General features: G+C 46.7%; 3 protein-coding genes across 11 annotated transcripts in view; 2 read left to right on the plus strand and 1 right to left on the minus strand.

Moving 5' to 3' along the window:
- The first annotated feature begins 17763 nt into the window (after nucleotides 1-17763).
- Nucleotides 17764-72167, plus strand: SH3GLB2 (SH3 domain containing GRB2 like, endophilin B2). 8 transcript variants are annotated; one of them, XM_073640068.1, is made up of 13 exons: nucleotides 17764-17937; nucleotides 26651-26792; nucleotides 26890-27018; nucleotides 32018-32151; nucleotides 33065-33157; nucleotides 33935-33946; nucleotides 39371-39433; nucleotides 41033-41056; nucleotides 45991-46080; nucleotides 69305-69405; nucleotides 70939-70953; nucleotides 71494-71722; nucleotides 71917-72167. In XM_073640068.1, exons 1-13 carry the CDS (start codon nucleotides 17875-17877, stop codon nucleotides 72022-72024), a joined length of 1203 nt encoding a protein of 400 aa, XP_073496169.1. In that variant the 5' UTR covers nucleotides 17764-17874; the 3' UTR covers nucleotides 72025-72167. The 8 variants fall into 8 exon arrangements, with proteins under 8 accessions (XP_073496169.1, XP_073496171.1, XP_073496170.1 ...); XM_073640070.1 differs by lacking the exon at nucleotides 70939-70953; XM_073640069.1 differs by lacking the exon at nucleotides 33935-33946.
- Nucleotides 72168-74815: 2648 nt separating this feature from the next.
- On the minus strand, nucleotides 74816-115896 carry NUP188 (nucleoporin 188). Of its 2 annotated transcripts, none has more exons than XM_073640077.1 (44): nucleotides 115721-115896; nucleotides 112232-112286; nucleotides 108804-108877; nucleotides 108551-108635; nucleotides 108389-108469; nucleotides 108259-108303; nucleotides 107947-108039; nucleotides 107599-107721; nucleotides 102286-102497; nucleotides 100911-101022; nucleotides 100631-100831; nucleotides 100461-100550; nucleotides 100316-100381; nucleotides 99110-99229; nucleotides 98890-99016; nucleotides 97624-97779; nucleotides 97408-97534; nucleotides 97242-97329; nucleotides 97092-97162; nucleotides 96741-96852; nucleotides 96541-96661; nucleotides 94941-95007; nucleotides 94722-94847; nucleotides 94491-94624; nucleotides 94302-94408; nucleotides 94012-94215; nucleotides 93766-93935; nucleotides 93625-93694; nucleotides 93478-93545; nucleotides 92672-92864; nucleotides 81784-81861; nucleotides 81557-81642; nucleotides 80852-80997; nucleotides 79779-79960; nucleotides 79477-79677; nucleotides 78149-78241; nucleotides 77423-77587; nucleotides 77208-77345; nucleotides 77060-77134; nucleotides 76772-76975; nucleotides 76561-76692; nucleotides 76164-76237; nucleotides 75420-75549; nucleotides 74816-75330 (listed from the first exon to the last, which is right to left on the minus strand). In XM_073640077.1, exons 1-44 carry the CDS (start codon nucleotides 115747-115749, stop codon nucleotides 75154-75156), a joined length of 5208 nt encoding a protein of 1735 aa, XP_073496178.1. In that variant the 5' UTR covers nucleotides 115750-115896; the 3' UTR covers nucleotides 74816-75153. The 2 variants fall into 2 exon arrangements, with proteins under 2 accessions (XP_073496178.1, XP_073496179.1); XM_073640078.1 differs by lacking the exon at nucleotides 115721-115896 and adding an exon at nucleotides 112838-112964.
- A 21589-nt stretch (nucleotides 115897-137485) lies between these two features.
- DOLPP1 (dolichyldiphosphatase 1) overlaps nucleotides 137486-144179 on the plus strand; it is a 12274-nt gene continuing 5580 nt past the window's right edge. Inside the window, exons 1-4 of the mRNA XM_073640083.1 lie at nucleotides 137486-137668; nucleotides 142793-142893; nucleotides 142980-143064; nucleotides 144031-144130. Coding sequence (XP_073496184.1) covers nucleotides 137593-137668; nucleotides 142793-142893; nucleotides 142980-143064; nucleotides 144031-144130 — 362 coding nt within the window. The 5' untranslated portion in view covers nucleotides 137486-137592. The remainder of the gene's footprint in view (nucleotides 137669-142792; nucleotides 142894-142979; nucleotides 143065-144030; nucleotides 144131-144179) is intronic.

A 144179-nucleotide genomic window follows, 5' to 3' on the forward strand; every position in this document is an offset into this window, starting at 1 on the left:
TGAGATAATGACTTTTGTGTTTTCATTGGCTGTAATCCATAATCATCAACATTCACAGAAATAAACACTTGAAATAGATCACTCTGTTTGTAATGACTCTATGTAATATATAAGTTTCACTTTTTGTATTGAAGAACTGAAATAAATTAACTTTTTGATGATATTCTAATTTTGTGAGATGCACCTGTATGTCACCACATGGCGGTAATATCAATGCTGGTCTTTGTATAGAGATTATTTTCAGTAACAGCGTGGTCATTTGCTGAGGTTCTACATCCACTATCTGGGTGTGCCACCATAGGTGTAATCAGGGTTACTTGGTTAGGGGCCCACTCAAAGTTTCGCCCCCTCCCCCATGAACCAAAACCCTAGCTGTGCCTCTGCCTTGGAGGCTGCCATGTCGTTGGCTATACGGATTGATAGACGCCTTCGGGATAGGCGGGTGAGACCACCTTCTCCGGGTCCTTCTGGTCGGGGTTATGTTCCTCTGCCGGGGGAGCGGTCTGGCTGTGAACCAGTACTGGGGGAGGTGGAGGAACCCATGCAGTTAGGGGGTGCTTCTGCATCATAGATTTCCTCGGAGAGTCGCAAGAAAAAGGCGTATGTTTTTTTCTGTGGGAAAAAGGGACATTTTATTGGGGCCTGTCCTTTGGTTCCTAAGCAAAAGGAATCTTGATTAACCCTTGGTAGTCTGGAGTCGGATAAGCAAGGGGTGCATTTATCGCCAAACTGCAGTTCCCGCTTTGTCCTGACTGCGAAGGTGGTTCTAGAGAGCAAAACCGAGAAAATTCCTGTGTTTGTTGACAGTGGAGCCGGAGTCAGCATGGTTGATGCTGAGTTTGTGAAAACTCATGGTCTTGCTTGCTGTACTTTAGCTAAGCCTATTCCTGTCTTCGCCATCGACTCAGCGCCACTTGCACCTAAATCATTTACTCAGATTGTACATAATGTAAAATTGAGGGTGGGGTCGGTTCATTGTGAGATAATCCCTTGCTATATCCTGGACGGTCTTCCCACCCCAATTGTTTTGGGTCTTCCCTGGTTGGTGAAGCATAATCTGTTGGTGGATTGGCAAGCCAGGGAAATCATTGAATGGGGAGATTACTGCCATGAGAATTGTTTAGATATTTCCCTTGCTACAGTCTATACGGAGATATTGCCTGCTTTTCTGTCTGGTTTTGAGGACGTTATTTTCTGAGAAGGGGTGTCAGGATTTGCCTCCTCATCGTGCATATGACTGTCCTATTAACCTGACCCCTGGAGCTAAACTACCAAAGTCCAGACTGTATAATCTTTCTGGCCCTGAGAGACAAGCCATGAAGGATTTCATTGCGTAAAGTCTGGAGAAGGGACATATCAGACCCTCATCTTCGCCCGTGGCGACTGGGTTCTTCTTTAGAAGAAAAAAGATGGCGGCCTACGTCCCTGTTTAGATTTCCGGGAATGTAATCAAATTACCATCCGAGATCCATACCCTCCTCCTCTGATTCCTGATTTGTTCAGCCAGGTTGTAGGAGCTAAGGTATTCTCCAAGTTGGATTTAAGGCGAGCCTACAATCTGCTTAGAATCAGAGAAGGGGACGAATGGAAAACAGCGTTCAATACCCTGGAAGGACATTTCAAGTCTGGTTATGCCTTCTGGTTTGACCAATGCACCCGCGGTGTTCCAGCATTTCATAAATTATATTTTCCATCATTTGGTGGAGAGGTTTGTGGTGGTCTATCTGGACAATATTTTGGTTTACTCACCTGATTTTGAGACACATCGAGGGCATGTTAAACAGGTGCTCCAGATATTAAGGGATAGCAAACTATATGTCAAACTTGAAAAATGTGTTTTTCGCCATTCAAGAGGAGCAGTTTTTGGGGTACTTGTTGTCTTCTTTGGGTTTTCGGATGGATCCGGAGAAGGTCTGTGCTGTCCTTGATTGAGACCGTCCCGAGAACCTGAAGGCTCTACAACGTTTTCTGGGCTTTACTAATTTTTACCGGAAATTCATCCAAAATTGCTCAGTAATTGTGAAACCCCTTACTGATATGACTAGGAAGGGGTCTGATTTTTCCAAATGGTCGGATGCTTCCCTCCAGGCTTTTTCTTCCTTAAAGAATTGTTATGCCACTGCACCTATACTCAGTCAACCCGATGTTTCCCAGCCCTTTATTGTGGAGGTTGATGCGTCGGATGTCGGGGTTGGGGCTGTGTTGTCTCAGGGTCCGTCCCCTAGTAAATGGCGTCCATGCGCCTTCTTTTCTATAAAATTATCTTCGACTGAGAGAAATTATGACATGGGTAGTAGGGAACTTTTGGTGATCAAATTGGTGTTCGAAGAATGGCGACCTTGGTTGGAGGGGGCTATAAAACCAAACAGAGACTTGGAGTATAAATGGCTTACAAAAGAAGATTGTTTATTAATAGATAAATATACAGTACAAAAATTCATTTTAAATATCATAAATGTAGGAGAATCTTTTCTTGAGAAAGTTGTTCTGTGACAGCGAAATGTGCATCGAGGTGCGCCAGCTACCCTGAGGCTCCCCCCTTCCCTGCGTTCCCATTCACTTTGCGGTGAGTACATACTGTTTCCTACTTGGCAAGTGGAGTTTTCCCACATCCATTTGGGCCACTACTGTAGTGGTGAGTGTGTCTTGAAATTCTGATGGCCGCAACTTCCTCAGCATTTGGGATGGGATGCAGTGAACTTTTGGGGACCTTGGTTTAGGCACTTTTCACTTTGTTTTCCCCTTCTCCTACATTTATGATATTTAAAATTAATTTTTGTACTGTATATTTATCTATTAATAAACAATCTTCTTTTGTAAGCCATTTATACTCCTAGTCTCTGTTTGGTTTTATATATGCTGTGAGTAGGCTGTCTGGGTAAGGCCCGGTTATCCGGGATTCTAACCCGGTTTTCTTTGGTTATTTGACATGTTGGCTGCTGTTTATACACTGGTTGGAGGGGGCTGTCCATGCTATTACTGTTATTACTGACCATAAGAACTTGTCATATCTCCAATCAGCTAAACGTCTCAACCCTAGGCAAGCTAGACGGTCCCTGTTTTTTACTAGGTTCAATTTTGTTGTCACTTTTCGTCCAGGGGTCAAAAATGTCAAGGCTGATGCTTTGTCCCGGAGCTTCCCCTGTGGTGGTGACCATGAGAACCCTGCCCCGATATTGCAGAAGGGCGTAGTCATTTCAGCCTTGTTTCCTGAACTGGAGGGTGAGGTGTTTTAGGCTCAGGAGGACGCCCCTGCCTCCTGCCCTTCAGGAAGGTTATTTGTACCATCTAATCTGCGCCGTAAAGTAATTAAGGAACATCACAAGTCTGTGCTTGCTGGTCATCCAGGTGGTAAGGCCAGGGCCGCCACCAGGAATTTCAGGGCCCCATACTGTCAACATTTTCATGCCTCCCTTAACACTCCGCCCAGGCTCCACCCCAGCTCTGCCTCCACCCCTCCACAGTCACACTGCCCACTCTTGGAAAAACTCCACTTCTGCACCACGTTCTCACCGATCACACATTATCAGTTCCCATCGAACACCTGTAAGGTGCCCCAGCGAGGTAGTCGTGGGCGAGCTGTAGCCCCCTCTCGCTATGGCACCCTACAGACAATACGTGTCCTCCCTCTGAAGTGAGGCTGTGTATGTAGTGCTCTTCACTTACTTCAAGCCATCCGATCGCGGCTGTCTCCAGGCATTTCTCTTCTGGGACCAGGGCAGCAATAAATTCAGAGGACACGAGGTTCTTAACCAGAACTTGAACTTTACTTGGGGAAGAGGAATATATACAATATTTACAGGCAGATATAATGGATAAGGCCCGACAGGCTATCATCTCTCTCACAGGCGCTGGCAACATCTTCAGCCCTGGTTCCCTCTTTAAGTGAAGCATCTCTGTGAGTCTATCTCTAGCCCAAGAGACTCTTCTGTAATACTGACAGTGACCTGGATCCGATCTCTCCCCCACGTCTTAGCCTGGAGTCCTATTTATCTTCCTCTGCTTCCTGCAGACTAGAAGTGCCCCGGGTCCTCACTACATTTGATGAGTTTCTCCGGCCGGCTAACAGGACTCGTGCTCTTGTGTAGGGAGACTTGCACACTGGGGATCCCACTGTCTGAGGGTATGGAGCTCCCGTCTACCCTAGCAGCCACTATAGTCAGGCTGCCCGAACGATTCACTGTACTATCTCTTACTGAGTGACTCCTCCTGCTTTCTGGAAACTTAAGCAGGAATTTTCCCAAAGTGCCCACCCTCGGTGAGCTGTCATCACACAGCATTAAGTCATCACTGCCTGTAACCCTGCTAGCAGACTCAACCTGACATCTGCACCCAGGACAGTGGCATCTTGTGGCTGTTTACAGGTACTGCAGCCCACAATGAATTATGCCAGGAACAAGCTCTATATCACTCAAGGCTTGATCCGGGCACTAAGTTCCCCCTTTACTCTACTGACTGGACCACTAAAGCTAACCCCTTAGCTTAGCCTACCAACAGTTCAGAGAGGTCTGACTTCAGGAACACTTCCTTTAACTATCTCAGTACCAAGGGAAGGCTACGCCCTTCCCCACTATTACACACCATATCACATACATAGCCATCAGCTTTTGTTTTGTCCAAAAGATTTTTAAGCCTGCCAACCACGACATGGTAGACTCTTCTGGCATGGCCCTACTCTACTCTATCCTATTGAACATATCTCTTTTTAGCTATATTTTAATTTATTTTTCTTTAAGGGAATGTGTCAGATACATTTTTTAAACTAATTGAAACCAGATTATGATAATTTTTTTATAATCTGTATTTCTGATTGCAGATTATAGTATTCTGTTTCCTGTATATTTATGGAAGCTGCTCTCTTTCCTGTTTTGAGATATGGGCATTGGACATATACATGTATATATTCACAAGATATTAAGTGCCTTTTAATCATCTCACAAACACATTGGGTAACAATAACCAGAGAGTGGTCAATGTCCTTAACATTAAAGCTTCGTAACACATTCCCACTATATATTTTGGTAACTAAATCTATATTTCATAAGAGTCATTTAGTTAAATCCTTTGGTCAATTACGTAAAGTGCAAAATTATCATCTAACTACAGTGTTTTTATGCACCTGGTGTGCGGCGGCCCTAAACTGTTGCCCCTGGGGCCCGGTGAGTAGAAGCAAAGAGGGGATGGGCCCGGGCTGCCAGCGTGTCCGGAGCCTCCCTCTTTGCTTCTGCTCACCGGGCCCCATACACTAGTAAGGGCAGTAATGCCTTGATGGCGGCCATGTTCCTGCCTATAGTAAAATGACACTTGTTGACAGCCCATAAGACATGAAGTATGCAGCTAGTCTGCATAATCATGGGATGTCAGACATTCATTGCTGGCTACCTTATAGTTGCCATTTCATCTAAGCATTCACTCAATCTTTATGAAAGCATACATACAGATCTATTCACTGTTGTCTATCTAATAAGATGATGACAGTTGTCCAGATGTGCGCTAGCTATGTTCCTGCCTATCGTGAAATGACCCCTGTTGACAGCCCATAGTTCATGAAGTATGTAGCTAGTCTGCATAGATCATGAGATGACGACAACTGTCCAGACCTGCATCCCACCACAAGAACCACTCATCCTCAGTTCTCAAACTGTTGGGGTGCAGCTGTGGGACCCTATTTTCAGAGATGATGTCCTCCACCGAAATCTCAAAAGGCTGAAAGGGTCTTCAGGAGAAGTAGATAGTCGAGCTAGTCTAGGCCATCAGACGGTCACCTCTGTAGCTGTAGTGTCATCCTTCCTATGGTTCCAATCAGGGGCGGACAGGGGCAGATGTGTTATTGGTGCAACTTGTGCTACTGCACACGGACCAAGAGGTACGAGGGCCCATTCAACCCCCAAAGCAGATGGAATTGTGCATTGCGATGAGCTATTGGGCTGCAATGGGCTCATATATTGTTCTTGTACAGGTGCCCTCTTCTGTCTGTGTCCGCCAGTGGCTCCAATGTAAAATTAATTTCCTGCAATGAGACACACATCACATTAATAATTTCCAGGCAATCAAGATCAATACAATCAATCCTATCACTACCACTATGGGCTTTAGTGTCACCCTAAATTATAAACGATATGGCGCCCTCGCTCACTGTAGACTGACCCTATTGGTCCCTATATAACCCTATTCTTAAATTGAGCACCAACCAAATATCAAAAACATCTTAAACATTGAAATACCCCAGTGATGCTATAATACCAAATATACACATACAGTTATATGAAAAAGTTTGGGCACCCCTATTAATCTTAAGCTTAATGTTTTATAAAAATTGGTGTTTTTGCAACAGCTATTTCAGATTGATATATGTAATAACTGTTGGACACAGTAATGTTTCTGCTGTGAAATGAGGTTTATTGTACTAACAGAAAATGTGCAATCTGCATTCAAACAAAATTTGACAGGTGCATAAGTATGGGCACCTCACCAGAAAAGTGACATTAATATTTAGTAGATCCTCCTTTTGCAAAAATAACAGCCTCTAGTCTCTTCCTGTAGCTTTTAATGATTTCCTGGATCCTGGATGAAGGTATTTTTGACCATTCCTCTTTACAAAACAATTCCAGTTCAGTTAAGTTTGATGGTTGCTGAGCATGGACAGCCCTCTTCAAATGATCCCACAGATGTTCAATGATATTCAGGTCTGGGGACTGGGATGGCCATTCCAGAACATTGTAATTGTTCCTCTGCATGAATGCCTGAGTAGATTTGGAGCGGTGTTTTGGATCATTGTCTTGCTGAAAGATCCATCCCCTGCGTAACTTCAACTTTGTCACTGATTCTTGAACATTATTGTCAAGAATCTGCTGATACTGAGTGGAATCCATGCGTCCCTCAACTTTAACAAGATTCCCGGTGCCGGCATTGGCCACACAGCCCCAAAGCATGATGGAACCTCCACCAAATTTTTATGTGGGTAGCAAGTGGTTTTCTTGGAATGCTGTGTTTTTTTGCCGCCATGCATAACGCCTTTTTGTATGACCAAACAACTCAATCTTGGTTTCATCAGTCCACAGGACCTTCTTCCAGAAAGAAATTGGCTTCTCCAAATGTGCTTTTGCATACCTCAGCCAACTCTGTTTGTGGCGTGCTTGCAGAAACGGCTTCTTTCGCATCACTCTCCCATACAGCTTCTCCTTGAGCAAAGTGTGTTGTATAGTTGACCGATGCACAGTGACACCATCTGCAGCAAGTTGATGCTGCAGCTCTCTGGAGGTGGTCTGAGGATTGTCCTTGACTGATCTCACCATTCTTCTCCTCTGCCTTTCTGATGTTTTTCTTGGCCTGCCACTTCTGGCCTTAACAAGAACTGTCCCTGTGTTCTTCCATTTCCTTACTATGTTCCTCACAGTGGAAACTGACAGGTTAAATCTCTGAGACAGCTTTTTGTATCCTTCCCCTGAACAACTATGCTGAATAATCTTTGTTTTCAGATCATTTGACAGTTGTTTTGAAGAGCCCATGATGCCACTCTTCAGAGGAGATTCAAACAAGAGAACAACTTGCAAGTGGCCACTTTAAGTTGCTTATCTCATGATTGCATACACCTGGCTATGAAGTTCAAAGCTCAATGAGGTTACAAAACCAAAAAAAGTGCTTTAGTAAGTCAGTAAAAAGTAGGTAGGAGTATTTAAAACAAGAAAATGATAAGGGTGCCCATACTTATGCACCTGTCAAATTTTGTTTGAATGCAGATTGCACATTTTCTGTTAGTACAATAAACCTCATTTCAAGGCAGAAACATTACTGTGTCCAACAGTTATTACATATATCAAACTGAAATAGCTGTTGCAAAAACACCAATTTTTTTAAAACATTATGCTTAAGATTAATAGGGGTGCCCAAACTTTTTCATATAACTGTATGTGTATGCAGACTATAAAACCATGAACAAGATACTCCAGATACAATAATCCTAATCCATGCCCAATTTTTGAGTAAAAAACCTAGGAATTAGACTTAATCCCTCTAATAAACAATGGTCATAACAGCTCTTCATAGGATACAATATCCTCAAAATATCACTTGATGTGCAATGACATTCATAGAAAATACTATCTATTTCTCTGAATACTGCATAAGAATCAAGTCCTGACGCGTTTCCCCCCTTCTCTACTTAAGGGTTTCCTCAGGGGATAGTGGTAAGATGCAATGGTGCCTGCAGTGTGCACCGTGACCTGCAGTAAAGGACCCAATAGAACGCTGGGGATATTGTATCCTATGAAGAGCTGTTATGACCATTGCTTATTAGAGGGATTGAGTCATTCCGTGACCTTACAAGTATTGGCTGTTACTGCCGGCTTCCATTGAAGTGCATTGCCCAATATACTAGAGATCAAACAATATGAATCCTACCAATGTGGAGAATATTTGAATAGTTTCACTATATATGGAGCTAATGAGCTAATATGTATATACATTGGTGTTGTACAATGATTTCCCAATATTGGTTGGATTTATACTTTTGATCTGGACTGTATATTACTATATGTCTCAATAACACCCGACAATTACATAATTATCTTCAGGTTACATATGTTCCCTTTACAGGAAATAACTTTAACCCCTTAATAACATTTGACGTACTAATACGCGTCTGTGCCCTGGGACTTAAGACCCAGACCCGTATTAGTACGTCATGGCGATCGCGCGCGCACACAGGCTGTGCGGGCGCGATCGCCGCCGGGTGTCAGCTGATTGTCACAGCTGACACCCGGTACTATGTGCAGGGAGCGGTCCTGCACCGCTCCCAGCACATTAACCCCCGCTATGCTGCGATCGAAGTCGATCGAAATCGATCGCGGCATTGCGGGGGCAAGGGGAGGTGATCGGCGATACTCACCTCCTCTTCCGGCTTCCAGCGCAGACTGCAGCGGCTTCCCGGGTGTTGCCATGATGACCCGATGTCGTCATGACAACATCCGGGTCACCAGAGAGCAGGAAGATTGCTTGGACATGCGCAGTGCATCTCCAAGCAATCTTAACACTGTGCACTTCTGACAGCCTGCATGGCATAGGGATGGTGCTCCATTCCTATGCCATGCAGGCGATCAGAAAAAAAAAGTGAAAGTCCCAGAGTGGGACAAAGTAATAAGGTGTACAAACTGTCTGAAAGTGGAAAAAAAAAAAAAAATGTGCAAAAATATTATAAAAAAATAAAAAAAATAATACACCAAAAATAAAAATATAATGTACCCATCAATAAATATTATTATAAAAAAAATAAAAAAAAACAATAAAAGTACACATATTTGGTATCGCCGCGTCCGGAACAGCCTGACCTATAAAACTGTCCCACTAGTTAACCCCTTCAGTGAACACGGTAAAAAAAAAAAAAAAAAAACGCAGCAAACAACAATGCTTTATCACCATACCGCCAAACAAAAAGTGGAATAACACGCGATCAAAAAGACGCATATAAATAAAAATGATACCGCTGAAAACGTCATCTCGTCCCACAAAAAACAAGCTGCCATACAGCTCCATCAGCCGAAAAATAAAAAAGTTTCAGCTCTCAGAATAAAGCGATGCTAAAAAATATTTTTTTCTATAAAATAGCTTTTATTGTGTATAAGCGCCAAAACATAGAAAAATTATACAAATGTGGTACCGCTGTAAACGTACTGACCCAAAGAATAAAGCTACCTCATCAATTTTACCACACGCGGAACAGAATAAAAAAAAAAAAAAAAAACAATTCCTGAATTGTTGTTTTTTGTTTATTCTGCCTCCCAAAAATCGGAATAGAAAGCGATCAAAAAATGTCACGTGCCTGAAAATGGCACCAATAACAACGTCAAGTCATCCCGCAAAAAACGAGCCGTCACATGACTGTCTGCCAAAATCTGGAAAAATTATAGCTCTCAAAATATGGCGATGCAAAAACTAGATTTTACAAAAAATGCGTCTTTTAGTGTGTGACAGCTGTCAGTCATAAAAACCCCATATGATTCTGGCATTGCTGTAATCACACCGACCCGAAGAATAAAGTCGTCTAATCACTTATACCGCACAAGGAACGGCGTCAAAAATAAACTCTTGGGTTAGGATTGGGCTAGGGTTAGGGCTGGGTTTGGGGCTAGGGTTGTGCTGGGGCTAGGGTTGTTCTGGGGCTAGGGTTGTGCTGGGGCTAGGGTTGTGCTGGGGCTAGGGTTGTGCTAGGGCTAGGGCTGGGGTTGGGATTTTTTTCAAAAGTAAGAAAAAAAGATGACGATATGGTGACTAGTGTTGAGAGCAAGTGCTCGCTACTTGAGTTTGCATCGGGTGCTCTGGTATGCATTGAGTATCGTGGGTATTTGAGTGACATGCTCGAGTCTCTGCCCCATATGCTTCGCGGTCAAAAAACTTTACGGGGATTGCCTGCCATGCACGAGCGATCCCCGCATGTTTTTTTTTGGGTTCCTAATAACCGTGAAACATGCGGAGCAGGGACTCGAGCATGTCACTCAAGCACACGCTGTACATGGTGCATACCTGAGTACCCGATGCAAACTCAAGTAGCGAGCACTTGCGCTCAAGAATAATGACAACTTATTCAATATGATGACCTAATGTAAACAAATTCTGTGCCGTACCTCTGGGTTCAAAATGTTCACTATACACCTTAATAAAATCCTTGAGGGGTATAGTTTCCAAAATGGGGACACTTGTGGGGGAGCTCCACTGTTTAGGCACATCACGGGCTCTCCAAACGCGACATGGTGTCCGCTAACAAATTGAATGGAAAATCGGCTCAAATTGTTAGCGGACGCCATGTTGCGTTTGGAGAGCCCCTGTGTGCCCAAACATTGGAGCTCCCCCACAAGTGACCCCATTTTGGAAACTAGACCCCCCAAGGCACCTATCTAGATGCATAGTAAGCACTTGGAACCCCCAGGTGCTTCACAAATTGATTCGTAAAAATGAAAAAGTGAAAAAAAAAAAAACTTTTTCATTTTTATGAATCAATTTGTGAAGCACCTGGGGTTCCAAGTGCTCACTATGCATCTAGAAAGGTGCCTTGGGGGGTCTAGTTTCCAAAATGGGGTCACTTGTGGGGGAGCTCCAATGTTTGGGCACACAGGGACTCTCTAAATGCAACATGGTATCCGCTAACAAATTGAATGGAAAATCGGCTCAAATTGTTAGCGGACACCACATTGCGTTTGGAGAGCCCCTCTGTGCCCAAACTTTGGAGCTCCCCCACAAGTGACCCCATTTTGGAAACTAGACCCCCCAAGGCACCTATCTAGATGCATAGTAAGCACTTGGAACCCCCAGGTGCTTCACAAATTGATTCGTAAAAATGAAAAAGTGAAAAAAAAAACACTTTTTCATTTTTATGAATCAATTTGTGAAGCACCTGGGGTTCCAAGTGCTCACTATGCATCTAGAAAGGTGCCTTGGGGGGTCTAGTTTCCAAAATGGGGTAACTTGTGGGGGAGCTCCAATGTTTGGGCACACAGGGACTCTCCAAATGCAACATGATATCCGCTAACAAATTGTCGGCTCAAATTGTTAGCGGATATCATGTTGCATTTGGAGAGTCCCTGTGTGCCCAAACATTGGAGCTCCCCCACAAGTGACCCCATTTTGGAAACTAGACCCCCCAAGGCACCTATCTAGATGCATAGTGAGCACTTGGAACCCCTAGGTGCTTCACAAATTGATTCGGAAAAATGAAAAAGTGTTTTTTTTTTAACTTTTTCATTTTTACGAATCAATTTGTGAAGCACCTGGGGGTTCCAAGTGCTCACTATGCATCTAGAAAGGTGCCTTGGGGGGTCTAGTTTCCAAAATGGGGTCACTTGTGGGGGAGCTCCAAAGTTTGGGCACAGAGGGGCTCTCCAAACGCAATGTGGTGTCCGCTAACAATTTGAGCCGATTTTCCATTCAATTTGTTAGCGGATACCATGTTGCATTTAGAGAGTCCCTGTGTGCCCAAACATTGGAGCTCCCGCACAAGTGACCCCATTTTGGAAACTAGACCCCCCCAAGGCACCTATCTAGATGCATAGTGAGCACTTGGAACCCCTAGGTGCTTCACAAATTGATTCGTAAAAATGAAAAAGTGTTTTTTTTTTCACTTTTTCATTTTTACGAATCAATTTGTGAAGCACCTGGGGGTTCCAAGTGCTCACTATGCATCTAGAAAGGTGCCTTGGGGGGTCTAGTTTCCAAAATGGGGTCACTTGTGGGGGAGCTCCAAAGTTTGGGCACACAGGGGCTCTCCAAACAGAACATGGTGTCCGCTAATTATTCAAGCAAATTTTACAATCAAAAAGTCAAATGGCGCTCCTTCCCTTCCGAGCCCTGCCGTGCGCCCAAACAGTGTTTCTTCCCCAAATATTGGGTATCTGCGTGCCCAGGGGAAATTGCACAACAAATTTTGGGGTCCATTTTTTCTTGTTACCCCTGTGAAAATAAAAAAAATTGGGTCTAAAGTAACATTTTTGTGAAAAAAGTTAAATGTTCATTTTTTTCTTCCACATTCAAAAAATTCCTGTGAAGCACCTGAAGGGTTAATAAAGTTCTTGAATGTGGTTTTGAGCACCTTGAGGGGTGCAGTTTTTAGAATGGTGTCACTTTTGGGTATTTTCTGTCATAAAGACCTCTCAAAGTGACTTCAAATGTGATGTGGTCCCTAAAAAAATGGTTTTATAAATTTTGTTGGAAAAATGAGAAATCGCTGGTCAACTTTTAACCCTTATAGCTCCCTAACAAAAAAAAATTTTGGTTCCAAAATTGTGCTGATGTAAAGTAGACATGTGGGAAATGTTATTTATTAACTCTTTTGTGTGACATATCGCTCTGATTTCAGGGCTTAAAAATTAAAATTTTGAAAATCACAAAATTTTCAAAATTTTCGCCAAATTTCCGTTTTTTTCACAAATAAACGCAAGTGATATCGAAGAAATTTTTCCACAATCATGAAGTACAATATGTCACGAAAAAACAATCTCAGAATCAGGGGGATCCGTTGAAGCGTTCCAGAGTAATTACCTCATAAAGTGACAGTGGTCAGAATTGTAAAAATTGGCCCGGTCATTAACGTGCAAACCACCCGCGGGGCTTAAGGGGTTAATCTCCTCGATTTGGATGATTCTTAATGCGCACCTGTCAGCAGGATTGTGCTCAGTAAACTACATACACTGTCAGGTGGGAGACATTACACTGATGAAAATGATACCTTGGTTGATGAAATCCGTCCTGTGGTTCTTGTGTAATCTTTACTTTCAGTTTGGAGATAATGATATGCTCGTGTTTCGGTGCGGCCTGTGGGGGGCGCTCTGTCTGGTGCTCTGCTTACATATTCATCTGCATGCTCTTATGACAGCTCATTGTGCCTTCACTGACCTACCTCCTATTTCATCTAGCCCCGCACTACTAGATGCATTATGTAAAATAGGAGGCAGGTTAGTGAAGGCACAATGAGCTGTCATAAGAGCATACAGATGAATATGTAAGCAGAGCACCAGATAGAGCGCCCCCACAGGCCGCCCTAGAGCACGAGCATATCATTATCTCCAAACTGAAAGTAAAGATTACACAAGAACCACAGGACGGATTTCATCAACCAAGGTATCATATTAATCAGTGTAATGTCGCCCACCTGACAGTGTATGTAGTTTACTGAGCACAATCCTGCTGACAGGTTCGCATTAAGAATCATCCAAATCTAGGAGATTAAAGTTATATCCTGTAAAGGTAACACATGTAACCTGAAGATAATTATGTAATTGTTGGGTGTTATTGAGACATATAGTAATATACAGTCCAGATCAAAAGTATAAATCCAATAGCCCTCACACCTTCTGCCACCCCCAATAATGGTTGATGGTAATCTGGAGTTTCAGATTTCGAGGATTGTAGATTCTCGTCTCCAACGTCGTTCCTTACAATACTTGGTGCACTGGAAGGGTTATGGTCCAGAGGAGAGGATGTGGGTTTCAGCATCAAAGGTGAACGCTCCCAGGTTGGTTCGTTCATTTCACACCTCTTATCCTGAGAGACCTGGTCCTGAGTATCCGGCGGCCACTCGTAGAGGGGGGGTACAGTCACGGGTGTGTCAGAAGTGACCGATAGTCGCCCTGCAGTTGGTTGCAGAAGATCTCTTCATTTGGCATTACAGACACCTTCTTGAATCTGAAAAACCTACAAGAAGCAAAATGAAGATAAACCCTGCTGTAAATAAATAGAAAGCAAGTGCTTTTAAATAAAATAGGGTTCTTAGTAACACTGTTTTTGATCAAAAATAGTACAAAAGCTTTCCCACTGCGACAAGGTAAACCCATTCGGGAAAGTCCTACACTGTCTAATATTAAAAACCTTACCATGTGTCAAAGTTGACCTCTGTGTGAACAAGAGCAGACAAAGGACTGGGTCCCAAACTGTTTACACCAACCAAGGGAAGCTTTTTATATGTATTATCCAGCTCTAGGAAGGGAGGCCACACCCTGGTTTGCACAGAATGCATAAAATACAAAGAAAAAACACAAAATTCGAGCTTGGTTTAAGTTGGTATACATGCAGCACATAAATGCATGTTTCACAATGGCCATGAATCAGAGAAACCTACAAGAAACAAAATGAACATAAACCCTGCTGTAAATAAATAGAAAGCAAGTGCATTTAAATAAAATAGGGTTCTTAGTAACACTGTTTTTGATCAAAAATAGCATAAAAGCTTTCCCACCACAAGGTGAACTCGGGAAAGTCCTACACTGTCTAATATTAAAAATCTTCTTGAATCTGTCTCACTCTAGGACCCAGCGGCTACCTCCCTCCTGCTAATTGACACCCAGACCAGGGTGTTTAAATACTTTATTTTTGCAGCAGGGTGGTGCGGTGACATTCACATGTTCCCTTGTGTTTGGCTTGGAGCTGTTGCTGTCTACTTACTTCCTCTCTGGTGCTAGGAGGACGTTTGGTGTGATCTCTCTGAAGTCGGCTCAAGCTAAGTTACTTTTCCCTGTGTGTGTCTCCCTTGTTGTCTTTAGTTGCTAGTGGGGACTGACTAGTGCTCCTCCCCCATTTCCTATCCAGGGCCAAGCGCTAGGGATATACAGGGCTTAGTTTCCTGTGCGGCGATTAGTGAGGAACCAATATAGGGACGATAGGGGAGTCAGGGTGATATCAGATCAGCCTAGGAGGTCTCCACTCCCCCTTACTCTAGTGTCTGGGCTCGCTTCCTCTCATCCCTTCGTGTTGCACTTAGTCTTTCCTACACCTTGCGTGACAAAAAATTCCTGAGGTCCTCTGATTCTGCCATTCTGGAGTGCATTATGTGAAATCTCTGCATAGTAGTGCATCTTGGTGTTTCTTCAGTCTTTTCTCGTGGGGGGGGGGGCGTGCACTTACACCCTTCCCAGATACTGCCAATCAACTCAGCAGCGTCTCAGACTGATAGCCTGCTGGATTAGTTGCCTAGCTGTGATTGGCAATGTCTGGATGGCAGGAGTGAAAGAGCACACCCCAGAGAAAACTCTGAAGAAATGCCCAGTTGTACTACAAGCAGAGATTTCACATACTGCGCTCCAGAAGAAACGAATATGAATATCTCTGGAATGGAGCGACTCCTAGCAAAACGGAATGAGCAGAAGAATTAGGGGAGTTCAGAGATTTTTTTTTTTTTTTTTTTTTAAACAAAGATTGTAACTCAGTTTTTTAGCAAGTGACATGTCATTTTAAGCTGTTTAAATAACTTGTATTTTGCTCTTCATAAAATGACTAAAAAGTATTAGAACCAAAAAATAAATATGAAAATATAAATTTGTTTAACTCATACAGTAGAAGTCATAGCTGAATGAAACCGCTAAAAAATGCAACAAAAGTTGGTGCTCCAAAATCGTACCACTAAAAATTACAGCTTGGCACGCAAAAACCCCCCACAAAAATTACACAGCTCTATTAAAAATGGAAAAGTTGTAGGCATTTTTTTCTACGAGGTTCAGAATTTTTGGAAGCCACTAATGTTAAAATATATACTAGTTTGGTATATCTGTAACTGAAATAATCTGGAAAATCATGCTGCCAAGTTATTTTATACTACACAGAACGCCGTAAAAATGAAACCCCCAAAGCAATGGTGGAATGATTACATTCACCAATTCATCTCACTCGAATTTTTTTTTCTTTTTTTTTTTTCCTTGGTACATTAGGTGTTTGACATTGGAGTCATTAAGAGGCGCACGCCTACATTCAGAATGCCTCATCATTAACTAGGCAAGCTGTGGCGTCACGCCCCACATTTGGCGGAGCTTGGCAATACTGGTGTGAAAATGCCAAAAGTAGCAACATTTTCGTGCAACTCTGCCATGTCATGTCCAGAGGAAGGAGGTCTTTGTAGCCTGTCCGCCTTTTGCCTCTCCTATTGATTAAGGGGCACCCCAGGCATTATGGTTATTGATTTCGGGGTCACTATGGATTGATTAAAGAGGCACTCTGAATGTTATTATTGATAAAGGGGGCACTCAGGTTATTATTTTTGATTAAGGGGACACTGTAGGCATTATTATTAATCAGGGGAGATTTTAGGCATTATTATTGGTTTAGGGGACTCTGATGGAGATGACTTGCTGATCGCTAGGGGTCTCCTCCAGATATCCTCAGGCTCAGACTGGGACTCTAGAACCCCAAAAACAGCACTCTGCAGCCCCGTCCTTAGCGGAGGCGCATGCTCACCTCTGCTTTATCTATGATGTGGCCGCAGAGTCCTGTTCTCGGGATTCCCAGGACACGGTTTCATGACTCTTGGGGTTCCCAGGGATTGGATTCTCAGCGATCATCAAATTATCCCTCATCTAGGATAGGGGATCACTTTTCTTTTTTTTTTTGGGGTGAGGGTGGAATAATCCTTTCATAGGTTCGACTTTTAAGGGACCAATGAACTTTTGAGCTTTCACAACTAATATTAAATGTGATCAGTAGGGGGAGCACTAAAACTGGATTTAAGAGTACAATTACAGGAATCAGTACCATCTTCATTTACAGTACTGCTTATTAATTATTATTATATATATTCACAGTACTGCTTATTAATTATTATTATTATATATATTCCATTTTTTCAGATTTCTGATTTTTTTTTAAACTAAAATGTTTCAGAACTTTTCTTTCATTCTTTAAAGGGAACTTGTCATGTTGAAAATGGTATCTTATCTGTAGGACTGCACGGCATTCAATGTGTTGTGAAACGACCCGGTATCATGATACTCCAGCTCAGTACATTTAAGGCAATACTGAACGTATATATTTTTTTACATTATTATTTTAGCAGTAAAAAAAAATAAAAAATACTGAAATTTGGAAAGAAAAAGTCTCGCCATCTCCTGAGTCCTGTAATATTTTTTATTCTTCCATCGAAGCAGCTACATAAGGGCTCATTCAGAAGTCCGTTTTTGTCACGTATGAGAAAAACAGAATGATTATTTTGTATTTGTATTTTTTTTTTACATTTTTATATCCTTTAGGGGACTTGAACCTATGATTATCCGATTGCGAATACTATGTGCGGCTATAGCACAGTAATTGCAGAACGTAATTAATAATATATATTTGTCACAGCCTTAGTAAATATTGAAGTGGCGATCCATCGCCGTGTTGAAATGTAACCCATAATGGTACGTGTCTTTGATTATTATTATAAGAATTACAGAAGTGAATTCTCAAAAATGACAGGTGGATGGAGGCTACTTCCCGTTTAAGAGGCTGGGCAGTGGATCCTGGAGAGGCTGGATGCAGCCAGTTGGATGGTGCGGTAATAGATTGAGCTGGTCTGGTGGGAGGATCTGGGAGGCAGCTGGTCACAGCTAGCACACAGGAGCAGAAGCTGGAGCTGCTGCAGACACCATGGATTTCAATGTGAAGAAGCTGGCTTCTGATGCTGGAGTGTTCTTCAGCAGGGCTGTGCAGGTAGGAGGCAGCAGGGGCTGTGTGTGGGGGGGTCTGGGGAGCCTCACTGCACCCTCTCCTCTGCAGCATCCTCTGCTTCTTATCCCTCCATCTTTGCTGCATCTCCCATTAGACTGGCCTGTATCCACCTGCTGAGCAGAGCTGCTGGGAAGTGGAGCTGCTTCTTTCTGCTGTCAGCCTCCATTGCTGTCCCTGTGCAAGTACAGCTGCTGCAGAACCTCATCATCTAAATTCTCTTAATGTATATTTTACATTTTGCATTTTTTTTCCTCTTTACTCCCCATGCATAGTGGCCCTGGATTTATCATTCAGCCCTGCACAAGGGTGGAGCAATTAGGGTGCAGAGAATGTAGCCATATTTAATTAACCCTACCTATCCAAAAAAAAACTGATAGAGGTCAAAATGTGAGGTTAGTGAGTCTGGTCTCTTGCTCACCTGCAGGGTCGTGGCTGGGCTACTTGGGTATGTGCTAAGGGGGGCAGCAAGCCGCTTTGGCCTATGCAGGGTATTTCTGAACAGTGGTAGGGCAGTCCTCCTACAAATCCATAGGTATCAAAGGACATTGGTATGGATGTGTTTTGGGTCACAGCAGCGAGATCCGACTATCCCCTCACTCTAGAGATAGGGGGTGGATTTTTGCAAATAAAATGCATGCCCATAATTGCTCCCACTCTAGACAGGGACGTCATCATGGTGTCACTTCCTCTGATGTAGCGGCTTTAGTTCTGCTGCAGGGTTTTACATTGACCACTGCTGTGACCTGAAACTATTTTATCCATTGGTTAGTTGTGGCACAGCATAGCTTATGCAAATGAAGGCTCAAGTGTCCACTGGGCGTGGCTTAACCAGTATAAAGTTCAGGTTCAGACGGGTGTAATTCACGGTCAGTATATGGATCACAATGGCCGTATTGACCATGGGTCTCCTGACCTGAACTTACTGCAACGTAGGCACGAATATGAGGCTGTGAATCCGGTCAGGACACCCGAGGTCAGTCCAGGCATTGTGGTCCATATACGGACCGTGATATATGCCTGTCTGAACTTGGCCCAAGCAACCTGGTCATACCTGGGTGGTGTTAGTTTTGCTGCTGGTGCCCCAACTGGTCAGAACTGTCAGTTTTGATCTGTGCATGCCCCAGTCCTGAGCTCTCCTTTGTGCAGTGAGGAGTTTCCCTTTACTGTACAAACTGGGTTGTTAAATGAAAATATCAGATAAGTCAGTCCTGGAATTCTGTGGTCCTCCCTGATATTCCGGTAGGGCAGAAGACATCAGCAGTGTATTTTTATTTTTCTTTGGGCCAATTTCTAGTGGATTGATACACTCAACAGTAAGTTGAATTAAGCAAAAAGATTTGCAGGATCCTGGTCGGAGGTCCATGGCCACCAGACCATGGCCTTGGAAACTTCCTCCTACCTGTTGGCATCTGTTCTGATTAGTAGGCCTAGCGTGATGTCATGCATGCATCACCCGCCGGACGTACTGATCAGCAGAGATTCTGGTAGATGGGAGGAGGTTCACCTGACCCTGGCCCGGAGCCACAGAACTCTGACCAGGATCCTGCAAATCTTTTTGCTCAACTCCAAAAATAATCCAAAAAACCTCAACAGAAAACTACTTTTGTCATTGCACGCTGGGCGAGGTAGGGTTTGGCCTTCATATCTTGCCCCTTTTTAATATCTTTTTAAAAGTTTTGGATTTTATATCTTTTTGTCTGTGTCTCCTACAAGTAGATGTTGGGTGGGCTGTGTGCCACCATAAACCCCTCAAAATAGGGACGTCCAAAACCTGGTGTGTGGAGACTAGAAAAACAAACCTGACTAAGGTTTTGCTCCATGCATCCCAGTAGAAGTGGTTGTAGACCAGAGAACAAATGCTACTTGTCCATCCTGTGATCTGTGCAAGGAACCCCTTTTCCATTGATCCATGCATGAGCCTTCAACCAGCAAGGAGGTGGCATCATGAAGACCCTTGGAGGGGTGCTGCTGTGCAGACCAGTGCATGTTGTATCTCGAACTTCCATGAGAGGGTTAAGTCCGTGCCGTTCTCAGCTGTCTTGTGACTGTCACACTCCCTTGGGTTTCTGTGGAATAACAATACTGTGTTCATTGAGCTGTGGCCGCAGGTAAGCGCCAAACTTATGGACTTGTTGAGCCACCTAATAATATGCATGCCGCTAATTATCGACAAGATCTGTTTTATGGAGATAGGAAGAAGGATCCTTGGGAAGAAGGTTCAGGCTCTGAAATATTAATAACTCTGCTCGTTAATACTGCCTGCTCTGTAATTAGCGAGGTGTTGAAGGCCTCATGGTAGTCATACGCCCCTGGGCAGCTTTGCACCTGGTGAAATTTTTGAAACTGATGCATTGGTCCTTGTGCTCCTACGGTGGGCTGCATAGTAGGGGACTATGGCTGTAACACTTGGACCCTATATAGTTGTACTGAACAGATCTTGTGCAACCCTCGGGGGAGCTAAGTGGGTGAAGGTGTTGCAGCCATGAGAGTGAATTTCTCACGCTGCAAATTCTCCGACTGAAAAATCTGTCTATAGATCTGAATAGAGTTGTTTCTGTGGCGGCACATGGATTTTTGCAAGCCCCGTCTACATGACTAGGAGCAATTCGTATCACACCCCATATGGCCGGTTTTATGTGTCTGACATTCACGGTCCGAGTATGGATAGTAATGTTCAGGCTGTCCATGGGTCTCCTGGCCCGAAAGCTCCAACTTCATAGGCATATATGAGGCTGTGACATCTGGATCAGGACATTGTGATCTGTACTTGAACTAAGAATGTTGGGCAGAGACCGTAGAATTCAGCAGGCCATGTCATGTCTTTGCCCTACAAAGCCCTTATTTATCCCTTTTTAAAATATATATATATTTTTTTTAAATGTCCAGGGTTGGTTTAAATAGACGTTGGGGGGACCAAATCACAATTCCTTCAAATTATGGACTTGCGAAACCTGGTGTGTGGAGACTAGAAAAACCACCCTTTAGGGTATGTCCAACAGGTATGTCCAACAGGTCCAAAGGATTACCTGTTGGACATACAAATATATGTCCACTTAAAGAGGTCTTGCCAATTGCTGGAAAAAAAAAATTGGAATTAAATACCTTGTAAAAAAAAAAAATAATCCCTGAGCTCCCCCATGATTCTGCGGCTCTTTACCATTTTGCGCTACGTCGCTCCATTGCATAGATATTCACTTTTTTTTTTTTTTTTTTTTCCGGAGCGCAGTATGTGAAATTTCTGCTTTCTGGGTGTTTTTTTTTTTTTTTTTTTTTTTACAGAGTCTTCTCTGGGGGTGTGCTCTTTAATCACTCCCTCCCAGATTCTGCCAATCACAGCCCAGCAATGTCTGGAGAGAGGGGTGAAAGAGCACGCCCATATAGAAGAGTGTGAAGAAACGCCCAGTTGGACTACAAAGCAAGAGATTTCACATAGTGCTCTCCAGAAAAAAAGAAATGTGAATATCTTTGCAATGGAGCTACACAGTGCAAAACGGAAAAGAGTGTCAGAATCAGGGGAGCTCAGGGATTTTTTAGAAGGTATTTAATTCCAATTTTTTTAGCAATTGGCAGGACCTCTTTAAGTGGTCATATAGTTTAGATAGTTGGCCAAATGCTTGTTTGTCCGACATTTAATCCCTAATCCCATGCCAAGTAAAAGGTCCGCCTTAAAGACCTTCACTAGTGCTTAGAAAGTCCTCCTTAATTCTTTGCCACAATTAGATGAGGCATTTCTCTTCAGTGTGAGAGATTTTATAGTAAGCCCCTCCTATTTGACACTCAAGTTTCTCCTTTCAAAACCTGCTCAAGCACTGGATGAAGTAAGAACTCTAGTCCACTGGGACATACAGTAGAAGTGTTTTTATCATGGTATAAAGGGCTTCTTTAAGATATAAAACCCCTTGAAACCAGGTATTTATTAGCACTATGTTTACACAATGACTTTATTTTTTTTAATGTCCATGTAATAGCTCACAAATAATTGATGTGCCCCTTTTAGAGCGAGGGATGATCTGTGCTGCAATCAAGGCTTTTAGTGAGTCATACGTCATAGATGCTTCATATTTAGAAGCTTAAACCTTGGAAAATGTGGTGGGTTTTGTGCAATGCTGGTATTTGTGTTATGGGTCATGAAAGGATTTTTACAGAATCGCTCAGTATGGAGTAAATATCTGTGAGGTGCTGACGGTGACTTAAAGGGACAGAACTCTTTCTGTTGGTGCTTCCTCTAGTTCTCGATGTTGGAGATTTAGCAGAAGTAAAAAGAACATATTTCTGTCCATACTTTTATAATCCACATAACAGAAATGCTGTTCTTAGGACGCCCAGATGGTATATCTGCCACTGTTATAATGGCTTAGGGTGTTAGAAAGCAACCCATGTTGATTTATGCATCTCTTAAAGGGGACCTGTCAATTGCTGTAAATATTTTTTTTTTTAGCTGGTGTAAATGCCGCTGTTCTCCTGAATCTGATGCTGTTTTTATTTTAACCCTGTGCCTCTCTGTTCCTGAGATATGGCCCTTTCTTCCCTGTATGTAAATCTAGTCTTGTTAGCTAAGTGGGTGTGGTCCTCAACTCTTCTCTGTGGGCGTTGTCTTGAGGGCCACACCCAATTAGTAACAATACTAGATTTATATGTAGGGAAGAAGAGGCCATATCTCAGGAACGGAGAGGTGCAGGAACAAAAGAAAAACGACGGCGGATTCAGGAGAACAGCGACATTTACACCAGGTTAAAAAAAACAAACAAATACATATCATTGGTGACAGGTCCACTTTAAAAGGGTTGTCCAGGATAAGGGGAAAAAAAACATGGCTTCTCCAAAAAAAAAGTGTCAACAGGTTTGTCAACTTTTTATAGAAAGTCACCTGTCCCCTTTAAAGAGCCTTTCCCCACAATGGGCATTTATCATCTAGCCACAGGGCTGACTGGTTAATGATTGAGCATGCATAGTGCCAATTTGTTCAGAAGCCTAGGGAACGATGGAGACTCTGCCGGTGAGCTCAGTGCTCGGCTGCTTCTGGAATGGCAGAACACATGCTTGATCTCCGCTCCATTCAAGCTCCTCTTGAGGAACGACAAGGGATTAAGGAGCTCACATTGTAGTGATGGGTGGACGTCCAAGCACCGCTATATATGAGCGGCCTAATGCCAAACTAGGAGAAGCTCATGGCCCTGTCATTACACAGCACCGCATGATCGGTCTATGATTACTTTTGCTGGAAATTGATGAGTATCCAGCTATATGCACTCAGCATCGGGTGGAAGTACCTGCCCAACGTCATTGACTAAAAGCATAGCCCTGCCCAGGAGGGATCAGACATGAACCATTATCTGCTTTTGGACCTCTTATAAGAAGACCCAACTGGTTGGAAAATTAAAATTGTAGTTGGAAGTGAAACCAGGACAACCAATCATGGACATCACCAATAAGTTATTGAGAAGACTGAAGACTCAAAGAAGATGATGGAACATTTTGGCGAGAGGACTATTCTTATAGTGTCAGGCATTGAAATTAGCCTGATGAGCCATAGCAATCCAGTAACCCATTAGATTCTGTACTGCTGCCCCAGCGGTCAGCGTAAGTGGTCTCAGTAGATCCAAAAGGAATGGAAAATATAAAGGAAAGACAGGTGTGTTTACACTGAGTTTTTTTATTGCCGAGTTTTCGGAGTGGAAACTTTTCAACTCTCCAATCAAGACTGGTGGTTTTTGCTCCAAAAACTTACTTGGGGTATGTGCACAAGGAGGCATGGGAGCACAATCTGAGTAGAAACTGAGCAGAAACTCTACAAATCCTCATCAAAAACTTGGAGGTACTGCTCCAAAAACTCTGCAAAAAGACTCCATGTGCATATTAGTAATTGCATGGAGTTTTTTGAGACAGTCAAAAACCATGAGTTTAGTAAACTCTCCTGTTATGGGGAGTTTTTGGAGGAGTTTTTTTTTTTGGTGAAGCGTTCTTTGCAGCCTTTTGATTGGACAGTGCTTAGTGTATAGAATATTCACATTTTTTTTTTTTTAATTTCTTGTTACGGTACATAGATTTTGGAGCAGATTCTCCTCCAAAATCCATCAAATACTTTTTGTGTAAGGGTATGTTCACACGGAGCTTTTTGAGGGGGATTTCGAGGCAGATCCTCTTCAAAATCCACATCCAAGTATTTGAAGTGGTTTTTGACATGAATTTTGTAAAACTGCTTTATACTGATCCTCTCCAAAATCCACATCAAACACTATTTGATGTGGATGTTGGAATAAATTTGCTTTAAATTCCAAGTAAAAAAAAAAACAAACTTTTTTTTCTTTTTGGAGCAGAAACTCAGCAGAGACATAGTGGACACATGCTCTTATGCTTCTCCTTCCTGTTGGATTCACTTGTGACTTTGGCAGTAAAAAGAAATCAGTGGCATTTTTTTTCCCCAAAAACCGCAAACAAACCTCTATCTTGACGTCCTGCCTTCACGCTTCACATCGTTACTTTCCAGCCAGCGGCTCTTACGTTTGTTGCTGCAGTGCACAGCGTGAAATTCAGGAACCTTTCCAAATTCTTGTTCAGAAATTCTATCTATGTGACACAAATCTCTGTAATCTCTTTCTTCAGATTCCTGTTGCCAGATTAAAGCAGGGTTAGTAAAGCCACTGAGTAGCTGGTGTGTGTAGGTGGATAAGCCCTGGAGGCAGACAATGGATCCTGTTTGCGCACAAGATGATTATATTTACCCTGCTGAGATTTTGCTGATGGCCAAATTTCCCGTTAGGCCGTGTTCACATGTTCTGGATCATGTAGATTCTGTGAAGTTTTCCACCCAAACCTCACAACTAGTTCATTATTGCTGCGGATTAGCTCCATCGAGGCTAATTTTGTATCAGGATCCACTATCCAATTTCATCTTCTGACTTCTGACATGGATTTTTTTTTTCTTAAAAATCCATGAGCAGATTTGTTCATGGCAAATCTGTGCTGTGTGAACGTGACGCTAAAGAGGAGGAAATGCATGTTCCTGTGTAATAACTAAAACCAACTCGCTTTGCCATTGCTAAGGCATGACCCTTATTCATGGCAGTGGTTCTTCCATGAAAATTGGTTTGGGGCACCAGCCCTTGAACATGGAGTGGAGGAAGTTGAGGAACCTAACTTCTATGCCACTTCATCAACCTCTTCACCACTGATCTTGGCCACACTCGGATTTCTTCTTCTAAGGTGGGGAACTTGGCATCCCTGAAGAATGGGTGCGCTGAGGATGCCCTGAGACAAGGAATGTGGTGACCTTGGAGTCAAAGAACACTTAGAATTTCACAAAATTCTAAATCTGTGTCGCCCTTGAACATGGAGTGCGGGAACCTAACTTCTGTGCCACTTCATTGTCTTCTTCCCCACATTACCACTGAACACGGGCACATTGGGGTCTCTTTTTTTTTTTTTTCCTAAAGGGGGCAGCTTTTTATCCCTGAAGAAGCAATGTGTTGATCTGTGGGGTCAAAGAACATTTTAGAGTTTCACCAAATATCCGCTTGAAAATTGACTGTCACTGTCAATTTATACTGCAGAATTAATATTCTTAACGAAAAATTGGTTGCGGATAAGTCCCATGTGGCTGTATCCTAAAAATCCTTTCATCTTGGTACTGCGCTCGCCCATGTACCAAACATCAGACTCTACGTTATCGGAGATGTGAATCGATTCACGCCAATGGATATTGCTTGTAAACTTGGTCTCTGGAGCTAATGTTTAGCGCTGGTTCTTCCTCTTGGGCTTTTTTGGCCATTATGATGTTTGGGCCGATGTATTTGCAGCAAACCCCTAGCTTTAATGGTGTCCCTCGGGTCTTGGCCTCAGCTGGAGTTTCCATCCCCCACCAGCTCTTCAGAAGTTCTGTGGTTCTCTCTTTGAAGTGACCATTGGAAACCTTAGCACCCATGAATAATAGATGCCAGGTCCCACCGGATACGTGACGTAGGGGCTACAGGTGTGCGTGTTGCATTATTTATCTGTTCGGCAGCAGGAAAACGGGTCGTAAGATCCGGACGGCATGAACGGACGTAGAGACTGTTTCTTTCCCTGTGGGCAGATAACCGTCCATCAATTACCATCCGCCTAGTGTAACGCTGAGTTGATTTCCCTGGTCGACTTATTCTGTCTGGGAGGGGAGCGAGGTCCGATCCGGTGCCGTTATCCTGCACGGTAATTGCTGGTTTTGTGCCTTGCTCGCTTGCAAGATGCCATCAGGTAGGAGATTATTGACTGAGCTCCTGTCTGGTGGTCATGGACTACTGACATGGCCACCTGAAACCCCTATACACATGCATACTCAACTTATCTGAGTGTGCATGTGTTTCAATGGGGAGCGGGGAGTAAGTCGCTGCCAGACAGACCTGGAGATGGGTTTTCTCATGAGTCAATGAGATGTTCCTTATTTTTCCTAAAATCTGCAATCTGGGTGGGGGCTTCACGTCTGGTGAACCCACCCCCCACTGGCCCTTTTAAATGCTCATCCGATCTTGCAGAAAGCTGAGATTCGTTGGATTTTAACATGTCCTATCCCTGGTTCTCATGGCCCATTTTGCTTCTGGAACTATTTTGACAGTGGCTTATTCCCCTCTCCACATTAGACCCATGCACGCTAACCCTAATATCTAAGGTGTATGACCACCATAATGGACGGAAAATCTAATGTTATGATCCCTTTTTTCAGTTCACAGAGGAGAAGTTGGGCGCAGCTGAGAAAACAGAGTTGGACGCTCACTTTGAGAACCTCTTGTCCAGAGCCGACTATACGAAAAACTGGACCGAGAAGATCCTCCGTCAGACGGAGGTCCTCCTGCAGCCCAATCCCAGTGAGTAGATATAGACCAAAAAAAAAACAACAAGGCATAGAAAACCAGGGGAATGATCTTTTTTACTAAGACATGGTGCCCATTGTCCTTCCTACAGGCGCTCGAGTAGAAGAATTTTTATATGAAAAATTAGACCGGAAGATTCCCTCTCGGGTGACTAATGGAGAGTTATTGGGCCAGTACATGACTGAAGCGGCCAATGACTATGGGCCCAGTTCTCCTTATGGTGAGTTGCAGTGGTTGTGTTTGTTGCCAGCACCCGGTGGCAAGGACATATTTTTCACCCCCTAACCCTTGAACTGTTAGCACGCCCCGAGTCCCTTCCACCAGTCTGGTATTGCACCCCATACTCTCCAAGCACGTGTATTGCAATTTGAGGAAAATACTGATGTAATTATAATTTGTGTGTTTTGTTTTTTTTCCCTGCTTTTTGCTGAAATAAAGCCCCAATTTTTTTTTTTTTTTTAAATAGTTATTTATTTTTTATTTTCTAAACTTTAATTACATTTATTTAACAATTCTATTTTTGCAGCTGTATCCCTAGTCCTCACTCTAAATCAATCCCTATCTCTTAAGACTTGCATTTAGTCTAGCTATAACCGTAGCCCTAACTCTAAACCAATCCCTAGCTCTAACCCTAGTTAGGATTAGAAAAATGTGAAGGCAATCCTTAGTAATAAATGAAGACCGTATTGAATGATGTGTCCTACACTTCATTCAATACTGGTTTCATTCATTAGCTGTTCATCTTCTGTCGTATTGTTTGCTACTTATGCAGAGTGCAGCAGTCTAGATGAGCTTGTCATTGACTTCTGCGCTCTGCATAGGCAGTGACTGAGAAGTCGAAGCTCACTTCACTATACTGAGCTTTGTAATTTTTGGTCAGCAACTGATGTACAACTCGCCTCGGCTGCGGTGCTCTATATGAGCAGCAACGGGCGGGAACCCGCATACACGGATATGTGTCGCGGCTTTCCAGGCCGCAGCATGACAATTTCTCTTGCGGAATCACTAGTCTCCGCAAGAGAAATTCTATCAGTACAATGTATAGGATGCGGTGAATCCACATGGTTCAATGAACACAAGCGGATTCACCTGCGTCCAGTGCTTTGGATGCAGCATAAAGTATCCTGCGTTCAAAGTGCTGCCAATACGGATGGTCTGCACATACCCTAACTGTTTTTAATATTGGTCGCAAGCCTGATCGCAGCACTACGAGGAGTTTTTTAACATGTTTCTCACAATGACAAACCTTGTACATATAGAGCATATATTAGTTCTTAATATAAATGTAATCCCCTCTTTCAACAGAACATAAAAACCTATAGAGTACAAATAAGAGATGGGATGCAAATATATCAAAATGTATTGACAAATACTTGATTTAATAAATAAAAGGGTATCTATATAATGTATACATAAGAAACAGAAACCAGAGGCAAGATAAACACTCAGTATCCCAATAAAGCATTACCGCCAACCATCTTAGTAATAGCTAATATATATATATATATACATACACACATTATATATATATATATATATATATATATATATATATATATATATATATATGTGTATATATATATAATGTGTGTATGTGTATATATATATATATATTAGTACAGACCAAAAGTTTGGACACACCTTCTCAATGCCAAGAGTGTGCAAAGCAGTCATCAAAGCAAAAGGTGGCTACTTTGAAGAACCTAGAATATAAGACCTATTTTCAGTTGTTTCACACTTTTTTGTTAAGTATATAATTCCACATGTGTTAATTCATAGTTTTGATGCCTTCAGTGTGAATGTACAATTTTCATAGTCATGAAAATACAGAAAAATCGTTAAATGAGAAGGCGTGTCCAAACTTTTGGTCTGTACTGTATATTCTCAACAATAGGACAATAATAAGTCATGATGTATATGGCTAGAATAGTATCAATGGCCCGTACCTATATCAACAGTAGCCCATCACAATTGCTGCAACTTATATGGTTCAATTTGCATATGTAATACTAATAATGCAATCTCTATAGTGTAGTGTTGCAATGAACTGACGAAGCCACACTTGGGAGGGGTGAAACGCGCGTTGAGGCATTTGCACACTATCCCCCCTCCCCCCCCCCGTAATATTTTATTGGGATACTGAGTGTTTATCTTGTCTCTGGTTTATGTTTCTTATGTATACATTATATAGATATACTTTTATTTGTTAATTAAGTATTTGTCAATAAATTTTGATATATTTGCATCCCATCTCTTATTTGTACTCGATAGATTTATAAACTTTGTACATATGCCTATGGTGTTTTGTATATACAGTCATGGCCGAAAGTGTTGGCACCATTGAAATTGTTCCAGAAAGTGAAGTATTTCTCCCAGAAAATGATTGCAATTCCACATGTTTTGTTATACACATGTTTATTTCCTTTATGTGTATTAGAACACAAAAAAAACAGAAAAGGGCAAATTGGACATAATTTCACACACAACCACAACCACCAAAATGGGCCGGCCAAAATTGTTGGCACCTTCAACTTAATATTTGGTTGCACACCCTTTGGAATAAATGACTGCAATTCTTACACCTCTCAGCTGGAGTGTTGGACCCCTCTCTGTTTGCAAACTGCTCCAGATCTCTCATATGTGAAGACGCCTTCTCCCAACAGCAATTTTAAGATCTCTCCACAGGTGATCAATGGGATTTAGATCCGGACTCATTGCTGCCATTTCAGAACTCTCCAGCACTTTGTTTCCATCCATTTCTGGGTGCTTCTTGAAGTATGTTTGGGGTCATTGTCCTGCTGGAAGACCCATGACCTAGGAAGCAAATCCAGCTTTCTGACACTGGACACTACATTGTGACCCAAAGTCCGTTGATAATCTTCAGATTTCATGATGCCTTGCATACAGACAAGATACCCAGAGGCAGCAAAACAACCCCAGAATAGCTTTAAATCTCCACCATATTTGACTGTAGGTACTGTGTTCTTTTCTTTGTAGGCCTCATTCCGTTTTCGTTAGAGCTTTTTGGTAAAGCACATCATTCTACTGTCTATCTTGGTGTCAATTGTCTACAAAATACTTTCCCAGAATGATTTTGTCTTACTTACGTACATTTTGGCAAACTGCAGTCTAGCTTTTTATGTCTCTGTCAGCAGTGGGGTCCTTCTGGGTCTCCAGCCATAGCGTTTCATATCATTCAAATGTGGACGGATAGTTCGCGCTGACACTGCTGCACCCTGAGTCTGCAGGAAAGCTTGAATTTCTTTGGTGCTTGATTGGGACTTCTTATCCACCATCCGGACTATCCTGTGTTGCAACCTTTCATCAATTTTTCTCTGCCATCCAGGGAGATTAGCTACAGTGCCATGGGTTGTAAACTTTTTCATTATGTTGCGCACCGTGGACAAAGGAACATCAAGGTCTCTAGAGATGGACTTGTAACCTTACGATTGTTAATATTTTTCAATAATTTTGGTTCTCAGGTCCTCAGACAGTTCTCTTCTCCTCTTTTTGTCCTCCATGCTTAGTGCAGCACACACAATGCAAAGATTGAATCAACCCCTCCCCTTTTTATCTGGTTTCAGGTGTGATTTTCATATTGCCCACACCTGTTACTTGCCACAGGTGAGTTTGAACAAGCATCACATGCTTGAAACAAAGTGGTTTACCCACAATTTTGTCTGACACATTTTGGAGGTTTTGTGTGAAATGTCCAATTTGCCTTTTTTGTGTTGTTCTAATACACACACAAAGGAAATAAACATGTGTAATTGCAATACATTTTCTGGGAAACATGCTTCATTTTCTGGAAAAATTTCAAGGGTGCCAACACTTTTGGTCATGACTGTAATTTAGTGATTTAAAAAATTTCAGAACTCAGTAAAACAAACAAAAAAACTAAATGGTGCTGCTGTCTTCTGAGACCTGTAACTTTTTTTTTTTAAATATTTTTTATAGTCTATGGGTTAAGTTTTTTAAATGCCGAGTTGCAATTTTTTATTGTACAGTTTTGAGGTTCACACACTTCGATCACTTCTAATTGCATCTCTTTGGGATAGTGTGGCGGCCGAAAAATGACAATTCTGGCCTTTCAAAAATTTTTATTCTTTTGCTTTGGACTATTAAGCACATGGCTATACCTCATGAGTTAAATTTATTTTTTTACATTTTGCTATGTATTGTCTATACAGTGCACTCCAATACTGCAGTATTGCAGTGTATTCAAATATTTCTCTACACTCAGGGCCTCATAGGAATAATATCTATGGCAGAAAAGGAGCCTTTCAGAAGGCCTCTAATTGCCATGACCATCCTTGCAATTACTTAGCACAGAGGGGGTGATGGTCTCGGAACTGATGGTGGTCATCTTGGAGGATGAGAGATTAAACTGATGCGACCAGAGCTAGCTATGTAATACAGTTCTTAAAGGGGTATTCTCAAGTTTGAAAGTGATCGCCTACCCGATAACTGGGTGGTGGACCGGTTGGTCGATCATTCTCACTGGCACTTCATTCATTTTTATAGGAGCTCTGCAATCTCCGGCATTCCCTTTAAGAATCAATGGAGCAGAAGTGCATATGATTGACCACCGGTTCCATTCTCTCGAGGATCTTCAGGCCCCAGTTCTTAGTTTGATGGAGGTCCACGCAGTTGGAACCCCAATGATCGGGAAGTTATCCCGTATCCCATAGATGGGCAATAACCTTGAGAATACCCCTGTAAGCCCCCCACCCTCTGTGTGGGTTACGACTTTACTTTTGCGTCATAGATCTCTGGTCTGGGGACGCTCCAGAAACCTTTATCCCCAGATGTGACTGGCTGCTCTCTCTTGTGATCTTGTATTTCCGCACCATGGAGCAGCCTCCCGTCCCCTACAGTCTAGTATCGTGGACTGACCACGGTGTGAATCATTCACTTCAGAAGCCGTAAAAGTGCGGCCATCCCTCCATACTATATAAGCAGCGGGCACGTTTCCCAGAGGTCCTCGCCTCGTTACATCCTACGTGTTGCCAGCTCAGTTCCTGGCTGGCGCTGCCCGGCTGATGAGACTGATGGGGCTGTAATTGGAGCCTGTGGGCAGGTTATGTCCTTCCCTTAATTGCATTGTTCCCTCTATCTGCGCACTCGGCTGGATTTTAATCTGATTCCGTGTACAGCTAAACCGCCATGTCTGCCCTATACCACCATCCTCATTGTATGCCGTTCCTTCTTAATTTCAGGACAAACGCTTATTAAGGTCGGAGAGACGCAGAAACGTCTGGGGATTGCCGAACGAGACTTCATTCACTCGTCGTCCATCAACTTCCTGACTCCTCTGCGCAACTTTCTGGAAGGAGATTGGAGAACCATTTCTGTAAGTTAGGCTGGAGTTGAAATTGTGTCCGAACTTTTTTTTTTTCTTAGCCATGGCCTTAAAGAAGTGTCCACTATTTGCCATTATTTTTTTTCCTGCAGCTCCCCTGAGTATTCAGCATAATATTATTAATAATAATAATAATAAAAATATTATTTTTTCTTTTACAAATCTGTCATATGGTTCCACAGATATGGGTCTTTTTAGTGCTAATTTCTATGGTTTTTACAAGAGGGTGTGGCTCACAGGGTAATTAGGCAAAGCAGCCCAAAGACACGCCCCCGAAGAGCCTGTGAGCAACGCCTCCTCGGTAAAGGCCAAAAAATTAGGCCCATATCTCTGCAACTGAATGGCGGATTTAAAGAAAAGATAAAACCTGTAAACCTGGCAGCAGTAGGAATAAAAGGGCAAAAATCGGCCAATGTTGGTCCGGTGACAGCTCCTTTTTTTTTTTTTTTTTTTTTAAGTTTCTAGAACAAGGCAAATGTAGATCATTATTAGGCCCCTCGCTAAGTTTGCACCCTACTATCTTGTTGCAGGGCACCAATCTTCTTATAGAGGTAGCACCTCTCCGTACAACCTCTTAGGTGCTGTGGCCCGAATGATCACAGCAGGTGATCAGTTGATCAGCTGGGATTGTAGCTAACTCCGATCCCGGCCGTCTCATCAGGGTAACAATGGTATGTTACAGCTGATATCATGCTATAGAGGTTTCCTGTCCTGGAAACTGTATTTTGCCACCTGGTGATTTTTCCCTACAGTTGCCCAGTTTTCTGTCTGTAGGTACACGCCCTATTGGCAGAGTGGTGACACCCCGTTGTCATAATGGTCATACATTTCCAGGAGGAATAATGGAGGAAGAGCATGCATATAATTATTTGTTTTGTAATATACACATACATCTGATTTACAGAAAGAAAGGAGAATCCTACAGAACCGCCGCTTGGATCTCGATGCTTGCAAAGCGCGACTGAAAAAAGCCAAAGCAGCGGAGGCAAAAGCCGCGGTAATGTCCCGTCTGATAACCCTGTTGCTACATGTGGGGGGAGGGCGCATGCATTTAAGATATAAGGGGGCCATCTTTCCATATACTTCTCCCTGTTGACGTGTTTTTTCATTTTCATGACCATTTCCTTTCGTAGAGATTTTTGTTATTCCCCCAAAAAATCAAGCTATCTCCTATCCAATGAATAGGGAATAACTTGCTGATCACGAGGGGCCAACCGCTGGGATCCCCAGTGTTCCCTAGATTGCAGTGTTGCACATGCTCTGCCTCCATTCATTGTCTATGGGACTGATGGAAAAAGACGAGCGCTCCATTCCCTGGCAGACCCATCAACAATTAGCGGAGCTGGAGCTTGTGCACCTCTGCTGCATTTAGGACGAGGTTGCAGAATCCCCTTGGAGTTCCATGATTTTGGGATCGCTGGGGTCCCAGCATTCGACTCACCGTGATTAGCATGTTATCCCCTATTCTTTAGATAGGTGGGATAACTTGATTTTTTGGGAGTAACCCTTTAAGGGGCTTTTAGTAGGATATCGGTGGTGAGTGCACATTTAATATCAGTGCAGTATAATCGGCACCGACTCATCACTGCCATCTCATCGGATGATAATTGCAGATCTGGTTGTGCCGCCATCTTTATACTACTTTTTGGGGTGCCGTGTTTGGCTGCTATTAACGTCCTCCCTTCTTCCGTTCTGTTTGACCCTCTCACTAACCTTGTGGTGTTTTTTTTTTGTTTGTTTGTGTTTTTTTTTTTCCTTATTGTGATTTGCTCAGCTCGAGGGCGATGTGAGTATTTGTCGCTGAGGTCATTGCTGTGACTTCCTCTATTTGCTTCTTTCCGTTCATCTGTAATCCTTTTATTTTTCCACTGTCCTTGTGATGGATGTAGTCGAGTGCTTGTAGGATAGGGGGTCGGAGTGGCTAGAGATACCATAGGGGGGTGGCACGGAGGGTTCCTCTTCTATTTGCCACTAATGAGCAGAGGCTCTGAAGGACTCGGCTCATCCAAGCTCTTTACTTGCATTGATTCACAGATGTAGCAGAGCTGAGATTGTGAGCTATCTGGGTGCACAGAATATACCATCTAGCCATTTCAGGATTGGCTCACACTGCTAGAATTATGACCATCCTGCACTAATTGCATGTGTACAGTGTGATGCAGTTTTGTGGGTTTAAATGCAGATGTAGCAGAGCTGAATGAATTGCCAAATAGTTAGTTATTTTAGGTACGGCAGCCAGTGCAGTGTTATTAAAGAGTGGTGCAATAACGCTCTGCTGTACTGCATTGATTGACTTGGCACTGCTACATCTTGTTTGCATACCATTTTTTTTATTTATTTTTTTACTATGCACCATTTCTATCATTTTGATACCATACATATAACCCCATTAACCATTGCTAAGTACTGCATGGTCCAGCCAGACACACTTTTAAAGGGGGTTTCCGTGCGCACAGATTATTTAAAGTATTGTAAAGCTTATCAGAAATTAAGAAACTTCATAATTTACTTGCTCTCTTTAAAATTCTGCTCTGTTCCTCAGCTGTAACATTCAAAGCACAGAGAAGAGATTTCCTGTCTGTGCTTTGTATGGCTCAGCTTAGCAGCTCTGCAGTGTGCTCTGAACAGTGATTTCGGGGGAGGGGTGGCTTGGTGTGCGATGCTCTGCAAGTTTACAGTGACTGGGGATGTGCACAAGGAGTAAGGGAGGAAGAGCAGGAAGAGGACATAGACATAGCAGGCTCCATGCAGAACAAGAAATCTTCACTTGTGACTTTGACCAAAGGGGAAGGTGCTGGTTATTCCAGACTGCTAGATTACATTTATAATAAATGAATACATTATATGACTAATTACTACCCTGCAGTATACGGATCCTGTGTGATGAGTGTCTGAACTTGGAATATTATGTCAGTAAAATTATTGAATGCCAGAAGATTTTGGTGAAGCAGGAAAAACTGTGTGCAGAAATTTATGCATCTTGAGACTGTATAACAGTCTCTGGATGGTGCTCTATAGATGGATTGGGTGTGAATCAGCTGTCGGAGTGATACAGCTCTGCCTTTTGGGAAATGTAGTCTAGAAGGAAAGCTGGCAGGAAGTTCAGGATATAAACAATAACAAAACACAAGGATGTATGAAGAGCAGATATATAAAAATAAAAAGGTTTGGGGACTCGTTTTAGGAACAGACAGACCTTCTTCTTTTTTTTTTTTTTTTTTTTTTTTTTTTTTTTTTTATTTCTTTTTTTTGTGCCCGGAAACCCCTTTTTTAAAATTTTTTTTTTCTTGCCCATTATGGTGGTGGGCAACATAGTGATCGGAATGGTTGGTATCCACAGTAAAATTAAGGGTGGTAGATATTGGGCAGTTTTGTCCCATACCCAGATGCAAAGATGCCAAATTGTAATCGTGACATTGACAATAATACAGATTTGGGTCCCTATGATGACACTGAACGGCCATATCCTAGAGCTGGACGTGTGATTGAGAAGCTTAATCAAGAATGGAGCTATTAATGTTATGGGAATCTGTGTCGATATCGGGGTGTGATTCCTGCAGCCTCTTGACTGTATAGTTGAGGGCAGCAGAATAAAAATCCTAATTGCCTCTTGTTTCTGCAAGATTGGCCTTAGTTTTGTGCTGCTGTATGGCACTTCCGCCTCGTGCACTGTGACCCCGACCTCCTACCGGCTGTGACATTTCCATCCTCCTGTGTTGTGCATCCCTCCTCTGCTCCTTGCATGTTTCTGGCCTCTGCTTTCTGCTTTTGAAGTTTTGCATCGCAGCTAATTAACTGGACAGGAAATATCTATATGGAAGGAGACGCCCGCGGGCATCCCACTGTGCCCGCCTCATCCCCAATGGTTATGTACAGTGGTTGGTGGCAGCAAATGAACCATTCTGAATAGATTTATGTTGTGATGTGCTGGCCATTGTGTGTAACTGTGCTGCCAATCGTATAAACCAAAGGGCTGATGCCCCCGTCAGTTTTCGATATTACATAAAGGCAACTTTCCTCTCATTGTAAAATATCCCACCTAAAATTGAGCAACAAACCCCCTCCAATCTGTGTAATTTTAGGAGTCGTCTACTTACTGTTAAAGTGGATCTGTCTTTAGATTTCACAATAGCAACTGCATACATTATTAAAGAGCTCTCTTAGACCTGATGAGGCTGGTGTACTTATCTTGAAAAATCCAATGTCAGAATCCTGAGCCGGACTCATTAAATTCTCATTTGAAGTCCATCTTGACATAGGATGCAATAGTATGTCCTATACTGGATGAGCGCTCGGGAGCTGAGCCTGCTCCAAACATGGCAGGTGCCATCTGCGTTACACAGCTAGCATCTGCTGCAAACTGAGCTAGCTCCAATCGCTACTGTTTCACACCAATCTCTGACCGCATCATTGAAGGCGTGGGATCCTACCAGGGATTTTGTCTGAATGCCTTTTGGGCTACCCGCAATGTGATTGTGGGGTGCTGATGGGTTATCATAGCAGCTCAGGGCCTGTGGCTGCCTGCCGCTGTGGCTAATAAAGTGAAAGGTTTCATTCAAAACGACAACTTGCCCCTCATTAAACAAGCCCTCATACAGCTAGGTCACCGGGGAAAAAAAAATGATGGCCTTTATTAAGTACACCCATCTTATCAGATATAAGAGATCTATGTAAAAATATATGCAGTTTGTATTGTGAAATCTGGTGACCAATCCTCTTTAGGTTGCTGAAAATCTTCTATGAAAACTGGTGATAACCATAGTACAGTGGTATAACTTATGTACTATATGGCGGTATTATTTTGGTATTGTTGAATTTTAGGCCGTGCTGTTCCCTTTCCCCTCTAATATGAAATATCTGCTTATGCAGACTCCTAATTCTGATCGCTTACTCCTACCGCTATAACAAAAGAACAGTAATGGCGGCCATATTGGTTGTCACCTGGCTTTCATATGAGAAGGGGACGACTCATAGACTTGGATATACAGGCCAATTTTTATATTCATTGTAGGGAGAAATACATCACATATGTGACCATGACCTCAGGCGCTGTCACCCTGGATCCATAGTGGTTTTGTTCCCATAGCAACCAACCTGTTAAAATAAGTCCTCACATGGCCGCTCGTCCATATGTTACACGCAGATTTTGCTGCTGATTTCGCTGCAGATTCACTGTGTGTTGAAAGGAACTAAATTGATGGTAAAAAACCCATAAAACCTGTGGGAAAAGTACCTGTTACTTAATTCTGCAGTGGATTTTGCTTTTGCAATTGCAGACAGTCCTCACATGGAAGGGAAACTTTGTATGGTTCAGCTATTTTAGGGAAAGCACGATTGACAATTTACAGGGATAACCTTGTTTTTTGCTCTTTCACTTTTTCCTCCCGGAGAGCCATAAGCTTTCATTTTTGTCACGCCCTAGATGTATGACGGCTTGCTTACTCTTGAACTACTGGTATTTCATTCATTTTTTCATTTCATCATCTAGTATACTGTACTGAAAGACTAGAAAAAAAAATACACGTGAGGAGAAATAGATCCCACCCCCCCCCCCCAAAAAAAAAAAAAAAAAAAACAACAAAAAAACAACCCTGCTATTCCGCCATTGTTTTTTGTTTTGTTTTTTTACGGCATTCATTGTGCAATAAAAATAACCTGACAACCTGATTCTCCAGGTCAACATGTGAATGGTGATATCAAACTTGTGTTTTTTTCCTTCCTTCTTTTTCTTTCTTGCGCCCTCCCTTCCTTTCTTGCGCCCTCCCTTCCTTTCTTGCGCCCTCCCTTTCCTTTCTTGCGCCCTCCCTTTCCTTTCTTGCGCCCTCCCTTTCCTTTCTTGCGCCCTCCCTTTCCTTCCTTTCTTGCGCCCTCCCTTTCCTTCCTTTCTTGCGCCCTCCCTTTCCTTCCTTTCTTGCGCCCTCCCTTTCCTTCCTTTCTTGCGCCCTCCCTTTCCTTCCTTTCTTGCGCCCGCCCTTTCCTTCCTTTCTTGCGCCCGCCCTTTCCTTCCTTTCTTGCGCCCGCCCTTTCCTTCCTTTCTTGCGCCCGCCCTTTCCTTCCTTTCTTGCGCCCGCCCTTTCCTTCCTTTCTTGCGCCCGCCCTTTCCTTCCTTTCTTGCGCCCGCCCTTTCCTTCCTTTCTTGCGCCCGCCCTTTCCTTCCTTTCTTGCGCCCGCCCTTTCCTTCCTTTCTTGCGCCCGCCCTTTCCTTCCTTTCTTGCGCCCGCCCTTTCTTTCCTTTCTTGCGCCCGCCCTTTCCTTCCTTTCTTGCGCCCGCCCTTTCTTTCCTTCCTTCCTTTTTTTTACAAAAATAAATATGGTTTATGTTGCTGTTTTCCAAGACGTTTTTTCATTTTTTTTGCGTATCAATACATATACGCTCACCCTTCCTAGGATGTACTATGACATTCTGGGGAGTTAAGAGGGTTAATAGCACCACCCTGGCATGGGGAGTTGTATGGTATGGCTGCCGCCAAGATTCTTATATGTTTACTTGCCACCAGTACATTTTCCAGCTTTTTACTAACCTGTCCAGTTATGACTGACTGTCTGGTTGCTAAGAACACACTGCCTATCAACCACAATATTTACAAAATTGGTTGCCTAGCAGAGCTTCCTTAGCAACCAGGTCTCCAGCTCAAGAATGAACCACTCGACTGTGGGTTGCTATGAGCAACAAGGACCTGTGTTTTTTTTTTTTTTTTTTTTTTTCCCTAGTGTCATGTCTGACCGGTTGCTAGGGAATGCTACCTAACAACCACAATCTTACAATCTTTACAATGCTAGTTGCCTCCTTAGCAACCAGTTTCGTAGCTCAAGAATGGACACTGAACAAGCTGTGGGTTGGTTGCTATGGGCAACATGGACCCCCCCCACCCCTCCCTTTTTTTTAGTGGTCGGATAGTTGTGGGGAACTATTGGTAGAAACTAATGGGCGATAAAAATGGAGGAACTGACCCAGCAGCCGCTCAGTCCTCCATACTTATTAAGGACATGCTCCATTTTTAATCTTCCATGGCAGCACACAAAGAACAGTTAGCCAGATATAAATATGGAAAACCCGTGGTTACGGCCCTTATTTCTGGGGTGGACCCTTAGTAACGCCGCTATATGTCCCCTTTACCCATCCATGTTAGTTTTTTATTTTGTATGGTTTGTGTGCTTCTGTTCTCACATTCATGTTCTCCCTGCATGACATGAGCTCTGTTCCCCACAGGCTTTGCCTGATTTTCAGGAGACCCGACCTCGTAATTACGTATTGTCGGCCAGTGCGTCAGCGGTAAGATCAATCGAAACCACCTTCCCCCTAATCCTCGTCAATTCCTATCCGTCCCCCCACCCCACCTCCCTCCAGGCTCGTTAGATTATTAACCCCTTTTAGCAATGTATTATCCTGATCTCCGCTCCCTTCTAACATGGTAGGTCTGTGCTGATATATGGAGAGCCACCTCACTTTTCCACATTGAGATCCTTTCTATATAGTAAATGTCATTTTGGAAGAGTCAGTGTGTTTTCGAAGTCTATAGCACAATATTGGAGACCTCATTTTGTCTTTGACTTGTTAACTGCTGATCTCCATAATGTAACCCTGGCCTAAAGAATTGGTGTATGGTTGTTGGCCAGGAGACCAAGTCTTATGAACATCTAGAAATATGTCTTCGTTGGGTTGGTTATGCAGATTAAAATGACTTAATCCAAGACTTAATTTGTTGTGTGGTCGTTGTACCTTCAGAAGGGTATGATGACCACTATTGGTGTAAAGTTGGATTGTGTCAGGTTGGAGGAAAGTAATATGTTCTTAAAGGTGATAAGCCATTTGCCATAAATTGGTAATTATTTCACCTGGTGGAATTGCAACTGTTTTCACGAATCTGGAGATATTTTTCTTTTGTTCCTGCGTCTCTCCATTCCTGAGATATGGTCTCGTTTTCCTTGTGTTTTTAATTTAGTCTTATTGGCCAACAGGGCGTGATCTTCAAGAGACCACGCCCACTTTTTTTTTAAAAAGACCTGATTGAGGGAAGAGGAGGCCATATCTTGGGAACGAAAAGGCGCAGGAAGAAAAGAAAAACAAACCCAGATTCAGGAAAACAGCGGCAGTCACGCCAGTTTAACAAAAAATAAATTTTTATGGCAAGTAACTTGTCCTCTTTAGGAGTCCAACATTTAATCTTGGTGTCACTTCTCTGATAAATCCCATCTACAGTCACTTATGTCCTTGTGGTGAAGGAAATGTTCTCTTTGAGGATGTAGGTGGTTATTATGAAGGTCTCATAATGAGGTTGGTATGGATGTAGACTCATCTCCTAATGGGGTACCCAATCTCTTGGTGAAGAGGCTTGTTTTTGTTCTTGGGTTAGACATATGGCATCTCTGATTTGCTGTGATTGTCCCTTTCGATCTTGGTTGGTTGCCACATGAAGACATTTTTTTGACTCTCTGGATCTCTTTTATTGGCCATGGTTGCCTCTGGAGGGAATTTTTTGACCATCTGGATCTTTGATTGACCATCGTTGGCCCTTGAGGTAGTTTTATGGCCTTTGCATCCCAAGATGATGTCCGCGTAGGACACTTTGCTGGGCTCCTGCTGTTGTGAACACTCTTTTAGTGAATTAAGGTTGGTATTGAGGTCCAGGGGCTCAAAAATAATGGCTCTCCATTGCAAAATCATGATGGTTTGATGGGTTGGGTATTGCAGATCCCTCAAATCCCTTCTTCCCGAGTAAGGAACTGTGTAAATGATGACCCTCCATTGATCAATTCCCCAACTTAACCCTTCCCTTTCCTTCCCATCTGTGAACCATCACTGGCTGTTGTGTTTTGTTGAGTGCCTATGACGTATCTCAGACTCATCTCTCCTGTTACTCTGTGACTGCAGCTTTGGAGTGACGAGGTGGACAAGGTAAGCGCACCCAAGACCATGCAGACAACTAATATTGTGCCCGATGCTCCACCAAAAAGTATATCGGGAATTAAACAAGGTCCTCAGAAAATCCCATCACTACACAGTTCACAGAACCCAACTCCAGGCCCCATATTGGTATCAATAGTAAATTTATTTACTGTCCCTTTTTAAAAGAATTGGACCGGCTGAGACGAGGCAGATTGAAGTGTTGTTCAAAGAAAAGTTCAGAAAATTGACTGCACCTTTATGATCAATGCTTTCTTTCTTTCTGAAAATGTCCAGAATTTACCTGCTCGTGTGTGAACTAGCAACCCGTCTCATAACCCAAAGTACCGCCCGAGATTAGTGGCCCTTTAAAGGGAACATATGAGCCCCCTAAATTGCAGTCCTGGCATTATACAGAATAATAACTATGAAATATGTTACTCTCAAGTTTTTTAAAACATGTAAATAGGCATTTTTAGCAATGAAGGGGGGGGGGGGGGTTGTCATTTGGGCGGTCCCAGGCTTGCAAGTCAGCACTGTCATTCTCCGGTGCATGTACGCTAATGGCGGTGTACCAGCCTTGTCTTCATCTGTGCACTGCCCACGTGTTGGATGCCTCTGAATCTGGCTTGCAAACAGGGACCACAATAGATCGGGACCACCCACACATGATTATTCAAAAATAGTTTATGCTATTTTACAACTTTAACAACTTTTCACGTCACTTTAGAATAAAAGGAAAAAAAAAAATCTATGGACCTACCCTGCATAAAGCTACGGCAGTGGTTTAGGGTCTTCATATGTAATAGGATCCCTTTTAATGGGGTATTCTGGCTTCTCTCACTTCAGTATCAGGAGGTGCGCGAGGCTGATGACATCTCGTCTACAGATGTGTGCCGGCTTGTGTTTGCATTCGGTAGGTATCGCGCGCCTATCCTATTACAACATCGGGCGGCGCCATACCTGCCCTCAATGGCCTCCTGATATGGACGTGAATGGAGCCAGATTCTCCTTTTTCAGTCCCTTTCAACTACTGTGAAAAAGGGAAAATGGGGTGAAATGCAGGGAGCAGAGAGAAACCAGGGTCCATAAATAAGAATATTGCTCGGTGCTTGTGACGAAGCCTCTCATATCCTCATGCTGAATAGTAGACTTACCGGCCTTTTTAAAGGGTTATTTAGCTAAAAAATCAAGTTATCCACACCAATAGTCAGACCCCTACAGGTATCCCAAGTGTGGGGGCTCTGCAGCCTTGTCCTGAATGGAGCAGGGGTGCACATGCGCAGCCTCCCCCATTCATTATCTGTGGGACTGCCCAGTTGCCTATTTCCATCAGCCCATTAGACAATGAATGAATGACACCTAGCATGCCAACCCCGCTCCATTCAGGATGGGGCTGCGGAGCCCCAAGGTTGCAATCGCTAGGTGATCCCAGCGGTCAGACCCCCAGCAATCAGTAAAATATCCCCTATAACATGGATAAGGGGGTAACTTGATTATATGGGAATAATCCTTTTAAATTATGTTAATTGAAATCCTCCAAGAAGCAAAAATACTCCCAGCTTAGCATCATTATCCACCGATGCCCGTGAACCAAAGGCACAAGCGACAGACATGAGCTTCTGGCCGGTATCAGAAGTAGTTTAGGTTTGGCCAACAATGATGTCCTACAATCCCCCCCCCATACCATGATGTGACCAGGTGAATGCCTAATGTGTATAAAGGGGTCTCCGCCGGCCTCTTGTGCACTGTGTAGTGTGGACTCTCCTGAGGAGCAGGTACGAGATGCAAGACCTACATCTCCATATCTGAGGACATGTGATACAATTTCAATAAGAATTATTCAAACACCCCACCCCCCATTGTAAATTTGGCTTATTAGCAAAATGTATAAACTTTCTGCAATTTTGCATGAAAACAATGAAACAAGTGATGTCTCCATAAATTCAACATAAATTGTGCCTTTTACTGACGGAAGTCTCAGAATTCTCGTAACAAGCGTCTTTAGTGCTTAATAGAGCAGCTCTGGCTGTTATGATCTGCTGCAACTATGATGTGACGGCGGCTCGGTGACGCCTACGGCGGAGCGTGACACCTTCTAGGAATAAGTTTCCAAGTCTCATCAGGACTTGGACCAATAGGAGTCCTACAATATTCTTCGGTGACCGTCAGTCGCGTGATTTGCAACTGCCTCCTTGATATCCCATCAAAGATTTTCTATGGGATTCAACACACAAACCCAAGAATATTTGTGCGTTGAAGTCTATAGCCCATGAGGAATGGGCTAGGATTCCTCAAGAATGCAGCCAAAAGCTGGTGTCTGGCTATGCATCATATTTGCAACAGGTCATAACAGCCAGAGGTGCTGTTATTAAAGGGATTGTCCACTACTAGGACTATCCCTTCTCACTGTGAATATTTGCCCTTGTTAAAATAAAACCACTTATACTCCCCTCCCGTACCGGCGTCGTTCCAGCGGTGTCGGCACTTGCGTTCCGGGGCTCACGTGAGGTTGTTGTATCACGTAAGCCCCGCACCCATTCAGCGCTGGCTTCGTGAGCTCCACCGGCACAGGAGGTGAGTAAGTGTTTTTATTTTAACGGGGGAAACCTTCAGATCGAGAAGCAGTTGTCCTAGTAGTGGACAACCCCTTTAAGCACTAAAGCCGCTTGTCATGAAGGGGGTGAATAATTCTGAGACTTCACTAGTTAGTGTCATTTTCTGCTGAATTTGGAGAACCCTCTTGTTATATTGTTGTATTCAGCTATATACCTTGTTTTTGATGCATTGGTTTATTGCAGAAAGTCTATAAACTTTGCTAATAAACCTAATTTGTAATGCGGAGGTGAATAATTTTGATTGCAACTGTGGGTAGACTATATTTCTCCAGATATAGGACCGGTCCAGGTGCCATGTGTTTGTTTTCTGTATAATCTGTTTCTTTTGTTGATTGCTGCTTCCCTCCCAGCATGATCCTCTCCACCGCCCGTAGGATGCACGTCCCCACCGCCCGTAGGATGCACGTCCCCGTCCATAGCGTTGGGCACTTACACCATGTCCAGTCATACATTCTGTTCCCCCGAATCACCAGGACAAATGTACTTTTACTAATAACATGAACTTGTCCCAAGTGGAGGCAGCCATATTGAAAGGTAACCCAAATTTACCAGCACATTCGCCCTTTAGACCTTATTGATATTCCTGATGTGCCTGGTCACTGGCCCCTACAAAAGAGATATAGAGACTTTCTCAGCTGCCATCCATGTGCATTCATCGGCTCTTCACATACAATATTCACAGCACATCGGCACCAAATCACGCAGATTTTGGCCCAGATTTGCAGCTGATCTTCCATCCATATACATGGCATTACAATATAGAGTAAAGTTTTGTTTAGCTATTAGGGCACTTTTATTGGGTTACCATTTTCAATTCCCAAACTAATCTCATCAGCTAGTGCTGTTCCTGACCTCCGGCATGTCATTAGAGCGAAATTTTTGCCATTTATTTAATATTTCTTATGAGCAGTCCTCTACTTGCATATAGTAGATATCCCTCCCCATTAGCGTGGTGGAATATCTGTCCTACTTATTCCGATGCATTCTTGGTAATTAGAGCTCTGTTTCTGATACACAGCCCCAAATCTCCTGCATAGACCTAGATTTAATTAATAAAGTTGTAGCTGCTTGTAGACTCCACTAGAGGGAGCTAACGGCATTATGATGTGTTGTACTCAGTAATAACATTTTAGCAGCCTACAGTCACCACTAGAGAGAGCTCGCTGCATTTTGATATACATTGCACTCAGTAATAACATTCACTCGCCACCAGAGGGAGCTCACAGCCTTCTGATATACTTTGCACCCAGTATTAAAAGTGTAGCTGCCTGCAGCCACCACTAGAGGGAGCTCATTGTATTAGGATACATTGTACTCGGTAATAACATTCACTCACTCAACACTAGAGGGAGCGCGCCATCTTCTAATATACTAAGTCCTCTGTAATAACATTTTAACTACCTGCAGTCACCATTAGAGGGAGCTCACTTTTTTTTCATATATGTTGCACTCAATAATAAAATTAATTGACCAATAGAGGGAGCTCACCACCTTCTGATATACATTACACTTAGTAATAACATTGTAGCTACCTGAAGTCACCACTAGAGGGAGCTCACTGTATTGATACATTGCACTTAGTAATAACATTCACTCACCACTAGAGGCAGCTCACGAAGAGCAATGTATCAGAATGCAGTGAGCTCCCTCTAGTGGTGACTTCAGGTAGCTACAATGTTATTACTGAGTGTAATGTATATCAGAAGGTGGTGAGCGCCCTTTAGTGGTGAGGGAATGTTATTACTGCCTTCTGATGTACAGTGGGCTCAGTAATAACATTGTAGCTGCCTGCAGTCACCACTAGAGAGAGCTCACCACCTTCTGATATACATTCCACTCGGTGACTGCAGGTAGCTACAATGTTATTACTGAGCCCACTGTACATCAGAAGGCAGTAATAACATTCCCTCACCACTAAAGGGCGCTCACCACCTTCTGATATACATTACACTCAGTAATAACATTGTAGCTACCTGCAGTCACCACTAGAGGGAGCTCACTGCGTGCTACGTTATTACTGAGTGCAATGTATATCAGAATACGACATATATATATATTTTTTAATCACATCATGCAGATCAGGTGGAGATTGACTTACTGATATTACTGGACGGGTTAAATAACAATTCACTAATAGAGTGTCTGCGGGAAGTTGATGGTGCCAATTACATTGGGGAATTGCTATTTGGGCGATTTATCTTGTATAACATTAGCAGCTCCTCTGGGTCTTCCTCGTATCCCTGTGACTGTGGTCAGGAAGGTGCGGTGTCTTTATTCTAGTCCCCGCTTTCTTGGGTTAATGTGGAGGCGATTGGATTTCTCTTGCAGGCAGAACACGAGCTGAGAGTGGCTCAGACGGAGTTTGATCGTCAGGCAGAAGTGACCAGACTGCTCCTGGAGGGGATCAGCAGCACTCACGTGAGTCTATACTGCCCGTATACCGCAGATGGGGGGGGGCCTCCATACATTACACATGGTCTATAGATAATGTATGGAGGGGATCAGCAGCACTCACGTGAGTCTATACTGGCCGTATACAGCAGATGGGGGGCCTCCATACATTACACATGGTCTATAGATAATGTATGGAGGGGATCAGCAGCACTCACGTGAGTCTATACTGCCCGTATACCGCAGATGGGGGGGGGCCTCCATACATTACACATGGTCTATAGATAATGTATGGAGGGGATCAGCAGCACTCACGTGAGTCTATACTGGCCATATACAGCAGATGGGGGGCCTCCATACATTACACATGGTCTATAGATAATGTATGGAGGGGATCAGCAGCACTCACGTGAGTCTATACTGCCCGTATACCGCAGATGGGGGGGGGCCTCCATACATTACACATGGTCTATAGATAATGTATGGAGGGGATCAGCAGCACTCACGTGAGTCTATACTGGCCATATACAGCAGATGGGGGGCCTCCATACATTATACATGGTCTATAGATAATGTATGGAGGGGATCAGCAGCACTCGCGTGAGTCTATACTGGCCGTATACAGCAGATGGGGGGCCTCCATACATTACACATGGTCTATAGATAATGTATGGAGGGGATCAGCAGCACTCACGTGAGTCTATACTGCCCGTATACCGCAGATGGGGGGGGCCTCCATACATTACACATGGTCTATAGATAATGTATGGAGGGGATCAGCAGCACTCACGTGAGTCTATACTGCCTGTATACAGCAGATGGGGGGGCCTCCATACATTACACATGGTCTATAGATAATATATGGAGGGGATCAGCAGCACTCACGTGAGTCTATACTGCCCGTATACAGCAGATGGGGGGGCCTCCATACATTACACATGGTCTATAGATAATGTATGGAGGGGATCAGCAGCACTCACGTGAGTCTATACTGGCCGTATACAGCAGATGGGGGGCCTCCATACATTACACATGGTCTATAGATAATGTATGGAGGGGATCAGCAGCACTCACGTGAGTCTATACTGGCCGTATACAGCAGATGGGGGGCCTCCATACATTACACATGGTCTATAGATAATGTATGGAGGGGATCAGCAGCACTCGCGTGAGTCTATACTGGCCGTATACCGCAGATGGGGGGGGCCTCCATACATTACACATGGTCTATAGATAATGTATGGAGGGGATCAGCAGCACTCACGTGAGTCTATACTGCCTGTATACAGCAGATGGGGGGCCTCCATACATTACACATGGTCTATAGATAATATATGGAGGGGATCAGCAGCACTCACGTGAGTCTATACTGCCCGTATACAGCAGATGGGGGGGCCTCCATACATTACACATGGTCTATAGATAATGTATGGAGGGGATCAGCAGCACTCACGTGAGTCTATACTGGCCGTATACAGCAGATGGGGGGCCTCCATACATTACACATGGTCTATAGATAATGTATGGAGGGGATCAGCAGCACTCACGTGAGTCTATACTGCCTGTATACAGCAGATGGGGGGGCCTCCATACATTACACATGGTCTATAGATAATATATGGAGGGGATCAGCAGCACTCACGTGAGTCTATACTGCCCGTATACAGCAGATGGGGGGGCCTCCATACATTACACATGGTCTATAGATAATGTATGGAGGGGATCAGCAGCACTCACTTGAGTCTATACTGGCCATATACAGCAGATGGGGGGCCTCCATACATTATACATGGTCTATAGATAATGTATGGAGGGGATCAGCAGCACTCACGTGAGTCTATACTGGCCGTATACAGCAGATGGGGGGCCTCCATACATTACACATGGTCTATAGATAATGTATGGAGGGGATCAGCAGCACTCACGTGAGTCTATACTGCCCGTATACAGCAGATGGGGGGGGGGCCTCCATACATTACACATGGTCTATAGATAATGTATGGAGGGGATCAGCAGCAATCACGTGAGTCTATACTGCCCGTATACAGCAGATGGGGGGGCCTCCATACATTACACATGGTCTATAGATAATGTATGGAGGGGATCAGCAGCACTCACGTGAGTCTATACTGCCCGTATACCGCAGATGGGGGGGCCTCCATACATTACACATGGTCTATAGATAATGTATGGAGCGGATCAGCAGCACTCACGTGAGTCTATACTGCCCGTATACCGCAGATGGGGGGGCCTCCATACATTACACATGGTCTATAGATAATATATGGAGGGGATCAGCAGCACTCACGTGAGTCTATACTGCCCGTATACAGCAGATGGGGGGCCTCCATACATTACACATGGTCTATAGATAATGTATGGAGGGGATCAGCAGCACTCACGTGAGTCTATACTGGCCGTGTACAGCAGATGGGGGGCCTCCATACATTACACATGGTCTATAGATAATGTATGGAGGGGATCAGCAGCACTCACGTGAGTCTATACTGCCCGTATACAGCAGATGGGGGGCCTCCATACATTACACATGGTCTATAGATAATGTATGGAGGGGATCAGCCTCACTCATGTGGGTCTATACTGGCCGTATACAGCAGATGGGGGGGCCTCCATACATTACACATGGTGTATAGATAATGTATAGAGGGGATCAGCAGCACTCACGTGAGTCTATACTGCCAGTATACCGCAGATGGGGGGCCTCCATACATTACACATGGTCTATAGATAATGTATGGAGGGGATCAGCAGCACTCACGTGAGTCTATACTGGCCGTATACAGCAGATGGGGGGGCCTCCATACATTACACATGGTCTATAGATAATATATGGAGGGGATCAGCAGCACTCACGTGAGTCTATACTGCCCGTATACAGCAGATGGGGGGCCTCCATACATTACACATGGTCCATAGATAATGTATGGAGGGGATCAGCAGCACTCACGTCAGTCTATACTGCCCGTATACAGCAGATGGGGGGGCCTCCATACATTACACATGGTCTATAGATAATATATGGAGGGGATCAGCAGCACTCACGTGAGTCTATACTGCCCGTATACAGCAGATGGGGGGCCTCCATACATTACACATGGTCTATAGATAATGTATGGAGGGGATCAGCAGCACTCACGTGAGTCTATACTGGCCGTATACAGCAGATGGGGGGGGCCTCCATACATTACACATGGTCTATAGATAATGTATGGAAGGGATCATCCTCACTCATGTGAGTCTATACTGCCCGTATACAGTACATAGGGGGCCTCCATACATTACACATGGTCTATAGATAATGTATGGAGGGGATCAGCAGCACTCACGTGAGTCTATACTGGCCGTATACAGCAGATGGGGGGGGGGCCTCCATACATTACACATGGTCTATAGATAATGTATGGAGGTGATCAGCAGCACTCACGTGAGTCTATACTGGCCGTATACAGCAGATGGGGGGGCCTCCATACATTACACATGGTCTATAGATAATGTATGGAGGGGATCAGCAGCACTCGCGTGAGTCTATACTGCCTGTATACAGCAGATGGGGGGGGCCTCCATACATTACACATGGTCTATAGATAATGTATGGAGGGGATCAGCAGCACTCACGTGAGTCTATACTGCCCGTATACAGCAGATGGGGGGCCTCCATACATTACACATGGTCTATAGATAATGTATGGAGGGGATCAGCAGCACTCACGTGAGTCTATACTGCCCGTATACAGCAAATGGGGGGCCTCCATACATTACACATGGTCTATAGATAATGTATGGAGGGGATCAGCAGAACTCTCGTGAGTCTATACTGCCCGTATACAGCAGATGGGGGGGCCTCCATACATTACACATGGTCTATAGATAATGTATGGAGGGGATCAGCAGCACTCACGTGAGTCTATACTGGCCGTATACAGCAGATGGGGGGGCCTCCATACATTACACATGGTCTATAGATAATGTACGGAGGGGATCAGCAGCACTCACGTGAGTCTATACTGGCCGTATACAGCACACGGGGGGGCCTCCATACATTACACATGGTCTATAGATAATGTATGGAGGGGATCAGGAGCACTCACGTGAGTCTATACTGGCCGTATACAGCAGATGGGGGGGCCTCCATACATTACACATGGTCTGTAGATAATGTATGGAGGGGATCAGGAGCACTCACGTGAGTCTATACTGGCCGTATACAGCACACGGGGGGCCTCCATACATTACACATGGTCTATAGATAATATATGGAGGGGATCAGCAGCACTCACGTGAGTCTATACTGCCCGTATACAGCAGATGGGGGGCCTCCATACATTACACATGGTCTATAGATAATGTATGGAGGGGATCAGCAGCACTCACGTGAGTCTATACTGCCCGTATACAGCAGATGGGGGGCCTCCATACATTACACATGGTCTATAGATAATGTATGGAGGGGATCAGCAGCACTCACGTGAGTCTATACTAACCGTATACAGCAGATGGGGGGCCTCCATACATTACACATGGTCTATAGATAATATATGGAGGGGATCAGCAGCACTCACGTGAGTCTATACTGGCCGTATACAGCAGATGGGGGGGCCTCCGTACATTACACATGGTCTATAGATAATGTATGGAGGGGATCAGCAGCACTCACGTGAGTCTATACTGCCCGTATACAGCAGATGGGGGGGGCCTCCATACATTACACATGGTCTATAGATAATGTACGGAGGGGATCAGCAGCACTCACGTGAGTCTATACTGCCCGTATACAGCAGATGGGGGGCCTCCATACATTACACATGGTCTATAGATAATGTATGGAGGGGATCAGCAGCACTCACGTGAGTCTATACTGACCGTATACAGCAGATGGGGGGCCTCCATACATTACACATGGTCCATAGATAATGTACGGAGGGGATCAGCAGCACTCACGTGAGTCTATACTGGCCGTATACCGCAGATGGGGGGCCTCCATACATTACACATGGTCTATAGATAATGTATGGAGGTGATCAGCAGCACTCACGTGAGTCTATACTGGCCGTATACAGCAGATGGGGGGGCCTCCATACATTACACATCGTCTATAGATAATGTATGGAGGGGATCAGCAGCACTCACGTGAGTCTATACTGCCCGTATACAGCAGATGGGGGGCCTCCATACATTACACATGGTCTATAGATAATGTATGGAGGGGATCAGCAGCACTCACGTGAGTCTATACTGGCCGTATATAGCACACGGGGGGGCCTCCATACATTACACATGGTCTATAGATAATATATGGAGGGGATCAGCAGCACTCACGTGAGTCTATACTGCCCGTATACAGCACATGGGGGGGGCCTCCATACATTACACATGATCTATAGATAATGTATGGAGGGGATCAGGAGCACTCGCGTGAGTCTATACTGCCCGTATACAGCAGATGGGGGGGCCTCCATACATTACACATGGTCTATAGATAATATATGGAGGGGATCAGCAGCACTCACGTGGGTCTATACTGGCCGTATACAGCAGATGGGGGGGGCCTCCATACATTACACATGGTCTATAGATAATGTATGGAGGGGATAAGCAGCACTCGCGTGAGTCTATACTGGCCGTATACAGCAGATGGGGGGCCTCCATACATTACACATGGTCTATAGATAATGTATGGAGGGGATCAGCAGCACTCACGTGAGTCTATACTGCCCGTATACAGCAGATGGGGGGCCTCCATACATTACACATGGTGTATAGATAATGTATGGAGGGGTTTCAGCAGCACTCACGTGGGTCCATACTGGCCGTATACAGCAGATGGGGGGCCTCCATACATTACACATGGTCTATAGATAATGTATGGAGGGGATCAGCAGCACTCACGTGGGTCTATACTGGCCGTATACAGCAGATGGGGGGGCCTCCATACATTACACATGGTCTATAGATAATATATGGAGGGGATCAGCAGCACTCACGTGAGTCTATACTGCCCGTATACAGCAGATGGGGGGGCCTCCATACATTACACATGGTCTATAGATAATAATATATGGAGGGGATCAGCAGCACTCACGTGAGTCTATACTGGCCGTATACAGCAGATGGGGGGGCCTCCATACATTACACATGGTCTATAGATAATATATGGAGGGGATCAGCAGCACTCACGTGAGTCTATACTGCCCGTATACAGCAGATGGGGGGCCTCCATACATTACACATGGTCTATAGATAATGTATGGAGGTGATCAGCAGCACTCACGTGAGTCTATACTGGCCGTATACAGCAGATGGGGGGGGCCTCCATACATTACACATGGTCTATAGATAATGTATGGAGGGGATCAGGAGCACTCACGTGAGTCTATACTGGCCGTATACAGCAGATGGGGGGTCCTCCATACATTACACATGGTCTGTAGATAATGTATGGAGGGGATCAGGAGCACTCACGTGAGTCTATACTGGCCGTATACAGCACACGGGGGGCCTCCATACATTACACATGGTCTATAGATAATATATGGAGGGGATCAGCAGCACTCACGTGAGTCTATACTGCCCGTATACAGCAGATGGGGGGGCCTCCATACATTACACATGGTCTATAGATAATGTATGGAGGGGATCAGCAGCACTCACGTGAGTCTATACTGCCCGTATACAGCAGATGGGGGGGCCTCCATACATTACACATGGTCTATAGATAATGTATGGAGGGGATCAGCAGCACTCACGTGAGTCTATACTGGCCGTATACAGCAGGTGGGGGGCCTCCATACATTACACATGGTCTATAGATAATGTATGGAGGTGATCAGCAGCACTCACGTGAGTCTATACTGGCCGTATACAGCACACGGGGGGCCTCCATACATTACACATGGTCTATAGATAATATATGGAGGGGATCAGCAGCACTCACGTGGGTCTATACTGGCCGTATACAGCAGATGGGGGGGGCCTCCATACATTACACATGGTCTATAGATAATAATATATGGAGGGGATCAGCAGCACTCACGTGAGTCTATACTGGCTGTATACAGCACACGGGGGGGCCTCCATACATTACACATGGTCTGTAGATAATATATGGAGGGGATCAGCAGCACTCACGTGAGTCTATACTGCCCGTATACAGCAGATGGGGGGCCTCCATACATTACACATGGTCTATAGATAATGTATGGAGGGGATCAGCAGCACTCACGTGAGTATATACTGCCCGTATACAGCAGATGGGGGGCCTCCATACATTACACATGGTCTATAGATAATATATGGAGGGGATCAGCAGCACTCACGTGAGTCTATACTGCCCGTATACAGCAGATGGGGGGGCCTCCATACATTACACATGGTCTGTAGATAATGTATGGAGGGGATCAGGAGCACTCACGTGAGTCTATACTGGCCGTATACAGCACACGGGGGGCCTCCATACATTACACATGGTCCATAGATAATGTACAGAGGGGATCAGCAGCACTCGCGTGAGTCTATACTGCCCGTATACAGCAGATGGGGGGGCCTCCATACATTACACATGGTCTATAGATAATATATGGAGGTGATCAGCAGCACTCACGTGAGTCTATACTGCCCGTATACAGCAGATGGGGGGCCTCCATACATTACACATGGTCCATAGATAATGTATGGAGGGGATCAGCAGCACTCACGTGAGTATATTCTGCCCGTATACAGCAGATGGGGGGCCTCCATACATTACACATGGTCTATAGATAATATATGGAGGGGATCAGCAGCACTCACATGGGTCTATATTGGCCGTATACAGCAGATGGGGGGGCCTCCATACATTACACATGGTCTATAGATAATATATGGAGGGGATCAGCAGCACTCACGTGAGTCTATACTGCCCGTATACAGCAGATGGGGGGCCTCCATACATTACACATGGTCTATAGATAATGTATGGAGGTGATCAGCAGCACTCACGTGAGTCTATACTGGCCGTATACAGCAGATGGGGGGGGCCTCCATACATTACACATGGTCTATAGATAATGTATGGAGGGGATCAGGAGCACTCACGTGAGTCTATACTGGCCGTATACAGCAGATGGGGGGGCCTCCATACATTACACATGGTCTATAGATAATGTATGGAGGGGATCAGCAGCATTCACGTGAGTCTATACTGCCCGTTTACAGCAGATGGGGGGGCCTCCATACATTACACATGGTCTATAGATAATATATGGAGGGGATCAGCAGCACTCACGTGAGTCTATACTGGCCGTATACAGCAGATGGGGGGGCCTCCATACATTACACATGGTCTATAGATAATATATGGAGGGGATCATCCTCACTCACGTGAGTCTATACTGCCCGTATACAGTACATAGGGGGCCTCCATACATTACACATGGTCTATAGATAATATATGGAGGGGATCAGCAGCACTCACGTGAGTCTATACTGCCTGTATACAGCAGATGGGGGGGCCTCCATACATTACACATGGTCTATAGATAATGTACGGAGGGGATCAGCAGCACTCACGTGAGTCTATACTGCCCGTATACAGCAGATGGGGGGCCTCCATACATTACACATGGTCTATAGATAATATATGGAGGGGATCAGCAGCACTCACGTGAGTCTATACTGGCCGTATACCGCAGATGGGGGGCCTCCATACATTACACATGGTCTATAGATAATGTATGGAGGGGATCAGCAGCACTCACGTGAGTCTATACTGGCCGTATACTGCAGATGGGGGGGGGGGGGGCCTTCATACATTACACATGGTCTATAGATAATGTATGGAGTGGATCAGCAGCACTCACGTGAGTCTATACTGCCCGTATACTGCAGATGGGGGGCCTCCATACATTACACATGGTCTATAGATAATGTATGGAGTGGATCAGCAGCACTCACGTGAGTCTATACTGCCCGTATACCGCAGATGGGGGGCCTCCATACATTACACATGGTCTATAGATTATGTATGGGGGTGATCAGCAGCACTCACGTGAGTCTATACTGCCCGTATACAGCAGATGGGGGGGCCTCCATACATTACACATGGTCTATAGATAATGTATGGAGGGGATCAGCAGCACTCACGTGAGTCTATACTGCCCGTATACAGCAGATGGGGGGGGCCTCCATACATTACACATGGTCTATAGATAATGTATGGAGGGGATCAGCAGCACTCACGTGGGTCCATACTGGCCGTATACAGCAGATGGGGGGCCTCCATACATTACACATGGTCTATAGATAATGTATGGAGGGGATCAGCAGCACTCACGTGAGTCTATACTGCCCGTATACAGCAGATGGGGGGGGCCTCCATACATTACACATGGTCTATAGATAATGTATGGAGTGGATCAGCAGCACTCACGTGAGTCTATACTGCCCGTATACTGCAGATGGGGGGCCTCCATACATTACACATGGTCTATAGATAATGTATGGAGGGGATCAGCAGCACTCACGTGAGTCTATACTGCCCGTATACAGCAGATGGGGGGCCTCCATACATTACACATGGTCTATAGATAATATATGGAGGGGATCAGCAGCACTCACGTGAGTCTATACTGCCTGTATACAGCAGATGGGGGGGCCTCCATACATTACACATGGTCTATAGATAATGTATGGAGGGGATCAGCAGCACTCACGTGAGTCTATACTGCCCGTATACCGCAGATGGGGGGCCTCCATACATTACACATGGTCTATAGATTATGTATGGGGGTGATCAGCAGCACTCACGTGAGTCTATACTGCCCGTATACAGCAGATGGGGGGGCCTCCATACATTACACATGGTCTATAGATAATGTATGGAGGGGATCAGCAGCACTCGCGTGAGTCTATACTGCCTGTATACAGCAGATGGGGGGGGCCTCCATACATTACACATGGTCTATAGATAATGTATGGAGGGGATCAGCAGCACTCACGTGAGTCTATACTGCCCGTATACAGCAGATGGGGGGGCCTCCATACATTACACATGGTCTATAGATAATGTATGGAGGGGATCAGCAGCACTCACGTGAGTCTATACTGCCTGTATACAGCAGATGGGGGGGGGGGGGCCTTCATACATTACACATGGTCTATAGATAATGTATGGAGTGGATCAGCAGCACTCGCGTGAGTCTATACTGCCCGTATACTGCAGATGGGGGGCCTCCATACATTACACATGGTCTATAGATAATGTATGGAGGGGATCAGCAGCACTCACGTGAGTCTATACTGCCTGTATACAGCAGATGGGGGGCCTCCATACATTACACATGGTCTATAGATAATATATGGAGGGGATCAGCAGCACTCACGTGAGTCTATACTGCCCGTATACTGCAGATGGGGGGCCTCCATACATTACACATGGTCTATAGATAATGTATGGAGTGGATCAGCAGCACTCACGTGAGTCTATACTGCCCGTATACCGCAGATGGGGGGCCTCCATACATTACACATGGTCTATAGATTATGTATGGGGGTGATCAGCAGCACTCACGTGAGTCTATACTGCCCGTATACAGCAGATGGGGGGGCCTCCATACATTACACATGGTCTATAGATAATGTATGGAGTGGATCAGCAGCACTCACGTGAGTCTATACTGCCCGTATACTGCAGATGGGGGGCCTCCATACATTACACATGGTCTATAGATAATGTATGGAGTGGATCAGCAGCACTCACGTGAGTATATACTGCCCGTATACTGCAGATGGGGGGCCTCCATACATTATACATGGTCTATAGATAATGTACGGAGGGGATCAGCAGCACTCACGTGAGTCTATACTGCCCGTATACAGCAGATGGGGGGGGCCTCCATACATTACACATGGTCTATAGATAATGTATGGAGGGGATCAGCAGCACTCACGTGAGTCTATACTGCCCGTATACAGCAGATGGGGGGGGCCTCCATACATTACACATGGTCTATAGATAATGTATGGAGGGGATCAGCAGCACTCACGTGGGTCCATACTGGCCGTATACAGCAGATGGGGGGGCCTCCATACATTACACATGGTCTATAGATTATGTATGGGGGTGATCAGCAGCACTCACGTGAGTCTATACTGCCCGTATACAGCAGATGGGGGGGGCCTCCATACATTACACATGGTCTATAGATAATGTATGGAGGGGATCAGCAGCACTCACGTGAGTCTATACTGCCCGTATACAGCAGATGGGGGGCCTCCATACATTACACATGGTCTATAGATAATATATGGAGGGGATCAGCAGCACTCACGTGAGTCTATACTGCCTGTATACAGCAGATGGGGGGGCCTCCATACATTACACATGGTCTATAGATAATGTATGGAGGGGATCAGCAGCACTCACGTGAGTCTATACTGCCCGTATACCGCAGATGGGGGGCCTCCATACATTACACATGGTCTATAGATTATGTATGGGGGTGATCAGCAGCACTCACGTGAGTCTATACTGCCCGTATACAGCAGATGGGGGGGCCTCCATACATTACACATGGTCTATAGATAATGTATGGAGGGGATCAGCAGCACTCGCGTGAGTCTATACTGCCTGTATACAGCAGATGGGGGGGGCCTCCATACATTACACATGGTCTATAGATAATGTATGGAGGGGATCAGCAGCACTCACGTGAGTCTATACTGCCCGTATACTGCAGATGGGGGGCCTCCATACATTACACATGGTCTATAGATAATGTATGGAGGGGATCAGCAGCACTCGCGTGAGTCTATACTGCCTGTATACAGCAGATGGGGGGGGGGGGCCTTCATACATTACACATGGTCTATAGATAATGTATGGAGTGGATCAGCAGCACTCGCGTGAGTCTATACTGCCCGTATACTGCAGATGGGGGGCCTCCATACATTACACATGGTCTATAGATAATGTATGGAGGGGATCAGCAGCACTCACGTGAGTCTATACTGCCCGTATACCGCAGATGGGGGGCCTCCATACATTACACATGGTCTATAGATTATGTATGGGGGTGATCAGCAGCACTCACGTGAGTCTATACTGCCCGTATACAGCAGATGGGGGGGCCTCCATACATTACACATGGTCTATAGATAATGTATGGAGTGGATCAGCAGCACTCACGTGAGTCTATACTGCCCGTATACTGCAGATGGGGGGCCTCCATACATTATACATGGTCTATAGATAATGTACGGAGGGGATCAGCAGCACTCATGTGAGTCTATACTGCCCGTATACAGCAGATGGGGGGGGCCTCCATACATTACACATCGTCTATAGATAATGTATGGAGGGGATCAGCAGCACTCACGTGAGTCTATACTGCCCGTATACAGCAGATGGGGGGGGCCTCCATACATTACACATGGTCTATAGATAATGTATGGAGGGGATCAGCAGCACTCACGTGGGTCCATACTGGCCGTATACAGCAGATGGGGGGCCTCCATACATTACACATGGTCTATAGATAATGTATGGAGGGGATCAGCAGCACTCACGTGAGTCTATACTGCCCGTATACAGCAGATGGGGGGGGCCTCCATACATTACACATGGTCTATAGATAATGTATGTCGTGGATCAGCAGCACTCACGTGAGTCTATACTGCCCGTATACTGCAGATGGGGGGCCTCCATACATTACACATGGTCTATAGATAATGTATGGAGGGGATCAGCAGCACTCACGTGAGTCTATACTGCCCGTATACAGCAGATGGGGGGCCTCCATACATTACACATGGTCTATAGATAATATATGGAGGGGATCAGCAGCACTCACGTGAGTCTATACTGCCTGTATACAGCAGATGGGGGGGCCTCCATACATTACACATGGTCTATAGATAATGTATGGAGGGGATCAGCAGCACTCACGTGAGTCTATACTGCCCGTATACCGCAGATGGGGGGGCCTCCATACATTACACATGGTCTATAGATAATGTATGGAGGGGATCAGCAGCACTCGCGTGAGTCTATACTGCCTGTATACAGCAGATGGGGGGGGCCTCCATACATTACACATGGTCTATAGATAATGTATGGAGGGGATCAGCAGCACTCACGTGAGTCTATACTGCCCGTATACAGCAGATGGGGGGGCCTCCATACATTACACATGGTCTATAGATAATGTATGGAGGGGATCAGCAGCACTCACGTGAGTCTATACTGCCTGTATACAGCAGATGGGGGGGGGGGGGCCTTCATACATTACACATGGTCTATAGATAATGTATGGAGGGGATCAGCAGCACTCACGTGAGTCTATACTGCCCGTATACTGCAGATGGGGGGCCTCCATACATTATACATGGTCTATAGATAATGTACGGAGGGGATCAGCAGCACTCACGTGAGTCTATACTGCCTGTATACAGCAGATGGGGGGGCCTCCATACATTACACATGGTCTATAGATAATGTATGGAGGGGATCAGCAGCACTCACGCGAGTCTATACTGCTCGTATACCGCAGATGGGGGGCCTCCATACATTACACATGGTCTATAGATTATGTATGGGGGTGATCAGCAGCACTCACGTGAGTCTATACTGCCCGTATACAGCAGATGGGGGGGCCTCCATACATTACACATGGTCTATAGATAATGTATGGAGGGGATCAGCAGCACTCGCGTGAGTCTATACTGCCTGTATACAGCAGATGGGGGGGGCCTCCATACATTACACATGGTCTATAGATAATGTACGGAGGGGATCAGCAGCACTCACGTGAGTCTATACTGCCCGTATACAGCAGATGGGGGGGCCTCCATACATTACACATGGTCTATAGATAATGTATGGAGGGGATCAGCAGCACTCGCGTGAGTCTATACTGCCTGTATACAGCAGATGGGGGGGGCCTCCATACATTACACATGGTCTATAGATAATGTATGGAGGGGATCAGCAGCACTCACGTGAGTCTATACTGCCTGTATACAGCAGATGGGGGGGGGGGGCCTTCATACATTACACATGGTCTATAGATAATGTATGGAGTGGATCAGCAGCACTCGCGTGAGTCTATACTGCCCGTATACTGCAGATGGGGGGCCTCCATACATTACACATGGTCTATAGATAATGTATGGAGGGGATCAGCAGCACTCACGTGAGTCTATACTGCCTGTATACAGCAGATGGGGGGGGGGGGGGCCTTCATACATTACACATGGTCTATAGATAATGTATGGAGGGGATCAGCAGCACTCACGTGAGTCTATACTGCCTGTATACAGCAGATGGGGGGGGGGGGGCCTTCATACATTACACATGGTCTATAGATAATGTATGGAGGGGATCAGCAGCACTCACGTGAGTCTATACTGCCCGTATACTGCAGATGGGGCCTCCATACATTATACATGGTCTATAGATAATGTACGGAGGGGATCAGCAGCACTCACGTGAGTCTATACTGCCTGTATACAGCAGATGGGGGGGCCTCCATACATTACACATGGTCTATAGATAATATATGGAGGGGATCAGCAGCACTCACGTGAGTCTATACTGCCCGTATACAGCAGATGGGGGGCCTCCATACATTACACATGGTCTTTAGATTATGTATGGGGGTGATCAGCAGCACTCACGTGAGTCTATACTGGCCGTATACCGCAGATGGGGGGCCTCCATACATTACACATGGTCTATAGATAATGTATGGAGGTGAGGAGCAGCACTCACTTGAGTCTATACTGCCCGTATACAGCAGATGGGGGGCCTCCATACATTACACATGGTCTATAGATAAGATATGGAGGGGATCAGCAGCACTCACGTGAGTCTATACTGCCCGTATACAGCAGATGGGGGGCCTCCATACATTACACATGGTCTATAGATAATATATGGAGGGGATCAGCAGCACTCACGTGAGTCTATACTGGCCGTATACCGCAGATGGGGGGCCTCCATACATTACACATGGTCTATAGATAATATATGGAGGGGATCAGCAGCACTCACGTGTGTCTATACTGGCCGTATACAGCAGATGGGGGGGCCTCCATACATTACACATGGTCTATAGATAATGTATGGAGGGGATCAGCAGCACTCACGTGAGTCTATACTGCCCGTATACAGCAGATGGGGGCCTCCATACATTACACATGGTCTATAGATAATGTATGGAGGGGATCAGCAGCACTCACGTGTGTCTATACTGGCCGTATACAGCAGATGGGGGGGCCTCCATACATTACACATGGTCTATAGATAATGTATGGAGGGGATCAGCAGCACTCACGTGAGTCTATACTGGCCGTATACAGCAGGTGGGGGGCCTCCATACATTACACATGGTCTATAGATAATGTATGGAGGGGATCAGCAGCACTCACGTGAGTCTATACTGCCCGTATACAGCAGCTGGGGGGGGGGGGGCCTCCATACATTACACATGGTCTATAGATAATATATGGAGGGGATCAGCAGCACTCACGTGTGTCTATACTGGCCGTATACAGCAGATGGGGGGGCCTCCATACATTACACATGGTCTATAGATAATGTATGGAGGGGATCAGCAGCACTCACGTGTGTCTATACTGGCCGTATACAGCAGATGGGGGGCCTCCATACATTACACATGGTCTATAGATAATGTATGGAGGGGATCACCAGCACTCACGTGAGTCTATACTGGCCGTATACAGCAGGTGGGGGGCCTCCATACATTACACATGGTCTATAGATAATGTATGGAGGGGATCAGCAGCACTCACGTGAGTCTATACTGGCCGTATACAGCAGGTGGGGGGCCTCCATACATTACACATGGTCTATAGATAATGTATGGAGGGGATCAGCAGCACTCACGTGAGTCTATACTGCCCGTATACAGCAGATGGGGGGGGGCCTCCATACATTACACATGGTCTATAGATAATATATGGAGGGGATCAGCAGCACTCACGTGAGTCTATACTGCCTGTATACAGCAGATGGGGGGGCCTCCATACATTACACATGGTCTATAGATAATGTATGGAGGGGATCAGCAGCACTCACGTGAGTCTATACTGCCCGTATACAGCAGATGGGGGGCCTCCATACATTACACATGGTCTATAGATAATGTATGGAGGGGATCAGCAGCACTCACGTGAGTCTATACTGCCTGTATACAGCAGATGGGGGGGCCTCCATACATTACACATGGTCTATAGATAATGTATGGAGGGGATCAGCAGCACTCACGTGAGTCTATACTGCCCGTATACCGCAGATGGGGGGCCTCCATACATTACACATGGTCTATAGATTATGTATGTGGGTGATCAGCAGCACTCACGTGAGTCTATACTGCCCGTATACAGCAGATGGGGGGGCCTCCATACATTACACATGGTCTATAGATAATGTATGGAGGGGATCAGCAGCACTCACGTGAGTCTATACTGCCTGTATACAGCAGATGGGGGGGCCTCCATACATTACACATGGTCTATAGATAATGTACGGAGGGGATCAGCAGCACTCTCGTGAGTCTATACTGCCTGTATACAGCAGATGGGGGGCCTCCATACATTACACATGGTCTATAGATAATGTATGGAGGGGATCAGCAGCACTCACGTGAGTCTATACTGCCTGTATACAGCAGATGGGGGGGGGGGGCTTTCATACATTACACATGGTCTATAGATAATGTATGGAGGGGATCAGCAGCACTCACGTGAGTCTATACTGCCCGTATACTGCAGATGGGGGGCCTCCATACATTATACATGGTCTATAGATAATGTACGGAGGGGATCAGCAGCACTCACGTGAGTGTATACTGCCTGTATACAGCAGATGGGGGGGCCTCCATACATTACACATGGTCTATAGATAATGTATGGAGCGGATGAGCAGCACTCACGTGAGTCTATACTGGCCGTATACAGCAGATGGGGGGCCTCCATACATTATACATGGTCTATAGATAATATATGGAGGGGATCAGCAGCACTCACGTGAGTCTATACTGGCCGTATACAGCAGATGGGGGGCCTCCATACATTACACATGGTCTATAGATAATGTATGGAGCGGATGAGCAGCACTCACGTGAGTCTATACTGGCCGTATACAGCAGATGGGGGGCCTCCATACATTACACATGGTCTATAGATAATGTATGGAGTGGATCAGCAGCACTCACGTGAGTCTATACTGCCCGTATACAGCAGATGGGGGGCCTCCATACATTACACATGGTCTATAGATTATGTATGGGGGTGATCAGCAGCACTCACGTGAGTCTATACTGGCCGTATACCGCAGATGGGGGGGGCCTCCATACATTACACATGGTCTATAGATAATATATGGAGGGGATCAGCAGCACTCACGTGAGTCTATACTGGCCGTATACCGCAGATGGGGGGCCTCCATACATTACACATGGTCTATAGATAATGTATGGAGGGGATCAGCAGCACTCACGTGAGTCTATACTGGCCGTATACCGCAGATGGGGGGCCTCCATACATTACACATGGTCTATAGATAATGTATGGAGGGGATCAGCAGCACTCACGTGAGTCTATACTGCCCGTATACAGCAGATGGGGGGCCTCCATACATTACACGTGGTCTATAGATAATATATGGAGGGGATCAGCAGCACTCACGTGAGTCTATACTGGCCGTATACCGCAGATGGGGGGTCTCCATACACTACACATGGTCTATAGATAATGTATGGAGGGGATCAGCAGCACTCACGTGAGTCTATACTGCCCGTATACAGCAGATGGGGGGCCTCCATACATTACACATGGTCTATAGATAATGTATGGAGGGGATCAGCAGCACTCACGTGAGTCTATACTGCCCGTATACAGCAGATGGGGGGGGCCTCCATACATTACACATGGTCTATAGATAATGTATGGAGGGGATCAGCAGCACTCACGTGAGTCTATACTGCCTGTATACAGCAGATGGGGGGCCTCCATACATTACACATGGTCTATAGATAATGTATGGAGGGGATCAGCAGCACTCACGTGAGTTTATACTGGCCGTATACAGCAGATGGGGGGGGGGCCTTCATACATTACACATGGTCTATAGATAATGTATGGAGGGGATCAGCAGCACTAGCGTGAGTCTATACTGCCTGTATACAGCAGATGGGGGGGCCTCCATACATTACACATGGTCTATAGATAATGTATGGAGGGGATCAGCAGCACTCACGTGAGTCTATACTGCCTGTATACAGCAGATGGGGGGGCCTCCATACATTACACATGGTCTATAGATAATGTACGGAGGGGATCAGCAGCACTCATGTGAGTCTATACTGCCTGTATACAGCAGATGGGGGGGCCTCCATACATTACACATGGTCTATAGATAATATATGGAGGGGATCAGCAGCACTCACGTGAGTCTATACTGCCCGTATACAGCAGATGGGGGGCCTCCATACATTACACATGGTCTATAGATAATATATGGAGGGGATCAGCAGCACTCACGTGAGTCTATACTGGCCGTATACCGCAGATGGGGGGTCTCCATACACTACACATGGTCTATAGATAATGTACGGAGGGGATCAGCAGCACTCATGTGAGTCTATACTGCCTGTATACAGCAGATGGGGGGGCCTCCATACATTACACATGGTCTATAGATAATATATGGAGGGGATCAGCAGCACTCACGTGAGTCTATACTGCCCGTATACAGCAGATGGGGGGCCTCCATACATTACACATGGTCTATAGATAATATATGGAGGGGATCAGCAGCACTCACGTGAGTCTATACTGCCCGTATACAGCAGATGGGGGGGCCTCCATACATTACACATGGTCTATAGATAATGTATGGAGGGGATCAGCAGCACTCACGTGAGTCTATACTGCCTGTATACAGCAGATGGGGGGGGCCTCCATACATTACACATGGTCTATAGATAATGTATGGAGGGGATCAGCAGCACTCACGTGAGTCTATACTGGCCGTATACAGCAGATGGGGGGCCTCCATACATTACACATGGTCTATAGATAATGTATGGAGGGGATCAGCAGCACTCACGTGAGTCTATACTGGCCGTATACAGCAGATGGGGGGGGGGGCCTTCATACATTACACATGGTCTATAGATAATGTATGGAGTGGATCAGCAGCACTAGCGTGAGTCTATACTGCCTGTATACAGCAGATGGGGGGGGCCTCCATACATTACACATGGTCTATAGATAATGTATGGAGGGGATCAGCAGCACTCACGTGAGTCTATACTGCCTGTATACAGCAGATGGGGGGGCCTCCATACATTACACATGGTCCATAGATAATGTACGGAGGGGATCAGCAGCAGTCATGTGAGTCTATACTGCCTGTATACAGCAGATGGGGGGGGCCTCCATACATTACACATGGTCTATAGATAATGTATGGAGGGGATCAGCAGCACTCACGTGAGTCTATACTACCTGTATACAGCAGATGGGGGGGCCTCCATACATTACACATGGTCTATAGATAATGTATGGAGGGGATCAGCAGCACTAGCGTGAGTCTATACTGCCTGTATACAGCAGATGGGGGGGGGCCTCCATACATTACACATGGTCTATAGATAATGTATGGAGGGGATCAGCAGCACTCACGTGAGTCTATACTGCCTGTATACAGCAGATGGGGGGGCCTCCATACATTACACATGGTCTATAGATAATGTATGGAGGGGATCAGCAGCACTCACGTGAGTCTATACTGGCCGTATACCGCAGATGGGGGGCCTCCATACATTACACATGGTCTATAGATAATGTATGGAGGGGATCAGCAGCACTCACGTGAGTCTATACTGGCCGTATACCGCAGATGGGGGGCCTCCATACATTACACATGGTCTATAGATAATGTATGGAGGGGATCAGCAGCACTCACGTGAGTCTATACTGCCCGTATACAGCAGATGGGGGGGGGCCTCCATACATTACACATGGTCTATAGATAATGTATGGAGGGGATCAGCAGCACTCGCGTGAGTCTATACTGCCTGTATACAGCAGATGGGGGGGGGCCTCCATACATTACACATGGTCTATAGATAATGTATGGAGGGGATCAGCAGCACTCACGTGAGTCTATACTGCCCGTATACAGCAGATGGGGGGGCCTCCATACATTACACATGGTCTATAGATTATGTATGGGGGTGATCAGCAGCACTCACGTGAGTCTATACTGCCCGTATACAGCAGATGGGGGGCCTCCATACATTACACATGGTCTATAGATTATGTATGGGGGTGATCAGCAGCACTCACGTGAGTCTATACTGCCCGTATACAGCAGATGGGGGGGCCTCCATACATTACACATGGTCTATAGATAATGTATGGAGGGGATCAGCAGCACTCACGTGAGTCTATACTGCCCGTATACAGCAGATGGGGGGGGGCCTCCATACATTACACATGGTCTATAGATAATGTATGGAGGGGATCAGCAGCACTCGCGTGAGTCTATACTGCCTGTATACAGCAGATGGGGGGGGGCCTCCATACATTACACATGGTCTATAGATAATGTATGGAGGGTATCAGCAGCACTCACGTGAGTCTATACTGCCTGTATACAGCAGATGGGGGTGCCTCCATACATTACACATGGTCTATAGATAATGTATGGAGGGGATCAGCAGCACTCACGTGAGTCTATACTGCCCGTATACAGCAGATGGGGGGGCCTCCATACATTACACATGGTCTATAGATAATGTACGGAGGGGATCAGCAGCACTCACGTGATTCTATACTGCCCGTATACAGCAGATGGGGGGCCTCCATACATTACACATGGTCTATAGATAATGTACGGAGGGGATCAGCAGCACTCACGTGAGTCTATACTGCCCGTATACAGCAGATGGGGGGCCTCCATACATTACACATGGTCTATAGATAATGTATGGAGGGGATCAGCAGCACTCACGTGAGTCTATACTGGCCGTATACCGCAGATGGGGGGCCTCCATACATTACACATGGTCTATAGATAATGTATGGAGGGGATCAGCAGCACTCACGTGAGTCTATACTGCCCGTATACAGCAGATGGGGGGCCTCCATACATTACACATGGTCTATAGATAATGTATGGAGCGGATGAGCAGCACTCACGTGAGTCTATACTGCCTGTATACAGCAGATTGGGGGGCCTCCATACATTATACATGGTCTATAGATAATATATGGAGGGGATCAGGAGCACTCACGTGATTCTATACTGCCTGTATACAGCAGATGGGGGGCCTCCATACATTACACATGGTCTATAGATAATGTACGGAGGGGATCAGCAGCACTCACGTGAGTCTATACTGCCCGTATACAGCAGATGGGGGGCCTCCATACATTACACATGGTCTATAGATAATGTATGGAGGGGATCAGCAGCACTCACGTGAGTCTATACTGCCCGTATACAGCAGATGGGGGGGCCTCCATACATTACACATGGTCTATAGATAATGTACGGAGGGGATCAGCAGCACTCACGTGAGTCTATAGTGCCTGTATACAGCAGATGGGGGGGGCCTCCATACATTACACATGGTCTATAGATAATGTATGGAGGGGATCAGCAGCACTCACGTGAGTCTATACTGCCTGTATACAGCAGATGGGGGGGTGGGCCTTCATACATTACACATGGTCTATAGATAATGTATGGAGGGGATCAGCAGCACTCATGTGAGTCTATACTGCCCGTATACAGCAGATGGGGGGCCTCCATACATTATACATGGTCTATAGATAATGTACGGAGGGGATCAGCAGCACTCACGTGAGTCTATACTGGCCGTATACAGCAGATGGGGGGCCTCCATACATTATACATGGTCTATAGATAATGTACGGAGGGGATCAGCAGCACTCACGTGAGTCTATACTGCCTGTATACAGCAGATGGGGGGGCCTCCATACATTATACATGGTCTATAGATAATGTATGGAGGTGATCAGCAGCACTCACGTGAGTCTATACTGCCTGTATACAGCAGATGGGGGGCCTCCATACATTACACATGGTCTATAGATAATGTATGGAGGGGATCAGCAGCACTCACGTGAGTCTATACTGCCTGTATACAGCAGATGGGGGGCCTCCATACATTACACATGGTCTATAGATAATGTATGGAGGGGATCAGCAGCACTCACGTGAGTCTATACTGCCCGTATACAGCAGATGGGGGGGGCCTCCATACATTACACATGGTGTATAGATAATGTATGGAGGGGATCAGCAGCACTCACGTGAGTCTATACTGCCCGTATACAGCAGATGGGGGGCCTCCATACATTACACATGGTCTATAGATAATATATGGAGGGGATCAGCAGCACTCACGTGAGTCTATACTGCCTGTATACAGCAGATGGGGGGGCCTCCATACATTACACATGGTCTATAGATAATATATGGAGGGGATCAGCAGCACTCACGTGAGTCTATACTGCCCGTATACAGCAGATGGGGGGCCTCCATACATTACACATGGTCTATAGATAATATATGGAGGGGATCAGCAGCACTCACGTGAGTCTATACTGCCCGTATACAGCAGATGGGGGGCCTCCATACATTACACATGGTCTATAGATAATATATGGAGGGGATCAGCAGCACTCACGTGAGTCTATACTGCCTGTATACAGCAGATGGGGGGGCCTCCATACATTATACATGGTCTATAGATAATATATGGAGGGGAACAATATATGTCCCCAATGGGGAGTTGAAGCTGCGATAGTTTGCTTGCAGGGTGTGAATCCTGGCCGGCATCTTCCTGGCATGGCGCGGGCTCAACGCTCCATATAAAACCACCTGACACATGCCGGACTGTCGCGTCACATGTCAGGATGGGGTTAATGCAGCAAGGAGTGCTGGGGAGATTTCTGCTCTGGATTACATAATGCAGCCTGTAATGTAGGATTAATTGCAGCTATAAAAATAGAAATAATCCTGTAAAAGAAAAAAAATGTCTCTTTGGCGTTTGTGAATGGTGAACTCCCTGTTGCACAGCGGATCCGCTCCTCTGTGTGTGACTTGTATCCTATTTACCAAGTGTTGTCAGCCATGACATAGGAAACTGTATCCTGGAAAAAGAATGGCGTGCGTCACCTGCTGTGTCTTCCACAGGTCAATCACCTTCGCTGCTTGCACGAGTTTGCAGAGGCCCAGGCCACATACTATGCTCAGTGCTACCAGTACATGGTGGATCTGCAGAAACAACTGGGCAGGTATGTACGGGACGGCTGGGGCTGTTCACACTATGCTATGCTGCAGGCATTACACGTCTCTTATAAAGCTTCCCAGCAGCCACCACTAGGGGGAGCATGTTACATTTGAGATTATATTGCTCCCATGGACTTCACTGGGAGATGCAGACATTCTTACTTTGCTCTCCACATATCACAGGATGAGTGGCAGGAGACAACCACATTTAAAAAATTAAACCCACAATTTTACAATAAGTCTGTGGCCACCCAGTGGTTGTGATGTGAAGTGCAGCTTGAGTTTTATTTAAAGGGGTTATTCCAGTTCAGCAATTACATTTTCCAAACTTACCGCACTAATTCTTCATTGCTCTTGGGATCTCTATTTGCTTTCATTTAATAGAAATTTTCTTGGTTTGCTTCCATGGATCCATATCTGTTCTCATTATAATAAAAAGCTTTAGTTTAAGGAGCCGTACGCCTTTGTGTTCATAACATGACCAGGACAGATTTGTATGAATCCATAGGAAGAGTGGCATTTAGGTGTTGGAACCTGCAGGGGGCACTGTTTCTCCTTGTGGAGACTTATAGACCAGGCAATACTCTCTATATGGGAGAAGAAAGTTACACAAATTAACTCTCTATGCTCTCCTTAGATAGGGAAGCCATCATCAGAACTTGACCTATTGTTAAAATCAGGTTTCTGTTTTATTAAAAATTGCAATATGGGGAAAAAAAAATAAAAGTTAGAAATCTTGCAATTCTAACACCGGCCACTAGGGCTTTTTTTTTTTTTCTTCCTTTTTTTAGACTTTACCTTTCTGTTTCAAGAAATGGTACATGTACATTGGTCACAAGGGGCAGTCTCCAACCCTATTTTGTGTTGAATTGTCTAGTGAGCCTCTGCAAAGGTCATTGTATAGGAGGTGAGCTGTGACATCACATATAGTGAATGGTGGATCCTGTGTTATCTACTGTATATTGAGGTGTTATCAGTCATTGTACAGGAGGAGGAGGTGAGCTGTGAAATCACCTATTGTGTGTGGTGGATCCTGTGTTATCTACTGTATATAGAGGTGTTATCAGTCATTGTAATCCTGCCTCTGATGATAATGAGACTGCTGAAAACGTCAGGAAGTATGAGCCTAAAGAACCGCAGTGTCTAGTGTGAAAATTGCAAGATTACAAATTTTGATCATGTATATTTTTCCCCCTACACATCAACACAAAAACTGGGTTTAAACAGGTGGTCTTCTGATGATGGCTCCCCCCTCTGTACCATCTATGTGTAAACTGCTGTGTTGGAGAGGTTTCTCCCACTGTCAGCGCAGGTTACTGGTCAGCTGGATGAGAAGCTTCTGACATGTCAGGAATGGGTTGTTTCTCTTTATGGGAACGGCCTGGACGTCCATCAAAGGCCCCTCATGTAGCAGGAAGCCCCCAGCAGTCGCCTGCAGATGGTCGTCCTAGTTCGCTTTGCCAGAACACCACTGTGAAAACGTGAATATATTTCAGAAATGACTAATACTTTTTTTTTCTCCCCCCTTATGCCGCCAGCTCCCGGGGTGAGGTGTAAGTATGTGGTACAGATCAGTCCGCACACCATGGAGGAGGTGCAATCTGTGGATCTCCAATCGCTGCCGTTAACCCTTACATGCCACTGATAACTGTCCGTGGCATTTGAGGCGTGTTGTAGTGGTGCTGCGGTTCACATAGCCGCCTTCGGCCTGCCATATCTGTTACTGCTGCGATGCTCAGCAGGGTTCATAGGATGTCATTGTAGCTATGGATCCCAATACTGTTGTAGACCCTTCTTAAATGAAACTGTTCCAGATGTAAAATAGCAAAAAAAAATAAAATCTACTCCCCATCCAGATGAAATAGGAAAGTGTGAGTGCTGCAGCCCATCAGTGGTTGCTGATGGGCTGCAGCGCTCATGTGCCACAAGGCTTGACAGATGCAGTGCTGATATTGAAATAGGAGGAGAGTATATGGGGTTTTTATTTAAAATGAGGCACCGTTTCTTTTAAGAAAGGGCTGTCCAAGTAGTAAACACCTTTAAGATCTATCACTTCCCCTGATAACCAGTATTCACCATTCTTTCTTTGTCAGGTTTCCATCCACATTTGTGGGGAATGCAGAAGCCGTTGTCGCCCCTACAATCAGCACCTCTCCTCCAGCTGCCACTCTCCCCCTGCTCCAAGCTGTAAGCCCCAATCCTACGGATGGGACCCTGAATCCAGCGGACGTCAAACCCCCTGCGAGTGGCACACGAAAGGCAAGAGTGCTGTACGACTACGAGGCTGCGGACAGCACGGAGCTGGCTCTCATGGCCGACGAGGTGAGTGGGGGATGCCGAGTGTGATGTTTCAGGCAGTATGTGTGTGGCCAAATTGAGACATCCGTGTGCAGAGTATGAACTCCACTCTGCGGACGTGGCCATGGGGCTCCTGACGTTATCACGGCTGAGTAAGGAGACCCCCACGGCCAGCTTGTGCATCATGTCTAATCCTTGGCCATTTCTTTCCCCTCCAGCTCATCACGGTGTACAGCCTCCCTGGCATGGACCCAGACTGGCTTATCGGAGAGCGAGGGAACCAGAAAGGCAAAGTCCCCGTCACATACCTGGAACTCCTCAGTTAGACTGAAGGTGGCCGTTGTGCAGAATCTCTCAACAAGCCAATCGCCCAGCGGGGCCGTCGTTGCTCGGAGGCTGCTGCTTCCCCCCCCCAAGTTCCTTTTATGTCTATCCTTGCATATCCTCTCCACCAGTCCCCCATTTACGTAATCCTTTCCAGCACCTGAGAGGTTAAGCACCATGACACAATTCTGCTGTTGGAGGGCGCAGCACCGCAGTAACCCATTATGCTTGCACTAAAGTCATTGATTTCATTCTTTCCCCTCCACCCTGATTCCTGAAAAATGCCTGCTACCCACCCATCCCCACGTCTGTCCCAAAATCTCGTTCTAAACCTAAAATGTGCATTGTTCTTACCAATGCGGAAGAGTGATGGGTCGCAGATGGGAAGGTCCAACCCTAAACCGTGTGGGATCCAGATAATACGATCACTTTATCGCCACTATGCAGAGAGGGATTCTGGGGGGGGGCATTGTGCCGCTACGTGAACCCCTCATTGTGCCCTCTACTCACTCTCCAAGCCATCTGTCGGCCATTGCCTTGTCTGTTTCTCCGGCACTCTTCTATCTGGTGGATAAGTCACTTACAGAGAGGGACGGCACCTTACAAGAATATTCCCATTGTGCAAAGTATAATGAGTCCCCACTTCTCCCCTGCTAAAGATGAGCAAATCTATTCCCCAGACCCTGGTACAGTGGGGGTAGGTCAGTACTCTGTGGCTCCTCTCTTGATTAGCCGGCCTGGCGCTGTGGCATAGCACACACCCGCATGTCGTTACACCAAGACCGCCATCAGGTAAGAGGCAGTTTGCTTGGTTCCTGTCCAGTGGCCAGAGTACTGCCCTGCCCCCTGGAGAAGGGTCTCTGAAAATGTTTTCCCTACCCATCCTGAAAATGAGAGGGCATTAGTGTTTCACCTTCCAAACTTTCCTTGGAGTCCTGCAACGCTAAATCAATGCGGTGTCACCTTAAAAAAAAAAATAAAATAAAGCAACTCTGTAAATCTTCCTTTAAAGAATTGTCCTACCGTTTTGTGTCTACAGCACCAATGTGAAGCGATGTGTTTCTAGATTTCCAAATAACAAACCACCGTGTGTAATCATTCCTGCATTCCTGGCTAACCCAAAAAAGGGACACATCAGTCAGCGTAGGAGCTGTAGGCATAAAACGGCATCAAAGCTGCTAAACAACAAAATATAATGAAACTGGCTGCAAGGCCTTTAAAGTAGTTGTGTTGGGTCTCTAATGAAGGCAGCGTTCTGAGCGGGGGCGAGATGCTGAGCTTGGGGATAGAAAGTTTCCGTTACGAAAAAGAATACCTTTTTAAATATAACTTTTAATGATTACTTAATAATATACTGATGTCAGTAATCATTAAAAGTTACATTTTAAAGGGTATTCTTTTTCATATACTATCCTAATATTTGTAAGTCAATTTGGATATTAAGTTTTCTATGACTTAGAGGTTGTCCATTACTCTTTATATACTTAGAATGGGTCATCAATATCAGTTCGGTGGGCATTCGATGCCTGGGACCTCCACTACTAAAGAACTCCTGAAAACATGATCTGTGGGGGGCTGAGGACTGGACTTTAGGAAACACTCCTGTAAAGCACAGAGCCTGCTCCTTTCCTAGGTAACCGGTAACTTAGGCCAGGGTTCCCCAACTCCAGTCCTCAAGGCCCACCAACAGGTCATGTTTTCAGGATTTCCTTAGTATTGCACAGGTGATAATTCCATCATCAGCACAGGCAATAGTTACATCACCTGTGCAATACTAAGGAAATCCTGAAAACATGACCTGTTGGTGGGCCTTGAGGACTGGAGTTGGGGAACCCTGACTTAGACAACAAACTTTTGGAGTATAGAGAAAAAAAAATTCCTTTGTTCTTGAGAACAGAGAATATTTTTAATAAAAGTTGCTTGTTTTGACAAATATTTTGCAATTTTACCCATTTCAGAACATGAGACAACACTTCCATATTAACTTTGTAAGTACTGATGGAGAAAGCCTGCGAGTCGCCCCCCCCCCCCCACCACACACACACACCTGCATACTGTATACAGGAGGAGCGGTCCGATCACTGTGTGGGTGGGGAGGGAAGGCCGGACTCTCAGGCTTCCTCTAGGAGTCCTGGCTGCTTTTTATATGTCCCCGAGCTCAGTGTTGCCCCCTCGATCTTATCCTTCTTTCTGGCAGATCTACTATAAAGGAAACCTCTACCCTGCAGAGTATCTATTGCCAGTCCTATACGCAGAAGTGGTTTTTGTGACCCCCCTCCACCCACAATGTAAAGCGTTGCTGATACAGATTCAGCCTCCACATTGAATTTGCTGTAATAGTGAGAAATATATGGACAATACGCCGGCCGCACTGGAAAGACATTAGAATTAATTCCCTTTCCTTAGTACGCGATGTCCCGTTACGACGGTGCGGCCATATTGCTTAGACACTACTACATGAATGTACGATCCGCCGCCTACTTATACACTATATGACTGTGGCTTTCCATATTACACAGAGGAATGTGTCGCTCTCAGGAGGCTCTGGATCGGCCGCGCTCGCTGAAAGATAATTATTTCTAATGTGTAATTCGGACAGCTTCCGTCTTTTTTTCTTCGAACAACTGCACCCATCGTCCGGCTTGGTTGATTTGATTCCTGAGTGTTATTTATTGCTTGTCTGCATTTTATCCCCTTCCTTGGTCTGTGTTTGATTAGATATTAATAAATTCTATCATTCCTGCAATGGCGGCGGCGGACAGGACGCTTCTTACACACACACGAGTCAGTAAATGTCGTCTCTTTTTTTTTTTACTGCTCAGTATAAATACAAAATGTCAGAGTACAAGAAAATAAAGGGACAGTACAAAAAAAAAAGAAGGAAAGTGGAGCACACAGGGAAATGAAAACTATCGAGCGCTGCATGCATCAAAGAGGGGGCTAAACTACATGCACCCCCATTGTGCGGAGATGTAGCAGCTTGTTCTGACCACGACCCCCCTCCTCCGGCTTTCCTTCATCAACACTGGCAATGGCTGGAGTTATACAGTTGCTTGATGGATGCCACGTACCTTTAAGAATGTTTATTATGGTCCATGACGGTAGTTATTACCAAGTAATAAAAAGTTCAGTTATCTTTGTACGTGCCTTATAAAGGCCTGAACCAGCTGGATAATGGGCTCCTGAGCCTCGGGCGCTGCTTTGGCTGAAGGTCCAGCTTTGGGTTGTGGTAAGGGCAGCACCCCTGCGGCAGGAGAAGACGGGACCCCTCGCCGAGTGTAGCGATTCAAACTGGAGAGAAGGGTGCTCTGAAGGAAAAGGACACAACAAAGGGATCATTACCTGGCGGTATATAAAGGTGGGACATAAGTGTTCATCTGATCGGGGGGATTCATACCAGTTCAGATCCGAGCTCCTGCTTCATGCGCTGCTTGTCCCGGGGGTGCACCGAGGGGTCCCGCAGATAACGCACCGCTTGTGAGATGGTCAGGTAAAAACAGTTCTCAATGATGAAGAGCAGCAGCGGCCTGGTGAGCACAAAACCCGACGTCACCTACTAAATCTCAGGTGCTTGACAATGGCCACTGATGGATATATAGCTGAGAAACGCCAACGTGTCGCCTGGCACCAGGTACCGAGGCGACATTTGGGCAATACTGGGGGGACATTATTTATTTAAAAGTAATGCATTACAACCCATTTTGTAGAAGAAAAAAAAAAAAAGTTGCGACTTTTCTAAAACTTGAAGTGACCGTTGTCTTCAAGGAGACAGCGATTGTTTAGGCAGGTGCAGAGAGCGATCGTTAATAGGCCGCTCTGTACACGTAGAATATCATGTTCTCGGCAGCACGTGCCCCGTTTACACAGAGGAATGTGCTGTCAAAATTTTTAAAAAAAAAACAAGCTGAAAAGTTTCACGTTGATAGATAGTTTTGGCAGCACATGTCCTGTTTACATAGAGCAATGTGCTGCCGAGAATGAGGATATCTTTTCTTTTTAAGCAAGCTTAATAATGACACCAGGCAATGAATGGGTTCCCCCCCTCTTCCGTTTGTCAGAGGATTGCCATCCGGTGTACCCTTCAAGTCTACGCTATCACTAGAGGAAGCACACGGCACACGTTTCTGTACACGGCACTTACTTGATGTTCTTGCTTTCCTCGGAAGGACTTGCAGGAGCAGAAGATGGAAATGGAGGATCTTTTTTCTTATCCATCTGTAAATACAAAAGCTTATGGTGATGATAGAGTCTTGGAAATCAACTGCAAGCTAAACCCTCATTCACACGGACAATACAGAACGGCATCAGACGGGACTGATGATATACGTGTGCACCGAGACTGCTGCCTCCGTTGTAGTAACAGGACTGCAGCCATAAAAGTAAGAATGAAGACCTAAGGGGTGGAAGCATATATCACATATGCACTGGCTATGGATTGGAGCCTCCTCTGTTCTGGCATCTCGGTGCCCAGACTCCAGACAATCGCTGTGCCTGGTTTTCCCGTGTGTAGATCTATAGTAGCCCGTACATGCCCTCACCTCTCCAAGCATGTTGAGCATCACATTTACAGTCGCCAGGAAAGTACCAAACGATGGTGCAACATTTGCATCAAATGCCGGCGTGCTAAAGTTCAAGGCCAAAAGCAGCTGATACTGTGCGAGGTCCAGAGGCTGGAAGAGAAGGGAAAAAATTAAAAAGACAAAACCATTTACTTTTCCCTCCTTTTTTGCACATTTTTCAGTTACAAACCTGAAGTATCTGGCAGAGATCGGGTGTGAACGCTCGCAGTGCGGCCAGCGTCTTACTGAGGATCTTTAGCAGACTGTGCTGGACGGAGCGCAGCGCTCTCTGCTCCAAGGCCTCGGTTTCTGGTTTCGGCTGCTTGGATGGCGTTTGAGGCGTGCGCTGACCACGAGAGGCTGAACCCGAACTCACAGCTTCGCCACTTTTTATCTGAGGAGTAAAGCAAATGATAGCAGCACACTTTTGCAGAAGGTTTGGCGAAGTTGCTCCAGCATAAATCATGCCGCCACTCACCTGGAGGTAATGCTGCAGCATCTTGCGGCTGTACAGCAGAGAGGTGCAGGATTGGCACAAGTAACATAGACTGACCTGTGTGGGTGAGAGGATGGTGAGCTACTACATATCCAGCGTGGGTGGATGGTCGCAACGTTCCACTTCTTACCTGAACGTCCTTCATTAGCTGCGGCAGGTGGAAATGCCATTCTTTGGTGAAGTTGGAGAGCTGCAGCAAGAAGCCGACAGTGTGGTCAGCCTCCTCCAGACAGGACAAGCTCTGCACGGTGCGTACTGCGCTCAGGCACTGCGGGGGTACAGACGGCACTCGTCACACGGTGATCTAAACACCCGCCGTAGCAGGACGTCACCCCCCCGTCTTACCTGTAATATCCTTTCCTGGTGAACACCTAGAAAGTCTAAGGCATCTGTAAGGAAATTATATCTCAGCGTCTTCAGCAGCCGTTCCATAAGAGATACGGTCAGACGGTAGACGCCCGGCCAAGAGGGGGCATCGACCACTTTACGGGAAGAGAGGGGCGGCTGTACCTACATCGAAAATAAACGAAATTACCTTTTAGATTTATATACAATGATTTGCTTTAACCCATTACCGGCATTGGACGTACTGGTATGTCCAATTTTGGCTTCCCGTATAGGATGCGGGCTCAGGAGCTGAGCCCACATCATACTTGACAGATGATGGCTGTGTTACACATCCGCACCCGTCCATCTCTGTCTTTCTACTTGACCCTCGGCCCCATCATTCTAAGGGGGTGCCTATAGGATGCCACTCCAGTCATTTTTTAATTGGCAGCCAGAAAAAAGTGAATGCAGCGCTCGGCAGCCCTATAGGAATGAATGGAGCGACGGTCGAGCATGCTCACTGCGCTCCACTCTAAGAGGGATAAAAGTGTCCTGTTCTGCCAACTGGTGTGATTCCCAGCGGTCAGACCCCCACCGATCAGTAAGTTATCACCAATCCTGTGGATATGCAATGCCTTATCTTCATTGGACAACCCCTTTAATATAAAAAATGTGATTATTGTTTGTAAGTCCAATGGAAAAACACATGCAATGCCATCTGTGATCTCAACACGCTTCTCTTACCGTACTCGCACCGTTCGTACTCAGCTGGTAGACACTCAGCAGAGGCAGGCACATACTCTGAGTGATGCCCGCGCCCGCTATGGCCGCTGCACCCTGGAGAGAAAAAACAAGACATATATCAACCAGCATCTATCGGTATATGAAATGTCTCAGCTTCACTCTTGCGGGACACAGTCATATGGGCATCACTGAGGTGTGTGTAGAAAAGTATGTGCCCCCCGCATCCCACCTCCAGGAGATTTTCTGACCTTCCATCCTACACCCATAGACATAATATGGAGTCGCCCTTCTGCAGATATATCGGCTCCCGCTCTTCTGGGAAGGATTTCTATAAGATTTTGGAGGAGTCTGTGGGAATTTTTGCCCCTTCATTCAGAAGAGCATTTGTGGGGTCAGACCCTGATGTTGGGGGGAGGCCGGGGTCACAATCTCTGTTCTTGGATGGGGCTGAGGTCCGGGCTCTGTGCGGTCGCTCATGTTTTCCCTCCATGTCTGTATGGACCTTGTGCACTGGGCGCAGTCATGGGGGACAAAAAAGGGTCTTCCCCAAAGTGTTCCCACAAAGCTGGAAGCTACAATTGTCCACAATGTCTTGTGTTGAAGGATTAAGATTTCCCTTCACTGGGACTAAGAGGCCGAGGCCGCCCCCTGATAACAGCCCATAGTATTATCCTCCTCCACCATCTGTACAGCAGGTACAATGCAGTCAGGGGGTAACGTTCTCCTGGAATCACCAAATCCAGACTCCTCCATCAGACGCCGGATAGAGAAGTGTGATCAATCACTGCACAGAACACGTCTCCTCCAGAGTCCAGTGGTGGCAGCTTTACACCACTCCATCCGACGCTCGGCATTGTGCTTGGTGATGTACGGCTGCATGCAGCTGCTCGGCCATGTAGCTCCTGGCGGGGGCGCAGTGTTTGTGCTGATGTTATACTAGAGGAGGTATGGACTCTGCAGATATGGGGTCAGCAGAGCATTGGTGACTTTTCTGCCCTCTGCTCCTCAGCACTCGGCCCCCAGCTCTAACATTACAGGGTCTCCACTTTGTGGCTGAGTTGCTGCGGTTCCTTCCACTTCTCAATAATATCACTCACAGGTGATGGGGGAAGATATAAGAGGAAGAAATGTCATGAACGGACTTGTTACCCCGGTGTCTCCTATTACAGGACTGCGCTGGTGTCAGTGAGCTCTGCACCACCGGACGCTCTGTCATGTTAGTAAAGGCAGACGGCATGGCGGGGGTCGGATGTTATACATCGGGGGACGATGGGACTGTGTGACAAACCAGAAGCTACTCAGGGCACAATGGTTGATAGGCCACTTACCTGGTGCGTTTTGGCCAATGTAAACAATAGGTGGAAAGACGCCTCGCAGAAATGCAGGTTTTGTTTGCCCCGGAGGCTGATCTCTAGGGCGCTAAACAGCATGGGCAACACGGGCAGCTGCCTGATGACCTGTAGCCACTGGTCTCCATCTTCGTCAGCCTGGCACAGCTCTTTTGCCAAGTGTAATGCCAGAACACAAACCTGTACAAAGAAAGAATGCAGCTCATATTATATATGTGCCCGGCAGAGGGGCCCTATGGCCGACACCTCTAGTTCCTGTCATACATGGGGCGATCTCTCACCGTATCACGCTGGTCTTTGTGCCGGGTTCTGGGTAGGTCATCCGTCTCCATGCTGTCCCTGTCCTCTGCTCCATCCCCAGTCTCCAGTCCATGACGTGTCTCATTTATAAGCGACATCACCTCGTCCTGTAGGTTCTCACATACGCTGAGGACCAGCTGCTGGTACTGGGGAATACTGCTGACTGCACCCAGAAAATAAAATAAAACAAAGAAAACACGTCACAGAGCCCCCCCAATGAAGAGGCCGAGAAAAGAAACATGCTCCACACACCGCGCCACTCCTGTCTGAGGGCGATATTGGACGAGGCAGATCAGCTCCGTCACCTTAGGTCATGTGCCGATAATCTTTGTCTCCTGACAAGCTGACGGTATTTTGATATTCTTTATTATAACCCAATCTGGCTTAAAGGGGTCTTCTTATCTTGTTAAAGGGGTACATTTGCAAAGTGCGTAATAAAAACAAGCAACTTTGCAATAAGAGTTTTTTTTAAATGTATAGTTTACTGCTCATTGCTTAGGTTACCAGCCACCTCTGCAGTCCATCAGCGGTGGCCGGTCTCCTAGGGAAGGACCTTGCAAGAAAAGCTCTGCAGATGGCTGTATGGTTGTATCCCACTTTTCCAACGCTGCCTGTTCTTGCAACACGGCAAAGCGCTCAGGTTAGACCAGCGGCACAACCACGGCTCTCGTCTGAACCGTCAATCTTCAGGAGCGCACCACTCCCGGGCAAGCAGGAGGCTGAGAGGAAGGGGAGCGATGTGTTCTTGATAATAAAAGGAGATCTGAGCAATCCACTTTTAGTTTTAGCTATAATGCCGACAACCATCCTTGCAACATGCCAAAGTTCCTGAAGAGGTCCTCCATATATTCCTATAATCTTTCCATAATTACCATAGATGTCAACAGAGATCATTGCGCCATTGACTTCTATAAGGAATGAGAGCCCCCTTACCCTGATAGGTGACGATCCGAGAACTTGAACCAGCACCTATCAGGCTTAACCTAAGGACATATCAGTCATTTAGGATGGATCCCCCCCCCCACCAGTCAGTCAGTGGCGGCGCTGTGCTTACCTTTCATCTGCTTCATTTCTAATACGCAGATCAGGGCTGAGAAGATTCGGGCTTTTGCCTTCTCCATTTGCTGTTTATCCGCCTGCAGGATGCCGTCCAGGATTCTCGCCAGGGATTTGAGAATGTCCTCCGGGGAATTCAGTTCGCTGCCAGCAACAGAAAATAACGTCAAATCTCCCCAAAGACAAGCAAAAAAAATAGCAGGAAAAAGGATCCCTGCTACTCAGGTGCCAGAAGAGCACAGGAGGTGTGGAAACTTCTGCATTTTTAAGACAAAGTTCAGAAAATAGAAAGAAAATAATATTTTAGAATAATCATGACTTTCCTGGCAGAGGAAGGGTTAAATTTACAAGCTGCGGTGCTAGAGGAGAGATTAGTATTTTCCCTGGTGGTCTAGGGTAATGCTCCCTTTTTCCTAGCTCTGTAATGGGTACATTTTACCAGATCCAGTGTCCTAGAGCAGTAGAGATTAATATTTAATTACTTGGTGGTACATTTTTTTTTGGTTGGTGAAATCGTAAAGATTTGGATCCCTGGTGGTCTTAAGTAATGCAGTGTAGGGTAGTGAAGGTGTTACAAGTGGACACCCTTGTTTCGCTGGTGGTTTAGTGCATCGCCCCCTTCCCCTGTTGTGTTTCGCACCCCCTGACTATACATCTTATAGGGCAAAAAAAAAAATAAGGAATCTGTCCCGAGCCGACTTACTTCTTCCAGCGTCGGAGTAAAATCATCATTAAAGTGCAGAGCATGAAGCCGAGCTGCAAACAGGGAGCCGAGCCTGGGACCTGAAACTGCAGAGATTTGGGTTATTTCCAGCCAGTTCAGTGCCGTATATTGACCACAGTGAGGCGCCGTGTAGCTCCAGTCTAAAACTAATCAGCCCAAACCTACAGAGACGCGTTGTGGGGCAGGCCCGCCACCAGGCTACTTACCAAGATTTCCGTTCCTGATAAGATGTCCTGGAATAGCTCCTGCTTTACATCCATGTCTGTCAAGTGCATCACATCCGCCTGTCGTGGGAAGCAAAAAGTAAGAAGATGGGAAGACAAGTGATTCACAAGGCAAGTGATAGGGAAGGCAAGTGATACACGAGGCAAGTGATACAGAGGTTAAGGCTCTTTTTAATTGGATGATATGCAGCTTAAAGGGAGTCTGTCAGCATAAAAAAAGAGGGATTTTTGGTACTCACCGTAAAATCTCTTTCTTGGAGCCTTCATTGGGAGACACAGGACCATCGGTGTATGCTGTTGTCGCTAGGAGGTTGACACTAGGTAAAAAAAGAAAATAGCTCCTCCTTCGCAGTATACACCCGACTACAGGCACCAAGCTCACCAGTTAGTGGCTAAAGCAGTAGGAGAAACACAAAAAAAATTAACTATGCAATGCCCAATGGGGCACAACCGTGAAAACTAAATTAGATGCCCAACAGGGCCAACTGGACATATGCCCAAAATCAGGGAGGGTGCTGTGTCCCCCAATGAAGGCTCCAAGAAAGAGATTTTACGGTGAGTACCAAAAATCCCTTTTTCTTTATCGTTTCATTGGGGGACACAGGAACATGGGACGTCCAAAAGCAGTCCCTAGGGTGGGAGGACAAAAGCTAGCCACAGATTAGGTCTGACTGCGGGCAACTGCTGCCTGCACAACCTTCCGTCCAAGACTCGCATCAGCCGAGGAATAAGTGTGGACCATGTAAAACATTGAAAAGGTGTGGAGTGAAGACCATGTTGCGGCCTTACAGATCTGAGAAGCTGAAGCCTGATGGCGAACAGCCTAAGAGGCCCCCACCGCCCGGGTGGAGTGAGCCCTTACCCCCGGAGGGGGAGGTTTGTCCGAGATGCGATATGCCTCCAAAATGGTCGAGAGTATCCAACGGGCGATGGTTGACTTAGAAGCAGGAAGGCCCTTGCGACGCCCTTCAGGGATGACAAACAGGGCGTCCGAACGCCGAAGGGAAGCCGTTCTAGAAAGGTACACACGTAGAGCTCTGACCAGATCCAGTTTATGCAGGGATTTCTCCCGTGAGTGCACTGGGGCCGGGCAGAAGGAAGGCAAAACAATGTCCTCATTGATGTGGAAAGAGGAGACTACTTTCGGCAAAAAAGGAAGGCACCGGCCTGAGCACTACCTTGTCTTGATGGAAGACCAGAAAGGGTGTCCGACATGAGAGGGCTGCGAGCTCTGCAACCCTAAAAATAGAGGTAACAGCCACCAGAAAAGCCACCTTCCAGGAGAGAAGAGAGGCTGAGATGTCCCGAATGGGTTCAAACGGGGGCTGTTGGAGGACGCTTAGGACCATATTAAGGTCCCATGGATCCACCAGGGGGCGATGAGGTGGCGCCAGGTGAGCCACCCCTTGTAGAAACGTCTTGACCTGAGGACGGAAAGACAAATTACGTTGGAATAGGATGGACAAGTCCAAATCTTGGCCTTTGAGGGTGCTTAGAGAGAGAGTCCCGCTTCCAGACCAGACTGAAGAAATGCCAAAATGACCGGTAACGAAAAGGACATGGGAGCTAGCAGATCTTTCTCGCAGTGACGAAAAAAGGTTCTCCAGGTTCTGTGGAATATGTGCGAGGTTGCGGGTTTTCTGGCACTAATTAGGGTCTGGATGACGATGTCCACAAAACCCGCCTTCCTCAACACTGCGGCCTCAACGGCCATGCCATTAAATTCAGAGAACGAGAACTCTGATGAAGAATAGGACCCTGAGAGAGGAGGTCCGGACGGTCCGGTAGTCTCCAGGGGGAGTCGACGAGCAGGTTTACTAGATCTGCGTACCAGACGCGTCTGGGCCAATCCGGGGCTATTAGAATTACCGGTACTCCCTCTGTCTTGATCTTTTTGACGACCCGAGGGATCAATGGTAGAGGGGGAAAAAGATAGGGCAGCTGGAACTGAGACCATGATATGACTAGCGCGTCCTCAGCAATCGCAAGGGGATCGCGGGACCGGGCTATGAAGGATGGAACCTTGTGGTTTAACCGAGACGCCATGAGGTCGACGTTCGGCGTGCCCCATCGTAAGCATATCTGATGGAACACCTCGGGATGGAGAGACCATTCTCCTGAGGCAAGGCCCTGCCGACTGAAGAAGTCAGCCGCCCAATTGTCGACCCCCGGAATGTGGACTGCTGAGATTGCCGGAACAGTGTTCTCGGCCCAAACTAGACGGACTTGCTGCGTGTTCCTCCCTGACGGTTTATGTACGCCACAGCCGTGGCGTTGTCAGATTGTACGCGGACTGGGAACCCTGCAAGAATGTCCTGCCAGTGACGCAACGCCAGGTAAATTGCCCTTATCTCCAATATATTGATCGGTATGGAGGCTTCGTGGAGACTCCAACGGACCTGCGCTGTGTGGTGGAGGAAGACTGCCCCCCAACCGATGAGGCTGGCATCGGTCGTGACCACCTGCCAGCGAAGCGGTAGGAATGACCTCCCGGGTCTGAAGGAAGAAGGACGAGTCCACCATATTAATGACCTTCTCACATGAAGAGGTAACCTGATGCTTCGATCTAGAGACGACGGGTTCTTGTCCCATGCTGACAGAAGGGCCAGTTGAACAGGCCGGGTATGGAACTGGGCAACGGGACTGCTTCCATAGCTGCCACCATTTTTCCCAAGACACTCATGCACAGGCGAAGACGGCGTGGACTTGGGTCGGAGAGAAGGTGAATCCCCCCCCCCCCCCGATGGAGTTTATCTTCTCCCTCAGGAGAAGGAACCGGGCATGGGTCGTGTCGAACTGCATCCCTAGAAAGGTTAAGCACTGAGATGGCACCAGGGAGGATTTGTCTGTGTTGATCAGCCAGCCTAACCGAGAAAGCGTGTTCAGGGTGATCTGGAGACTGTGGAGGCAGTCCCTGAACGTGGGACCCTTGATCATTAGGTCGTCGAGGTAGGGGATTAATTACAATCCCCCTGGCTCGTAGAATGGCCATGACCGTCGCCATTACCTTTGTGAAAACCCTTGGGGCGGAGGCAAGCCCAAAGGGGAGAGAAGTGAACTGGTAAGGTGCGTTCTGGAAGGCAAATCGAAGGAACTTCTGATGTGGTGCGCAGATTGGGATATGAAGATAAGCGTCCTGAATGTCCACTGAACATAGATATTCCCCGGCCTCCATTGAGGCGATTACCGACCTGAGGGACTCCATTCTGAAGTGCCGTACACCTGTCGGTTTAGTTGTTTGAGGTCCAGGATCGGATGTAGTGAGCCGTCCTTTTTTGGAACGACGAAAAGATTTGAGTAGAAACCCGAACACCTTTCTTGAAGGTGGACTGGAACTATGACTCCTGAGCGCAGAAGGGAGGCAATGGCCTGAAGGAAACCGGGAAGTAGAGATGGATGCGGGTGGCGGGACCTGAGAAAAGGAGATTTTTGTGTACTCACCGTAAAATCTCTTTCTCTTAGCCTCTAATTGGGGGACACAGGACCATGGGTGTTATGCTGCTGTCCACTAGTAGGCGACACTAGGCTTAATCTGAAAAAGATTAATGGTGGCTCCTCCTCTGCAGTATACACCCCCGGACGGCGTCAGCCATCTTCAGTTTTGTGCAAAAGCATTAGGAGGAACGTAACATGGATAACATAACCATGCCTATAAGAAGGCAACTATGTATGAGCTCAAGAAAAAACACCAATATGAGAACTCAACGTAACAGCCCGGAACAGGCAACAGGGTGGGAGCTGTGTCCCCCAATTAGAGGCTAAGAGAAAGAGATTTTACGGTGAGTACACAAAAATCTCCTTTACTCTGTCGCCTCATTGGGGGACACAGGACCTTGGGACGTCCCAAAGCAGTCCCTGGGTGGGAAGCAATGGACGAATATTGTGTAGACTGGCCCCTATAATTGGGGCACTGCCACCTGCAGGATAAGTCTACCCAGGCTCGCGTCTGCCGAAGATTGGGTATGAACCCTGTAGTGTTTGGTAAACGTGTGTAGACTAGTCCAGGTGGCTGCCTTACACACTTGTTGCGCCGAGGCCTGGTGCCGAATGGCCCAGGAGGCCCCTACCGCACGTGTAGAGTGTGCCGTAATACCTGCTGGAAGAGGAGAATTTTTGAGGCGGTAGGCCTCTTGTATGGTGGATTTGATCCACCTAGAAAGGGTAGCTTAGAAAGCTGGTAGACCCTTGCGGCCGCCTTCCAGAAGAAGGAAAAGAGAATCAGACTTCCGGAAGGGCGCAGTCCTAGACTCATAGATACGTAATGCCCTGACAAGGTCACGCGTATACAGAGCTTTTTCCACTCTAAGAACTGGGGCCGGACAGAGGGACGGCAGTGAAATTTCCTCACTGAGGTGGAAGTCGGACACAACCTTCGGAAGGAAGGATGGAACCGTATGGAGAACTACCTTGTCTTGGTAAAAAGCCAGGAACAGTTGTCTGCAGGTCAGACACCCTGCGTAGAGAGGTGATTGCCACTAGGAAAACCACTTTCTGTGATAGAAGGCGGAGTGGGACTTCCCTAAGGGGTTCAAAGGGTGTTTCCTGCAATGCTGTCAGCACCAGGTTGAGATCCCACGTCTCTAGTGGTCGTCTGTAGGTCTCAATGGTCACGCCGTCAAATTGAGGGCCCCTGAGTTCTGGTGGTAGAACGGGCCCTGTGACAGAAGATCTGGGCGGTCGGGGAGACGCCAGGGGACGTCTGCTGTAAGCTGCACGATGTCGGCATACCACGTACGTCTGGGCCAGTCTGGTGCGATGAGGATGGTTGGAACTCCCTCTTGCTTGATCTTCCTCACCACTCTGGATATCAGGGGAAGATGTACAGGAGCTGAAACGGAGTCCAGCCCTGAACCAGGGCGTCCGCTCCCAGCGACCACGGGTTGTGTGTTCTGGCCATGAAGTTGGAGACCTTGGCATTGAAGTGGGATGCCATTAGGTCCACGTCCGGAGTCCCCCAGCGATGCCAGATCTGGTGAAAAACTTCGGGATGGAGAGACCACTCTCCCGAGTCCATTCCCTGCTGGCTGGGGAAGTCTGCTTCCCAGGTGTCCACACCCGGAATGTGGACCGCAGAGAGAACCGAACCTGTGTCTTCTGCCCAGTGGAGAATGTGTGTCACTTCTCGCATAGCCTGGGCAATGCGGGTCCCCCCTTAGTGATTTATATATGCCACAGCCGTGGCATTGTCTGACTGTATTCTGATGTGAGAGGCTGCCAGTAAGTGATGGAAGGCTCTCAACGCCAGGAGAATGGCACGAATTTCCAAGATGTTGATGGGCATGGTCGCTTCTGTTGGGGACCACTTGCCCTGTGCTCTGTGGTGTAGGTGTACCGCACCCCAACCCGTCAGGCTCACATCGGTGGTCAGAACTTTCCATTGACCCATGAGAAAGGATTTCCCCTTTGTTAGTGAGGTTGGCTTGAGCCACCAGTGCAGGGACCTCCTGGTTGAAGACGTCAACTGAAACTCCCTGTCGAGAGAAAAAGGGTTCCTGTCACATGACTTGAGGATGGCTAGTTGGAGAGGCCTGAGGTGAAGCTGGGCAAATGGGACCGCTTCTATTGCCGCCACCATCCTGCCAAGGACTCTCATGGCAAACCGGAGAGACCGAGGGGGTTTGCGAAGTAAGGTGCTGACTCCTATACGGAGAGGCAGTGCTTTGTGCTTGGGGAGGAGTACTAAACCCTTGAGGGTGTTGAATAACATTCCCAAGAAGGTCAGAGACTGACTCGGGGTTGGTGATGACTTTTTCAAGTTAACTAACCAGCCCAAACGGCTCAGAATGTCGATTGTGATTGAGACGTTGATTTCGCAGTCCTTGAAGGTGGGAGCCTTGATGAGATCGTCCAGATATGGAACGACTATTATGCCTCTGGAGTGCAGGCTGTCCATGGTGACTGCCATGACCTTGGTAAACACTCTGGGAGCCGAACGGGAGACACGAACTGGTAGTGTTCCTGGTCGATTGCGAACCTGAGAAATCTCTGATGAGCTGGCGCAATTGGTATATGTAGGTATGCGTCTTGTATGTCTATGGAGGAGAGAAATTCTCCCTTTTCCATGGACGCAATGATGGACCGAAGGGACTCCATGCGAAAATGACGTACCCGTACATATTTGTTGAGCTGTTTTAGGTCCAATATGGGCCGTACGCTGCCGTCTTTTTTGGGGACTACGAATAGATTCGAGTAGAACCCTTGGAAGCGCTCAGCCGCAGGGACCGATACTATGAATCCTGCTTGAAGAAGCGAGGAAACCGTGTGGTGGAAGGCACGAGCCTTGGCTGGCAGTTTTAAAATCTGTTTGGCGAGTTGGAAGTGAACTCTATCTTGTATCCTGAAGACACTAGTTCCCGGACCCACCTGTCCTCTGTAATAGGCAGCCAGACTTGGTGAAAGAGCAAAAGACGGCCGCCTACAGGTGTGGTGTCTTCCAGAGTTTGCCAGTCATGATGAGGAGGAATTGCGAGATTTTCCTCCTTTAAATTTTTAGGTGTGCCTCCTTGCGACACTAGGCAAAAACTGAAGATGGCTGACGCCGTCCAGGGGTGTATACCGCAGAGGAGGAGCCACCATTAATCTTTTTCAGATTAAGCCTAGTGTCGCCTTCTAGTGGACAGCAGCATAACACCCAAGGTCCTGTGTCCCCCAATGAGGCGACAGAGTAATCGTGTTCCTGGTACGGCGTTGAACTCGATCTTGTAGCCTGAGGTCACTACCTCCTTGACCCAGGCATCCTCTATTGCCGATACGCAAGGGTCTCGGAACAGAAGTAGACGGCCGCCCACCCTGGGAGAAATCCCAGGTGGGAGTGACCCATCATGCTGAGGAAAATCTGTTGGATCGTGATCGGGATCCAGAGGGCTTGGAAGAGTGACCCTTTGCGCGCCAGTTGGGAGCGGGCCTAAAAGGTAGGCTTACGTTTGTCCTGCTGTGCTGCGGTACGGTCCTGTTGAGAGGAGGGTCCTGGTTGAGCGAACCGACGAAAGGACCGGAACTGAAGGGAACGTTTCCTAGGAAAGGGGCGATTAGGTCTACGCTGGGAAAGGGAAGTGCTCTTGCCCCCAGTGGCATCAGAGATGATCTGGTCTAATTTAGACCCAAACAGTCTGGAGCCCTGAAAAGGGAGATTTGTTAGTGATTTCTTGGAGGCCGGGTCGGCGTTCCAAGCCTTCAGCCAAAGAATCCTACGTATAGCGATGATATTGCTGGAGACGCGGGCTGAACAGGTAGCGGCGTCAAGGGACGTCGTGAGGAGATATTTCCCTGCTTCAGCGATCTGCCCTGCCTAAGCTGTTTGGCCCATGCAGAGACTGCTTTTGATACCCAAGTTGAGGCGAAGGAAGGACAAAAGGAGGTGCCAGCGGCCTCGAAGGCTGACTTAGCCAAGGCCTCAACCTGTCTATTTGTAGTGTCCTTGAGGGAAGAACCGTCTGGAAGGTACAGTACCGTCTTAGACGAGAGATGAGAGACAGGACGATCCACAGAAGGGGACTCCGTCCATCTGCTGACGAGGTCGTGGTTAAATGGGTATAGCATGTCTAACTGTTTCTTTCCAGTGAAGCGCTTCTCAGGATGCTGCCATTGTTTCTGAAAGACACCATCAAATTCTGAATGGTTAGAAAAGGTGTGTGCCGGGCGCTTGATTCTCTTGAAGGAAACAGTAGCCCTGAGAAGGGCTCTCGTCCTCTTTAACATGCAGAGTCTGATTGACGGCCGATATAAGGCTGTCAACCATGTCCTGGACTCTAGAATATTGGTCTGTGTCGGATCCAGAGTCAGAATCTGATGCCGTGTCTGATCCCGGAGCGACCTCTGGGGAAGAGGTTTGAGATGCAGGAAGCAATTTGGAGTCTGGAGATCTGGAGGATGAGCTTGTGTGAGTCCATTTCTGAGAGTGAGAAACCTTGGTGAGGTCAGAGACAGACTGGGACATAGCAACAGCCCACTCTGGAGGAGGGGGAGTTACCTCGTCCTGAGCGGCGGGGGGGGATCTTGGGGTGCCAGCATGGTGGGAGGCTTGCAGGTCGAGCAGAAAGCCGTTGTCAGACCCGCGGGCCACTTAGTACTGCAAAGAGCACAGGCATAGTATGTGACTGTGTGAGTGGGACGGACAGAAAGCTCCCTGGGTTTGGGCATATGTGCCTAACCAGGAAAACTGCAGAGGAGGGAGCCTGTGGTGTGTGTAGGTGCCAGAGTAGGGCCTACCCAGTCTGGAATAGGCACGGTCCCGTATCCCACATCGGAAAGTCCAGAGTAGCGGCGATAGGAGCAGGGCTGCGATGATGAGGCAGTCACAGAATGATGCAGCCGGAGCCAGACCGAGAGCAGCGTAGAGGGGCGGAGCCGGAGCAAAGCGTGCTGCCCTGAGCAAGCTAGGGGAGCCAAAGCTCCGATAGGCAGAAGGGATGGGGGCGGGCTTAAGAACTCGGCCGCTGATAGGCCCCCGGGATAAAAGTGGGCGTGACGGAAGCGTCATATTGCTCCTCGGTCCTGATTGGCCGGTTTCCGGGAGGGGCGTATACCCACCGGAAAGAGTAACGCCCACCCCGAGCCGCCCCCCCCGACAGAGAAAACGCGGGCAGAAATGCCGCGCAAAAAAGGACAGAGAAAGGGGGGGGGGGGGGCTGTGGGGGACGCCATGCTATGCTGTGAGTCCGAGGCCCCCGGTTCGCTTCCTGGTGTCCTGTGATGGAGAGGGGGCATGGCCAAGAGCTGCTGTAAGTGAGCGTCGGTGGGGAAATGTGATGCCCCCATTAATATCCCAGGATTTACGGGGCCTGCTGGCAGGCAACTCTGTGCCATAGCCGTGAGATGTGAGGGACCTGGGGCTGAGGAGGCAGCAGGGAGGGATTGTACCTTTCCCGAGTACTCTTCTTCCTCTTTCCCTCTGAGGATGGACACAGGAGGTCCTCTGTGGATAGGGGGGATCCTGGCTCTTCCTCCTTCCCGCACTGACCGGTCCTGGACAGTGCAGGAGACGGTGTCAACCCCAGAATCTGGGGGGAAGGTCACCGTAGTGACCACCGTCTCCCTCCCAGGCCGCTCCGAGGAGGGGGCTGGGGTGGGGAACAGGCAAGGACTGGCCACCAGGAATCACCCTGAGACACCTGGGGGTGACAAGGGATAGGTCCTGCCCAGCGGGTCCGAGAGTGGGCGATGTGGGGAATGCCACACTGCTCTCTCGGTCGCTTGAGAATGGGGATAACAGGGGACGCAGTGTTCCCTGTTAACCCTGAAGAGCTGTATCTGAAAAATAAAGAAGAAATGTTAATAAAACACAACAGGGTTGGATCAGTAGGATCCAGGTCTACCTCCTACAGACACTAAACTTAAACTGGTGAGCTTGGTGCCTGTAGTCGGGTGTATAATGTGGAGGAGGAGCTTTTTTCTTTTTTTGCCTAGTGTCAACCTCCTAGCGACAACAGCATACACCCATGGTCCTGTGTCCCCCAATGAAGCGATAAAGAAATTACTGTTCAAACCAAGCACATGCTGTCTGTGCACCCTTGGCATGGCCGAGCAGTTCAGTGCACCTTCTTACCAACTTATTTTGCATCTACTATCACCCTCCTCTACCTTTATTGATCACCCCGGTATTACAGGAGCCAGAGAAGAGAAAAAAAAAAAAAAAAAAGGAAAATATAAGGCTGGGTGCCCACGTGTGTATATATCTCTATCTCACACTGTAAACTCCTCAGGCTGGGTGCCCACGTAGCGTTTTTCAAGTGTTTATGCTGCGGAATTTCCGCAGCGTAAACGCTTGTGAAACGCTAGGTAATCCGCACCCCATGGTCCCCAAGGGGATTCCGCATGTTCTATGCACATGCTGCGGATTTTTCCGCAGCGTTTATGCTGCGTACAAAAATCCGCAGCATGTCATTTAATTTTGCGGTAGCGCAGCGGAAGCCCCGCCATTGACTTGCATTGAAAAGCATAGAAACCGCGACTGTACATTTGTTCAAGCGGCTTCTATGCGTCTCTATGTGCGGATGGTACCCAGTTCTGGAGGAGAGGAGACTCTCATCCAGACCTGGGTACCAAGGTACCTGTAAAAAAAAGAATAAAATAAATAAAGTTATATTCACCTGTCCGACGTCTTCTCTCTGAATGCCGACATCGCTTGAGGACCTGCGGTGACGTCACAGTCATGTGACCGCAGGCCCTTCACCGCTCTGTCTCGCGATATGCCGGCAGCCGGGAACCAGACAGGAACGAGCGCTGCTGCACACACCGGGGCCTCGGGGGTGAGTATAGCTTTATTTGTTTTAATTTTTACGGTTCACACTGTATAAATCCATGCTGTTTGCATGGATTTATACAGTGTGACCTAGTTGTCAAGCACTTCCCAAGTGATGCTATCGCCTGGAAAGCGCTTGTCAATCTGCATGCGTTTTTTCTGCCAGGGAGATGCAGAAATTTTCTGCTTCATTTCTGCATCGTGGGCACATAGCCTAAAAGTAAGTGGCAATATGCATTCATCCGTTTTGTCACTCCAAGGGTGCACTGAAACCCTGTGCTTGGTTTGAGCAGTCATTTTTGCTGACAGACTCCATTTGATGGATGTTATAGACGGCAAAAATTGTGTCTCACTTTCTCACCCACCCTTGGTTCCAGATGATGAAACTCTGTCCTGATCACGACCAATGTCCGCAGGTTGTCAGGACAGGTTCTCAGCCTCTGTCCCCAATAGATTTTGAGTATCGTAAATTTACCACACTCATGAAACTCTCTGCTCTAGTTAATAGAAGAGGTCCCAAGCCCTAACAGGACATGAGGACAGGGGATTCTTCATGACTCTAAATCACCCATAGACCGTAAGCAAATCTAATAGTACTTGTTGATCTGATAATGTTCTCTCTGTACGTACATAGTGTGTGGAAATGATGAGCAGGATTCGCCAGGCGGACAGCAGCATCTGGTACTCCGTGAGAGAACTGCAGCTGCCCTCCGTCTCCGCAACGCGTTGCACCAGCGAGTGCATGTAATTGGACCAGTAGGTAAAGCGTCCATCCTTGGAGAATTTCTCAAGAATGCTCTTCAGAGACTTGTCCAGTGATCCACTACACGGGGAAGAGGATCAGGAAGAGTAAATGAAGGCAGACATGTAGCAAGGTAAAGAGTCTGTGTAAAGGCTCATGCAGACGTCTGCAAAGCATGGACTGTCCGCAGATCTCCCGACCAGAGATCGACAGCTTCATACGCATATAAGAGGGTGTGGAGCATGGGTCGGGTGACCCGTGGACAGTCCTTGCTCGGACAGAGTTTCACGGACATCTGAATGAGCCGTAATGCAGCAAATCTAAGGGGCCGGGGAGCTCTCCGGACAAGTAGTGACAGTACATCAGACTTTCTCAAAAGAATTCTGGAGCGTTTTTTTTTTTTTTTTTTTAGTACTTTGCATTCCTCTGCTATTCCTCCTGAAAAAGTATAATTTAATTCATACGCCACCATTCCTCTTGTCAAAGGGGATGTATTCCTACAAAACCAGAATGTGCAGGACACACCTAACTGACAAGACGACTGATGACAGCCATTAAAGTCACATTTCCAGGAGGAGTTATCCTAATGTACAGTTCTAAGAAAAGATGCTCCAGAATTGTGAATTCACGAGATAAAACGTATAAAACAGAAAAGTCTGGTGTCCAGTTAAAAGGTTTCACCAGGATCACATACTGGACAGCGTAGAAGATCTCCAGGCAGATGATCCTCATGATGAAGGCGCAGGTCTCCAGGACGCTCAGCTGGAAAAGTATAGCAGATCAGTAAGTCGGGAGGACACGTCACATCACTTTACACAATATAGTCATGTAATGCACTTACGTCTGAAGATTCGGAGGGGGGCACAAGTGTCCCGAAGAGAGGAGCTGTCAGGTTCTCCCAGAAATTGGGCCTAGAGTAGAAGAATGACTTTTACCTGCATGATCCATTGAAAACATCCGATACGTAACTTTTGTAACTCACTTGGTTCTTAGGACTGTCATGGCACTGTCACGACGATCCTGCCATAAGGCGTGCAGGAAAGCAATGGCGGAGCGGTGTAGCTGAGGCGTGCACCAAAACCGGTCAGATTTCTGGAGATCTATTAGGTCCAGGACAACTTGCAGACAGCTCCACTGCCCCAAACTATACTCCTGAATTTAAAGAGAATAAAAATGTAAAATACGATGAAAAAAAATGGGAGCGTTCTCCACCATTACCATTCCTTACCTTGGTTCCATTAGTATCTTTCACCTCTAAATTCAGGAAAAGCTCAATCAGCCCCGGCTGGGTCTCTACAGCGACGGTGAGAAATTCCAGAATCATCACTTTGATCTGCATGTCCTCTATGCTGCACTGCAGGCGGTTGAGAAAGGCATCCCGGATAGCAGCCGCGTCACTTCCCAGACAGGCGTACACAGACATGGGGGCCACCTAAATAACCAATCATAGATGCACTTTCTATTAAGAAGAGCAAAAATTTACAAAATCATTAAAAATAAGAAAAAAAAACCACTTACAGTCGCCAGACGCTTCAGCAGTTGTATGGCCAGCCGGGGTAACGAGGCATCGTACTTATGGTAAATATATTTGGCCAGGACTGCAATCAGGTTGTTTCCGTGAGCTCCTGGTGATAGAGCAAAATACTATTCAGAGACCCAAAAAGAAAACCATAAATACACTGTCGCCTGTATGGAAACCTGACGCACCATGCTGCGTGAGCGCCTGCTCCAAGGGGGACACACCACAAGACGGCGGCTTCAAACGGATGACATTGTTGGTTATGGAAAATGCCAATTTAACCGTCTGGATTAACATCTGACCTTGTCCTTCGGTTCCACTGCTGACATGGGAAGAAAAAAGGGATTGAAGGAGGAGTAAAAGAAACAACCCCCGAGTAGGAGTCACCTCGATAAATCACCAGCTATGTCGCCACTCACCTGCCGGCCTGAGAGGCCATGACCACGTTGATTGTATCCACACCGATCCCCATGATGTTAATGACGGCCTGTCCTGCCTCGGTGTTTGTCAGACTGAAGATGCACAAGCTCTGCAGATTTGGGGGGCTGCGGGCAATGGATATAGGTATAAGGATGTTACCTTTGATCACGATATGTAAATGGCGGGTGGAAGGACTGATGGGATATAGCACCAATTACCTGCTTTGTGGATCCAGGTCCGGGCACAGGTTGAGGATGGCATGAATCAGATTCAAGATCAGGTACCCTGAAAAAAAAAAAGACGACGACATTTGTAGAGTCAAAAATGACATAGTAACTGCATATACAATAAAGGAGAGGACCGTATAGTGCCAGGTATACGGTCCCATGTGACTGTAGTGATCTATGGTCTTCAGCAGACCCCCAACATCCAGACACTTATCACCTACCCAGTGAGTAGCTGATAAAGGGACGCTCTCAAATAAACCTTCAGGCATTAGTCATATGAGGACTACTAGGGGTATTCTAGGATTTCATATTGATGACCTACACTATCTATACAGTCTTCCAATGTCCAGCACGGCAGTGAGGTGTCGCCTTGTCAGTGACGTCCATATGCTCTATTAGGACATATGGCCCCGGCTACATTACTCTACCAATCTAGGTTGCTGATAGCACTAGATGTAGAAGAATTTATCCATACCTCACTGCACCGTGTGAGCTGCAAAATTAAGGCGTTATTCCCATAACTGCAAGTCATCTGCTAGCCATTGAATGGGGGGGGGTCATTATCTGATTATGCTTGGGTACGGCCATGGGTCCCACAATGATCCCAAGAACGGGGATTAGAACGTGGCTATGCAGAGCCCAGTCTTGAATGGGGCAGAGGTTTGCACGCTCGGCCTCCACTCCATGCATTGTCTATAGGACTGCAGAAGACAGTGGAGCACTGTACTGCATTTTCTCCAGCAGTAAGAACCCATAGAGAATGAATGGAGCGGATGACAAGCATTCGAACATCCGCTCCAGTCAGATCAGAAGTTCAATACTCCCATTTTTTTTTAGTTCGCTGAGGGTCCCCGGGCAATCAGCAATTACTTAATCTAGGGATAGGGGATAATTTGCAATTCTGGGATACCCCTTAAATACAAAAATGTTTGTAGTCCCTAAATGTAGAGCGCTCTTGGCTCGCTGTATTAAACTGGATTTCCAGTTTTAAAAACAAACAAACTGCACTTTGCTCACCCTCCCCAAGTCCAGCGCTGAGTCTCCACCGCTGCTCGCAGTGTCTGTTATTGTCTGCAGTGCTCACAACACATCAACAGCGCTGCAGCCAATCAGTGAGCTCAGTGGCCTTTTCAGGCCACTCAGGCAGAGCGGCTGAGCTCAATGTTTGGCGGCAATGCTATGGACAGGATGACAGCGCTGCAGACAATAACAGACACCGAGAGCAGCGGAGGAGACAGAGTCGAACCTGGGGAGGATGAGAAAAGCACAACTTTAATATATATTTTTTTAATAAAGTGCATCCGGAGGAATCCAGAAACCCCCTTTAGGGGCTCTACAACTCCATCCCTCTACCTTTGAACAATGGTTGTATCATCTAACCAAAATCCCACCACTGATGTCACTCAAGAGCAAAAGAGAGGGGTTGTGGAGCGCTAACTGGACTGGGGAGCGCATCAAGGGAACTGGTCATCAGATTCATGCTGCCCAAACCGCTGCGGCAGGAATCAGAGTAATATATGCTTTTCTGCAATCACGCAGCAGGGATCTGATTCATGCCGCCTGCTTTATAAAAAAAAGACAGATCACATACCAAGGTTTTCCCTCACTCCATGAGAGTTGTAGCGCCACCTGTGGTAATTAGGAAGCATTTCTCGTAACACGAACAGAATGCATGGCACGAGTCCCTGACTTTGCATATTGCCCAATTGACCCTAGAAAAAAATCTGAAAATTAAAAGCTGAGAATTTACAGAACACACACAAATTTCTCTGCTGTTCCACAAAGTCATACCTTCACTAATGTAGTAATAAGGCGGAGGAATGAGATTGTGACACTGTATTCTCCGTGCGACTGCTCAATCCCCAGCAGTGTACCGTATCCTCCTGCATTCATGTTTTCAGTGCTGTGTCAAAAAAAAGGAGAAAAAAAACTAAAATATTGGAAAGTGTAAAATTAGAGCAATGCTGCATGCACAGACCATGATGTACGACTTGGTCGCAGGTCTCCTGAACCAATCTGGACAGGTTCGGGAGACCCATGGCCGGTCCATGAATCATGGACGGGTAAAGTTGGAATGAATGGGGGGGGGGGGGGGGGAGACACAGGGAGCTACAAACCCCCCCAGGAGTTGTATAACACTACCTGATAATGTGTCCCGACGAAGAACTGGCAGCAAATGGAAGAAATCCTGTGTGGTGCAAATCTGTCCATACCTGGAGTAGGATGAAACAAGGCGTTGAGAGATCCATATTAGTTTGCAAGATATTTAACAAGGGCATAATCTGTCCTCACCTTTCCGGGCATCCGTGTAGCTAAAGCAGTCAGGCAGTTCACGCAGGAGGCTATGAAATCCATCGGCGGGTTCATGACTGTTGTTAATCTGGTAAGAAAAGTGTAATGATCATCCACGTCCGGTTATATAACTCCCCCTGCAGCTTCACCTTCCCCTACTGCCTACCTCTGCAACAGCATGTAAATCCGAGAAGTGATGGGCAGAAGGTAATCCGCGATGGACAGGTCAGTGTTAATAACTTTGTGCACAAGGTCAATGATGGGCTTTACTCTGTGACAATGCAGGATAACGTCTGGAGAGAAGAAGAAGATGGAGAGGAGAAGATGAGCGAAACGGAACCACTCAATGCCGCAGGATGAGACAAAGGAAGGCATCTCTTACCAGCTGTGGACACCACGTGAAGAAGCATCTCGACCTCGCAGGTGAAGAGGGTCCAGCTGCTGAACGAGTATTCCCAGCGCACGAAGAAGCCGCGCTCCTCAGACATCACCTGACCGACTGTCCCCTGAGGAATACGCAGATTGGTCTGGCCCAGTCCTAAAACAGAAATGAGAGGCCATAATAATGACTGTCCTACCGTGTGATACAAGAATAAAAAAGGAGAACCGTATACATGAAATAAATGGAAATATACAGTAGGACGCCCCCAACTAGGAGAGCGGATTCTTCAAGATTGAGGCAATGAGGCCATCTTTCATTGAGCTATAAGCGCTTATATGTGAGGCGAAGGTCAAACTTGGTGACAGATTCCCTTTAACGGAGCTATATAAATCCACTTGCAATAAGCGCCCACTTGCAGTGGCTGCGTGCAACCATAACTTAAAGGGGGTCGTCCCTTTTCACAAAACTTTTGGGTATAAACTTTGTGTTTATTAAAAAAACAGAGCATTACTCACCCCCTTAGACAACACTAAAAAGAGAGCAGAGAAGCAGAGGAGAGTCGGTGTGTGACCCAGGGAGGGTAAGTAATGCTCAGTCTGATTTTTATAACTACCAAAGTTTGCCCCCAAACGTTTTTTGAAAGTGGACAAAGAGGACCTTTAACATGTTAAAATCGGCCACATTATAGACAGCGGCTGCAGAGCTAAATAGATTTAATTATTTTTTTTAATTTCTCATCTACATTGTGTAGCTACTGTATAATTAAAGGGTCATCATACAGGAGAAAGAAAAAAAAAAAAAAAAAAAAGGGAGAAGCCCCCAGAGAAGGTGAGAACAGACTTTCTCTGTGTGATCTGGTAAGATCGATGTTACTAACCAGGTCAGACTCATGTGCTGGGGTTACAAGCGCAGGAGGAGAGCAGAGCTGTGTGACATTACATACACCGCTCTGCAGTATTCCCCGACGTCTGGGATAGATGCAAAGCGGTGTTTGTAATGTCACACAGCTTGAGATCCGTGCAACCTGGTTGGACACCTCAGTATTTTCATATCACACAGAGATGAGAAATTAAAAAATATACCTGATGTTTTATTCAGCTCTGCAGCTGCTATTCCAGGATGTGGCCGGTTTCACAAACTAGTTAAAGGTCCTCCATAAAGGTACCATCATTTTAAGAAGCTTCTGACATTGTTGGGTCACTGATCATAGAGCAGCCCATTTTGATCTCACACAAAACATATTATACGTGGAAGTCCGGCGATTACCTAAAGCGTACAGCAGTTTAGTGCTCTGTCTCCTCCAGAGCGTCTCATCATCGTGTGACATGACATCGTGGGGCTTGTGCTTATAATGCTCGGTGTAAAACGCCATCCTATCCAGGAAGCTATAGGCCTGGGGGGAAAACGCACAACACAACTTGAACTAAATGCAATGATTTTATTATATAAAGAGCCGCGATATGTCGGACATTTAGCTGCTTGTTACCTTCCGAGCCGTGGACTTGTTTGAGACGAGAGCAGTGAAGAGCTGGAGCAGCGGAGACAGCTGATAAGGGAACATTGTACACACGCTGTCGAGTAAGATGCCAAGGCCTATGGTGGTGTCCTGCAGGAAGACATGTAAGTAATCACAAACCAGGGGGCGTTACAGCGAAGGACAGATACACACTAATACAACAAGGTCCAAGAATCTTTAAAGGAGCACTCCGGAGGTAGCACTCATGTGTGTATGTGCAATGAACTCATCGGTTGTAGTTTCCTGCCGTTCTCGGTGGAGTTCGGTACCATTCTAGCGTCCTGTAGCGGCATGTGTAACCCAATGTGTGGAGGCGGCGTATACTTCCTCAGTGCCTTCTGGGCCTCATTGACTCGTTTTAAGCAAATTTAAAGACCATGAAAATTGTCAGGTTACAAATGCGGTCACAAGATGCTGGAACGGACCCGAGCTCCGCTGAAACAGCGACCAGTGAATATATTGCATTCATGCAAGCCCCAAAGGGAGAAATAAAAAAAACAAAACCTCACAGCACTGGTCCTTTAAATAGATATGCAGATCCTGCTTACAGGGATTGTCCACTACTTGAACAATCCAGTCTTGAATTCCAGAGTATCCCGAATAAAACAAGAAAAGCTTACGCTCTCCTCCCGCACAAGCGCTGTTTCAGCAATGTGAATGCCGGGTCTTCCAGTATTTCTGGGCTGCTCCGCTCACACTTCCCTTAGACGAAACTTTGAAGTCCAGAGAGGTGCGAGTGCTGCAGTCCATTAGCGGCTGCTGATCAATGTCACGCGACCACTGGGAAACCCCGCATCGACAGCGGCACAGGAGGGGAGTATAAGCTTTTCTTGTTTGATTTGGAAATTAAAGAAGGGGTTATCCAAGTAGTAGGCACCCCCTTTAAAGTGTTAATGAACTTTTACAAAACTTCTGACATGTCAGAAGATTTGCTCGGGTTGGGGTCCAGGTGCTGAGACTGTCAAAACAAAAGGAAGAGACAAGCTCAACCCACCGAGTGCAGCTCTTCTCAGAGACTGAAGGCAGACTTTCTATTGAGCTCGCCTTCAGTCTCAGGGGAAAGGAGGGTTCGTCTGAGTGCTTCTGCTCCTTCATTTTAGCACTTGGGACTCCCACTGACTAAAACTTCTGACATATCTCTACGACATGTCAAAAGCTCTCCAAAACCGCACTCACCGTATTCCAGAAGAGATCTGAGAGGTTCGGGGCGGTCAGCACTTGACAAGCCGTATCAATAATATCCTGACAAGATAATATTATTTAATAAATGGATTAATACTAATGCGATTGTATAAGTATAGATCTATATTCCAACTTTTACCTGCTGTTTGCCCAGAGTATGCTCTTCCATGGAAGTCAAGGCGAAACACAGCAGACTGTAGACGCACAGACATGCCGTGCTGGTGGTACACTGCAACAGTAATGAAAAGAATAATAATTATAATCATGTCGTTTAGAAAAATCCTGCTCAACCTTGCAATGGATTCTTACATTATTCTCGCCACTACCGAGGGCTCGCAGCATACTTGTCAAATACTTGAAGACGTGGAGCTGGACGGCAATGCTGCCCATTTTCCGGATGGTCGTGGCCGCTTCATCTGGACTCAGAGTATGTCGCAGCAGAGCCCAGGCCAGGAGGACGGGAGCGTGGTGAGGGATATCCCCAAACGTTAGCAAGATGTTGTCCATGTCCTGCGGAGTTGGCATTAACAGGATCTGGTCAGACGGTGGATAACAAGTCCCATACAGGGCTTATCATGGCAAACCTCACCTTACAGAACTGCTGCTCATTGGTAAAAGGGTGCTCGAGCTCATCCTTGAAAACGTAATCCTGCAGAGAGTCCATGTCGATTCCTTCTAACAGGATGAGAACTTCAAAATATCTGAAATACAAAAGGAGGAATCATAAGATACTGAAAACAAGACAGACCAGAGGCCGTGCTTCTTACTGTTACGAGACAGGCGTAGTACTGCTGGAAACCAGTGGCTGAAGAAGTATGAGCAGGAACAGCAAGCGGTAGTAGAAGTTCTTGGAGTTAACAAAAGAGTTCGTTGTAGGAAACAATCCGTAGATAGGTGAGAACAATCTAGGTAAAAATGTTCAGGAGTTTGGAGACTGGAAACTAGGCTAACAGCTAGACACAATACTCAAGCAATGAGTGAGAGATCCATGCGACTTTAAGTAAGCCCAAACAGGAAACAAGATGGATCCCACAGGTTCAGAATCTGACATCTTAGTATAGGGCCAATTGCAGAACACAACAGCAACCTTCAGTGGTAAGGAGTGGGATTGCAGCACAATTATTAAGGTGAACAATAGCAGCCACTAGTGGTCAAATTGGAGAAAGGACAACTGGAATCCTGACAACTATCTGCGGGTTTGTAATAAATGTATAGTGAATGCAGTACCCTCCAATGGGACCTGCATGTATTAAAAACAGGACCTTGATGCACGGCACTGAAGTTGAGCAGCGGCATAAAAATTTGTGGAACTACGACCCATAGGCCAAATCAGTAGACGCAAATCTCCTGTATTCGGGATCCTCGGCGCAGCGTTTGATTAGATAGCAGAGCTAGCGTAACGTCATTATCGCGGCGTGATGCACAGATGAATAGATTCATAAGAGATTCACAGGCCTCCTGTCCGGCGGCCAGAGACTACTGACCTTGGATGATGGACAGGAGTCCCCGTGAATCGATCTGCCCAACTCTACAGAATCCCCATTTATTTGTCCGGGAATTCCAACCATCGATGGCAATGCTGTACGGGAACCTGTCTACAAGATAGATCTGGGTCCCACTAGGCAGAACCACATCTCATAACAATTTATAGCATATCCCGAGGATATGCTATAACTGTACAACATGCATATCCCTTGAACGTCTGACAGATGGGGGAGGGGGGAGTCCGAATTCTGAGACCAGCACTAATATGGGGACCAGAATTCCTCTTATCGTCTGCCTGGATGCAGAAAAATGGAAGCTTGTTCTCCGAGCAGGTGCGCACCCAGCATCTCCTAGACATAAAGGATACTGGCCCTATAGGCTTAGTGTAAGAAATCATTTTTTTTACCAGCGTCTTCCTTTAATCTAAAGCTAATGTAAACGATCGCAGGACCCGCTGACGTGCGATTACGATCACTCACCCGATTCGGTCTATTAAAGGGTCCAAGCTCTGCTCAATCAAGTGACGATTTTGTTGTCTCCGTCCAAACCCTTGTTCCTTGAACAGCTTGGCGAGTGCCAGGAGGTTGGAGGGGGAGATGGCAAAGTAGGCATAATAGAGGAAGATGATCTCCAGCAGCATTGCCTGCTCTCGTAGACTCTGAGCAAACCACCGGGACACCTGACGCTCGGTCTAACAGAACAAAGCGGAGGAAAAAACATCAGCTCTGGTGTTTGTGGATGGAAGATGATATTTAAGAAAAGTCAAAAAGGTACCAATATAGAGAAAATGCAAGAATACCGATTCCCAAATATGCACCAAGTATATAGTAATGAGAGTATTAACCCCTTCCCAAAGGGACGATTTTGCATTTTTTGCGCTTTTGTTTTTTTTCCCTACTTCCAAGAGCTAACACTCTTTTATTGTTCCGTCCACATAGTCTTACGAGGGTTTGTTATTTGCGGAACGAGTTTTACTTTTTACTGACACTATTCATTTTATCATGTTATGTACTGGAAATGAGGGGAAAAAAAATCAAAGTGTGGTGAAATAGTAAAAAAAAAGGGCAATTCTGCAATAGTTTTTTTGGGTTTTTATTTACTATACGTTAAAACTGACCATGCAATATGATTCCCCAGGTCAGTATGAGTATGCAGACACCAAACATGTATATATGTATTTTTTTTTTTAATATTTGTTACACAGCCAGCCTCTGACAGCAGCTCCATCGCTGCTGTTAACCCTTTAAATGCTGCTTTTAATCTTTCACAGTGGCATTTAAGGCGTGCTGTGCCCATAAGGTGGGATTCATGGGAGATCATTTTAGCTACAGTGAGTACGGAAAGTATTCAGACCCCTTTACATTTTCCACTCTTCGTTTCATTGCAGCCATTTGGTAAATTCTAAAAAGTTCATTTTTTTCCTCATTAAAGTACACTCTGCACCCCATCTTGACGGAAAAAAACAAAAATGTAGATTTTTTTGCAAATTTATTAAAAAAATAAAGACTGAAATATCACATGGTCATAAGTATTCAGACCCTTTGCTCAGACACTCATATTTAAGTAACATGCTGTCCATTCCCTTGTGATCCTCCTTGAGATGGTTCTACTCCTTCACTGGAAGCTGTGTTTAATTAAACTGATAGGTGTGTGCCTTTCCAAATCAAGTCCTGTCTATATAAGACCTCACAGCTCACAGTGCATGTCAGACCAAATGAGAATCATGAGCTCAAAGGAACTGCCCAAGGAGCTCAGAGACAGGATTGTGGCAAGGCACAGATCTGGCCAAGGTTATAAAAGAATTTCTGCATTGCTCAAGGTTCCTAAGAGCACAGTGGCCTCCATAATCCTTAAATGGAAGAAGTTTGGGACCACCAGAAGTCTTCCTAGACCTGGCCGTCCAGCCAAATTGAGCAATCATGGGAGAAGAGCCTTGGTGAGAGAGGTAAAGAAGAACCCCAAGATCACTGAGGCTGAGCTCCAGAGATGCAGTAGGGAGATGGGAGAAAGTTCCACAAAGTCAACTATCACTGCAGCCCTCCACCAGTCGGACCTTTACGGCAGAGTGGCCCGACGGAAGCCTCTCCTCAGTGCAAGACATATGAAAGCCCGCATAGAGTTTGCTCAAAAACACATGAAGGACTCACAGACTATGAGAAATATGATTCTCTGGTCTGATGAGACGAAGATAGAACTTTCTGGTGATAATTCTAAGCGGTATGTGTGGAGAAAACCAGGCACTGCTCATCACCTGCCCAATATAATCCCAACAGTGAAACATGGTGGTAGCAGCATCATGCCACAGGGGTGTTTTTCAGCTGCATGGACAGATTATATATATATATATATATATATATATATATATATATATATATATATATATATATATATATATATATATATATACATATATACATACACACACATACATACATATATATATACACAGTACAGACCAAAAGTTTGGACACACCTCATTTAAAGATTTTTCTGTATTTTCTTGACTACGCAAACTGTACATTCACACTGAAGGCATCAAAACTATGAATTAACACATGTGGAATTATATACTTAACAAAAAAGTGTGAAACAACTGAAAATATGTCTTATATTCTAGCTTCTTCAAAGTAGCCACCTTTTGCTTTGATGACTGCTTTGCACACTCTTGGCATTCTCTTGATGAGCTTCAAGAGGTAGTCACTGGAAATGGTTTTCACTTCACAGGTGTGCCCTGTCAGGTTTAATAAGTGGGATTTCTTGCCTTATAAATGGGGTTGGGACCATCAGTTGTGTTGTGCAGAAGTCTGGTGGATACACAGCTGATGGTCCTACTGAATAGACTGTTAGAATTTGTATTATGGCAAGAAAAAAGCAGCTAAGTAAAGAAAAACGAGTGGCCATCATTACTTTAAGAAATGAAGAGACTTGTTTGGGCTAAAGAACACAAGGAATGGACATTAGACCAGTGGAAATCTGTGCTTTGGTCTGATGAGTCCAAATTTGAGATCTTTGGTTCCAACCACCGTGTCTTTGTGCGATGCAGAAAAGGTGAACGGATGGACTCTACATGCCTGGTTCCCACCGTGAAGCATGGAGGAGGAGGTGTGATGGTGTGGGGGGGCTTTGCTGGTGACACTGTTGGGGATTTATTCAAAATTGAAGGCATACTGAACCAGCATGGCTACCACAGCATCTTGCAGCGGCATGCTATTCCATCCGGTTTGCGTTTAGTTGGAGCATCATTTATTTTTCAACAGGACAATGACCCCAAACACACCTCCAGGCTGTGTAAGGGCTATTTGACCAAGAAGGAGAGTGATGGGGTGCTACGCCAGATGACCTGGCCTCCACAGTCACCAGACCTGAACCCAATCGAGATGGTTTGGGGTGAGCTGGACCGCAGAGTGAAGGCAAAAGGGCCAACAAGTGCTAAGCATCTCTGGGAACTCCTTCAAGATTGTTGGAAGACCATTTCCGGTGACTACCTCATGAAGCTCCTCAAGAGAATGCCAAGAGTGTGCAAAGCAGTCATCAAAGCAAAAGGTGGCTACTTTGAAGAACCTAGAATATAAGACATATTTTCAGTTGTTTCACACTTTTTTGTTAAGTATATAATTCCACATGTGTTAATTCATAGTTTTGATGCCTTCAGTGTGAATGTACAATTTTCATAGTCATGAAAATACAGAAAAATCTTTAAATGAGAAGGTGTGTCCAAACTTTTGGTCTGTACTATATACAGTTATATGAAAAAGTTTGGGCACCCCTATTAATCTTAAGCTTAATGTTTATGTAATAACTGTTGGACACAGTAATGTTTCTGCCTTGAAATGAGGTTTATTGTACTAACAGAAAATGTGCAATCTGCATTCAAACAAAATTTGACAGGTGCATAAGTATGGGCACCCCACCAGAAAAGTGACATTAATATTTAGTAGATCCTCCTTTTGCAAAAATAACAGCCTCTAGTCGCTTCCTGTAGCTTTTAATGAGTTCCTGGATCCTGGATGAAGGTATTTTTGACCATTCCTCTTTACAAAACAATTCCAGTTCAGTTAAGTTAAGTTTGATGGTCGCCGAGCATGGACAGCCCTCTTCAAATGATCCCACAGATGTTCAATGATATTCAGGTCTGGGGACTGGGATGGCCATTCCAGAACATTGTAATTGTTCCTCTGCATGAATGCCTGAGTAGATTTGGAGCGGTGTTTTGGATCATTGTCTTGCTGAAAGATCCATCCCCTGCGTAACTTCAACTTTATCACTGATTCTTGAACATTATTGTCAAGAATCTGCTGATACTGAGTGGAATCCATGCGTCCCTCAACTTTAACAAGATTCCCGGTGCCGGCATTGGCCACACAGCCCCAAAGCATGATGGAACCTCCACCAAATTTTACTGTGGGTAGCAAGTGTTTTTCTTGGAATGCTGTGTTTTTTTGCCTCCATGCATAACGCCTTTTTGTATGACCAAACAACTCAATCTTGGTTTCATCAGTCCATAGGACCTTCTTCCAAAAAGAAATTGGCTTCTCCAAATGTGCTTTTGCATACCTCAGCCGACTCTGTTTGTGGCGTGCTTGTAGAAACGGCTTCTTTCGCATCACTCTCCCATACAGCTTCTCCTTGTGCAAAGTGCGTTGTATAGTTTACCAATGCACAGTGACACCATCTGCAGAAAGTTGATGCTGCAGCTCTCTGGAGGTGGTCTGAGGATTGTCCTTGACTGATCTCACCATTCTTCTTCTCTGCCTTTCTGATGTTTTTCTTGGCCTGCCACTTCTGGCCTTAACAAGAACTGTCCCTGTGTTCTTCCATTTCCTTACTATGTTCCTCACAGTGGAAACTGACAGGTTAAATCTCTGAGACAGCTTTTTGTATCCTTCCCCTGAACAACTATGTTGAATAATCTTTGTTTTCAGATCATTTGACAGTTGTTTTGAGGAGCCCATGATGCCACTCTTCAGAGGAGATTCAAACAGGAGAACAACTTGCAAGTGGCCACTTTAAGTTGCTTATCTCATGATTGCATACACCTGGCTATGAAGTTCAAAGCTCAATGAGGTTACAAAACCAAAAAAAGTGCTTTAGTAAGTCAGTAAAAAGTAGGTAGGAGTATTTAAAACAAGAAAATGATAAAGGTGCCCATACTTATGCACCTGTCAAATTTAGTTTGAATGCAGACTGCACATTTTCTGTTAGTACAATAAACCTCATTTCAAGGCAGAAACATTACTGTGTCCAACAGTTATTACATATATCAAACTGAAATAGCTGTTGCAAAAACACCAATTTTTATAAAACATTAATAGGGGTGCCCAAACTTTTTCATATAACTGTATATATTTAGCCTAGAGGATAAGTGCTGCAAAGTTTCCCAGTTTCCCAGCTGTTTATATGGTAAAATAAATAGTGTCATTCAATACTATATCTGGTCCTGCAAGAAATAAAAATGTTTTAGCTCTTGGAAAAAGTGGAGTAAAAAACTAAAAAGTGCAACAAAAAAAATAATTGGCTGTGGAGGGAAAAGATTAATAGGTCACAGGGATTAAAAAAAAAGAAGCGCTTAGAGGGTTTGTACCAGGATTTTAAAAGTTACGCCCCATGCAGAGGATAGGACATAACTTCTTGATCGCTGTGGGTTCGACCTCTGGGACCCCCACCAATCCAGAGAGTGCTCACTTCCGATTCCATTCATTGTCTATGGGAGCGCCGGATGCAGACACACAGCTGCTTGACTCCCCCATTACACTCATTGTATACTGATTATGTGTGTAAAGTTGTTGACATACCATTAGGTTCCCATGAGTTTCCCATGTGGGCGCTTCTTCTTTGCAGAGATCTTCAAAGTGCTTGCGATATTTGCCCATCAAGTCCTCCCGTTGCAGCATATCCATGCAGTCATTAAACTCTTTCTAAAGTGACAAGAGAGAACGATCAGCCATGAAGATCTGTGCATGGGAGGAGCGGCAGCTGACGGTCAGTGACAGCTTGTATGCATGCAGGGCTTTGCCAGAGAACGCATGCGTTTTCATTGGATACATTTTTTTTTTAAAGATGTCCCAAACCATGTGGATCCAAAAGATTGATGGATGAGGATTTTGGTCGCTCCTTCATGAGCAATCATCTACAGACTGTACCTTGTACGGATGCTTTTCATCCTGGAAGTAGGTCAGCAGCAGCAGGACGCAGCGCAGCATGCAGATCCTCTCCTCGTAGTAATAGTCCGCTATCTAAGAAGTGATGGAAGAGCGATAAGATAAATCTAAGATTACTTGTAACACAGACAGGACACCTTGCCCGACCGTCAATGTGTGATCGGCTGTCGCTGTGCCGGGTCCTGCAGGGCAGGGGCCCCGCTACATCTGTCAAATGTCTACTTATCACATATAGATGGTCTAACATATGCACAGGTCATGATCCTAACGACAGGAGAATGGATTCACACAAACCTTCAGCATCAGCGCCTGGCTCTGCCTTTCATCCTGTGGTACCAGCTAAAAAAATATACAAAGATGGGAGATGTGTAAAATCAGCACGTGCGACCCGTGTACCACGTGAAGAACAGTAGCGAGGACCCACCTTAATAGAGTCTTGTGTCCCCCTGTAGTCATCCTGGAGGTAGCACTGCAGCAGCTGCACACTCTGCTCCTCATCCAGACCCTGCGGCAATGAACGCACAGCAAATATGGGTTATACCTGTACGGTACGGTCACCCACCATCGTCCAAAAACGTGGTCTCACCAGAAATTTACTGATTCGCTGCCCGAGATCTTTCAGGGCCGGAGCCAAGTTCTTGTTGGCCTTCACCTTGTCTGCGGAGCTTGTTCTGCAAGTAGAGGGTTAAAGGAGGTGGAGGAATGAGCAATCTCTGATTCCTGTCATGCAAATGCAGGAAAACCTTCATTCACTGACAGCAAGTACAGATTGCAAATGAGGAGGGATGGAAACACAAACACGTTATAGGACTGAGGATAAAGTCTGTATAGAAATGTACCTGGGCGCTTTGTAAAAGGACAATCCCTGCAGGAACCTTTCTCCGTAGCGGTCCAGCTCCGCTTTGATTTGTATCTGCAAAGTATATTACAGTTTGTTAGGAGCAGGCATTTGCTTCACAGCAGCACAGAGTATTTAAAAGACTAGTCTGGGGTCAAAGAATTACAGAAAAAACAATACTCCCTGTAAATTTTTGCTGTACTGCAATAATGATGTGCTGCAGTGCTTGTGATTGTAAGGCCCATCATCACTGCAACCAAACAAAGACCACTAGGGACCCCCAGTGTTGTGCTGGAGTGAGGAAGGATTTAACACTTTCCCGCTGCAGACAATTTTTCTGCTCATGTTTTTTTGCTTCTCTTCTTGCAAAAGTCATAACTTATTGTTCTATAGCCGTACGAGGGGCTTGTTTTGTGCGAGACGAGTTGTAGTTTTCAATGACACCATTTATTTTAACAAATAACGTACTGAAAACACAGGAAAGATATTTAGACGAAATCGTAAAAAAAACAGAACCCTGCAGTTACACCATTGTTTTACGAGTATTACTTTAATGGTGTTCATTTCTCCAAAGAAATGCCACCCCACACCATTACTGATCCACTGCCAAACCGGTCATGCTGAAGGATGTTGCAGGCAGCAGATCGCCCTCCATGGCGTCTCCAGACTCTGTCACGTCTGTCACATGTGCTCAGTGTGAACCTGCTTTCATTTGTGAAGAGCACAGGGCACCAGTGGCGACTTTGCCAATCCTGGTGTTCTGTGGCATTTCTTTGGAGGGCCGCACAGCCCTCCATGTGCTCGCCAGAGGTAGCCTGACTGCCATTAGGTACCGAGATGAGATCCTCAGACCCCTTGTGAGACCATATGCTGGTGCGGTTGGCCCTGGGTTCCTCCTAATGCAGGACAATGCCAGACCTCATGTGGCTGGAGTGTGTCAGCAGTTCCTGCAAGATGAAGGCATTGAAGCTATGGACTGGCCCGCCCATTCTCCAGACCTGAATCCGATTGAGCACATCTGGGACATCATGTCTCGCTCCATCCACCAACGTCACGTGGCACCACAGACTGTCCAGGAGTTGGCGGATGCTTTAGTCCAGGTCTGGGAGGAGATCCCACAGGAGACCATCCACAACCTCATCAGGAGCATGCCCAGGCGTTGTAGGGAGGTCATACAGGCACGTGGAGGCCACACACAATACGGAGACTCATTTTGACTTGTTTTAAGGACATTACATCAAAGTTGGATCAGCCGGTAGTGTGTTTTTCCACTTTAATTTTGGGGGTGACTCCAAATCCAGGCCTCCATTGATTAATAAATGTGATTTCCATTGATGATTTTTGTGTGATTTTGTTGTCAGCGCATTCAACTTTGTACAGAACAAAGTATTCAATGAGAATATTTCATTCATTCAGATCTAGGATGTGTTATTTGAGTGTTCCCTTTATTTTTTTTGAGCAGTGTACAGTACAGACCAAAAGTTTCCCCTCTTGAAGCTCATCAAGAGAATGCCAAGAGTGTGCAAAGCAGTCAAAGCAAAAGGTGGCTACTTTGAAGAACCTAGAATATAAGACATATTTTCAGTTGTTTCACACTTTTTTGTTAAGTCTATAATTCCACATGTGTTAATTCATAGTTTTGATGCCTTCAGTGTGAATGTACAATTTTCAAAGTCATGAAAATACAGAAAAATCTTTAAATGAGAAGGTGTGTCCAAACTTTTGGTCTGTACTGTATATATTATATATATATACACATACACTATATAATTACACTTTCTGTCCACCTACTTTTGGACCAGTGTGTGTGTGTGTATATATATATTATACACATACACACACACTGCTCAAAAAAATAATGGGAACACTGAAATAACACATCCTAGATCTGAATGAATGAAATATTCTCATTGAATACTTTGTTCTGTACAAAGTTGAATGTGCTGACAACAAAATCACACAAAAATCATCAATGGAAATCAAATTTATTAACCAATGGAGGCCTGGATTTGGAGTCACCCCCAAAATTAAAGTGGAAAACACACTACCGGCTGATCCAACTTTGATGTAATGTCCTTAAAACAAGTCAAAATGAGTCTCAGTATTGTGTGTGGCCTCCACGTGCCTGTGTGACCTCCCTACAACGCCTGGGCATGCTCCTGATGAGGTTGTGGATGGTCTCCTGTGGGATCTCCTCCCAGACCTGGACTAAAGCATCCGCCAACTCCTGGACAGTCTGTGGTGCCACGTGACGTTGGTGGATGGAGCGAGACATGATGTCCCAGATGTGCTCAATCGGATTTAGGTCTGGGGAACGGGCGGGCCAGTCCATAGCTTCAATGCCTTCATCGTGCAGGAACTGCTGACACACTCCAGCCACATGAGGTCTGGCATTGTCCTGCATTAGGAGGAACCCAGGGCCAACCGCACCAGCATATGGTCTCACAAGGGGTCTGAGGATCTCATCTTGGTACCTAATGGCAGTCAGGCTTCCTCTGGCGAGCACATGGAGGGCTGTGCAGCCCTCCAAAGAAATGCCACCCCACATTATTACTGACCCACTGCCAAACCGGTCATGCTGAAGGATGTTGCAGGCAGCAGATCGTTCTCCACGGCGTCTCCAGACTCTGTCACATGTGCTCAGTGTGAACCTGCTTTCATCTGTGAAGAGCACAGGGCGCCAGTGGCGACTTTGCCAATCCTTGTGTTCTGGGGCAAATGCCAAGCGTCCTGCACGGTGTTGGGCTGTGAGCACAACCCCCATCTGTAGACGTCGGGCCCTCATACCACCCTCATGGAGTCGGTTTCTAACCGTTTGTGCAGACACATGCACATTTGTGGCCTGCTGGAGGTCATTTTGCAGGGCTCTGGCAGTGCTCCTCCTGTTCCTCCTTGCACAAAGGCAGAGGTAGCGGTCCTGCTGCTGGGTTGTTGCCTTCCTACGGCCCCCTCCACCTGTGTGTGTGTGTCTGTGTGTCTGTGTCTGTGTGTGTGTATACACACATACATATATATACATACATATACACACACACGAACACTATATATTCTTTTTTATTTTTTCAGTGGTTAAAAAAAAAATCAGAAATTGGCTAAAAATAAAAAAAAAGTTTCTGTCTTCATTTTTTGAGGCCCCAAATTCTTCTTGCTGATGGACCCATTTGAGGTTTTTTTTAATGAGCTGTAGATTTTCTTGGTACCATTTTGGTGTACAAACAAATGTTTTGACTGCTTTTTATTCTACTTTTTAGGGGAGGTGCGGTGACCAAAAAAATGGCAATTCTGACGTTTTTTTTTTTTTTTAACAGCAGTGATTGGGGGGGGGGGGGGCACAGAATTAAGGTGAGAGATCGAAAGTGTTACAGCTCGTCGGTAGAATAGTACAATCCTTCCCGGAGCGGTGACATCGAGCGAGCTGGTGACACTTACCGGATCTCTCATAGCAGAGCGGCCAAGCAGAATCGTCCACAGCTCCCGGCTGCTCCTGAAAAAATATAGAAAGAAAACTCTAGTAAACTCTCGATCTTTCACGTCCCCCCCCTCCGGGCTCGGAGCACAAGGATGTCAAGTAATCCAATGCAAAAAGCTACCAAACTGCATCGCCCCTTTAAGGCTATGTTCACACATTGCGTTTTTTCAGCATTTTTCTATGCTTTTTTTAAGCTGTGTTTACCAGCAAAGTCTATGACATTCCAGAAATCTCATGCACACAGCTTGGTTTTTATTTGATCAGTATTTTGTGCTTTGCATGGTTTTTTTGCACAATAGAGTATGTCACTTCTTTCAGCCTTGTTCACCCATTGGAAGTAATGGGTAATGAAAAAAACGCTGAAAAAACGCAGGTGTCAGGTTTTTGAGCTTTTTTTGTGCCAAAACCAGATTGAGATTTTTTTTCCACTGAACTTTATGTACATGCATAAAGAGACAAAAGGACAGTGAAAAAAAAGCAGCAAAAATGCACCAAAAAAGCTTGTACCCATCGTGAGGGGCAGATGGTAATCAATTGCTACATTTAATAAGAATTAATAATCATACTTGGCGTCGCTGCGTCCGTGTAAGCTCAATGACAAAATAAATTCAACTCAGACGGCAAAAGCCAAAAAGGGAAAAATAAAATCATTGCTCCGGAATTGTTTTCCCATCGTCGCGACTCGACCAAAAACTGTAAAAAGAAACTATCAAAAAGTCACAAGTGCCCCAAATAGTTACAAGAGATTTCCGTCAGCTTGCCAGGAAACAAGCGCCCGACACTGATGGAGAAGGGAAAGTGGCATCGTCTGAGAAAAAGGCGACATGGACAAGAGGGCTTTTTTTTTTTAACAAATTTCTGAGGTTTTATTTCAACAGTTTTTTTTTTTTTTTTTTAAAGACGCTCTCTGCCAGGCAACATCCTCCGGCAGGCGCTCTCTATCGGGGGAGGGGAAGACCCTTTATACTGGGAAACTTCCATGAGGAGGGGGCGTTCTTTATGCGGTGGGGGGAAGCAAGCTCTCTGCCGGGCGCTCTCTATGGGGGAGGGGGGGCACGCTCTCTGCCGGGCGCTCTCTATGGGGGAGGGGGGGGGGCACGCTCTCTGCCGGGCAGTCTCTATGGGGGAGGGGGGGCACGCTCTCTGCCAGGCGCTCTCTATGGGGGAGGGGGGGGCACGCTCTCTGCCGGGTGCTCTCTATGGGGGGGGGGCACGCTCTCTGCCGGGCGCTCTCTATGGGGGGGGGGGGGGCACACTATCTGCCGGGCGCTCTCTATGGGGGAGGGGGGGGGCGCTATCTGCCGGGCGCTCTCTCTATGGGGGGGGGGGGGAGCACGCTCTCTGCCGGATGCTCTCTATGGGTGGGGGGGGGGGAAGCACGTTCTCTGCCGGGCGCTCTCTATGGGGGGGGGGGGGGAAGCACGTTCTCTGCCGGGCGCTCTCTATGGGGGGGGGGGGGGAAGGGGGCACGCTCTCTGCCGGTCGCTCTTTAGGGGGGGCACGCTCTCTGCCGGGCGCTCTCTATGGGGGGGGGGGCACACTCTGCCGGGCGCTCTCTATGAAGGGGGGGGGGAGCATGCTCTCTGCCGGGCGCTCTCTATGAAAGGGGGCGGGGGAGTAGCATGCTCTCTGCCGGACGCTCTCTATGGGGGAGCACGCTCTCTGCCGGGCGCTCTCTATGGGGGGGGGGGGAGAGGGGGCACGCTCTCTGCTGGGCGCTCTCTATGGGGGGGGGCACGCTCTCTGCCGGGAGCTCTCTATGGGGGGGGGCACGCTCTCTGCCGGGCGCTCTCTATGGGGGGGGGGGCACGCTCTCTGCCGGGCGCTCTCTATGGGGGGGGGCACGCTCTCTGCCGGGCGCTCTCTATGGGGGGGGGGGGGGGAGCACGCTCTCTGCCGGGCGCTCTCTATGAAGGGGGGGGGAGCACGCTCTCTGCCGGGCGCTCTCTATGAAGGGGGGGGAGCACGCTCTCTGCCGGGCGCTCTCTATGAAGGGGGGGGAGCACGCTCTCTGCCGGGCGCTCTCTATGGGGGGGGGGGGGCACACTCTCTGCCGGGCGCTCTCTATGAAGGGGGGGGGGTAGCATGCTCTCTGCCGGGAGCTCTCTATAGGGGGGGCATGCTCTCTGCCGGGCGCTCTCTATGGGGGGGGGGGGGCACGCTCTCTGCCGGGAGCTCTCTATAGGGGGGGGGGAGCACGCTCTCTGCCGGGAGCTCTCTATAGGGGGGGGGGGAGCACGCTCTCTGCCGGGAGCTCTCTATAGGGGGGGGGGGGAGCACGCTCTCTGCCGGGAGCTCTCTATAGGGGGGGGGGGGAGCACGCTCTCTGCCGGGAGCTCTCTATAGGGGGGTAAGCACGCTCTCTGCCGGGAGCTCTCTATAGGGGGGGGGGGGGGAGCATGCTCTCTGCCGGGAGCTCTCTATAGGGGGGGGGGAGCACGCTCTCTGCCGGGAGCTCGCTCTCTGCCGGGAGCTCGCTCTCTATAGGGGGGGGGGGGGAGCACGCTCTCTGCCGGGAGCTCTCTATAGGGGGGGGGGGGAGCACGCTCTCTGCCGGGAGCTCTCTATAGGGGGGGGGGAGCACGCTCTCTGCCGGGAGCTCTCTATAGGGGGGGGGGGGAGCACGCTCTCTGCCGGGAGCTCTCTATAGGGGGGGGGGGGGGGAGCACGCTCTCTGCCGTGAGCTCTCTATAGGGGGGGGGGGAGCACGCTCTCTGCCGGGAGCTCGCTCTCTGCCGGGAGCTCTCTATAGGGGGGGGGGGAGCTCGCTCTCTGCCGGGAGCTCTCTATAGGGGGGGGGGGGGAAGCACGCTTTCTGCCGGGAGCTCTCTATAGGGGGGGACGCTCTCTGCCGGGAGCTCTCTATAGGGGGGGGGGGGAGCACGCTCTCTGCCGGGAGCTCTCTATAGGGGGGGGGAGCACGCTCTCTGCCGGGAGCTCTCTATAGGGGGGGGGGGAGCACGCTCTCTGCCGGGAGCTCTCTATAGGGGGGGGGGGGAGCACGCTCTCTGCCGGGAGCTCTCTATAGGGGGGGGGGGGGGAGCACGCTCTCTGCCGGGAGCTCTCTATAGGGGGGGGGGGGGAAAGCACGCTCTCTGCCGGGAGCTCTCTATAGGGGGGGGGGGGGAGCACGCTCTCTGCCGGGAGCTCTCTATAGGGGGGGGGGGGAGCACGCTCTCTGCCGGGAGCTCTCTATAGGGGGGGGGGATGATCTCCTCTATATAACAGTCCTCCCCTATATAGTCCATTATGGACGGCGGAGCATGCTGAGTCTTGCAGTGCGCACACAGCCTGTGGTGAGGGCTCTTCCACCTGGCAGCACCGGGGGCGGCAGCTGACATGTCTCAATGTTCTGTCTCCCGCCTTTTCCCATTTAAACGTCACTTGCTGCTGTCAGCCTCCTCCCTGCTTCCGGTAGCCGCCGGTTCTCTCCTGCCCGTTTTCTTTACCTCTCGTCCAGGCCCCCGGCAGCCGCCATCTTCACTTTCCAACCCCCCCCACCCGTCGCACACGTGACGAGACCCCAGCGCGGCCCGTACGTCACGTGACCGCCCACTGTAACTAAAGGAGTAGGGGAACACCTCTCCTCAGTATGGGCGGAAGTGGGTGATGCTCCGTGACGTTACTTCCTGTCAGGTGACCGGACCACAGCACTGCGCTGTGATTGGTCAGGGCGGCGTTTTGCATGCGGCGGTTCCTGTGCTCCTCCGCCTGCAGCTGCTCCGGACATCCCCGAGCTGACAGTCCCGGGAGCTGCCCGGAGTCCCTGCCCTGCCGGCCGCCCGCTGCACACGGGAAACACCGCAACCGGGGAAACTCGAAGATATTTTATTTTTACAGTAGTTGAAATTTCTCTGCTTTTCTTGTGGTGAAAAAATGGCATTCATCTTACTGCTTTTTCTAACAAATAAATTACATATATCTGCGGAGTCACTAAAGGGTATTCCCATCTCCAAGCTCCTATCCTCATATGTAGTAGGTGAAATAATATTATCACCAAATGCCTCCAATTAGAACAGTAGTATGGTTCTTCTGATTCACTATGACTCTTTCCTTATGTGCAGGGCACTGCAGTAGGTATCAATGGTTACAACCACTAATAACTGTCACTATATGAGTGCTCGTAACCATGGATACCGAAGCTACAGCAATGCCCTGCACATGGGGTAAGCGACATAGCAAATCTGAAGAACTATACTAAGGCCCCATTCCACAGAACATCACTCCTCTAAACCCCTCTATATACAAATCTATCCAACAGACCATCACTCCTTAGCCCCTCTGTATACGGCTCAGTTTCACAGAACAGCACTCCTCTCTGCCCCTCTATATACAACCCCATCCCACAGAACACTTCTCAGCCCCTCTAAATACAGCTAAGTCCCACAGAAAATCACTCCTCTCGTCCCCTCTGTATACAGTCCCATCCCACAGAACAGCACTCTGACACTCTATATACAGCTCTATCCCACAGAACATCACTCCTCTCAGCCCATCTATATACAGCCCCATCCCACAGAATGTTACTCCTCTCTGCCCCTATATACAGCCCCATCTCACAAAACATCACTCCTCTCAGCCCCTCTATTAAGAACCCCATCGCACAGAACAGCACTGATCCTCTGTATACAGCCCCATCCCGCAGAAATCACTCATCTCAGTCCCTCTACATATAGCCTCATCCCACAAAACATCACTCCTCTCAGCCCCTGCATATACAGCCCAATACCACAGAACATCACTACTCTCACCCTATATATATAGCCTCATTTCATAGAACATCACTCTGCTCAGCTACTCAATATACAGCTCCATCCCACAGAACATCACTCCTCTCAACCCCTCTATATACAGTCCCATCCCACAGAACATCACTCTTCTCAGTCCTTTTATATACAGCCCTATCCTGCAGAACAGAACATTACTCATCTCAGCCCCTCTATATACAGCCCCATAACCATGTTACAGATATAAGTACTCCTCTTTATATACAGCCACAACCTGCAGTGCATTGCTCTTCTCACCTCCTTTATATACAGTCCCATCCTGCAGTACATCACTCCTCTCAGCCCCTCTATATACCGCCCTATCCCACAGAACATCACTCCTCTCACCCCCTCAAGATACAGCTCCATCCAAAGTAACTTCACTATTCTTAGCCCCTCTATATACAGCCCCAACCCACAGAACGTTACTCCTCTCTGCCCCTCTATATACAGCCCCATCTCACAGAACATCAATCCTCTCAGCCCCTCTATATACAGCTCTATCCCACAGAACATCACTCCTCTCAGCCCCTCCATATACAGCCCCATCTCACAGAACATCACTCCTCTCACCCCCTCAAGATACAGCTCCATCCAAAGTAACTTCACTATTCTCAGCCCCTCTATACACAGCCCCATCCCACAGAACGTTACTCCTCTCTGCCCCTCTATATACAGCCCCATCTCACAGAACATCACTCCTCTCAGCCCCTCTATAAGTACTCCTCTTTATATACAGCCCCAATCTGCAGTACATTGCTCTTCTCACCTCCTTTATATACAGTCCCTTCCTGTCGTACATCACTCTTCCTAACCCTTCTATGTACAGCTCCATTTTGCAGCATATCAATCTTCCCAGCACCTCTGTATACAGTTCATTCTGCTGTACATCACTCCTCACCTTTATGTAGTCCTTTCTTGTTGTACATCACTCCTCTCAGACCCTTTATGAATAGGCCCATCTTGCAGTACATCACTCCTCCCATCCCATCTATAAACAGCCCTATCTTTATGAAAGTGAAGATGGAGTGCAAGGTCTTTATTATTATGAACAGATCATCATGCCATTCCAGAGGGTATATCCATTAGAATCATAGAATGTAGAGTTGGAAGGGACCTCCTGGGTCATCTAGTCCAACCCCCTGCTCAAAGCAGGATTCACTAGATCATCTCAGACAGATGTCTGTCCAGCCTCTGTTTGAAGACGTCCATTGAAGGGGAACTCACCACCTCTCGTGGCAGCCTGTTCCACTCATTAATCACCCTAACTGTCAAAAAGTTTTTTCTAATATCTAATCTGTGTCTCCTCCCATTTAGTTTCATCCCATTGCTTCTAGTCTTTCCTTGTGCAAATGAGAATAAAGATGATCCTTCTACAATGTGACAGCCCTTGACATATTTGTAGACAGCTATTAAGTCTCCTCTCAGTCTTCTTTTTTGCAAGCTAAACATTCCCAAATCCTGCAACCGTTCCTCATAGAACATGGTTTGCAGACCAGTCACCATTCTGGTCGCTCTTCTCTGAACTTGCTCCAGTTTGTCTATGTCTTTTTTAAAATGTGGTGCCCAAAACTGTACACAGTATTCCAGATGAGGCCTGACCAAAGAGGAGTAAAGTCCGATAATGACTTCACGTGATCTGGACTGTATGCTTCTGTTAATACATCCCAGAATTGTATTTGCCTTTTTTGCTGCTGCATCACACTGTTGACTCATGTTCAGTCTATGATCTATTAGTATACCTAAGTCTTTTTCACATGTACTGTTGCTTAGCTCTATTCCTCCCATTCTGTATATGCTTTTTTCATTTTTATTGCCCAGATGTAGTACTTTGCATTTTTCCCTGTTAAAAACCATTCTGTTGGTTGCTGCCCACTGCTCCAGTTTATTTAGGTCTTTTTGAATCCTCTCTCTCTCTTCTCTAGTATTAGCTATCCCTCCTAGCTTTGTGTCATCAGCAAATTTAATCAGTTTACCCTCAATTCCTTCATCTAAATCATTGATAAAGATGTTGAACAATACAGGTCCCAGGACGGAGCCCTGTGGTACCCCACTTGAGACATTCATCCTGCTGGATGTGAAGCCATTTACAACCACCCTTTGAGTCCGATCACTAAGCCAGTTATGAATCCACCTAACAGTTGCCTGGTCCATTGCATACTTGGTCATTTTTTCAATAAGGATGGTGTGAGATACTTTGTCAAATGCTTTGCTGAAGTCAAGATATACTATATCTACAGCATTTCCCTGATCCACCCAGTCAGTGATTCTGTCATAGAAGGAAAAAAAAAAAAAAAAACCCAGACAAGAACCTAGTAGGTATCTAAAGTTAGTCAAACAGATAAATAGATATCATAAAGAGATACCCAAGACTCATTGGAGATCTATAGAAAACATAATCTTTATTCATAGTAACATATTATTCTAGACAAAGATATCATATAAAGAGGTATAGGGAGAAGAGCAGCTAAAACAAAAAGAGATACAGGGTATATAAACCCAAAATAGTAAGAAGACCGTAGCTAAAGCCCCAGATAAATATCGCATAAATAATGGTTTTATACAGATAAAATATATCAGAAATGACAAGGTAATTTATGCTAAAGTAAAGCACAGAAGACAGTGATTGAATTAGAATAAGAACAACCGTTGAAAGCACAATACCATGCTGACTCAGGGTAAATATAATAGTCTGGAGTATCTCAGTCTATCTGAGTAGAAGTGAGGGGCCAGGGGCTGATATAAATGAACAGCCTAAAATTAATTTGGTCATATAGCAGTATGCTGGCCAGTGCTGTGTAAATAATTACCTTGAGTCATGATAAGAGTCAGGGGCTCGTGATAGCGGTCTGCAAAACGCCTCGACGCGCGTTTTGCCTCGGCTTCCTGACGAAGCCGAGGCGAAACGCGCGTCGAGGCGTTTTGCAGACCGCTATCACGAGCCCCTGACTCTTATCATGACTCAAGGTAATTATTTACACAGCACTGGCCAGCATACTGCTATATGACCAAATTAATGTTAGGCTGTTCATTTATATCAGCCCCTGGCCCCTCACTTCTACTCAGATAGACTGAGATACTCCAGACTATTATATTTACCCTGAGTCAGCATGGTATTGTGCTTTCAACAGTTGTTCTTATTCTAATTCAATCACTGTCTTCTGTGCTTTACTTTAGCATAAATTACCTTGTCATTTCTGATATATTTTATCTGTATAAAACCATTATTTATGCGATATTTATCTGGGGCTTTAGCTACGGTCTTCTTACTATTTTGGGTTTATATACCCTGTATCTCTTTTTGTTTTAGCTGCTCTTCTCCCTATACCTCTTTATATGATATCTTTGTCTAGAATAATATGTCACTATGAATAAAGATTATGTTTTGTATAGATCTCCAATGAGTCTTGGGTATCTCTTTATGATATCTATTTATCTGCTTGACTAACTTTAGATACCTACTAGGTTCTTGTCTGGGTTTTTGTTTAGTGATTTGGAGATGGCATTTCACCTCTGGTGATCTGCTTTTGTTTTGGTCATTAGAAGGAAATTAAGTTAGTCTGACATGACTTGTTAGTTACAAACCCATGCAGACTCTGGTTAATCACTTCATTCTTATCCATGTACTTACCTACATGTTGTTTAATAATTTGTTCAAAGATCTTTCCTGGTATAGAAGTCAGACTCACCGGCCTATAGTTCCCTGGGTCCACCTTCTTCCCCTTTTTGAAGATAGGAACAACATTTGCTCTTCTCCAGTCTTCTGGGACATTTCCTGTTCTCCAAGAATTTTCAAAGATTATGGAGAGTGGTTCTAAAATTTCTTCTACGATCTCCTTCAGTACTCTGGGGTGTAATTCATCTGGACCTGGAGACTTGAACTCATTTATGTTAGCTAAATATTCCCTCACAATCTTTCTGTTTACAGATAACTTGGATTATTCTATTCCTTTAAAACGACAGTGAAGATCAGTTGATGATACATTTTCTTTCTGAGAGAAAACAGATGCAAAATAGGAATTAAAAAGTTCGGCCTTCTCAACATCCTCTCTTACCATTTCTCCATTTTCATCCTGTAAAAATCCTATAGCATCTTTGACTTTTCTTTTACTTTTGAAATACCCCCAAAATCCTTTTTTGTTGCTTTTGACATCTCTTGCAAGCCTTAATTCATTGTCAGCTTTAGCTAATCTGATACGTGCCCTACAGGATCTGCAGACTGCATTATAATCTTCTTTAGATATGCCTCCCTCTTTCCATTTAATAAACATTTCTTTCTTTCTTTTTAGCATGTGTTTAAGTTCTGTGTTCATCCATCCTGGTTTCCTTAAATGCTTCCCATTCTTCCTACTTTTCGGGATTGTTAACGATTGTGCTTTGAGAATCTCATTTTTAAAAATTTCCCATCCTTCCTGGACATTTTTGTCCTTAAGGACATCCCGCCATTGGATCCCTCCTATTCTCTTTCTGAGTCTCTTAAAATCTGCCTTTCTAAAATCTAACCTTGAATTTTGAGTCTTCACATGTCTTCCTCCTCTAGTTATCGAAAATTCTATAATAGCATGATCGCTGCCTCCTAGAGTCCCAGCCACCTTTACCTCCTCAACCATTTCATCCCTGTTTATAAGGATTAGATCCAAAGTAACAGATCCCCTTGTTTCCTCCCCTAACTTTTGGAAGATAAAGTTGTCAGCAAGAGAGGATAAGAATTTGCTTGACCTGTTAGTTTTACTTGAGAGAGATTCCCAACAAATGTCTGGATAGTTGAAATCTCCCATGACCACTACGTCATATTTTTTTGAGAACTTGGTCATTTGATACATAAAGAGTTCATCCATATCTTCAGCTTGCCCAGGTGGCCTGTAGTAAATGCCTACAATGGTGTCCTTTCCGTTGTTCTCTCCTTGTATTCTTACCCAAACAGTTTCCACAGAACTCCCAGTCTCTGAAGCTTCAATCTCTGTGCAGATATACGCTTTTCTAACATACAATGCAACACCTCCTCCTCGTTTATCAAGTCTGTTTCTTGCAAATAAGTTGTATCCTTTTAGCCTTTTATTCCAATCATGTGTATCGTCCCACCAAGTTTCAGTGATTCCAATGACATCATATTCCTTTTCCTGCATTAGTAGTTCCAATTCTCCTTGTTTGTTGCCCATGCTTTGTGCATTTGTATAAAAACATTTTAGTTTGTGATTGGTTTCTCTTCCTCCCATATTTTTATTATTTAAATTGTTTTGTCTTTGTTCTTCCTTTCCACTTCCAGTAGCAGAGATCTCAATAGTATTTGTCAGCTGTATTGCTTTTTCTGGCCTTTTGCTTCCCTTCCCACATTGTTCTAGTTTAAAGCTCTCCTGATGAGTGTAGCAAGGCGACTTCCAAATACATGTTTTCCAGTCTTTGTAAGGTGCACCCCATCTCTAGCAAGTTGTCCATCGTATAGGTAATTCATTCTGTGATCCAGAAATCCAAATCCTTGTTGACGGCACCATCGACATAGCCAGTTGTTCACCTGTAGAATCTTATTCCACCTCATTGTTCCATGGTCATCCACTGGGAGGATGGATGAGAAGACCACCTGCGCTTCCAATTCTTTCACTTTCTTGCCTAAGTCTTCAAAGTCACTGCAGATGGTTTCCAGGTCCTTTCTTGCGGTGTCATTTGTCCCCACATGTATTAGCAGGAATGGGTAGTGATCTGTAGGTCTGAAGAGTCTTGATATCCTGTCAGACACATCTTTAATTTTTGCTCCTGGAAGACAGCACATTTCTCTTGAGGTTAAGTCTGGTCTGCAGATAGCGGCCTCTGTTCCTCTTAACAGGGAATCCCCCATGACCACCACTCTCCGTTTTTTCTTCACAACATTCTTCTTTCTCCATCCAGGAGGATTCTGAGTGCTTACAAGGTTATTCATTGCTGGAAAAGTCTTATCTTGCTGTATTTCTTCATGGTTCTCCTGCGTGAGAGCCTGGTACTGGTTCCTGAGCAGTATGGGTGCTGATTGCCTCTCGATCCTCCTGCTTCTGTGGGTCACATGCTTCCATTCCTCTGTTTCGTCAGGTGCAGTTCGAATTTCTTCTCTTTCTGAATCATGAAGAGATAATTCTGCTCTGTCTAAGAACTCTTCACCTTCCTTAATGATTTTCAAGGTAGTTAACCTCTCTTCTAGATTTCGCAACTTTTCCTCCAACAGGGACACAAGCTTGCATTTCTGGCATGTGAAGTTTGGCTTTTCCACTGGCAAGTCTGTGAACATGTAGCAGGATATGCAGCTCACCAAATGGCTCCTGGACTCTTCCATGTTCTTACTGTTAATGTTCTGAAAACAGTGAAAAAAGCTTAAAAAAAAAGCTTCAAAATGCGCGTGCCTTCCGGCGCGCGGTTTACCGATGTCCTCTTTTCAGCTCCAACAGCCAAAATCCAGTGTTCTTTGAGCTCGCGGAGACTCTTCACTTACCCCAAAATGCAGTGGGAATATGCAAATTATCTCCTCAGGACTCCTCCCCTGGTTTTGCATTATGCAGTTTGTGGCAATGACCGTGGCGGAGATCCCCTTGTTGTTTTACATGACCTATGGACAGGTAAACACAGGCAGTTTTCACCCCAATGTATGGATGAGCTTATGTCTGTGTGATCAGTGACACCTGCTTGATTTCAGCTCTGCAGTAACAGGATTACTGAACTTAATTCTAATCCTATTATGGGCGGCTTTACACACAGCAATTTTTGGAAAAGCGCCACCGCAGTTTTTATGCTGTTTCCTGATCCAAAGCCAGAAGTGGATTCAGATGGGATGAGAAATATGATGGACGGACTTGTACTTCTCCTTGCTGCTGTATACAATCACAATCTTCTCTGGTTATTGCTTTTTTGCTGCATTTTTTATGCCTTTTCCCTCTTATTTGATCTGTTTTTTTTTTGCAGATGTGAAGCTGCGTTTTTAATGTTTTTTTTCTAGTACAGAAAAGCTTTGATTCTGCACTTAAAAAAGTATCTGCTGTCTTTTACATTTGTTTTTCTAACACTCCACACAGAAGCCTCTAGGGAGAAAAAAAGCACTAAAACCGCACAGTTCAGCATCGTCTTTAGACCACAGGGGGCGCAGTTTTCATGAAATCACATCCACTTTGCTTGGACAGTTAAACGCAGCAGACTTCTGTGCAAAAAAAACTAGAAAAAAATGCAGCATTTACGCTACATGTGAACACGGCCTAAATGTCCAAGCAAAGTGGATGTGATTTCATGAGAATTTCGTCCTCGGTGCGTCTAAAGACACTGTTATATTGTGCGGTTTTTGTGCTTTTTTTCTCTATAGGCTTCTACGTGGAGCTTGAAAAAATACTTCATGGAAAAAAAAACATTGTTGCACTTTTAAGTGCAGAATCTAAGCTTTTCTGTATTATTAAAAAAGCATTAAATACACTGTTTCACAACTGCACCAAAAACGCATCAAATAAGGGGGAAAACGCATAAAAGATCTGCAGAAAAAATGAAATAATCAGGGAAGATTGTAATTTGTTGGGTGGTGAGGACACCTGCAAAAAAAGCAGTACAAAAACTTAGCATTTACATTACACGTGACCATGGCCTCAGCGTTACATTTTTATTACTTTTTTTTATGGGTTTAATAGAAAAAAATCAATAACACAATTTTTTATGCCATTTACTCATCCCCGTACAAAATCTGATTGCTGTGTTGTGTGGGTTATTACGATTACAGGGATACAAATATATCTGTTATTTGTTAATTTGTGGCGTTTATTATTATTATTTTTTTAAAAAGTGCATTAAAAATGACATTTATGTCATTTTTTTTTTCATTAGTTTTTACTAATTTTATAGGGAGAAAAAATAATTTATTTTCCCTCTAGAATACAGGTACATAGAAATACACTGTTATGTACAGATGTATCTCTATGTACCAGTATAATCTGCATGTGGGTTTGGTGGCTACAATGCAGTTTCAAGAATACAAAACTCTCCAATACTTGTTAGTGTTGGCTGTGGGTCGTAGCTTTAGCTACTGTCTGTGATAGAGCTTGCAGGTTTGATTCCTGGGGAAACCAGTTTTCAGGAAGTAATTGTTTTTCACAATTTTTTAGTAGTTTTATATTAACAAAAAAATATGACTTTCTTCACCTCTAGAATATACTTACATAGAAATACACTGCTAAGTACAGATGTGTCTCTAAGTACCAATATTATCTGTCTCTGAGTTCAGTGCCTGCACTGCAGCTTCAAGTATAGAAAATCTTCCTATATTTGTCATTGGTGGCTGTGGCTCAGAGGTCGTGAGGGGGCGCAATAAATGACAAAAAGAAAGCGTTTAGATAATTAAAGCAAGAGGGTCGTGGCAAGGCAGTAAATAATTAAAGAAAAAAAATTGTGTAAAAATCAAATCATAGCTACAAAAATGGAGACGAGAGAGAGTCATTGCCATGAGAATAAAAATAATCGAAAAATATTCTTCAACTATATAAACAGTAAGAAACTAAAAAAATGATAGCGTTGGTCCCCTCAAAAATAGTGTGGGTGGAAGAGGATGAGGGAAAGGCCAATGTGCTAAACTCCATTTTCTCTTCAGTATTTATACAAGAAAATCCCATAACAGACGACATGATTAGGGAGACCAGAAATTCTCCATAATAAGTGTCTTTTCACCATAGGACTCGCGCATAGCAAATGTGGTGCCAATATTCATAAAGGGGACAAAATCTGAGCCTGAAAATTATAGGCCGGTAAGCTTAACCTCGGCTGTGGGTAAAATCCTTGAGGGTTTCCTAAGAGATGCTATACTAGAGTATCTCAATAAGAATAACCTCATGACCCCGCATCAACATGGTTTTATGAGGGATTGGTCCTGTCAAAGTAATCTGATCAGCTTCTATGAGAGGAGGTAGGTATGTTCCAGACTGGACCAGGAAAATGCAGTGGATGTTGTGTATATGGACTTTTCAAAGGTGTTTGATACGGTGCCACACAAAAGGTTGGTATATAAAATAAGAGAAATGGGACTAGGGGAAAATGTGTAACTGGGTTAACAACTGGCTCAGTGATAGGAAACAAAGGGTGGTTATTAATGTAACACACTTGGATTGGGTCACAGTTAACAGTGGGGTACCACAGGGGTCAGTATTGGGCCCCTCTTTTTTTTAACATATTTATTAATGACTTTGTAAAGGGCATAGAGTAGTATTACAATATTTGCAGATGATACTAAAGTCTGCAGGGTAATCAACACAGAGGAGGATAATTTAATATTACAGAAGGATTTATGTAAGCTGGAGGCTTGGGCTGAGAAGAGGCAATTGAAGTTTAATGTAGATAAATGTAAGGCTAGAGGAAATAAAATGTATAATTATGTACTAAATTGTAACACACTGGGTAAAACTGCCACTGAAAAAGATTTTGGTGTATGGGCGGACGGCAAACTCCACTTTAGTGATCAGTGTCAGCCAGCTGCTGCCAAGGCAAATAAAATAATGGGATGTAAAATTGGCAGAGATGATGCTCATGAGGAGAACATAGTTTTGCTTCTATACAAGCCACTAGTGTGGCCACACTTAGAATACTGTCTGCAGCTTTGGTCCAGTGTATATGAAGGACATAGCTGGCCTTGAGTGTGTGCAAAGAGCAACCGAGGTTATTAAGGTAATGGGTGGACTGCAATACCAAGACAGGTTATTACACTTGGGGTTATTCAGTTTGGAAAAATGAAGGCTTAGGGGCGCTCTTATTACAATGTAAAAATATAAGAGACAGTACAGAGATCTTTCTTTGGATCTTTATACATTTAGGCCTGCTATGGGGACAAGGGGGCAACCTCTACATCTAGAGGAAAGAAGGTTTAATCAGAATCATGATGCAGATTCTTTACTGTAAGAGCAGTGAGACTGTGTAACTCTCTACCACATGAAGTTGTAATGGTTGATTCACTACTAAAATTCGAGAAGGGTCTGCATGCCTTATGATTTTATCTTTATTTAGAGACCACACATCACATAGCTGCAGTCTGCTATTCTGGTGTTTTTGTGCTACAGCTCCCTAATTTTGCCTACAGCCCTGGAAAACTACCTATACATTCCTGGGATGATTTGGTCACTAAACATATGTGTCCCGTTACTGTCGGACATATGGAACTCATAATATTTCATAGTTCATATCGGAGTCAGTTCTTCTGCAAATTTCCCTTCGAGGCTCGGGAAGCAGCCTCACGGTTACATGCAAATTAGTGCAAGCCTGCGTTTTAATTACCTCCTGCGTCTTTCAGAGACAAGATGCTTGCATAAGTTATTTCTCAGGCGTGTGCTAATTGGGGCTTTTGTGCTGAGCAGAATGGGAAAGCTCGGTGCTGACAAGTGGTGATAATTTGCAGTAAGACACTGTATAATTGTCATCTATGGACAAACACTATAGCAGAGGGCATGGGAGAAAGGGCTAATATTCTGTTAATATGTCCCTGACATTAATATTTTCCTGACATCTCCCCCTCTTTGAGGTGGTGTAAGGGGTGATTTACAGATTGCCCCTTTAAGCCAACCTCCTGGCCCACCCTTCCTGTGGATCCGACAAGCCGCAGATTCACTTGCCCACCAACCTGAGGGTCCAGCTTTTCGGTCACCCTGACCGGTTAGGGATACATTTTCTCCACACGTCTGACAGGCTATGGGTACCTTCTTCTTATACTCCTGACAGACAGGGGGACACACTTTCCTGTTACCTTGCCTGGTTATGCGGCCTACCTTTTTACCTGTCATTACTTTTACCTTGGGAGCTGTGCTCCCAAGAGGTGAGCTATGACCGGCCATGTCACAGTCCGTCGTGACACTGGTCGTCGGTACGGGACCACTTTTCCTATGATCCCCGTGTTTCTCCCCATCCTTCCACATCACCTCTGGAGCCATGCTAGTCATGGGGCAGCTATCATTGACCATGCCACTGTCTGGCATGACATTGGTCACCAGCACGGGACGACCTGCTTCCTGGTGTCCGTGCCTGCTCCCCTTGCCCCTAGCACTTATGCTGTCTCGCTTTAGGGGATCCTCAACAGCATCACCCCGCGGGGTGAGGCGGCTGAGTTCCTCTTTACCACAACACACACTTTTATTAGACATCACCTTGACATTTTTGACAGTGGCATCACATGACATATCAGATCTGGGAGGGTTGTCAGGGATGTATCGGGCAACCAACCGTCCCAGATCAGTTCCCAATAGCACATTAGTGAGGAGATTCTCCAACACCCCCACCTCCCTTAACCCCCTCCCCGCACCCCAGTCCAAGAAAACTCGGGCCATCGGTATGGGACGGCGAACACCCCCAAACCCGGTGACAGTCAGGGTCTTCCCAGGAAGGAGTTCCTCTGGTAACACAAACTCGGGGCGGATCAGGGTGCGTTTTGCGCCGGTGTCCTTAAGGCCAACAGTGACAGTGTTGCCCACGGTAACGGGTTGTAAGCTCTCCTGGGCACGACCAACCGCCCCACCCACAAAAAGAATGGCTGCAGTAGGCCCTGGGGCCTCAGGTGTGGGGTTCATCTTCTGTCTCTCCAGGCAGACAAGGCTGATGTGACCTGTTTGGTCAGAAGTATAGCACTTACGGGAGTCAAATGCAGTCCAGGTGCTGGAAAATGGGGCAGGACCTGCTGAGGGCCGGCTGGCTGGAACACTGGGGGTGGCTGTCTGCTTAGCCCCTTTCCAGTTGCTAGCGGCTGACTTCCGCACCTCTGGCGTGCGGTTGGCCTCATAGGTATCCGCGATCTGGGCTGCTTTGGCGGCTTCCTTCGGCTCCTGGTCCAGCACAAACTGTCGCACCTCCACAGGGCACAGATGAAGAAACTGGTCCTTCACCATCAGATCCTTCAGGTCCTCGAAGGTGGTAACGGACAGTCCTTGGACCCACTGTTCAAAGTTGGTTCTGAGCTCATCCACCAAATCACTGTAGCTATCATGGGGTCCAAGTTGGTAGGCTCTGAACCTTTTCCGGTAAACTTCCGGAGTCAGCTGGTACTTTCTTATCAGGGCCTGCTTGACGGCCTCGTAGTCTCCATCTTGTTCCCGAGGGAGAGAAGCAAACACCTCCAGGGCTTTTCCTCTGAGCCTGGGAGTTAAGTACCTTGCCCACTGGTCCGTGGGCAGCTGATACTGCCTGCAGGCCTTTTCAAAGCCTCGCAGAAATGTGTCCAAGTCCCCATCCTTTTCCAGCACAGGGAAGTGCTCAGGACGGGGTTTAAAGCAGTTGGCACTGTTGGACTCACGGGTCTGCGTGGAGGATGACTCCTTCTGAATCCGGGCTAGCTCCAGCTGGTGTTGTCGGTCAGCTTGTGCCTGGCGCTCCTCTCGGTCAGCTTGGGCCTGGTGCTCCGCTCGCTCCTGGAATTTCTGGATCAGCTGCAGTCGTCCATCACGATCATCTGCGGCGAGCAGCTCCAAGGCCATCTGCATGTGGGGGTCCACACTACCCTGGCTGCGGGTATGGCTGGCAATCACAGGTGGGACCCCTGCAGCAGCACCATCCGGGCCTTGGCTGTCCGACCCATCATCAGGGCTCTGCTGTCGGACAGGCTCTGTATAACCTTGCAACAGTTCAGCAATCATTTGGGCCTTGGTTTTGCCCGTGGGGTCAATCTGCCTCAGCTCACAGAGGGCGGAGATAGTGGTCTTCGCCTGCTGGTGATACCAGTTCTCTTCACGTGTAGCCATTATTGCCAAATAAAAGACAGGATAGAAAAACAAGAGAAGGGGAGGGGATGCAACTGCTACACGTATAGTAATGTCCCAGATAAAAAAATATTAAAACACAGTCTCATTTCTTAAAACTCTGCACAGAATTCTCGCAAGAACCATGCAAGTTTTCAGTGATAAGGAATGATTGCTCAATCCAGCCACTGATGTTCTGTAATATCCCAACGCTGCCACCAATTTGTCAGGAATTCCAACACACAGACGAGACGACACCGGGGAGATCATGCAATATCTCACCGTGCCGTCACGCTGTCCGTTTTTCGTCCAGAGTCGTGAGCACGCGATCCAGACTACTCGCTACGTGGATATCGGCAAGAGACCAGTGAGCGTATGGCGCCACACCTTGGGAATTCCAAAGCCTGGAATCCGTGTTTAACGCCCTCCGTACGGTCACTGTCAGCTTCACGATAGCCCAATTATTAATATTCACTGCCACCACCGGCTGAGTTTGAAATATAATACAGGCCTGGCCGGACGCCTGCGTTTTGGTAGCGTATATGGCTTCGGGGAAGGGAACGATTACAGAACAAAAGCAACAGAACTATTACATTTTATGTTTAATCCAAAAGGGAGGCAGTGTTTAGGAAAAATATATACAAGGATGTTACAAAGGAGACATTAAAATACATAGGCAGTTACATAAAATAAACAGGGTAAAAAGAAGACAACTTACACTATAAGATCGTGGAGACTAGTCTATATAGGTGGAGGAGGGGCTCCCCAGTCGGATTATGCTGTTATGGAACAGGACCCGTTGCTTATAATTCTTATTCCCCCCTGGCAATGAGTGAGTCTGTACTGTCCATGAGTTCTCTTATACCTAAGGGGAAATCTGCCCACACGCCCCTTGTGGTGACATCATGTGGGCCGGTCTCCAGCCTGTACATTTTTATTAAAAACGCTAACTTCTGCAATAACTCACCGCTTATTGATCGCAGAAGCTTGCAAACTACGCCATTTTTTCCGTTATGATTTTATCTTTATTTAAAGACCACACATCACATAGCTGCAGTCTGCTATTCTGGTGTTTTTGCGCTACAGCTCCCTGATTTTGCCTACAGCCATGGAAAACCACCTATACATTCCTGGGCTGATTTGGTCACTAAACATATGTGTCCCGTTACTGTCAGACATATGGAACTCATAATATTTCATAGTTCATATCGGAGTCAGTTCGTCTGCAAATTTCCCCTTGAGGCTCGGGAAGCAGCCTCACGGTTACAAGCAAATTAGTGCAAGCCTGCGTTTTAATTACCTCCTGCGTCTTTCAGAGACAAGATGCTTGCTTCCTAACAAAGTTAGAACCAGGCACTGCTCATCACCTGCCCAATACAATCCCAACAGAGAAACATGGTGGTGACAGCATCATGCTATGGGGGTGTTTTTCAGCTGCAGGGACTGGACGACTGGTTGCAATTGAAGGAAACATAAATGCGGCCAAGTACAGAGATATCCTGGATGAAAACCTCTTCCAGAGTGCTCTGGACCTCAGACTTGGCAGAATGTTCACCTTCTAACAAGACAATGACCCTAAGCACACAGCTAAAATAACAAAGGAGGGCTTCAGAACAACTCTGTGACCATTCTTGACTGGCCCAGCCAGAGCCCTGACCTAAACCCAATTGAGCATCTCTGGAGAGACCTGAAAATGGCTGTCCACCAACGCTCACCATCCAACCTGACGGAACTGGAGAGGATCTGCAAGGAAGAATGGCAGAGGATCCCCAAATCCAGGTGTGAAAAACTTGTTGCATCATTCCCAAGACGACTCATGGCTGTACTAGCTCAAAAGGGTGCTTCTACTCAATACTGAGCAAAGGGTCTGAATACTTATGACCATGTGATATTTCAGTTTTTCTTTTTTTAATAAATTTGCAAAAAATTCTACATTTGTTATTTTCAGTCAAGATGGGGTGCAGAGTGTACTTTAATGAGAAAAAAAATGAACTTTTTAGAATTTACCAAATGGCTGCAATGAAATAAAGCAAAAAGTGCAAAATTTAAAGAGGTCTGGATACTTTCCGTACCTACTGTAAAACCATTTTTATTGCTGATGTGTCTAAAACCAGAATAAAACCAAGAAAAATTACAAAAACAATACAAAATAATGAAAAAAAAATGTAATCCTGGGTTAAACGAATGCGCTATCGGTCCCGTACAAGGACTTTCTGCATATTTAATAGTTCATTTCCCATGGACTAAACTTGCTGTATAAGAGGCTGAGGAGTCACCGACCGGTTGGAGTGCCTATAATGATCTCTGTCTGCTGCCAAAAGTGGCCACAATGAGCATCAGAACTGGGCCATGGAGAAATGAAAGGAGGCGACCTGACGCCGGTCAGCATCGAAGTAAGGGGAGGCACGACCATGGCTTGTGTGGTGGAGTACAGAGGTTCTACGACTTGCATTAATCTCAGTGGGGTTGTTTCTGTAGGAAGAATACGGATTTCTCCAGCCCCCATTGACCTCTCCTGTGTAAACCATTGTACACTTTCTGCATTGTTTGAGGTCCTCCCCTTCGAACTGATAGGACCATAGGCATGACTCCCAATCGTCCTGGATCCAGTGGGACAGTTCTGGGTTTGAGAAGCGACTCTGTCCTGGGAGGTCGTTTGTATGTTTCGCTTTTAATTATAAGCTGGGCAACTTTTGGAACTCCCTACAAGTGCAGCTGTTACTCCAGGATGAGGGGGATCTGCTGTTCATTGGTGAAGTCTGAAAGCAGATTGTGAGAGCAGAGAAAGTATTGAACATTGTACATGTCAGTAAGTGATGGGTGTGGGTGTAATACAGGTGCTTCTCACTAAATTAGAATATCATCAAAAAGTTAATTAATTTCAGTTCTTCAATATAAAAAGTGAAACTCATATTGAGTCATTACAAACAGAGGGATCTATTTCAAGTGATTATTTCTGTTAATGTTGATGATTATGGCTTACAGCCAATGAAAACACAAGTCATATCTCAGTAAATTAACATAATTAACAAAAAACACTTGCAAAGGCTTCCTAAGCATTCCCTTAATCTGTTTCAGTAGGCTCCACAATCATGGGGAAGACTGCTGACTTGACAGATGTCCAGAAGGCAGTCATTGGCGGGAAAGGGGGAGTGGAGACCCCTAGGCTGATCTAATATCATCCTGTCTCCCCTAGCGTCCCTATACTGGTTCGTCACCAATCGCCGAAAAGGAAACCTAATCCCTGTAAATCCCTACTAGAGCTAGGCCCTGGATAGGGAAGGGGGGAGGGGGGGGGGATGAGCACTGGTCAGTCCCACTATAAACTAAAGACAACAAGGGAGACAAACACAGGGGGAAGAAACTTAGCTTGAGCAGACTTCAGAGAGATTACACCAAAAGTCCTTTAAGCACTAGAGAAGAAGTAAGCAGACTGCAATAGCTCCAAGCCTTCACAAGGGAACATGTGAATATCACCGGCCCCTCCCTACAGCAAACAAAGTATTTAAACACCCAGACCAGGGTGTCAATCAGAGCAGAAGGGAGGTAGCCACTGGGTCCTAAAGCAAGACAGATTTAAGAAGGCGTCTGTAATGCCAAACAAAGTGACCTTCTGCAACTAGCTGCAGAACGACTGTCTGCTACATCTGACACACCCATGACAGCACCCCCCCCTTCTACAAGTGGCCTCCGGACACTCAGGACCGGGTTTCTAAGGATAAGAGGTGTGGAATGAATGAACCAGCCTGTGAGCTTTTACCTCTGATGCTGAAACCCACATCCTCTCCTCAGCACATAACCCTTCCAGTGCACCAAGTATTGTAGAGAAAAACATTGGAGACAGGGATTGTAGAATCTGGAACTCCAGATCACCATCAACCATTACTGGGGGCAGTGGTAGAGGTGAGGGCTCAAGAGGATCCACATATTTCTTGAGCAGAGACCTGTGAAAGACATTGTGGACCTTAAGGACCTGAGGTAGCTCAAGACGAAACGCTGCTGGGTTAATGACAGCGGTTATTTTATAGGGACCAAAAAACCTAGGTCCCAGCTTCCAAGAAGGAACTTTCAATCTTATATTCCTGGTAGACAACCACACAAAGTCATTCACATTCAGGTCCGGACCTGGCGAGTGTTTCCTGTCAGCCATACGTTTGTATCAGTCTCCCATGATCTTCAAATTGCTCAGAACCCCTGCCACACTGAAGAGAGCGACGAAGCAAAAAGTTCCTCCTCAGGAACTCCCAAAGCCCCATCCCCACTAAAGGTACCAAACTGTGGATGATAGCCGTATGCACCAAAGAACGGTGACCAGCCTGTGGATTCTTGACGATTATTGATGGCAAATTCTGCCAGTGGTAAGTAAAATGCCCAATCCTCCAGGTTTTCAGAAACAAAGCACCTGAGGTAAGTCTCCAGATTCTGATTGACACGCTTGGTCTGCCCACTCGACTGAAATGCCAAACGAAATGACCCTCTGCAACCAGCTGCAGAACGACTGTCTTCTACATCTGACACACCCGTGACCATATCAGATTCCCTATACATCTCTGCTATTCCTGTGTAACTGCACTTCTGCTGTAAGATATCAGTTTCCCTACACATCTCTGCTACTTATGTGTGTAATTGTACTCCTGCTAAGATATCAGTTTCCCTGTACATCTCTTATTCCTGTGTAACCACACTTCTGCTGGAAGATGTTTCCCTATGCATCTCTGCTATTCCTGTGTAACCATACTTCTGCTGGAAGACGTTTCCCTATGCATCTCTGCTATTCCTGTATAACCATACTTCTGCTGGAAGACGTTTCCCTATGCATCTCTGCTATTCCTGTGTAACCATACTTCTGCTGGAAGACGTTTCCCTATGCATCTCTGCTATTCCTGTGTAACCATACTTCTGCTGGAAGACGTTTCCCTATGCATCTCTGCTATTCCTGTGTAACCATACTTCTGCTGGAAGACGTTTCCCTATGCATCTCTGCTATTCCTGTGTAACCATACTTCTGCTGGAAGACGTTTCCCTATGCATCTCTGCTATTCCTGTGTAACCATACTTCTGCTGGAAGACGTTTCCCTATGCATCTCTGCTATTCCTGTGTAACCACACTTCTGCTGGAAAATGTTTCCCTATGCATCTTTGCTATTCCTGTGTAACCACACTTCTGCTGGAAGATGTTTCCCTATGCATCTCTGCTATTCCTGTGTAACCACATTTCTGCTGGAAGATATCAGTTTCCCTATGCAACTCTGCTAATCCTGTGTGTAACCGCAATCCTGCTATAAGATACCACGTTTGAGCCATTTACATTGTTCTTGTTTCATTGGTTTATTGCAACTACCAGAAAGTTTGTAAGTTGTGATTATAAAACAAATTTACAATGGGGGGTGAATCATTTTGATTGCATCAGTATGTCACGTTTTGTTGGGTAATAGGTTTGAAATTTGTCCCATTGAGTTTGCAATCAAATCCTAGTCTTCTGAATTTTGATTTCAGCCTCTGAAGAAAAGTCCAAAAAGATGCAAATCTGCATGATATGGTATTATTTCCCTGCTGTAAATCCGAGCCATGTGAACATGCTGTAATACTAGGGAAAAATGAAAATACAATACGGTTCTTGGGAAACAAAGCTGCCTAGAGGTATAGTCACACGTACTGGGACTGGAAATATGGCATGCAAAGGCTGAAAATCTGCACAAAGATGACAGTGGATTTAAAATCTGCATCAAGTGTCAATTTACAAGGATATTTTTCTCAAATTTGTTGCAATTTTTCTACCTGGAAATGCTGTAATATTTCTGCTGTATGTGAACATATCGTAGGAGCGAGATCTAGCCGCTGAATATAAGGTGTCCCCCTCCGTCGCACACAGCCGGCGCCCCGTGTCCCCCTCCGTCGCGCACAGCCGGCGCCCCGTGTCCCCCTCTAGCGCGCACAGCCGGCGCCCCGTGTCCCCCTCTAGCGCGCACAGCCGGCGCCCCGTGTCCCCCTCTAGCGCGCACAGCCGGCGCCCCGTGTCCCCCTCTAGCGCGCACAGCCGGCGCCCCGTGTCCCCCTCTAGCGCGCACAGCCGGCGCCCCGTGTCCCCCTCTAGCGCGCACAGCCGGCGCCCCGTGTCCCCCTCTAGCGCGCACAGCCGGCGCCCCGTGTCCCCCTCTAGCGCACACAGCCGGCGCCCCGTGTCCCCCTCTAGCGCACACAGCCGGCGCCCCGTGTCCCCCTCTAGCGCACACAGCCGGCGCCCCGTGTCCCCCTCTAGCGCACACAGCCGGCGCCCCGTGTCCCCCTCTAGCGCACACAGCCGGCGCCCCGTGTCCCCCTCTAGCGCACACAGCCGGCGCCCCGTGTCCCCCTCTAGCGCACACAGCCGGCTCCCCGTGTCCCCCTCTAGCGCACACAGCCGGCGCCCCGTGTCCCCCTCTAGCGCACACAGCCGGCGCCCCGTGTCCCCCTCTAGCGCACACAGCCGGCGCCCCGTGTCCCCCTCTAGCGCACACAGCCGGCGCCCCGTGTCCCCCTCTAGCGCACACAGCCGGCGCCCCGTGTCCCCCTCTAGCGCACACAGCCGGCGCCCCGTGTCCCCCTCTAGCGCACACAGCCGGCGCCCCGTGTCCCCCTCTAGCGCACACAGCCGGCGCCCCGTGTCCCCCTCTAGCGCACACAGCCGGCTCCCCGTGTCCCCCTCTAGCGCACACAGCCGGCTCCCCGTGTCCCCCTCTAGCGCACACAGCCGGCTCCCCGTGTCCCCCTCTAGCGCACACAGCCGGCTCCCCGTGTCCCCCTCTAGCGCACACAGCCGGCTCCCCGTGTCCCCCTCTAGCGCACACAGCCGGCTCCCCGTGTCCCCCTCTAGCGCACACAGCCGGCTCCCCGTGTCCCCCTCTAGCGCACACAGCCGGCTCCCCGTGTCCCCCTCTAGCGCACACAGCCGGCTCCCCGTGTCCCCCTCTAGCGCACACAGCCGGCTCCCCGTGTCCCCCTCTAGCGCACACAGCCGGCTCCCCGTGTCCCCCTCTAGCGCACACAGCCGGCTCCCCGTGTCCCCCTCTAGCGCACACAGCCGGCTCCCCGTGTCCCCCTCTAGCGCACACAGCCGGCTCCCCGTGTCCCCCTCTAGCGCACACAGCCGGCGCCCCGTGTCCCCCTCTAGCGCACACAGCCGGCGCCCCGTGTCCCCCTCTAGCGCACACAGCCGGCGCCCCGTGTCCCCCTCTAGCGCACACAGCCGGCGCCCCGTGTCCCCCTCTAGCGCACACAGCCGGCTCCCCGTGTCCCCCTCTAGCGCACACAGCCGGCTCCCCGTGTCCCCCTCTAGCGCACACAGCCGGCGCCCCGTGTCCCCCTCTAGCGCACACAGCCGGCTCCCCGTGTCCCCCTCTAGCGCACACAGCCGGCGCCCCGTGTCCCCCTCTAGCGCACACAGCCGGCGCCCCGTGTCCCCCTCTAGCGCACACAGCCGGCGCCCCGTGTCCCCCTCTAGCGCACACAGCCGGCTCCCCGTGTCCCCCTCTAGCGCACAGCCGGCGCCCCGTGTCCCCCTCTAGCGCACACAGCCGGCGCCCCGTGTCCCCCTCTAGCGCACACAGCCGGCTCCCCGTGTCCCCCTCTAGCGCACACAGCCGGCTCCCCGTGTCCCCCTCTAGCGCACACAGCCGGCTCCCCGTGTCCCCCCTCTAGCGCACACAGCCGGCGCCCCGGTCTATCAATCAGACGCAGCTTCTTCCCACCTCACTTCCTGTATTCTGTACTATAGCTCCGCCCAGTCTGGTCACATGGTCACGACGTCATCGCAGGTCCTTTCTGCTCACTGGGATTTAGCATCTACCGTTTCTCCCATACGCCCGGTATCCGGGTAAGATGGCGGCCGGTGACCAGTGCTCGCTGTCAGCCCAGTGGCGCCCAGTTTCCCTCACGCACGTGGAATATCCTGCAGGTAAATGACTTTCTTCCCGCTTTCTCGCCTCCGCTCACTGACGGCTGCTAGAGATTGGTTTGAAGAAAGATTTAATGGCGATATTGTGATCCCTGCATGGGACCGTCTGGGTTGTACGCGTGCGCAGTGTAGCTGAGGCTGCTGCTAAGTAGTGTGGCGGGCCAGTACGCATGCGCGGCGCACTTTCTGCAGGTTCCTGCCGTGTTGTGCGTGGACTGTCATGGAGGACACGATGGTTTCCACCTTGTGTTTCTCAGTGTGCAGAGTGCCTCCGGTGCTGTATACACAGTGCTGCCCGGGACATGTATATACTGTGTCTCCTCTATGGACTGGGGCATTGGTTTTGTCTTTGTTGACAATCCCTCGAAATAGTTTATAGTTCTGGATCCATGTTGCTGTTAACCCCTTTGTGTTACAGAATCCACTATATCGTCTTGTAGCAGGGGCAGGTGTCGGGTGTATGGGGAGGGGGCAAGTGCCTGGTGTATGGGGATGGGCTCAGGGGGGCAGGTGCCAGGTGTATAGGGGCGGCCTTGGGGGCAGGTGGCGGGAAAAGGCTCAGGGGGGCATGTGCCAGGTGTAGGGAGGGGGCGCAGGTGTCGCGTGTATGGGGAGGGGGCTCGGGGGCAGGTGCCGGGAATAGGCTCAGGAGGGCAGGTGCCAGGTGTAGGGAGGGGGTATAGGTGCCGGGTGTATAGGGGCGGGCTTGGGGGCAGGTGCCGGGTGTATGGGGAGTGAGCTCGGGGGCAGGTGCCGGGTGTATGGGGACGGGCTCGGGGGCAGGTGCCAGGTGTAGGGAGGGGGTGTAGGTGCCGGGTGTATAGGGGCGGGCTCGGGGGCAGGTGCCGGGTGTATGGGGACGGGCTCGGGGGCAGGTGCCGGGTGTATGGGGAGGGGGCTCGGGGGCAGGTTCCGGGAATAGGCTCAGGAGGGCAGGTGTAGGGAGGGGGTGTAGGTGCCGGGTGTATAGGGGCGGGCTCGGGGGCAGGTGCCGGATGTATGGGGAGTGAGCTCGGGGGCAGGTTCCGGGTGTATGGGGAGTGAGCTCGGGGGCAGGTGCCGGGTGTATGGGGAGTGAGCTCGGGGGCAGGTGCCGGGTGTATGGGGAGGGGGCTCGGGGGCAGGTGCCGGGAATAGGCTTAGGAGGGCGGGTGTATAGGGGAGGGGGCGCAGGTGCCGGGTGTATAGGGGCGGGCTCGGGGGCAGGTGCGGGGTGTATGGGGAGTGAGCTCGGGGGCAGGTGCCGGGTGTATGGGGACGGGCTCGGGGGCAGGTGCCGGGTGTATAGGGGAGGGGGCGCAGGTGCCGGGTGTATAGGGGCAGGCTCGGGGCAGGTGCCGGGTGTATGGGGAGGGGCTCGGGGGCAGGTGTCGGGTGTATGGGGAGGGGGCTCGAGGGCAGGTGCCAGGTGTAGGGAGGGGGTGTAGGTGCCGGGTGTATAGGGGCGGGCTCGGGGGCAGGTGCCGGGTGTATGGGGACGGGCTCGGGGGCAGGTGCCGGGTGTATGGGGAGGGGGCTCGGGGGCAGGTGCCGGGAATAGGCTCAGGAGGGCAGGTGCCAGGTGTAGGGAGGGGGTGTAGGTGCCGGGTGTATAGGGGCGGGCTCGGGGGCAGGTGCCGGATGTATGGGGAGTGAGCTCGGGGGCAGGTGCCGGGTGTATGGGGAGTGAGCTCGGGGGCAGGTGCCGGGTGTATGGGGAGGGGGCTCGGGGGCAGGTGCCGGGAATAGGCTTAGGAGGGCGGGTGTATAGGGGAGGGGGCGCAGGTGCCAGGTGTATAGGGGCGGGCTCGGGGGCAGGTGCCGGGTGTATGGGGACGGGCTCGGGGGCAGGTGCCGGGTGTATAGGGGAGGGGGCGCAGGTGCCGGGTGTATAGGGGCGGGCTCGGGGCAGGTGCCGGGTGTATGGGGACGGGCTCGGGGGCAGGTGTCGGGTGTATGGGGAGTGGGCCCGGGGGTGTAGGTGCCGGTAATAGGCTCAGGGGGGCAGGTGCCAGGTGTATGGGGACGGGCTCGGGGGCAGGTGCCGGGTGTATGAGGAGGGGGCTTGGGGGCGCAGGTGCCGGTAACAGGCTCAGGGGGGCAGGTGCCAGGTGTAGGGAGGGGGCGCATATGCCGGGCGTGGGCTCAGGGGGGCAAGTGCCAGGTTTATTTTACAGCCAGCACTATCCTTTAAGAGCAGCAACCTGATTGCTGCTGTTTAACCCCATAAATGCCTCTTTCTGTAATCTGATTGCTTGATGTAATTTGAACCATCCTGGCTTTGTCTGGGTGCCTGTTGGCTTTCCAGGTACATGACCATCGGGTGCTGATGGGATGCCCTGGCAGCCAGGGGTCTGCTGAAGCCCCCCGTTGCCACCACTTCCGTCCATGACCCTTGACTGACATTTGAGGACTCCTATTTTAAATGGCTCCTTATATCTATTAAAGGGACAGCTAAACATCCCCTCTCACCAGGATAAGGGATAACTTGCTGAGCCTCCCAGTGATCCCTGGTTTAGGGCTCTCATTGGAGTGGGAAGTGCAGAAGCTCTGTAGAGCCCACTACTCAGTAACATCGGGGGTCCCGGCGATCAGTAAGTTATCCCCTTTCTAAATTGATAAGGGGATACATTTTCGGGAAAACTGCATACGTGAGAGTTCGGCTGGTCCCGTCCCGTGTTCATCTATTGCAGCTTTTTGCGTTAGGAGAATGTCAAACGATACTAATAAAACTATCCTACCATTTTGTATTCACAGCTCCTATGCAGACTTGTATGTTTCTATGGTTACAGGTAGTAAGCTGTGTGTAGTTTGATACCGCACAGCTTTGTACACCATTTCTTCTGCTCACCTATAGGGCAGTTAGTGTAATAATTGGGCTAAATTTCTTATGTGACTGGGCACTTGTTGGCATCGTGGACGGGTACAGGAGCTTAGGAGGATCGCAGTATTCTGGTCCAGGGTGAATCTTTTTGCTCAACTCTCTTCATGACATTTTGCCTGGAATAACCCTTTATCTGTTAAATCTAACTACACGTGTGCGTCTTTGCTAATCAGTGACTACTAAGGCACATGTATCTGCGCAGGAGCTGTAAACACAAAACGGTAGTTTTTTTTAACTCAAGGCAATGTGAGATCTGATCCGATGCCTAAACTCAGACATGAACTGACTTGACCCAGGAGCAGGTCTGTAGATGGCGAGATCGTCCTAAAACAACACAGGGATTTGAATGGCAAATCTATTGCCTGTGTGTGGGGCGAATAACCCGGCATGGGGCGACACAGGGCGAGGGGAGTCATCACGTTCTCTCTCTTCCTTTCTTGGTGGCTATCTGCAAACACAAGAAGGAAAGCGGCTGGTAACTAAGTCACGTCTTATCAGTCTGCTGCCCGGGTCGCTTTTCCGTTTGGGCTGTGCGGCTGCTCACAAGTCAAGATAAAGAGCAACCCCTCCCTCCCCCACGTCTACTATATGGGGGGGAGGAATTCAGTACATCTATGGACACCTTCATATGTGACGTTTGGAGGAAAATGCACTAATACGGTGCCATAAAGAGTCGTCTGAGATGCAAACATGGCGCTGCCGTTCTTGCTCATCTCATGGGCAATGTCTGATATTGCAGATCTGCCCAATTTAGTACATTTCTTTTCCAAATTGCACCCCCTATATTATCATTATTATTATTGCGCCATTTATTCCATGGCGCTTTATATGTGGAAAAGAGGTATAAATAAAAAAAATCTTGAACAAAAACGGAACGGCAAACTGGTACAGGAGGAGAGAGAACCCTGCCCACGATGGCTCACAGTCTATAAGGGATGGGTGAGGATACAGTAGATGAAGGTACAGCTGGTCGTGGAGCGGTGGTTACTGCCAGTTGTAGGCTTATCGGTAGAGATGGGTCTTCAGGTTCCTTATGAAGGTTTCCACGGTAGGCGAGAGTCTGATACGTTGGGGTACAGAGTTCCAGAGTAGGGGGGATGCGCGGGAGAAATCTTGTATGCGATTGTGGAAGAGGAGATAAGAGGGGAGTAGAGAAGGAGATCTTGTGAGGATCGGAGGTTGCGTGCGGGTATGTAACGGGAGACTAGGTCACAGAAGTATGGAGGAGACAGGTTGTGAATGGCTTTGTATGCTAAGGTTAGGGTTTTGAACTGGAGTCTCTGGGCAATGAGGAGCCAGTGCAGGGATTGACAGAGGGGAGAGGCTGGAGAATAACGGGGGGACAGGTGGATTAGTTGGGCAGCACAGTTTAGGATAGATTGGAGGGGTGCGAGAGTGGTAGAAGGGAGGATACAGAGCAGGAGGTTGCAGTAGTCGAGGCGGGAGATGATGAGGGCTTGTATTTATGTATTGTGTTTTTATGAGCTGGACAACCCCCTCGAATTTCTGTCTTATAGGATACCCCTCTTAAATGCTGGGTGCGACCTCTTCCTCCGCAGACTGTATGTGGCCACATTTCTCTCATCTGGATTCTTCCGCTCTGAGCTTTCCCTGAATATTTCATGTGGTTTTTAATGGCTCAGCAAAACTGCGGGACTCAATTATTCATGAGGTTGTTCCTCTGCTCCGCAACTAAATAAGTCACTTTTCTATGACGCTGGTAATTTAACTAGATATGTTCTTACTGAGCCTATAGGGGGCGCTCATTCCTGCTGGATACTGGAGTGGGCTGAGGGACAGGTGTTACCATTTCAATGAGCAATGGGTTTGTACAGTCATTTGTTTACTGCATTACCTGGACATGTCGAGGGGCCGGGCTGGGGTCGCCGTCTCGAGCTGCCGGGCCTGGGCCCTCCCCGGGTCGCTGTCCCAAGGTGCGGCTATTATTTGACTGACTAAGAAGTGAATTTCACCCAATGTACATACCCATTTTAGGACTGACACTAAATGATATTGGCCTTTGCTATCCAAGTTAATAATTAAAGTCCATGAGGGTGTGAATGATGGAAGCCCCCTCTATGGTCTGCCTGTGTATAAGAGACACATGGACAGTTGTTGCCCCCTGTCGGTGGCTTCTCCATCTGCCCTTCTCTCTTGTAGTAGCCTTCCTTTGTTCGGTGCCTCTGTCAGTTGCCTTTGCTATAGACAGACCAGAATCCATTTACTCACCACTTTCTTTTTTTGTGCCCTTCTTCATCCAGGAGACGTCTACGGGCAGCTGTTGGCCTACCTCAGCCTGGGACCAGTAGTCATTCTTATCAGTTTTGCGACTCTCATCATATTCAAGAGGGAACTGCACACGGTGAGCGTTCATTATACCCCGATACCTTATGTCAGAGGTTGTCAGATTCCGGCTCACGGTCTCTCACTGTCTTGTCTCTTTTCCAGATTTCCTTCCTGGGGGGTTTGGTAATGAATGAAGGTGTAAACTGGTTAATTAAGAATATTGTAAGAGAGCCGCGTCCATGTGAAGGTAAGTGAGCGAGGGCGGGCGAGGGGCTGCTGCTCGTGTTTCATGGGGGTCAGACTGTGCACCCCATCGTCATTCCTGCCCATCAGAGCTGCTTGTTATGTCAGATTCAGTAGAGCGCAGCCTGGAGGTGACGGCTTATTGCTGGGACCCCTGGACCGCAAATACTGGACGGCCCCAAGTAGCTGAAAATTAGCAATGTCACAGTTATTATGGTTAGTAAGGTTAGGGTCAGTAGGTTTATTGGGGTTTGACTCAGTAGGGACATTAGGATTAGTAAGGCCAGGGCCAATAGGGTCAGTAGGTTTAGTAGGGTTATAAGAATTAGGCTCAGTAGGGTTAGTAAAGTAGGAAGTTAGCAGGGTTATTAGTGTTAGTAATGTCATGGTCAGTAGGGTTATTATTAGTAAGGTCGGGGTCAGTACGGCTATTAGTTAGTAAGGTGGGGTGTCAATGTCAATAGTAAGGTCAGCGTTATTAGGGGAAAGTAAGGTCAATAGTGTTATAGTGTTAGTAAGGTCAGGTGGGTAATTGGAGATAGTAAGGTCAGGGACTGTGGGCTGTTTGGGTTAGTAAGATAGGGGGTCAGTGTGGTAAACGGGGTTAGCAGGATTAGTGTTACTCAGTTTTGGCTCTGTGCACATTGTCTGAACCCTAAATTTGGTGTATATGCTGGTAAATATGTCACATGTATGCACAGGGCCCCAAGTTAGGTACGGTATAGGCGTTTTATTTAATTTCACTTTTTTTTTTAAATTGTGGCCTATCAACAATGCATGCTGCTATATTGTGGATGTTGTGACTTATTCCCAGCATGTATCTCCAGTTAAAGGCTGAAATGTGCACAGATTATGATTGCAGGGTTGGGGTCAGGCAGGGGATGGGGTCATCTGGGGTCTGTAGGGTTGGGGTCGCTGAGTGTCTGATCTTATTTCTCTGCGTCTCATTTTGCTTTTCTTCTTCTCCCAGGAACGCACACGACGGTCACCACAGAGTACGGCTTGCCTTCAAGCCATTCCCAGTTCATGTGGTTCTTCTCGGTGTACTCCTTCCTCTTCCTGTACTTGAGGTGAGGCACTGATGATGGCTTTTGGGCTGTACATGGCCGCCTCAGAGCT

Source organism: Phyllobates terribilis, unplaced genomic scaffold, assembly GCF_046119375.1.
Source record: "Phyllobates terribilis strain yellow unplaced genomic scaffold, ASM4611937v1 Scaffold_7__3_contigs__length_470593459, whole genome shotgun sequence".
NCBI classification, from domain to species: Eukaryota; Metazoa; Chordata; class Amphibia; order Anura; family Dendrobatidae; genus Phyllobates; species Phyllobates terribilis.

Coding starts and splice junctions, on each gene's coding strand:
- NUP188 (XM_073640077.1), bottom strand. CDS start 115,749: ATGGCGGCTGCCGGGGGCCTGGACGAGAG. Junction 99,017..99,109: donor ACAAGTCCACGGCTCGGAAG/GTAACAAGCAGC, acceptor TTTTCCCCCCAG/GCCTATAGCTTCCTGGATAG. Junction 75,331..75,419: donor AGGAGCTCGGATCTGAACTG/GTATGAATCCCC, acceptor CTTTTCCTTCAG/AGCACCCTTCTCTCCAGTTT.
- SH3GLB2 (XM_073640068.1), top strand. CDS start 17,875: ATGGATTTCAATGTGAAGAAGCTGGCTTCTGATGCTGGAGTGTTCTTC. Junction 17,938..26,650: donor TCTTCAGCAGGGCTGTGCAG/GTAGGAGGCAGC, acceptor CCCTTTTTTCAG/TTCACAGAGGAGAAGTTGGG. Junction 39,434..41,032: donor TGTCGGCCAGTGCGTCAGCG/GTAAGATCAATC, acceptor CTGTGACTGCAG/CTTTGGAGTGACGAGGTGGA.